The sequence below is a fragment of the Pelophylax lessonae genome, assembly GCF_965119305.1.
Source record: "Pelophylax lessonae genome assembly, chromosome: 10".
NCBI lineage: Eukaryota > Metazoa > Chordata > Amphibia > Anura > Ranidae > Pelophylax > Pelophylax lessonae.
The window spans coordinates 7,026,965-7,171,143 of NC_138777.1; the positions used below are offsets into that span (position 1 = coordinate 7,026,965).

The following is a 144,179-nucleotide window of genomic DNA, read 5'->3' on the forward strand; positions in this document are numbered from 1 at the left end:
ACAGAATCTCTGTTTTTCCCACATCTATATCAGGCCCTTCCTTCTTATGAGGTCTGGTGGGTGAGGCAGTATCCGTGCCATTTACTAACACCTGCTCAACCACATCTAGGACCACACTAGCAGAAGCATTCGCTGTCACCCCATCAGGCGGAGAGACCTCTGATTAGAGATGGACGAACATAGGCGGGCCCCATTGACTTTAAGGTCATATTTTCAGCCACAAAAGACTTACTAGCTGTGCACAAATAGTCCCAGCACATGGGCAATGTCATAACAGAAGTATTGCAATTGAAAAAGTTGCCCTAAATTTTTATTTTTTTTTCATGAATCAGCCAGAACTGACAGCAGCCGGTAATTACATGTCTAATACATATAGGGTCCATTCACACATCTGTAAAATGGGTCCGCATCCATTCCACAATTTGGCGGAACGTTTACAGACCCATTGTTTTTCATTTCCAGTCTGAAAAATTAGGCATTCACAGGATAAAGAAGTAAGTGTCGGTCATTCCAGGCCCCAAAAATTAGCCCACATGGGTTTACCTGACAGCTAAAAATGTAGTATTCTGTGGCTGAAGGTACATTAGGCATTCACACAGGATACAGAAGTAAGTGTCAGCCAGTATTGGCCCCAAAAATTAGCCCATATGCGTTTACCTGACAGCTAAGAATGTAGTATTCTGTGACTGAAGGTACATTAGGCATTCACACAGGATACAGAAGTAAGTGTCGCCCTGTATAGGCCCCATAAATTAGCCCACGTGGGTTTAATTGACAGCTAAGAACATAGTGTATTGGATGGCTAGAGGTACATTAGGCATTTACAGTATACAGAAGTGTCGGCCTGTATAGGAATTTCAATGAAACCTGGTCTACTGGTCACATGTGTCAATTCCTCAGAGATCCATGCCTCATTCATTTTTATAAATGTGAGGTAGTCTACACTGTCATAAGCTAGGCGAGTGCGCTTATCGGTCACGATCCCCCCTGCTGCACTGAACGTCCTTTCAGACAGGACACTGGACGGGGGGCAAGCCAACAGTTCCATTGCAAATTTTGCAAGCTCTGGCCAGAGGTCAAGCCTGCCCACCCAGTAGTCCAGGGGTTCATCACTCCTCAGAGCGTCCACATCGGCCGTTAACCCGGTGTAGTCGGACACCTGTCGGACACCTTTTTTTACGCTCCAACATTTGGGCCACAGAAGCCTGCCTTTTTCCAGAACAACGTGACGACGGCATGATGGAAGGTGGAGTGGAGGACAATTGTGAGGAGAGAGAAGGAGAAGAGGCTGGATGGCGAGAGCCTGGAGTGTGGCTTTGTGGATTCTGACGGTGTTGATCCCACTGGGCTTGGTGATGGGATTTCAGGTGCCTTCTTAAGGCTGTTGTCCCTAGGTGAGTGTTGGGCTTACCGCGAATTATGCGTTGACTGCAAAGGCTGCAGATGGCAACACTGTTGTCAGCAATGGACACATTAAAAAAAGCCCACACTGCGGAGCCATGTGCCGGCGTCCTTGGAGCGCCAGATATGACCAGTGGCCCCCCAATACCACATATTGAAGTGGGGTGTTATTTAACAGTATACTTTTCTAAGAGTGTATTTTAGTCCTGCAAAAATGTGGCCTCTGTTGCTGTGTTAACTCTGCTACACACAGTGACAACAGTTACTGGCCAATTATTTGTAGAACTGGTGTGATAAACCTGTGGCCCCCCAGTACCACAGATTGAAGCGGGGTGTTATATACCTTTTTCGGGATATACTGCGATTCTCTAGAGACTTTTGTCACAGGGTAATTTAAAAACATGACAGGCAGAGTGAGTCCTCACCATAGTTTGTAGACGCTATAACGTTCACGTAAACCAATCAATATACACTTATTTGGATTTATTTTACCAAAGATTTGTAGCAGAATGCAAATTGGCCTAAATGTTTAAAGAAATTTGATTATTTCAAATTTTTTATTGGATATGTTTTATAGCAGAAAGTAAAAAATATATTCAAAATGTTCAGTCTTTTTTCATTTATAGCGCAAAAAAAAAAAAAAAAAACACCCAGTGGTGTCAAATACCACCAAAAGAAAGCTCTATTGTTTTGAAAAAATATATATACATCAATTGTGTTTATGTACAGCGTTGCGTGACTGCGCATTTGGCAGGTAAATAACGCAGTGCCTTATCTAAAAAAATGGCCTCGTCATGAAGGGGGTTAAATCTTCTGGAGGGTGCGTAGTTGGAATAACAAATCACCCTGTTGCAAAATGTATGTTATAACTTGTTACTGTTTTATTATTGTTTCTTTAGTACAACTTGACAAAAGCCGGAATTCCCTTATAGATCGCTGTTCTTATACATATTGGTTCATGTACAGAGAATATACTGCCATCATGTGGTTGGAATCTGTGTCTTCTAAAGGGTAAAAGTGAAACAAGGTTCAGACAATGTAGGTTACTTCATACAGTTGAGACGTCTCTCACAGTTCTCTTGGAGTGGATCCAGCATGGATGGAGCAATGAGGACCGGGCTGATAATTCCACATGTAATCTGCTTTCTTCTCCTCCTAGGATCAGGTCAGTGTCACTCTTCTGTGTTTAATGGTATTGTACCTGAGGATACATTACAGAGCCGTACAACAGAGGTTCTCCAACAGTGCTACTATTACTGTATAACACTATTACCAATCACCAATTCCCAAGAATGATGTCCTTGAACTGGAGAGAGTCCAGAGAAGGGCAACAAAGCTGATAAGGGGTCTGGAGGACCTCGCTTATGAGGAGCATAACTCAGTCACAACAAGCACTAAACATATTCCCCCTGGAGAAGAGAAGCTTAAGAGGGGAAATTATAGTGATATACAAATCCTTGAATGGTGACTCTAGCATTGGGAAGAAACTATTAAATCGAAGGTCTCTACAAAAGACACCCGACCACACAATTAAGTTGTACGAAAAGCAGTTCAGTCTTAAACTGCAAAAAAAATTATTTACAGTTAGGGGGGCGATGATATGGAATTCCCTTCCACAATTGATGGTGTCAGTAGAGAGTGTAGATAAATCCAAAAACATATTTTCAATATGTTCCTCAGCAGACATAATTTACAGGGATATGAAAAACAATACTCACACCCATACGTTAAACTGGATGGACCAGTGTCTTTATTCAACCTTCCCAACTATGTAACTTTGTATATGTAACTATGTATACAGTGGGTACAGAAAGTATTCAGACCCCCTTAAATTTTTCACTCTTTGTTATATTGCAGCCATTTGCTAAAATCATTTAAGTTCATTCTTCTTCCTCATGAATGTACACATAGCACCCCATACTGACAGAAAAACACAGAATTGTTGGCATTGTTGCAGATTTATTAAAAAAGAAAAACTGAAATATCACATGGTCCTAAGTATTCAGACCCTTTGCTCAGTATTTAGTAGAAGCCCCCTTTTGATCTAATACAGCCAGGAGTCTTTTTGGGAAAGATGCAACAAGTCTTTTACACCTGGATTTGGGGATCCTCTGCCATTCCTCCTTGCAGATCCTCTCCAGTTCTGTCAGGTTGGATGGTAAACGTTGGTGGACAGCCATTTTTAGGTCTCTCCAGAGATGCTCAATTGGGTTTAAGTCAGGGCTCTGGCTGGGCCATTCAAGAACAGTCATGGAGTTGTTGTGAAGCCACTCCTTCGTTATTTTAGCTGTGTGCTTAGGGTCATTGTCTTGTTGGAAGGTAAACCTTCGGCCCAGTCTGAGGTTCAGAGCACTCTGGAGAAGGTTTTTGTCCAGGATATCCCTGTACTTGGCCGAATTCATCTTTCCCTCGATTGCAACCAGTCGTCCTGTCCCTGCAGCTGAAAAACACCCCCACAGCGTGATGCTGCCACCACCATGCTTCACTGTTGGGACTGTATTGGACAGGTGATGAGCAGTGTCTGGTTTTCTCCACACATACCGCTTAGAATTAAGGCCAAAAAGTTCTATTTTGGTCTCATCAGACCAGAGAATCTTATTTCTCACCATCTTGGAGTCCTTCAGGTGTTTTTTAGCACACTCCATGCGGGCTTTCATGTGTCTTACACTGAGGAGAGGCTTCCGTCGGGCCACTCTGCCATAAAGCCCCGACTGGTGGAGGGCTGCAGTGATGGTTGACTTTCTACAACTTTCTCCCATCTCCTGACTGCATCTCTGGAGCTCAGCCACAGTGATCTTTGGGTTCTTATTTACCTCTCTCACCAAGGCTCTTCTCCCCCGATAGCTCAGTTTGGCCGGACGGCCAGCTCTAGGAAGGGTTCTGGTCGTCCCAAACGTCTTCCATTTGAGGATTATGGAGGCCACTGTGCTCTTAGGAACCTTAAGTGCAGCAGAAATCTTTTTGTAACCTTGGCCAGATCTGTGCCTTGCCACAATTCTGTCTCTGAGCTCTTCAGGCAGTTCCTTTGACCTCATGATTCTCATTTGCTCTGACATGCATTGTGATCTTGTGATCTGAAAGGTCTTATATAGACAGGTGTGTGGCTTTCCTAATCAAGTCCAATCAGTATAATCAAACACAGTTGGACTCAAATGAAGGTGTAGAACCATCTCAAGGATGATCAGAAGAAATGGAAAGCACCTGAGTTAAATATATGAGTGTCACAGCAAAGGGTCTGAATACTTAGGACCATGTGATATTTCAGTTTTTCTTCTTTAATAAATCTGCAACAATGTCAACAATTCTGTGTTTTTCTGTCAGTATGGGGTGCTATGTGTACATTCATGAGGAAGAAGAATGATTTTAGCAAATGGCTGCAATATAACAAAGAGTGAAAAATTTAAGGGGGTCTGAATACTTTCCGTACCCACTGTATGTAACTATGCAATTACTATTACAATGCAGTGCTATCCAACAGTGTTACTTTTACAATATTATTATATTATTATTAAATATTACACTATACTGAACTGGAGAGAGTCCAGAGAAGGGCAAAAAGCTGATAAGGGGTCTGGAGGACCTCACTTATGAGGAATGACCAGTGGCGGCTGGTGCTCCGTGGGCCGGGGGGGGGCTTTAGGCGGACCACACCACACCCCCCCAACCACGCCAGCTCACACACCAACCCCTCCCATCGCCGGCGGCTCACTTACATTAAGATGCCCTGAAACACTTCTGCCTGGCCCAATTAGCAGCCTTCCATTGTCTTCCGTCTTCATCTCCAGCGGCGGCTTCGACTGGCAGCGACGGCGGCGGCTTCTCTGGTGTCTCCTCCCTCCTCCTTGGCCAATAGCATGGCCTCTCCTTTTGGCCATTCAGGAAACGGGTCTCATGACCCACTTCCTGATTGGCCAGGAGGAGGATCCGTGTGACAATAACGAATTTTCCTTCGCTATTGTCACACAACTGGGTGGGCTCGGGGCGCACAGCTCTGCGCCGCGAGCCCACCCTTTTTTTTTTTAGCCTGTGAGAGCCTCTGGCTCTAATCACATGGTTAACCACTTGCCTACAGTGCACTTTCACCCCCTTCCTGCCCAGACCGATTTTCAGCTTTCAGCGCTCTCACACTTTGACTGAGAATTACTCAGTCATGCAACACTGTACCCATACAAAAATTGTGTCCTTCTTTTCACACAAATAGAGCTTTCTTTTGATGGTATTTTTTTTTTAAATCAAGAAAAAAAACTTTATTGAGAAAAATTCACACCATTACATGCAGACAAAAAAAACAAACAAACACAAGAAAAAACTGTCGGATGGCAACATCAAGCCACATACAGTACAAAGTCCATGCCATGTCACAATCCCCCCCAAGGTTATCACATATAAGTACAGTTCGATGCACTTTAAAAAGAACATAACATATGCAAATGCAAGAAACTCCCCCCCCTCCCCCATGCAAACTAAGAGTTAGCAGGAGTACCTCCCAAAAAAAAAAAAAAAAAAAAAAATTTGTTACAATAACAACCGGTCCAGAACTAGATCATCAGGGGCCATGCCCGGACTGTCCAACCATACACCCCAAACCTTAGCGAATTTCTGAGGCACCCCCCTGTGCTGGTAGATAACCTTCTCCATACGCAAAGTAGAAGCCATCTGTTCCAGCCACATCCTATACGTAGGTGGTTCCTGTGCTATCCAGTGTCTCAGGATAAGTAAACGGGCCTGAAAGAGTGCCCGAGTTGCGGCCTCTCTCAGAAACCTATCCTCCACTATCGACTCCAGTAACCCCAGAATACAGTGTTTGGGATCCCTAGGGATATCCACCCCCAGGGCCCCATTAATGGCAGATAACACCGCTGACCAGTATCTGTGCAACTTTGGACATCTCCACACCAAGTGAACCAAGTCCCCCTTCTCTCTCTGGCAGCGGCCACAGAGATCATCGTCGCGAAGACCCATTGCATGAAGCTTCAGGGGGGTATGATGCACTCTTAGTAGGATATAAAGCTGCGACACCTGGTGGGAGACATTGAGAGAGCAGCTGCGAACTACCTCCAAGGCCTCCTCCCACAGCTCCCCCGGGATCTCCCCCACATCCTCGCTCCAACGATCACACGCCGAGCTTGGGTACTTTTCCAAGAACGAACCCAGAAGAGAGGCATAGCAACCAGATACGAAGCCCTTGGTATCCGTATATTGTTGCATAAGGAAGAAAACAGGGGTCGAGGACAGGAAAAGCTGTCCCCGGGCTGCCTGCACCCGCATCGCATGCCGTAATTGAAAATAGTAAAACCGCATACTGTCCGGAAGCGAGAAACGCTCCTTAAGCTGTTCAAAAGTCAGAAGTGTCCCTTCCTGCATAATATGGGCAAGGTGAGTCACCCCGTATGCACGCCACCTGTCTGCCTGGTCCATCTTACACAATTCAGGATAAGTCTTATTGTCCCAGATTGGGCTAAAATTAGTGTAACCCAAGGCTCGTTGAAGTTGTTTAGTTTTGTCCCATATTTTTTGTAGTAATCTATATGTCGGGAAACGCTTGTTAGGTTTAGAAAAAAGTTGTGCCTCAAGCCCCTCCGGCACTCCCCGCGCGCCAGCAAACCACTGCATAACCTCCAGCGCCGCGCCAGTACGCGTCCCGGACATGGCCCCCACCAGATGCTGCAACTGGGAGGACAGATAATACAACCACGGGTTAGGGAGGGCAAGGCCCCCCCCTTCGCGAGGTTTCTGTAATTGCTCCATACGTACTCTAGCTGCCTTACCCTTCCACATGAGGGTTCGGAATAGAGTGTTTACTATACGAAAGGTTTTCAGTGGAATGACAACAGGAGAATTATGGAGGAAATACAATAATTGTGGCATCAACACCATCTTTATAAGGTTTACCCTACCGGCAAGTGACAGCCAGAGTTTGTTCCAAGTCCTGATTTTATCGCGAAATCTGGTGAGAAGGGGACTAATATTAAGCAAGCTGTATTGGGTCGGATCCGCCGAAACCACGACCCCCAAATATTTAAACTGCTGGACCACAGGGACCGGACAATGGAGACCCGGGGAAGGGGCGACGTCCCCGTCCAACTGCAGAAGGGCCGATTTGGACCAGTTTATAGTGAGTCCGGAGAACTGACCGAACTCCGTAATAACTGTCATAACCGTTCTCAAGGAAGCCCCAGTATCTCCCAACGTCAGGAGCATATCGTCCGCGTAGAGCAGGACCTTATCCTGATAGGGACCGTATCTAAACCCCACGATGGATCGCTGAGCTCTGATGCGTGCCGCAAGGGGCTCTATCGCTATGGCAAACAATAGGGGAGACAGCGGGCACCCCTGCCTCGTTCCCCGTCCCAGAGAAAAACACGCGGAGACCCGACCTCCCTCCCTAATAGAAGCCGTCGGTTGGTAATACAGTAACTTCACCCAAGACAGGAACACTGGTCCAAAACCAAAGGATTCCATGGTCGCCCAGAGGTATCCCCACTCAACACTGTCAAATGCCTTGTTGGCATCCAATGACAGCAATGCCCTCTCCCCCAGGTTATCCGCCGGTGTCTGAATCGCAACGAACAGGCGACGCAAGTTAAGGGCCGTTGATCTATTGGGCATAAATCCCGCCTGGTCTTCATGTATGATGTGAGTTATAACCTTGTTAACTCTACGCGCCAAAACTTTAGCCAGTAGCTTGACGTCCGCCTGGAGCAACGAGATGGGTCTGTAGGATCCCGGGTCTGTGGGGGGTTTATCTGGTTTAAGCAATAATATGATGCTAGCCCTGGTCATAGACTCCGGAAGAGTCCCCAGCTCCCTAGCCCTCCGGAACACCTCTAATAATTTTGGCATTAACAACCCAGAGTAGTTTTGATAAATTTCAGCAGGAAGGCCGTCATCCCCAGGAGCTTTAGATCCCGGAAAGAGAGCCACTGCTTCCAGCAGCTCCTGTTCCGTAATCGGGGCTTCGAGCTGCATCCGCTGTTCCTCCGTCAACTGCGGTAGAGGAGTGGCACTTAAATATTCCTGCAACTCTTCCGGGCTGTAATGAGCCCGTGAGGAGTACAGGTCCTTGTAAAATCGCACCAATTCAGTCATAATTTTATCCTGCGTATTAACCAAAGCCCCCCCAGGCAGCCGGAGAGCCCCTATAGGAGGAACTGAGGGGCGCGCCCCCACCATTCTCGACAGCATGCGGCCCGTCCGTTCCCCCTCTTCATAAAAGGCAGTTTTGGCAAAAAAGCGCTTTTTGTCCGCCTTGGAGCGAACTTCCCCAACCCATACCGCCTGAGCCGAGAGCCATGCCGCCCTCGTATCATCAGAGGGGTTGTGCAAGTATTCCTGCTCCAGCCGCTGCGCGCACTGGGATAGTTGTTCCTCAAAGCATTTAGACCTAGTCTGGACCTTCTTAACATTAGCTATGAGAACCCCTCTGAGAAAGCTCTTAAAAGCCTCCCACCTCAGGAGCACATCCCCAAAGTGGTCATTCTCCTCAAAAAAGCTGGCAATGGCTGCTGGAATGTCATTATCCGGTGGAAACAGTTTCAGCCAGAATGCATTCAAACGCCAGGGAGCCCTACGCAAGTCCACCCGAGGGCGAACCTGCAATCTGACCACCAACGGGGAGTGGTCCGAGATTCCCCTGCGGGCATACTCAATGTCCTCCACCATGGCAATAGCCTCCCTGTTACCCACACATAGATCAATACGAGACAATGCAGAGTGTGTTTTTGAGAAACATGAAAATTGCACCGTGTCAGGGTTTTTAAGGCGCCATACCTCAGACCAATCCACCTCCGCCAGAAAGCGGGAAAGAGCAGTTCCCCTTGCCGCACCCACGGGAGAAGGTGGAGGGTGTCTATCCCTTGCAGGGTCTAGCACCCCATTAAAGTCCCCTATAATAAACAGTGGCAGACCAACTTTGTCCATAGTAAATTGGAGGAGTTCCTTGAGCACCCCAGAAGAAAAAGGAGGCGGTATGTACACTATTGCTAAAACACACACAGTTTGAAAAAGCATACAATGTATGAACACATACCTCCCCTCAGAGTCCACCCGGACCCCCAGTTCCCGGAAGGCCAGCGACCCATGTATCAGCACACTGACCCCCCTGGAATATGCGGAGTGGGTGGAGTGATAACCCCAACCCACCCATGAGTACCGAAGACACCCTACAGAGTCCGCCACCAAGTGAGTCTCTTGTAAAGCAATAATGGCTGGGTGGTACTTTCGTAGCTGTTGGGCCACCATAGCCCGCTTGAGCGGGCAGCCCAAGCCGCGGACGTTCCAAGAAACTATCGGCACCCCCGCCATAGGAAAAAATAATAGATGGAAATGGGTGGAGACCGGGGCCCCCCCCCAAAGTGGCCAAGGCCCAAACAAAAAAAATCACCAGAGGGCTGCCGGTGTGAAGACGTGGCATCGTGATAATGTCCAGAAAAACATGCGGTGTGAATCTTCCCAAAAACAAAATAAATGTCAGAAGAACTAGAGCTCAAGAAGTCAAGGCACAACGGCACCCCGACAACGAACTGTCTGAACACAGGCGGTCCACTCCAGACGGGCCCGGCTGCGGCCCTACCGTCTAGAAGGGACCCACCCGGCCAACATGCACAACGGTGCAAACACAAAAGTAGGCTCCAGAACAGAGCCGTGTAGAAACACATCCTCGCTCGTCAACACTTGCCATATTCGGAGCAGTAGATTCCAAACGGTAAACGACCCCGGCCGGGTCAAAAACAGACAGCGTGCTAGCACACGTGCAAAATGTAGAGTAGCTCCCATGTTGAAGAGTCCGGTTACAGAAGAAGTCCCGGTCACTCCCCGTGCTCATCCCTGTTTCTACGGCCGAGAGCCGGCTCGTGAACATCCAGCCAATTCGCCGCGTCTACAGCAGTGTCAAAAAAATGCGCCCTGCCTTCCGCCGTAACTCTCAAACGGGCAGGGTACAGCATGGCATACACCAGGCCAACTCGACGGAGTCTCTTCTTTACATCAATAAATTTGGCCCTTTGTTTTTGGACATCTGCCGAAAAGTCCGGGTAGAAGGACACTCTAGCTCCATTATATTTGATATCGGCTTTTTCACGTGCAAGGCGGAGCACCTTCTCCCTGTCCCTGTAGTGTAAAATCTTGGCGAGCATGGGTCTGGGAGCATTACCAGGTAGCGCCCTAGTGGGGACACGGTGTGCACGTTCCACCGCGTACAGAGGGGAGAAGGACTCACGCCCGAAGATCTCACAAAGCCATTTTTCTACAAAGTCCGTGGGGTCCCTGCCCTCCACCTTCTCTGGGAGCCCCACTATACGGACATTATTCCTGCGCAGGCGATTCTCGATATCATCTGTCTTATTCTTGTTAGCCTGAGCCTGCCTGGCCGTTTCCCTGGATTCCGTAATTAGTGTGGGTATCTGGTCCTCCAAATCGCAGATGCGACTTTCGGCTGCTGTAGTGCGTTCCCGCATTTTTTGTAAATCCTGGCGCAAAAGGGCCACTTCCTCCGTGAGACCCCCCAATCTGTCCTTCACAGTGTTCACTGATGCCGTGCATTTCTGTACAGCTAGAAGAATGTGTCCCAGGGTGGGCTGAGACCCCTCCAGTGTGTCTCCCTCCATCTCCTCACTGAGCTCAGGCTGCACAGATGGTTCCACATCCCCCAGGCCCTGCTGAATGGCCTCGAGTGCCTGTGCTCCTGTCAGGGGTACAGAGTCCACTTCACTGGGTCCCGAGATGTCACACAACTTTTTTGCGTACAACAGAATGTCACCAGCGCTGTCTTTTCCCCCCGCACGCACTGTTTTGGGCTTCGTACCTGTATCTTTCTGCCTGTCAGGGCCGCGGGATGAGTGCTGCGGAGTCCCCCCGGCGCCATCTTGACCGGCCGAGCCAGGGACAGAGCCGTCCTTCTGCTTGCTCCCACGGGTCATAGCAGCGCCCGATCTGGACATGCAGGGTGTCAGGAAGAGCCTAGGACAAGGGACAGTCCAGGGAGAGCAGCGGGCAAGGGATGGAGTGCAGCCGCTTACCGGATCCAAGTCCGCCCAGGCGCCTCCGCGATCGGCCGCCCGCGGTAGGAAAGGCCGCGGCTTCCACCAGCGACTAGGCCTCAATCCGGATCTCCACAAAGTGCGGTCCTCCGCAAAAAATAAAGGCAGGATTCCTATGCAGGGATGATACCAAGCCTCCTGGAGGCGAGCTGGAGCCCGATGATTGCAGGCAGAGGCAGGATGGCAAGGGATTGGAAGCCAGCGGAGCGGAGCTCTACCCACGACCTGGGACCTCCGGATTGCAGGTACTCATCTGGGAGCAAAAGGCGTCGATGGACTCAGGGGGATCCCCTGAGAAGAAGCAGTCCACGGAATAGGGCAATCCGGCCGGGAAAAGGATCTATTTTAAGGATAAATGACGGGAGCTCCGTGAGCTGAGTCCACTCACATGCCCGGTCCGGCCACGCCCCCCTTTTGATGGTATTTGATCAATACTGGGTTTTTTATTTTTTGTGCTATAAATAAAAAAAGACTGAAAATATCGTGAAAAAACGCATTTTTCTTTGTTTCTGTCATAAAATTTTGCAAATTAGTCATTTTTCTTCACAAATTTTGGCCAAAATTTATACTGCTACTTATCTTTGGTAAAAAAAACCCAAATAAGTGTGTATTATTTGGTCTTTGTGAAAGTTATAGAGTCCACAAGTTATGGTGCTATTCATTGAAAATTGATCACACCTGATGTACTGAAGGCCTATCTCATTTCTTGAGACACTAAAAGGTCAGGAAAGTACAAATACCCCCCAAATGACCCCTTTTTGGAAAGTAGACATTCCAAGGTATTTAATAAGGGGCCTGATGAGTTTTTTGAAGTTGTCATTTTTTCCCACAATGCTTTGCAAAATGAAGATTTATTTTTTTTTATTTATTTATTTTTTTACAAATTGCCATATTAACAGGTTATTTCTCTCACACAGCACATGTATACTTGCAACTACACCCCAAAACACATTCTACTACTCCGCCTGAGTATGGCGATACCACATGTGTGAGACTTTTTCACAGCCTGGCCACATACAGAGGCCTAACATCCGAGTAGCAGCGTCCGGCATTCTAGGAGCACAAATTACACATATCATTTCCTGACAACCTATCGCACTTTTGAAGGCCCTGGAGCACCAGGACAATGGAAACCCCCATAAAATGACCCCATTTTGGAAAGCAAACAGCCCAACGTATAATTTTTGAGGCATAATGAGTCTTTTGAATATGTCATTTTTTTCCACAAGTTTTTGGAAAATGTGGAAAGAAAATGAAAACACATTTTTTTTACACAAAGCTGTCCATTTATGCAATATTTCTAACACATCGCATGTACATAGCAAAACTTGCACCCCAAAATACATTCTGCTATTCCTCCTGAGTATGGCGATACCACATGTGTAACACTTTTTCACAGCCTGGCCACATACATAGGCCTCACATCCAAGTAGCGCTTTACACAAAGTTGTCCATTTATCCACTTTAAGACTGGGCCTATTTTTGACACTTGGTGTTTACAAGCTAAAATCATTTTTTTTGCTAGAAAACTACTTTGAACCCCCAAACATTATATATTTTTTTTTAGCAGAGACCCTAGAGAATAAAATGGAGATCGTTGCAATATTTTTTATCACACCATATTTGCGCAGCAGTCTTCCAAATGCAATTTTTTTGAAAAAAATTCACTTTTTTGAACTAAAAAATAAGAAAACAGTAAATTTAGCCCAATTTTTTTCCATAATGTGAAAGATAATGTTACGCCGAGTAATTAGATACCCAACATGTCATGCTTCAAAATTGCGCATGCTCACAGAATGGCGCCAAACATTGGTACTTAAAAATCCCCATAGGCAACATTTTAAAAATGTCTGCAGGTTACTAGCTTAGAGTTACAGAGGAGGTCTAGGGCTCAAATTATTGCACTCGCTCTAACGATCGCGGCGATACCTCACATGTATGGTTTGAACACCGTTTACATATGTGGGCGGGACTTGCGAATGCGTTTGCTTCTGCGCGCGAGCTAACGGGGACAGGGCGCTTTAATTTTTTTTTTTTTTTTTTCCTATTTATTTTATTTATTATTTTTTTATTTTTACACAGTCACTGACGGGGTGACATGTGACGATGATTGATGGGGTGACAAGTGACGATCACTGATGGGGTGTCAAGTGACGATGACTGATGGGGTGACAGGTGACGATGACTGATGGGGTGACAGGTGACGGTGATTGATGGGGTGACAGGTGACGGGCGATGGTCACTGATGGGTGACAGGTGACGGGCGATGGTGCACGGCGGTACTGATGGCAGTCTCTGGTGACCGGTGAACTTTAGGCTACGTTCACATGTGAGCGTAGCGATCACGGGCAGAATCACTGCGATTCTGCCCGTGATCCAGAAATCATTGCAAATTGCGGGGCACCTGTGCGTTGCCCGTGATTTGCAATAGCACCCCAAACGCTGTGCGATGTTGCAGCGATTTCCGCCTGCCGAATCGCGGTAACATCGCGCAAACAACGCATGACGCTCCAAAGAAACTCTTGTACCTTTTTTGGGCGTCATGCGATGTTTGCGCGATGTTACCGCGATTCGGCAGGCGGTAATGGCGGCAACATCGCACAGCGTTTGGGGTGCTATTGCAAATCAGGGGCAACGCACAGGCGTCCCGCGATTTGCAATGATTTCCGGATCGCGGGCAGAATCGCAGTGATTCTGCCTGCGATCGCTGCGCTCACATGTGAACGTTATGGGTGTCAATTTCTGGGCACTGATGAGGTGACTGTTGGGTGACAGGTGACATTGGGGGGGGCTGAGGACTGTGTGGGGACCTTTATTAGTGTGATTTTTACTTTGTGACATGTGTACAGAGCAGTAACTCACTATTTCTAGCTCTTCTCCCCTCATACTGGAAACTGTATGAGGAGAGAAGAGCTAGTAACAGTCAGTTACTGCTCTTTGTTTACATTTTGTGATCGACTGTGAATGGATTCACAGCCGATCACATAGTAAACAGTCACTGTCAGTGACTGTTTACTACCGCCGGTGACAGCTGTGTTCCTACGGAACACAGTGCCACCGACACGACCGCGCTGCGCGCTCCCGATCGCGCATGCGCGGTCATCTGGTGGGCGCCTTCATTGTGATCGGCTGTGTCATTGGAACACAGCCGATCACGTGGGAAACAGCCACGCCCATTGGCTGTTTCCCCCCTGCCGGTGACGGGGGGTGTCCCGGGGACACCCCGACACCGGCAGTGCAGGGCGGCGCGCACGCGATCGCGCGCCTGCCCTGCTTAAAGTGCCGCCGTCATATGACGGCGGCCCAGGATAATGGTCGCTCCGCTCCGCCGTCATATGACGGCGGGCGGGCGGCAAGCGGTTAAAAACAAAAAAAAATCCCCATTGAACTCCATGCGTCCGGTTACCTGCATGTAGATTAGGGGGCCGGACGCAAGGACAGGGGGGGCGGTGCCCCTGCACCCCATATACACCAGCTGCCACTGGGAATGACTACAAACATTAAACTTAATCCCCCCCCCCCCCCGGAAAAGAGAAGCTACAGAGGGGATATGATAGTGATATGGTGACTTTGGGAGGAAACTGTTTAATCTAAGGTCTCTATAAAAGACATCCAGCCACACAATGAATATGTATGAGAAGCAGTTCTGGGTAAGAGGTTCATTACTGTTAGGGTAGTGAGGATATGAAAAATTCCTTCCATTAGAGATGTGCATGACAGGAAAATTTGTTTGTTTCATTTCTGATTTTTTTCTTTAATAATTTTGTTTAGTCTCATTCGCTATGTTAGAGCAAATTGTTGTCAGAATTTATTTCATATATTCGGATTCATTTTGTACATGCGTTATTTTCAAAGTCCTTTAAATTTTGAGTTTGAAATTTGAATTTTGAAATTTGAATTTGAGGACATGGCTATGTTTGTTCTACGCTATTCTATTCTGATCAATTCTATTTTTTCAATTTTTTTTTCTATTCCTTCATATTCTTTCCTATCCTGTTTTGTTCTATTTTGTTTTATTCTATTATTTTCTATTATATTTTATTTTATTTCAAAATATAAAGCAGCCTAAGCAGGAGTCATCAAAATTCTTTATTCATTTTGTATATTTGTTATTTTCAAAATCATTTCAAATTTGCAATTTGAATTTTGAAATGTAAATTTTGAAATTCGAATTTTATATTTGTTATACATTATTATTATACATATATTATTATTGTATCATAGTAGGTAATGTTGAAGACAATAGTTCATCCAGTTCAACCTGTGAAGGTGTATGTGTGTCAATGTCGATAATCATTTCCCATATCCCTGTATGTTGTGTAGACATGGTCCAAACACCCCCCTGTTTGGTTCGCAGCAGAACTCCCATAAAATGTGTATGGGGGTCGGATACTGCCCTGGGGGGCATGTATCAATGATTTTAACGATGCTTAAAGTGCAAAAAAAATGAAAGGTTGCTTTAAATATAGTGCCTGGGGGAGTCCTCTTAGTCTGCCTTTAAACTGGCGCATCTGTATGCATAATACATGCTGCAGGAAAAATTACATTTCTAAAGAAAAAAAACAAGTCAAATCCCATTTAAAATGTCTTGCAGTTATAATTGAAAAAATAAAGAAAAAAATAGTGTAGGGTCCCCCCAAAATTCATACCTGGCTCTTATCTGGGCATGCAGCCTGGCAGGTCAGAAAAAGGGGGGGGGGATTAAACCATACCAGGTCACATGCCCCCCCTCCCCAAAGCACCTTGTCCCCACATTGATGGGGACAAGGGCCTCATCTCCACAACCATGGCCAGTGGTTGTGGGGGTCTGCAGATGGGGGGGGCTTATCGGAATCTGGTACCCTTACCCATTCACCAAAAAAGCGTAAAAAATTAATAAGAAGAGGACAAGTCCTTTATAAAAAAAAATGTAAAAAGTGTCCCTCGATGTAAATCCATCGTCAATCACACCGCCCACGCGAAAAATCAAAAAAGTAAAAAAACGCTTCACCTCCTGGGACAGCCTGCCGTGGAATGTCTGCTCTGCACTTTGACATTTCTTTTGAAGGTAAGGGGTGGGGCTCCCTGACTCATCCCGTCACTTCTGACGCCACGGACTAGTGAATGCTGAACCTCTGACATCACAAGGGGGGCAATCAGGTATAGTTCAGGAGGGGGGGCGCTTGATTATCCCCCACTTTCCTGACCTGCTCGTCACTTCTGGTGCAGGTGCGTCATCCCTGCACAGCTTCTGGGCATTCTCAGCAGAGAATAACGTGCCTGTACTGGAAGTGACGAGCGGGGCCGGTGCAGTAACATTGACTTCTGGGAGCGATGACGCTCATCTCCCAGGAGTCAATGTAAGCAGGAAGAGACAGCAGAGGGAGGAAGAGGTAAGGTAAGTATATTTTCTTTAATAACAAGGTAAGTAAATTAAAAAAAATTAAATTATCCAATTCTTTTTCAGCTACCTTACAGCAAGCGGATGGTGTAAAGTCCATTTTGAGGCCGGAACTCCGCTTTAAGGTTAAACCGCTTCTCCTCCAACATCATTGTGTTGCTCAGTGTCCGAATCGTAATCAAATCTATTTTTTTCTATTCTATTTTATTCTACAGTATTCCTTCATATTATATTGTATTCTGCTTTGTTCTTTTATGTTCTATTCTAATCTATTCTATTTTATTTTATCATATAAAACAGCCTAAGTAGGAATCATCATCTTATTTCATTTTTATACCTTACTGCATTTATCGCAATATGTTTCAATTTTAAGTTTGAAATACATTTGGAATTTAAATTCATTTTCAAATTTGGATAATAAATTTTGTTATCATTTATTTTGGATTAGTTGAAATTTATTATTATTGTGATTTGTAAATTCAGGAACATTTTGAATCTCCGAATAACAAAATATTCATCCGAAATTTAAATGAACCACTTCAGGATTTACCCCCTTAATGACCAGGCCATTTTTTGTGATTCAGCACTGCGTTACTTTAACCACTTTAAGACCAGATGGATTTGCCCCCTTAATGACCAGGCCACTTTTTTCAACTTGGCACTGTGTGATTTTAACTGACAATTGCGCGGTCGTGCTACCTACATGTGATTTTGCGCAGCCGGGCCTCCCTGCCGCAGTATATAGGTGGTGGGTGGTCCGGAAGTGGTTAATAAACGAGTCGCACATGTCTACCTTTCACAGTTGGTGGGGGTGTCAGTAGAAAGTGTAGATACATTTAAAAAAAAAAAAACCTTTTAGATCTGTTTCTTAGCAAACACAGTTTTCAGGTATAGAGAAATCTGTAGTCTTGTGCACACAGGTTGAACTGGAAGTGTCTTTTTTCAGTCTTTCAAAGTATGTAACTATGTATATAATGTAACTATGTAATTACTATTACAATGCAGTGCTATACAACAGTGTGACTATTTCAATATTATAATATTATAATTAACAACTATTACAACACAATGCTACTATGGGTCTATTTATAAAAACCTTTGCACACTTTTTCCAAACAATCATACATTTTTTCTAATTGGACTCAATATGTTTTAATTTCAAATTAGATTTTTTTTTTATATTTGAATTAAAATTAATTTTAAAATTAATTTTCAATTTGGGATAATTATTTTTAATATATATATATATTTTTTTTTTTTGGTTGATTAGTTGAAATTCGTAATTATTGCGATTCGGAAATTCAGGAATATTCGAGTCTCCAAATAATAAATTTTGATTCGTAACGAAACTAATCACACATGTCTACCTTTCACAGTTGGTGGGGGTTGTCCAGTAGGGAGTGTAGATAAACAAACAAAAAAAAAAAACCTTTAGATCTGTTTCTTAGCAAACACAATTTACAAGGATATGAAAAACCGTTCTCACACACACAGGCTGAACTGGATGGACCAGTGTCTTTATTCAACCTTCCCAACTATGTAACTTTGTATACAATATGTAACTATGTACCTTATATTTAACTATGTTATGACTTTTACCATACAGTGATGTACAACAGTGTTACTATTACAATACTATTATATTATTATAATTACAGTTACATTACAATGTCACTATGGGTCTATTTACTAAGACTTTTGCACACTTTCTCCCAATGATCATACGTTTTTCTAATTTGATTACATTGTAGAAATGTGAGATTTCTGGGAGAAACTTATGAAAACATTTTATAAATGGACCCTTACGTGTCCTCCTAGGAGGTGCTGACAATCCTCCAGTCCAGCAATCAATATGTAAAAAGTTAAATGTCAAGACAAAAAAATAAAAATTAAAAATTAAAAAAACACAACAACTCTACAATACCTGAACATTTCCCCATCTTTTAGCCCCCCACCTTGCACTGCCAGAGACATTTTTCTATTTTGCACATACTTATCAACTGGCTATTGCGCAGTAATGCAATAATGTACCCACATTAAATTTATATCATTTTTCCACTTTATTTTGGTGTTATTTAATTACCAATAGTTTTTTTTTTTTGTTATATAAAGGAAAAAATACCAAAAATCTGTAAAAACAAACCCACATTTTTCTTTGTTTCTGGTATAAAATTTGACAAACAAATAATCTTTCTTCATAAATTTAGGTCAAAATGTAGTCTGCCACATTTCTTTAGTAAAAATAACATAAAACAGTGTTTATTATTATTATTAAGTTATAGCGCCCAAAAAAAATGGTATGTATATATATTTTGAAAATCAATCAATCCTGATGTACAGATAGCCTATCTAAATTCTGAGGCCCCAAAATGCCAGGCCAGTACAAATATCCCCCAACTGACCCCTTTTTGAAAAGTAGACAGTTAGTTCAAGGTATTTAGTAAGAGGCATGGAAAGTTTTTTGAAGCTGTCATTTTTTGGAAATGAAATAAAATGTGTTTTTTTTTTTACATACTGTCACCAGTGCAGTACAGTGTCATCATATGGCTGGTGTGGGGGTGATCAGGGACACAGACGGGTGACAGTATGTAATAAAAAGAAAATTAAATAGTTTTTATTATTATTATTATTATTTTTTTTTTTTTAGGTAGGTTTAGTAGGTTAGTGACACCGTGGGGGAAAGGAGGGTGATGAGGGATTTTTTTTTTTTTTTTACACTGTGATTGCTTGTTACAGTGATAATCAATGTAACAGAAATTATTTGAAAAATATGCATCTGCATCGCTGGGCATTGCGATTGGCAGTAGATTTACATTGTGGGACCTTTTTTTTTTTATTTAATTAAAGGACTCATCAAAAATTGTGTGTGTGTTTATTTACTATTGACTTTTTTTATGAATGAGTGCACCCTACTCATTCATATATGGGAAGAGGTATATCGGGGGCCCATTATTTTTAAACAATATTTACCATATTCTGATAACCCCCCCCCCATCCATAGACCCCCACAACCACCGCGTTAGGGTCGTGGGGAAGAGGTCCTTGTCCTTACAATATGGGAACAAAGGGACTTTACCAGAGGGTTGCAGCTTATTCCCACCTCTTTCCTTGCCACCCAGGCAATGCATGCTCAGATAAGGGTCTGATATCAATTCTGGGGGGATCGCATGCTTTCGTTTCTTGTTTTTGTATAGAGTTCCCTCTTAAAATCCATACCAGACTCAATGGGTCTGGTATGGAATTTAGGGGGGGACCCCACGCTGTTTGTAATTTTTATTTTTTCTAATAACCATACCAGCATACCAGACCTAAAGGGATTGGTGTGGATTTTGAAGGGGGAAGGGGGTTGGACCCATGCCTACTTTTTATTCTATCTCCACTGTTGTTTGTTTACATCTGTCTGTCAGTTGAGAAGGTGCCAGGCGCATTGTAGAAATACTTCCCAACAAGGGAGAGCTGATAGCCTGTATCAGAGGATGACATTAGGGTCTCAGATGGAGCACGGTCTAAGGGTCCCCAGCAAGCCAACGCGTTTCGCACGAGGCGACTCTATATGTTTGTTATTTTTAATTGTATTTGACATGGGTAACCATTCCTATGCATTGTTTTAAATACGTATAATAAAACTACATTTTAATTTATTTTGTGTTGTTGTTTGATCCTTCTCCCACTGGCCCGTAAAGCCCCATCTTTTCTATATTTTGGTATGTCCCCACCCAAAGTTAATCTTTTTGCTAGTCTATATGACATATTTGCAAACTATTCTAACAATCTATATAAGACAAGACACAAGCTCCAAACCTTGTATATTCGGAGCTCAACTGAATCCCTCCCAGTCACACTTTCATAACTTCCCCCCCACGTACCTCCGTGTTCATTTTATTCTGTCTGTGTAAGATGATTCACTATGTCTGCTACTCAGGTCTGAGCTGAGATCACCCAATGACCTTTAGCCTCTCCTTGCCCTGTTAGTACAGACCATAAGCTCCAAATTACATTTTTACATGTACTGTGATCTCTAATTGTTGTTCAATAACTACAGTACATGTCATATTCTTGTTCTTATTACCGATTGTAAGTTGCTTACCTTGTTGTATTCTGTATTTTGTAATATTTGATCTCTTTAATAAAAAATGAAAAAATTGACTAAGCTGTTGCCTGTTTAGTTTTCCTTGTTTTTATACAAGAATTCCCGTACAATTGTCATCACTCTTTTTGTTCTAAATTTTTAGGTGATTTTCAGGTTCGGGGGCTGACAGTTACCGGGAAAGATGTTCCTATTGAAGTTCTTAGAGGGGAAGATGTCACCATCCCTTGTCTGCTGTCTGGTGTCCCAATACCGTTGAATCTACAGGAGGTATCAGTTGTCTGGACTCTCAGATTACAAAATGGAAGTAAATCAGAAGTTTACCGTTTTCATGGTTCCCACCAATCACTGAGGCCCGGATCTCACATGAATGACAGTGACCTTGCACAAGGCAACGCCAATCTTTCTATACCCAACATTCAGATAACAGATGAAGGAGACTATCGCTGCTTTGTTATCGTCACTCCTGATTCCAGCTCAGCTACTTCTACTCTGCATGTATCAGGTACACAGTGATATCAGGGCTACTGGAAAAAAGTTGTGTCCTTCCAGAAGCCCCGTCCCATGGCTGGATATAATATACAACACTACTGATGTCTTACTATTACAATCATAATCATTGTAATACTGACTGAGGAATGTATGTATTGCTGTTGCTTAGAGTTCCTGGGTGACAGTGGTGCCTGGTTGCTAAAGACAGTTACAGGGATTGAGAAAATGTTTCCAATTTATAAAACCAATCAAATACTGTATATCAGGGGTCTCCAAACTTTCTAAAAGAAGGGCCAGTTTAAGGGCCGGACTATGACCTTTGGGAGTAGAAAAGATCTCAATGCCAGTGGGAAAAAAACAATGCCCCCCCCCCATCTTTAGTGTCAGTGAGTGGAATTGTGCCCTATCCTTGGTGCCATTGGGAGGAATTTTGCAGAGGGGGCATTTAGCGGTCGCCCATCAATGAGTGCAGAGCGTTTTTTTTTTTCTTTTTTTTTTTCGGGTGCGGCTAGTGGCATGATTGATGACAGATTTACATCCGGGGACACGTTTTTTTAAATTTTTTAATAAAGGGTTTGTCAAAAACTATCTCTGTGTTTTTATTACCTTTTGACACTTTGTTTGGGAATGAGGAGGGGTACTATGGGATCTGGGAGTACCCTTCTTAAAGCGGGCTTCTAAATTTTGATTACCCCCCTGCCCTTAGACCCCCACAACCACAGCCCAGGGTCGTGGGGAAGAGGCCCTTGTCCCCATCAACATGGGGACAAGGTGCTTTGGGAAAACACCAACCCCCACATTGAGGGCAAGTGGCCTGGTATGGTTCAGGAGGGGGGGACGCTTGCTCTTTCACCTACTCCCCTGACCTGCCAGACTGCATGCTCAGATAAGGGTGTGATATGGATTTTGGAGAGAACCCCGTGCCATTTTTTTATTTTGGCTGTCAGAAGGGAGGCTCATTGACAGCTGATGACTCATCGGTTGTTAATGACGCCGTGGCCAGATTCCCGGCCCCAATCCTCCACAACCAGCTTTTAAAGGGCCCTGATTGGGCAAAGCTTTGCCTAATTAGGGCGCAGAATGCACTGTGCAGCACTCAGTGCCTTGAAGGGCGTTTGACGGGGCGAACACCCATCGAACACCCTGCAAATTCGAGTCTTCCTCGAATAGGGTGAACAGCCAATGTTCGGCTCGAACTCATGCTGGGGCTTAACTGTTCATCCAACTCTAATCATAACCCTTATTTTGCTGAATGTTAGATTTTTCTGTTTTCAGTAATAGAGGACACACACCAATAAAAGCATGACTTCTATCAGAGAGGTGCTTGTTTGTAAGAAGATTTCCCCTTGCTCCTTGTCCATGTAATGGGTATCAGAGAGAACAGAAAGAGGAGATTAAAAAAAGGTTCCTGTAATTAGTGTTGCTCCTCATCCCCTATAATAAGTTACTGTTCCAGATTTTACACAAAAATGCTGTGTCCCTTTTTAATTGAATATGGGGCACAGTCTGTCCTGGATTTTGGTGCAAGTCTGTTGCTATTATGCTAGCACCCAGGAGCCCCTGGTTGCTAGTATCAGGGGTGTATCTCTTGCAAGGCAAACAAGGCGCTTTCCTAGGACTGCAGTTTTCAGGGCGACGGCATTGCCTCCCCCCGTCCCTTCACCATTCCTAACATTGTTCTCCACTGACTCCCCCACTCCACGCCGGACAGCAGCGAACCTGTGACCCTGCCCGCTTTCCCCGCACCATCCCTGCCTCACACTGGGACTGGAAATAGGTTTTTGGAGAAACATGGACTTTAAAGGCACTGAGTATATTAAAATATAACAATTTTATTGATACATGACTAAAAATACATCACAAACATGAATGACTCGCCTCAAGAAAGGAGTCAGAATATGTAGCCTCAGTAATACAGTGATAAAGTATAAACACACACACAAACAATACTAATTGCGGTATTTTGAAATACTTCGCATCCACAGGATCTCACACAAGATGACAGGTGTGTGTACTGCCGTCCATCGAGATCGGTTGATGTGATGATAAATATACAGAATATTCATAAAGCCAGGTTGCTCGACATATTTCGCTTGGAAAGCTTCTTCTGGAGCTAATATTTCAGTACTCCGTATATAGTCAAAGATGTCAACATGGTATAAGGCGCAGAGCCTCAGTATTTTAATAGAGAAGGTGGAGTCAGCGGCCAGGGACAACTTGAAGACAATTGATAGAGGTATAAATCGTGTCCTTAATACTAACCACCTGTAGTTGTTTATCAGGGTCAGGATAAGTCCAACTAATACAGTTGTTCCTTAAGAACTCATATGGGGCAGGGCTACCCAGTAGAAAAATCAGTAGATAACAACAGCAGAGCTTGCTGCCTGTGGAAGTGATCCCAAGAAATGGCCGACAAACGTCTCTCCACCTTCCCCGGAGTGGAAACCCAACACAATGCATTCCACGTGAAGTAACAGTCTACTAAACAAACTAGTGAGAAAAAGTGTCTTAAAATCAAAATTCCAGTGTGTTTGAAAGGCTCTGTATAACCACTCCACACAACTCCAACAGGAAAAGAAAGGGATACCTAGAGCCTCACCCATCGGCTTCGGCTTATAGACTTCTATATTGAAGGGGCACTGAAGCAAAGAATGGCCATCGTTTTCTCCACCCTATCACACTCTACCTTTGGACAACCACAGTTCCCCGCAAAGCGATGCTTAAGGTTGCCCTTCACATAGAGTCAATGGGCACCAGGCCAAATCCCAAAACTTTAAATGAATTCTCTTTAGATTCAGCAAATGCAGACCCTTGCCTTGGCAATCCCTCAAGACCAGTGGCTCTCTAAAGGCAGATTCAACAACCCTCCTCTCCAGGGCCTTCCTAGGAAGAGACTTAATTTCTTTCGCCATCACTCGCCACTGCTGAAGCATTTTCACACACGTAACATAAGCTGGGAGCTCACCATGTTGGACACTCAGGCTTTTCACTGGCCCACTATTCTCCCAGCTTCATAGAAAAGGCCTAAAAAAGGACTGAAAAATACCAACCCATCCAGGCGTCTCCTCTGCCAGCATGTTACCAAAATGATGTTTCAAAAACATCAGAGAAAAGAATATTATAGGGTTGACCACACCTAGGCCACCCATCCGTCTCGGAAATTAGGTTACAGACCTCTTAACAAGGTTCAGTCTGTTCCCCCATAACAGTTAGAAGAAACAACTGTAGATTCTTGCATAGAAAGACACTGGCAAAACACAGACAAAGCGGATATACAGACATACTGGGATCAGGTAAGTTTTGATCAGGTCAATCCTTTCCCTGTAAGAGAGTTTCCAATCCTTCCAGCTGGCAACCTTGGCATTGGCATCTTGAAGCCTGCTTACCCAGTTTGCGAGGCCATAATCGCTGGGACAAAATTTTATGCCTAAAACGTTAATTTCCTGCTGGGCTCTGGGAAGGTGTTCGCTAGCTCAAAGCCTTCCTTTCCCATCCAGAAAACCTCACTCTTATCCTGATTGATCTTTAAGCCAGATGCCTCAGTATACTGCTTCATTACAGAGACCACCTACTCTGCCTCCTCTGTCCCAGAGATGAAAACAGACATGTCATCAGCATAGGCCACAACCCTCAGAGGGGGCTCACCAGGAATGCCCAAAGGCACAACAGTCCGCTCTTTTATCTCCTGATGAAGGGATTGATTGCAAATGCGTATAGCAGACGACTTAAAGGACACCCCTGATACACACCCAAGCCCACCTCAAAGGGCTATCTGATCCAATCATTCACAAACATGAAGCTCAGCCCCTATGTACAAAGTCTTCAGCAAATCGATAAAGCCCCCCTCCAAGCCATACTTGCCAAGAATTAGCCACAGGAAGTCATTATTGACCCAATCAAAAACTTTAGCCTAATCCATTGCCAGCAGGTACTTTCTCCAGCCTGCAGCCCTGCACCACTCCACCACTCCAGGGCCTCCCGAACAGCTAACACCACTGAAAAAGTGCTTCTACCCTGAACAGTACAGTGCTGGTGGCGAGAAAGTAAATTGTCAGCTACAGATGATAAACACCAGAAAATTATTTTGCCAGTATCTTCCTATCAATATTAAAGTGGAAGTAAACCCTCCTATCATTTTCAGCCAAGTAAGCTGCCATCTTGGCCTCTGTTTGACCTTCAACTGCCGTGGTGCTTTACATGTGATCAGTTATGAAACCAGCCATTGGATGGTTTGACAGTTTGGTTGAGAGCACAACCAATGTCAGAGTTACATTTACGGCACATGCCGGGAATTTAACTGTTTTTTCAAACTGTCAAATCGAAGGGTTTACTTCCGCTTTAAGAAGGCTAATGGGCCACCAATTCTCGATGTTTGAAGAATCTTTACCCTTTGACAGAAGAATTACTGTAGATTATCGCATGGAGGAAGAGATCAAACCCTTACTCAGACAGACATTAAAAAGCTCCACCAAATTTGGGGCCAGAGTAGCCTTAAAGTGCTTTTAAAACTAGGCTGTCAATCCATCCAGCCCAGGAGACTTCTTAATGACAAGCTTATCAACAGCCTTAACCACCTCATCTGCAGTGATATCCTGTCAAACTCACAAGAAAGCTGCCATTCCCCAGGCCTGGTATAGAATCCAGAAAACTTGACATGCCTGCCCGATCAAGGTCCCTCCTGCCCAGGAGATCAGCATATTATGACCTGGCAGTTTCCAGGATGCTTGACTTGGACTTTGTCAAGGAACCTAGACTGTCAACTAGGCCTACAACTGACTTAACTGCTCTACCTTGTTTGCAATTCTTGTAAAGGTCGGGTGAGTGATATTTCCCAAAATCCCTTTCCAGAACTTGTCATATTGACACTTCCTGAGCAAGGGTTTACCTCAGAGATCATCCCCAGATCTCCATTATTCGAGACAAGCCTATCAAGCTTCCTCCACAGACACTGGTAGGTGACATACTTATCAAGCTGTTCATTTCTTCCACTGGCATTAAAAAACCCAACGATCCTTCATTTTGTAAGCTCCAACCATTCTGACTTTCTGCTGAAAAAGTCCATAATCGATACCTGTGCCTGAAAAAAAACCTCAGATAATTGACTCACGTTCTCATCGTCCAGAAGTGCTGATATCAGCTTCCAGGTACCACTCCCCCTAGGTGGTGTATCTGGGCTACTCAGAGTCACAGACAGAACACAGTGGTGTAAAACTCCACCATCTGACATATTGGTGCCTGCCGAGAAGGCAGAGTTCCCCTTTAAAAAAATCCATTCTACTCTGACTACTACCTCACTGAAAAGTGAATACCGTGCCGACTGGGCATCAATGAATGTGCACATCAACCAGAACTGCTTCTGTAAGTATTTTCCTTTAAAAAAAAAGCTGTCCACCGAAAGTGGGCCACATTCCTGCAGAACCTAGCTGTTACCTGATTACCCTATTGAATATTTGCGGACCTTTCCAGAATACCGGTGCTTGCACCTGCCCTTGGGACATCTCTTTGGATTGCTCACCACTATTTTATCTGACGGCGGATTATAACTTCTACCTCCTCTTTAATATATGGTACAGGAAGGATAACCGCCTGCCAATACTCTTACGCCTTCGCTTCAGCTTCAACTTCAACTTCAACGTTGATTATGCCCTTCATAACATACATGCTATGCAGCTCTAAGGCAGCTCTACCCATTGTGGTACTATTGTCGACGTGAACTGTTCTCTCCCATCCATTGATAATTCCAACATAGTCATCCATATAGATTTGGGACTTAACTTTTGGACACTCTGGCTACGAGCCCCCTGCCCCCCGCCCCCCGCCCCCCACACACATCTCCACCTTTCCCCCCCTACCCACTCCCTCCCTACCTCTCCCTTTCCTGCTTCTGCATATGTTACCTTAGTTGGTTGGTCTATTCTGTTTAACTACCGTATACAATGTTATTGCTGTTTTTTTTTTTTTTTTTTTTTCTTATCTTGAAAACCCAATAAAAATTGTATTTAAAAAAAAAAAAAAAAAGCTGTCACAGTCCAGCCTGGTTCTGGTAGCTTTCATGTCCTTAGTCCTAGAGACAGTGTTGAAATCCCCCCGTAAGACGACTTGCTGGGCTGTAAAAAGAAAAGGCTTGATCTTTATGAAGAGGCATTTCCTGTCACACTTTGTCTGGGGCCCATAGATGTTAATCAGGTGCAGGCCCTGCCCCCCCATGGAGACATATAAGACCATGCATCTCCCCATTTCTACCTCAATAATCCGCCGACAGGTTACCATGCCAGGAAAAAGTACCACAACTCCAGTGTAAGGCTCGGCCACAAAAGACCAGAAGGAGGGGCTGTGCCTCCACTCCTTCTTCGCCAGATGAATATCGGCCAAACTAGACAACCGGGTCTCTTGCAAAAATAAAATATCAGCATCAAACCAAATTATTGCCATGGTATGAGCACTTACTGATTTTTTTGCTGGCGACATTAATGGTCGACTCGCCACCTTCAAAGGAGTGGGAACCGCCATTAGGATGATTGGGGTACACGTTTCTTAGCCTGCTTGCTTACCCCCCTCCCTACTCACTTACCTACCCCCTCCTACCCCCTACCTACCCCCTCCCTAATCACATTTCCTCTTCTTCTTCTTCTTCTTCTTCTCAATAAAAACAGATGTTTTTATTGCGGCTAATTATAGTCATTGTTCACTTAATGGGCTTCCCTGCCTGTGTTTCCTATATAAGCGTTTTCAGTGGAGGGGTGGGCCTGCCTGATGAAGGAGGAGGACCTCCGAAACAACGTTGCGGCCCACCCTCCACACTCTATCCAGCTCTCTGATTCCTGTCAGACTCCGTGGAGGAACTGACAAGTCGCCAACATCACTTCCGGTTCCGGGTCACTGCCTTTACCGGCCCCGCTGTACACAGACATCTGCGAGGCTGCCCATCCAGGGAGCCCGCGCCACCTACAGCAGCAACCGGCACCTGTATTGTAGACACTGCCACACAGCACAGGATCGTTTAGCAGGTCCCCGGATCTGATCATCTCGGATGTGTCCCATTGCGAGTACCGCTGTTTATGGCTCACTGGCTGTATTTTGGATTGTTTGTACATGTAAGTCACTACAATAAATTGTCAATTTCTTATACTATATTGTGACCTGGCGCCCTTTCTGTGATTGATGTCATCCCTCATTTTCTGGAACCTCTCCTCATTCTGGAACTTCTCCTTAAATGCTCCGGTCTTTACCTCTAAAGCTTTAACCAGATTCCTCTGGTTTTTGATGGCGTCCTCCAAAACTTTCATGTCTGGCTTCAGACTCTGTCTCTTGCTGCTCAATGCTTTATTGTGTGAAACTTTCTTTTTCCTGTACTCTGCTTTCAGGCTCACCAGCTTTTCCTCCTCCTTTGCAATTCTCACTAAACGGTCAGCAACCCGCTCTCTAAAAACAGGAGTAGATTCCCCTTTTTTAGGGTCATAGCCAAGGTCTTCAGGTGAAGATGCAGTTTGGGATTGCAGATCAAATACCTCTGGGGGATCATGGAATCCCCCATCTTCACTGGGGACAAGTGTGCTACCAGCCCCCCTAGTGTCTGGAGAGAGAGAGAGCTACAGCGCACACGACCTCTCTGGTGCAGGGACTGATGTGATTGTCTCCGTAGAAAACTGCGATATATGTCAGAGCTATATAAATGTATAATAATAGTGTGTGACTGTGGGGGGACATTCAAGTGTAAGCTCCTCTAGTACAGAGACTGATGTGACTAACTCAGTGTTCTCTGTCCATCACTGAGGTATATGCCAGAGCTATTTAAATGTATTGTATAATAGTGTGTGACTGTGGGGGGCATTAGAATGTAAGCTCCTCAGAGACAGTGCAGAAACTAATATGGTTTGACGTTCTCTCTCAGTGTTGTGAAATAAGGTACCACCTAATAAAATAACAAAGAAATATTCAATCATAGTGTCTCTTTCCTTGTACAGTTAAACCGCAGACTACACTGAGTCATGATAAACACATTGAAGCTGGAATCAAGGGATCTGTTCTATGTAAAATCAACAATTGTTACCCTGAAGCTGTGAAGGTCCGATGGGTAAAATACAGAAAAAGTATGGCCACCAACTCATCTTTGGATAGAGATGTTTCTCTCGCAACACCATTGAGGAACAGCGATGGGACATTTAATGTGACCAGTATGCTGACTGTGAAGCCGTCCACTGGAATTGAACCCAGAGATGAATTATCCTGCATTGTGAGCCACAGATCCCTGAAGGAGGAAATTACTCTCAGTTTTATCTTCCCAGGTAAGTAGCCTTAGGCTCGGGTCACACTATTGCGATGCGGGAAGGCTGCGAATTCGCAGCCTGTTCCCGCATCGCACACGCACCCCCGGCAGTTCACACTGCCATATGCGATCCGCTGGGGGTGTCAATGTAATCTTAACGACACCCCCAGTTTGATCGCATATCGCAGTGCGATCGTGCAGTTCGCACAGGATGGGATCGCACAAGTGTGAACCGATGTGCGATCCGATCCTGATGCGGCTGCAAAAATGCCTCCTGTGCGTGTTTGCACCGGGTGCGATGCGAATTTAGCCATACAAACTGTATGGCTAAACTCGCACCGCACAGCTGATCGCATGTAATGTCGGAGCAGTGCGCTCCAATATTACATGCGAACCCGGCACTCGCATCAGTGTGAACCGGGTCTAAGAATATGATATCAGTAGAATTAGGCTCCTACTGCCACAAAGCTCAGAGTTTTCAGATTAGATCCAGAGATTGCTCCCTGTGATGTTCACAAAATACCAAAGACTGTTTTCACACGGGCGTTCCGATCATGCATATCTGTCCGTTTTTTAGGCAAACCTGATTGGAAGGTCCGTACATTCCTTTGGATAAGCAGGTGTAAATGGACTTATGTCCTGCCTACCTTCAGGTCCGCTAAAAAAATGGAAGAGGAAACTGAAACATACCCACCATGTAAGCAAATGGGCAGGGAAGGGAGCCTTACATCATTGCCTAAGTATGGCCATGGATATATTTGGGCAATGATGTCACCACTACTCCACCCTTCCTTCTCCTTTATATAGCCATTGTGAAAAAATAAAGGGTATGGCGCCTCTCCTTACTTAGTATAGGGTGCCCTATGTAGAGCTGCCTTCAATTCAAGTAATAAATACTTAAATGTAGAGTGAAGATATATAGTGAGGCGCTGCTTCTGGTTGATGCACCAAAATAATGCTAAATGTTGCTCCATACAAACATACAACAATATAAAATAAATATAAATGGAACAGTATATATATTTAAAGTGCTGTGCAATCAGTGCTGAATAGAGTGCGATCAAAGATAATTACGAGATATCAAAGAGGTGATAGTAATAGCAGTACAATGTATACTGAATGTATACATATGACGTGCAACAAACTGTATATGCAATATAAATATAGTGCTAGATAAAAGTGCAAATAAAATTATATATACCGCCCGATATCACTATTTAGAAGTGATGCAAGTGCTCAGTGTTTCCTCTAAATAATATTACAGCGGAGTTCCGGCCTCAAATACCTTTTTTAACTAAAAATACCCCTATAATACTAATCCATTGCCCTTTACAGAACCGCTATTCTCATACTTACAAGGTGTTTGGTATTTGATTTTAGTCAAAATCATACTTTTAAAAACGCTGTCTGAGTGTGGCCATCTTGGATGTGGGCATCTGAAGCCACAGTGTAATCCGCTGTGTCCTTCTTCCTGATTCCAGGGAGTTCTTCCTGATTCCAGCCTCCTGGGAGTGATGACAAACAGCTCCCAGGATGCAATGCAAAGGTGGAAGTGATGTCGGTGGCCGTGGCCACAGAGGGGGGAGAAGGAGGCAGTACAATCAAAAATGCCCTGAAAATAAGGTAGGGGACCCCTGAAAAAAAATTGAAAATGCCCAATTGTTGATCAGCATAGCGAGCACTCCAGGAATCACTAAAGTTGCAAAATAGGCCGGAACTCCACTTTAAGAATAAACAATTTATGATCAAAAGTTTAAGTCCATAAAACAATTGTACCAAGTGATGGGTGTTCTTATTTTCCACGCTGGTGCAAATATAGCTGATCCACCACCTAGTGAACAGTTTGCCACTCACCAGAAGCACTCAGGCCGCTAAGGACCTATAGTGCCTGAAGTATTCCTCACTTTGGAAAGCAATTCTTGCTAAGGGTAGGCCAGGATCTCATATAGAAGAATTACAATCCAATGATGCGTGTTCTCAAAAAAGATAAAAAAGCCCTTCATTGTACAATGTTCTTTATTGGAAATGAATAAACAAATGCATAGAATTCACTCACATTTTAGAGTGCCTCCAATGCCACTCTCAGCAAGCATAAACGATCAGGAACAAGGAAACGCTGCTACGCTGATGGCGTGCGTTCCAAATGCGTTTCACCCCACTCGGACCTGCCACAAACCGGACGTGATGTCACTCCGAAACCTCAATGCATTTCACCAGGAAGTGGCATCATCATCAACAATGAGCACTTGCATCACTTCTAAATAGTGATATTGGGCAGTATATGTAATTTTATTTGCACTTTTATCTAGCACTATATTCATACTGCATATACAGTTTTTTTTGCACATCATATGTATACATTCAGTATACATTGTACTGCTATTACTATCACCTCTTTGATGTCATGTAATTATCTTTTATCGCACTGTATTCAGCACTGATTGCACAGCACTTTAAATAAACAGTGCCTTGCGAAAGTATTCGGCCCCCTTGAACTTTGCGACCTTTTGCCACATTTCAGGCTTCAAACATAAAGATATAAAACTGTAATTTTTGTGAAGAATCAACAACAAGTGGGACACAATCATGAAGTGGAACGAAATTTATTGGATATTTCAAACTTTGTTAACAAATAAAAAACTGAAAAATTGGGCGTGCAAAATTATTCAGCCCCTTTACTTTCAGTGCAGCAAACTCTCTCCAGAAGTTCAGTAAAGGGCAGATTTGTGCAGTATACGGCTGATTGTTGTCCTATGGACAGAGTCCCCACCTCAGCTGTAGATCTCTGCAGTTCATCCAGAGTGATCATGGGCCTCTTGGCTGCATCTCTGATCAGTCTTCTCCTTGTATGAGCTGAAAGTTTAGAGGGACGGCCAGGTCCTCGTAGATTTGCAGTGGTCTGATACTCCTTCCATTTCAATATTATCGCTTGCACAGTGCTCCTTGGGATGTTTAAAGCTTGGGAAATCTTTTTGTATCCAAATCCGGCTTTAAACTTCTCTACAACAGTATCTCGGACCTGCCTGGTGTGTTCCTTGTTCTTCATGATGCTCTCTGCGCTTTAAACAGACCTCTGAGACTATCACAGTGCAGGTGCATTTATACGGAGACTTGATTACACACAGGTGGATTCTATTTATCATCATTAGTCATTTAGGTCAACATTGGATCATTCAGAGATCCTCACTGAACTTCTGGAGAGAGTTTGCTGCACTGAAAGTAAAGGGGCTGAATAATTTTGCACGCCCAATTTTTCAGTTTTTTATTTGTTAAAAAAGTTTGAAATATCCAATAAATTTCGTTCCACTTCATGATTGTGTCCCACTTGTTGTTGATTCGTCACAAAAAAATACAGTTTTATATCTTTGTGTTTGAAGCCTGAAATGTGGCAAAAGGTCGCAAAGTTCAAGGGGGCCGAATACTTTCGCAAGGCACTGTATATACTATTCCATTTATATTTATTTTATATTGCTGTATGTTTGTATGGAGCAACATTTAGCTTTATATGGCCATTTAGAGCTCAGGGAGCTGCCATTTGGCTAGTGATACCACCGGGAATTGGTTACATCAGTCATGTCTGGCAGGCGTCATGATTGGCAATGTATTTACAATGAGGAATTTTTTTGGGGATTTTCATTTTTAATAAAGAACTTGTCAAAAGTTTAGGTGTCTTTATTTCTAGGCTACACCTTTTTTTTTTTGTGTGAATTAGTAGGGGTTATATGTACCTCATACTGGTTCACATATGGGGTCGGCGAATATCTCAGGGGCCCCCATATTATTAAGGAGGACTTCCAGATTCTGATAATCCCCCCCCCCCCCATCCCGTGCCTGCAGACCCCCACAACCAATCTGGCAGATTTGGCTCTCATTGATTTCAGTGGGGTTCAGGTTCAGCATCCAAACTCCTTTGAGGTTTACAGAATATCTGCCAAACTGAACCCAGGGTAATTCATCTTATTACTACTTGTTACTTACTGGTCATATCTGGCCATGTTGGCAGGGCCGCTGATAAGGCAGTACAGCCAGCCCTCCTGTAGGGGGCCCGAGCCTCATCAGTCCAAAATGGGGCCCGGGCACCTGCAGGAGAGGAGAGCCGAGCCGGCTGTACTGTCTTGTGACTCCTGTGAAATCCCCAGCACTGCTGCTAGCTTTGTCCCTCCGTTCTCCAGTCCCTTTATTTAATCAGCTGTTCTATGCTGGCTTTGTTCTCAGTCTGCATCCCGATTTTGGAGCTGCAGGGACAGCTGTAGAGACTGTCTCTCTCTGCTTTTGCCTTGCAATTGTTACACTGCTGGGTCCTAAAACTCCCCTTCCCCTCCCCCTGTGATCGGCAGTGTTCTCTAGTCTTGCAGCAAGGAAAGATGAAGGTAAGAAGTTTTTTGCCTGCTCCTCCTCCTCCCTGAATCCCCAGCTCTGCTCTCCTGACCTCACCATGCTCTGTGTGCACTGTAACCTGCAGTGGCTAAAGGATTTGAATGTTGTTTGTAATGCTTCTGCTGAAAACAGGGTGAGTGGGAAGGTGGGTGTGAAGGTAAATAAAGTTCAGAATTGCAGCTGATGCACATCTCCACCAGGCCATTTCTATAAGCCACCCCTGAGGCCCCATTCACACTAAGCAGAGCAGGGATGCATGTTACTGCTCACATATATATATATATAATTTTATTTTTTTTAAGCTTGTTTTTTGCACATAGGGAAGTCCATTCACTTGAATGGGCTGCCCTACCCTTTGACAAACACACCATAGAAGGTCTAGAACAATTTTAGGTGTGCGGCTTTGCAAGTTTGCCACATGACAGAACATGGGTCTGCTAACTTTTTTTAGAGTGCCATTAAAAATTAATGGCACCACAATCACTATGTGAGTTTGCAGTACATTTTTAAAATGCGTGAGAAAACATGCATTTCCCATGCACTTTGTCACATGTTCAGGAAATGCAAGGTGTTAATGCAGCCTAAGGACTCTTTTACATGGGCGGCTGAGCCATGGATTTACCGCCACCCCTGGCTGTGCATCCGAATCCTTAACAATGCAGTCACATAGGGCTGTACACATGCTGTGGCTGAAATGTTTTACTACACAGCTGCAGCATTTTTAACGCATGCTGCAGAGTTGGACATGTAGCACCACCTATCACGCTGGGTTCACACTGTTGTGTGGAGCGGCTCACAACAGGGGATCTAGTGCGTTCCTGTTCTCCATTTCAGGAATGAATCAGGCCCAAATTCTTGGCTCAATTCAGACCTGAAACAGACCAGAAAACGCACAGGACTCTTCTGCAAACCGCTCTGCAGCCACCCTGGAGCTTTGTGAACTGGCTCCATTAAAAGCCAGTCACACTCTCCTGACATACAAATTGGATGCAGAAAAACCCACGTCCAATTCGCATCAGTGTGTGAACCCAGCCTTAACCCGACCCCCCCCCCCCCCCCTTTTCAGTTAAAAGGGGCTGATCTGCAACTGCAAGCCAAACACCTGACTCGGTTGCAGCATGGTCTCGCAATGTAAAATTACCATTCAGCAATTTTAAAAAAGTATAACAAAATACAGGTGTCAGGAAGTAGAGTTTACAAGGGTATGATTTCTGTCATGGCTGCAAATCCGCATTGTAACCATGGCATTTTAGCATAAATGCAATTTGATATTTTTTTTTTGGGGGGGGGGGCCCTATCAGGTGGGCTGTAGGGGGCCCCGTAATTTCTAACAGCGGCCCTGCATGTTGGTCACCTGTTCGCCAAACTATGAACAGGCTGCTTTTGGGCTGAAGTCATGGTTGACCCAAACCAAAGGCTCATTGGTAATTACCAAAATAAATGAGCAATATTTCTGGGTTATGGAGAATTGTAGGCTTGGATCATATTGTGAGTTCAGCCGGTAGAAGTAAATGTTACAATTACAATGCTAAATGTACAGTCAGTATATGCAGAAATGTTGGTGATGTTTCTCCAGACATGCAGGAGTGAAATAATGTCTATTGTGTTTTTCTTTTATAGAACGGAATCCATATATTAACATTTATTTTGTATGGGTTGCTTTAAACTTAACACTGACTTTAATACCAATTTTGAGGATGTTTTTAAAAAAAGGTAAGTTACTGATGTAGTGCTACTCGTGTAAGAGCCGCAGTAACACAGCCCAAGTCCTTCCCCAAACTCCCCCCGCAGCCAGGCACACAGTATTTTCTACAGCCAGGGTCACACACCTTCCACTCTTTGCTCCAATGATCAGTCAAGGGGTTGTCGTTTTTGTTTTGTTTTTTTGTTGCTTTGCTTTTGTTGAGGAACTTGGATAGGGGAAGGAATAAAGTGGGATACTCCAATTTGAACTGTTCACAGGTGAGGACAGCTTTCTTAGTAGGACTATGTAACAGATTGTGCAATTTGAGCAAAGTCCTTTGCAAAAGTAGAAAGATCAGATGGGATGTGATCTTCAGGACACCAGCCGGTATCCCCTTTAGCCTAAACCTTTTGTGTTTTATTTTTACACTGTTCCACTTAAGCCTCGGAAGATTTTACCCCCTTCCTGACCAGGGCCTATTTTACGATTCGGCACTGCGTGACTTTAACAGACAATTGCGCAATCGTGCGACGCTGTACCTAAACGAATTTGACGTCCTTTTTTTCCCCCACAAACAGAGCTTTCTTTTGGTGGTATTTGATCACCTGTGCGATTTTTTGATCATGCGCTATAAACAACAAAAGAGCGTAAATTTTGCAAAAATAACAATATTTTTCACATTTTTTTATATGAAATTCCCCCCAAAAAAATGTAAAAATCTAACTTTTTAACATTTTAGGCCAATTTGTTTTATGCTACATATGTTTGGTAAAAAAAAAATTGCAAAAAGCGTATTTTGATTGGTTTGCGCAAAAGTTATCGCGTTTACTAACTAAGGGAAAGATTTATGTCATTTTTGTTGTTTTTTTTTAACGAGTAATGGCGGCGATCTGCGATTTTTTTTGCAGGACTGCGACATTGCGGCGGACAGATCGGACCCTTGACTGACATTTTTGACACTTTTGGGGTTACCAGTGACATTACTACAGTAATAAGTGCTATACATATGCACTGTTACTGTAAAAAATGACACTGGTAGTGAAGGGGTTAACTCTTTTTGAGAGGGAGGGGTTAAGTGTGTCCCTAGGGGCGTGCTTGCTCCCTAGAGCCTCACAGGCAAGCGACATAGTACTACGTCACTTTGCCTGTGAGGGGCTGACCGCCGCAGTAAATAGTCGTGCGGCGGTCGGCAAGTGGTTAAAAAAAATAAAAATTCTGATCACTTTTATTCCTATTACAAGGAATATAAACATCCCTTGTAATAGAAATAAGCCGGACATGTCCTCTTTATTGTGAGATCTGGGGTCAAAAAGACCTCACATCTACACTTAAAAGCAAAAAAAAAGAAAAAAAAAATGGGACTGTTAAGGCAGTTGAGCGTAAACGACGTATGAAGTCGCTTCGGTCCTCCAAGGCCATAGAGTCGTGTGGGGGCCATCTTGCCTTCACTCGACTTCCTGCCTGGAACTGGATTAGAACGATCATTTTCCCTGCTAACAACGGCTCTGGTAAGCAGGGAAAACGACCAGGAAGCCGCCCATAAAAATGATCCTGTGGCAGCAGGGACCACTATTATGTGAAAGTTAGCCGCCGGCCATGTAGAAAAATATCAGGATTATGGAAGCTATCTGCTCTATAACACCGGTATTTAACATCAAATTACCGACGTAAATACATGGTGGGGGGTCCAGAAGTGGTTAAATGAATAAATAAATAAATAGATGAATTTTAGACATTTATAACATCAACTACCCCATACGCCCTCTTATGTTCAAATACAGTATCTCACAAAAGTAAGTACACCCCTCACGTTTTTGTAAATATTTTATTCTATCTTTTCATGTGAAAACACTGAAGAAATGACACTTTGCTACAATGTAAAGTAGTGAGTGTACAGCTTGTATAACAGTGTAAATTTGCTGTCCCCTCAAAATAACTCAACACACAGCCATTAATGTCTAAACCGCTGGCAACAAAAGTGAGTACACCCCTAAGTGGAAATGGGCCAAAAGTGTCAATATTTTGTGTGGCCACCATTATTTTCCAGCACTGCGTTAACTCTCTTGGGCATGGAGTTCACCAGAGCTTCACAGGTTGTCACTGGAGTCCTCTTCCCCTCCTCCATGACAAAATCACAGAGCTGGGGGATGTTAGAGACCTTGCGCTCCTCCACCTTCTGTTTGAGGATGCCCCACAGATGCTCATTGCTCAATAGGGTTTAGGTCTGGAGACATGCTTGGCCAGTCCATCACCTTTACCCTCAGCTTCTTTAGCAAGGCAGTGATCGTCTTGGAGGTGTGTTTGGGGTCGTTATCATGTTGGAATACTGCCCTGCGGCCCAGTTTCCAAAGGGGGGGATCATGCTCTGCTTCAGTATGTCACAGTACATGTTGGCATTCATGGTTCCCTCGATGAACTGTGGCTCCCCAGTGCCAGCAGCACTCATGCAGCCCCAGACCATGACACTCCCACCACCATGCTTGACTGTAGGCAAGACACACTTGTCTTTGTACTCCTCACCTGGTTGCCGCCACACACGCTTGACACCATCTGAACTAAATAAGTTTATCTTGGTCTCATCAGAGCACAGGAGATGGTTCCAGTAATCCATGTCCTTAGTCTGATTGTCTTCAGAAAACTGTTTGTGGGCTTTCTTGTGCATCATCTTTAGAAGAGGCTTCCTTCTGGGACGACAGCCATGCAGACCAATTTGATGCAGTGTGCGGCGTATGGTCTGAGCACTGACAGGCTGACCCCCCACCCCTTCAACCTCTGCAGCAATGCTGGCACAACTCATTTGTCTATTTCCCAAAGACAACCTCTGGATATGATGCCGAGCACGTGCAGTTGAGTCTTTGATCGACTATGGCGAGCCCTGTTCTGAGTGGAACCTGTCCTGTTAAACCGCTGTATGGTCTTGGCCACGGTGCTGCAGCTCAGTTTCAGGGTCTTGGCAATCTTCATATAGCCTAGGCTATCTTTATGTAGAATCTAATAATAAATGCAATAAATACTAGTTTGGTGATACCCCAGCATTAACAATTAATTAATTCAACCGCGCTTGAGTATATTGTTAAATATATTGCATAAAGTACTGGTTATAGCTATCCATACAAACAGTCCATGTATAACAATCAAGGTAATATACTCGCGCCTAGGAGTTAAATGTATTAAATGTATTAAATGGGGAGCAGCAAGTAGTAAGAATCACTATCAGAAGATAGTGATCTCAAAATGGTAAAAAAAATGGTGCGATACTGCGCTACCCCTATATAAGTGATAGAAAAACTTATGGTGTGCAACTAATCAGTATAAGTGCACGTGTGAACATGAAACCAATACTATTGTGCTAAGTTGCCATAATTGCTGATATTAATAAAAATAATTATAATAATAAATAATAAATAAATAGGTACAAAATTAATAGCGTGTTATATCTAAAGTGCACGTGCCAACATATAACTTAATATTGCTTAATAAGGTGCTAATAGGTACATACTTTACAATGACATGTAAAAAATATTATTTTAACATAAGAACATGCATTCCAATGAAAAGTCCATATAGTGAATAATAAATGAAATAGTGCAAAGCCGTGCTCAGAGGAAAGTCTCTTAAAGTGAAGATAGGGATCGTGCGTGCCGGTGATCCTTGAATGCTATCACTCTGTGCCAGAGAGGTAAGGTAGCACACTTACCAGACGATGTGGATTCTTATGGCGTACGCCGATAAGAATCTAAAACGCTTATTCTGCTGCTCCTGTGGTATGGATGGACGGATGGGCGGTCTCGTTATGGATACGGGTGTATGCTCAGTATGGAAGAAAAAAGGAAAAAAAGGCTCCTCATAGTGTAGAAGGTTTTTTACCTTTATTCAAAAATTCTAAAACCACATCAATCTTCATAAAAACATCCGTAAAAGTCCATAAAAACCCCCAAAACGACACTGCAGCTTAAAAACTTGGACACTCCAAAATAAAATCACTCCAAATGTAAACATGCGTGACACATCAAAAAGGATTTGACCAAAAAAACACTCAGGTCAACAGATATAATCCACCGCTAGTGAGCTCCTGTATTGCCTTGCGGCTGTGAGAAAACAGGACGCTGGCTCTCTCCGCTCGTGTGCGCCGTTCCCGGAAGTGTGGGTTCCGGCGTGCGGTCCAGCTGCTAGCTCAAAGCGAGGCAACGTGCGTGTCAACTTGACGCGTTTCGTCAGAGTGTGACGTCTTCGGAAGTGGTGACACTCTTCCGAAGACGTCACACTCTGACGAAACGCGTCAAGTTGGCACGCACGTTGCCTCGCTTTGAGCTAGCAGCTGGACCGCACGCCGGAACCCACACTTCCGGGAACGGCGCACACGAGCGGAGAGAGCCAGCGTCCTGTTTTCTCACAGCCGCAAGGCAATACAGGAGCTCACTAGCGGTGGATTATATCTGTTGACCTGAGTGTTTTTTTGGTCAAATCCTTTTTGATGTGTCACGCATGTTTACATTTGGAGTGATTTTATTTTGGAGTGTCCAAGTTTTTAAGCTGCAGTGTCGTTTTGGGGGTTTTTATGGACTTTTACGGATGTTTTTATGAAGATTGATGTGGTTTTAGAATTTTTGAATAAAGGTAAAAAACCTTCTACACTATGAGGAGCCTTTTTTTCCTTTTTTCTTCCATACTGAGCATACACCCGTATCCATAACGAGACCGCCCATCCGTCCATCCATACCACAGGAGCAGCAGAATAAGCGTTTTAGATTCTTATCGGCGTACGCCATAAGAATCCACATCGTCTGGTAAGTGTGCTACCTTACCTCTCTGGCACAGAGTGATAGCATTCAAGGATCACCGGCACGCACGATCCCTATCTTCACTTTAAGAGACTTTCCTCTGAGCACGGCTTTGCACTATTTCATTTATTATTCACTATATGGACTTTTCATTGGAATGCATGTTCTTATGTTAAAATAATATTTTTTACATGTCATTGTAAAGTATGTACCTATTAGCACCTTATTAAGCAATATTAAGTTATATGTTGGCACGTGCACTTTAGATATAACACGCTATTAATTTTGTACCTATTTATTTATTATTTATTATTATAATTATTTTTATTAATATCAGCAATTATGGCAACTTAGCACAATAGTATTGGTTTCATGTTCACACGTGCACTTATACTGATTAGTTGCACACCATAAGTTTTTCTATCACTTATATAGGGGTAGCGCAGTATCGCACCATTTTTTTTTTTTACCATGTATAACAATGAAAGTGAGTCCATATAGGGTTAATTAGGCACAGAACCGATAAAAAACAGATATTCCCAAAGTGCAGAGTAGTAAAACTTGCTGGACTACAATACACCTCCACCACACCGTTGTGCTCTCCCCATGACCATGGCCACTCACCAGATATCGCCAGAACAATACACTTTTTCTCAAAATTATATTCCACTCCTCTCCAAGTAACACCTCTTCCTCCTCTGTTGATATAAAGGGTGGGGATCTCCACACCCATGTTACTTGCATAAAGATAGATGAATGTACCACCATCAACTCATACCAATAGCCATAATATGTGGGAGGGAAAAACAGAAAGACAGGGGGCGCTAATAGGGCAGAATCATTAAAACACTTTATTGATGCATAAAATACACCCCTTTTCCCCCTGTATATTCTCCTTACATAAAAGACATCAAACGCATGCAAAAAGTTAAAGGATACTGGACATCGCTCCGCACAGCAACCTCTCTCAGCTGGACGCGGCCCCTCTCAATGGTCGGCGGCTGAATCCGGAAGTGCAGGCGGACGTGTCGAGTAGCCAAGGAGACGGCGTGCTCACATCCTGGTGCATTTCGTCATCAAGGACTTTAACCGAGGACGTGGGCACGCTGCGCCAGTCTCCTATTATATACACACCCACACCAACAGGATGTGCATGTTAACCTCTAGTTAGCCAAGCGGCGTGCGGGTACCCCACGGAACATAATAAGTTTATTTCGCCATCATAATATTAACTAGCCCAAATTAAATTTGAGTTACAGAAACCCTTTAACAAAAGCCTCAAACGTCATAACATTTTTCAATGTGTGAAGTATAGGCCCAATCTTATATTAACCACTTGAGCCTACTGCGGCAAAGTGGTTCGTTATCGTCCAGCGACGTAGACCTACGTCACTGGACTCCTCCCCTTGTGGGCGGCGCACGCGCCGCCGGAGGCTCGCTCCCGCTGTGTTCAGTCACAGTGGGAGTCAGACCAGGGGAGGAGCAGCGGTGATCACCGCCACTCTTCCCCGATCGTCGGGGATCGAGTGTGGAGATCTGCCCGCTTGTGTAAACAAAGCGGGCAGATCTCCTAAGTGACAGACAGGGACAGATTGCAGGGTTCAGCATAGCTGAACATGCGATCTGTGCCTGTGTCACACAGTCCCCTCCCCCCACACTCGTCAGTAAGCACCAGGCATACATTAACCCCTCCCTCTCCAATAAAATTAACCCCTTCCCTGCCAGTGTCATTTTTACAGTAACAGTGCATATTTATAGCACTGATTACTGCAGTAATGTCACTGGTACCCCCAAAAGTGTCAAAAATGTCAGTCAAGGGTCCGATCTGTCCGCCGCAATATCGCAGTCCCGTAAAAAAAATTTGCAGATCGCTGCCAGATCGCCGCCATTACTAGTTAAAAAAAAAAAAACAATAAAAATGACATAAATTTCCCGTAGTTAGTAGCTGCGATAATTTTTGCGCAAACCAATCAAAATACGCTTATTGTGATTTTTTTTACCAAACATAGGTAGCAGAAAACAAATTGGCCAAAAATTTAAAAAAATTTTGATTTTTACATTTTTTTGGGAGGGAATTTCATATAAAAAAATGTGAGAAATATTGTTATTTTTTCAAAATTTACGCTATTTTTTGTTTATAGCGCAAAAAGTAAAATTCGCACAGGTGATCAAATACCACCAAAAGAAAGCTCTATTTGTGGAGAAAAAAATGCACACCAATTTTATTTGGGTACAGCATCGTACAACCGTGTAATTGTCCATTAAAGTAACACAGTGCCGAATCGCAAAATATGGCCTGGTCAGGAATGGGGTAAAATCTTCCGGTCTTAAAGCGGTTAAAAATATGCTCATTAAGAATTTTTTTGTCAAAGACATGGAGCTAAATACATTTTGGCCTAAATATATGACAAAAATTGAATATATTGGATATTTTTAACTGTCAAATTAGAAAAATATTGTTATTTTTTCAAAATTGTTGCTTTTTTATTAATATCGCAAAAATGAAAAGTGCAGAGGTGATCAAATACCTCCAAAAGAAAGCTCTGTTTGTGGGAAAAAAAGGACGTAAATTTTGTTTTTGTACGGAGTTGCATGACTGTGCAATTGTCAGTTAAAGTCGCACAGTGCCGAATCGCAAAAAGTGGCCTGGACGTAAAGCAGGAAAATCCTCCGGTGGTAAAGTGGTTAATAGGATTTTTAATTTCGCCATCTAGTGGTCACAATTAAAATTGCATGCTCATTCAAAACGTAAAAATTAACCACTTAAGCCCCGGAGGATTTGGCTGCTAAAGGACCAGACCCCTTTTTTCAACTTGGCACTTCGTGACTTTAACTGATAATTGCTCGGTCATGCAATGCTGTACCTAAACGAAATTTACGTCCTTTTTTTCCCACAAACAGAGCTTTCTTTTGGTGGCATTTGATCACCTCTGCGCTTTTTATTTTTTGCGATATTAATAAAAAAAGAGCGAAAATTTTGCAAAAAAATGAAATTTTCAACTTTGTCTTTTAAAAAATATCCAATATACTCAATTTATGTCATTTTTTTTGGCCAAAATATATTTAGCTACATGTCTTTGACAAAAAAAAATCAATGAGCGTATTTTTATTGGTTTGCGCAAAAGTTATAGCGTCTACAAACTATGGTGTAAATACTGAAATTTACGAAGCTTTAATTTCTGACTGCCTATCTCATTTCATGAAGTGCTAAAATGGCGGGGCAGTACAAAACCCCCCCAAACTACCACTTTTTGGAAAGTAGACATCCTAAGGAATGTTCTGAGAGGCATGTTGAGCTCATTGAATATTTTATTTTTTTGTCACAGGTGTTTGAAAAATGACTAAAAAATTTTTTTTTTTTTTTTTACACAAAGTTGTCATTGAAATGATACATTGCTCACACATGCCATGGGTATATGTGTAATTACACCCCAAAATATATTCTGCTGCTTCTCCTGAGTACAGGGATACCACATATGTGAGACTTTTTGGGAGCCTAGCTGTGTACGGGAGCCGGAAAACAAATCACCACCATCAGAATTTCAAAGGGCGTACATTTTTCATTGCATTTTCTCACTACCTATAACGGTTTAGGAGGCCCTGAAATGTCAAGATACCCCAAAACCCCCCCAAATGACCCCATTTTGGAAAGTAGACACCCCAAGCTGTTTGCTGAGAGGCATGGTGAGTCCATGGAATATTTTATATTTTGCCACAAGTTTCGGGAAAATTACAATTTTTTTTTTTAATTTTTATTTTTTACACAACGTTGTCACTAAAAGATAAATTTCTCACACATGACATGGGTATATGTGGAATGACACCCCAAAATACATTCTGCCGCTTCTCCTGAGTATGGGGATGCCCCATGTGTGAGACTTTTTGGGAGCCTAGCTGTGTACAGGACCGCGAAAACCAATCAACACTCTCAGGTTTTCTAATGGCGTAAATTGTTCATGTCACCTCTGCACTACCTGTCGCAGTTTCGGAGGCCCTAAAATTCCAAGATAGCACAAAACCCACCCAAATGACCCCATTTTGGAAAGTAGACACCCCAAGCTATTTGCTGAGAGGCATGGTGAGTCCATGGAATATTTTATATTTTGCCACAAGTTCTGGGAAATATATATATATATATATATATATATATTTTTTTTTTTTTTTTTACACAAAGCTGTCAGTAAATGATATATTGCTCACACATGCCATGGGTATATGTGAAATGACACCCCAAAATACATTCTGGTGCTTCTCCTGAGTACAGGGATACCCCATGTGTGAGACTTTTTTGCAGTCTAGCCGAGTACAGGACCCCGAAAACCAACCTCCACTTTCAGGCTTTCCAAAGGCGTAAATTGTTGATTTCACTCCTGACTACCTATCACAGTTTCGGAGGCCCTAAAATTCCAAGATAGCACAAAACCCCCCCAAATGACCCCATTTTGGAAAGTAGACACCCCAAGCTGTTTGCTGAGAGGCATGGTGAGTCCATGGAATATTTTATATTTTGCCACAAGTTCCGGGAAATATATATATATATATATATTTTTTTTTTTTTACACAAAGCTGTCAGTAAATGATATATTGCTCACACATGCCATGTGTATATGTGAAATGACACCCCAAAATACATTCTGCTGCTTCTCCTGAGTACAGGGATACCCCATGTGTGAGACTTTTTTGCAGTCTAGCCGAGTACAGGACCCCGAAAACCAACCTCCACTTTCAGGCTTTCCAAAGGCGTAAATTGTTGATTTCACTCCTGACTACCTATCACAGTTTCGGAGGCCCTAAAATTCCAAGATAGCACAAAACCCCCCCAAATGACCCCATTTTGGAAAGTAGACACCCCAAGCTGTTTGCTGAGAGGCATAGTGAGTCCATGGAATATTTTATATTTTGCCACAAGTTCCGGGAAATATATATATATATATATATTTATTTTTTTTTTACACAAAGCTGTCAGTAAATGATATATTGCTCACACATGCCATGGGTATATGTGAAATGACACCCCAAAATACATTCTGCTGCTTCTCCTGAGTACAGGGATACCCCATGTGTGAGACTTTTTTGCAGTCTAGCCGAGTACAGGACCCCGAAAACCAACCTCCACTTTCAGGCTTTCCAAGGGCGTAAATTGTTGATTTCACTCCTGACTACCTATCACAGTTTCGGAGGCCCTAAAATTCCAAGATAGCACAAAACCCCCCCAAATGACCCCATTTTGGAAAGTAGACACCCTGAGCTATTTGCAGAGAGGCATGTTGAGTGTTTTGCAGATCTCACTTTTTGTCACAAAGTTTTGGAAATTGAAAAAAGAGGAAAAAAAATGCATTTTCCTGTTTTTTCTTCATTTTCCCAAAAAAATGAGAGCTGCAAAATACTCACCATGCCTCTCAGCAAATAGATTGGAGTGTCTACTTTGCAAAATTGGGTCATTTGGGGGGGTTTTGTGCTATCTTGGAATTTTAGGGCCTCCGAAACTGTGATAGGTAGTCAGGAGTGAAATCAACAATTTACGCCCTTGGAAAGCCTGAAAGTGGAGGTTGGTTTTCGGGGTCCTGTACTCGGCTAGACTGCAAAAAAGTCTCACACATGGGGTATCCCTGTACTCAGGAGAAGCAGCAGAATGTATTTTGGGGTGTCATTTCACATATACCCATGGCATGCGTGAGCATTATATCATTTACTGACAACTTTGTGTTAAAAAAAAAAAAAATTATTTTCCCGAAACTTGTGGCAAAATATAAACTATTCCATGGACTCACCATGCTTCTCAGCCAATAGCTTGGAGTGTCTACTTTGCAAAATGGGGTCATTTGGGGGGGTTTTGTGCTATCTTGAAATTTCAGGGCCTCTGAAACTGTGACAGGTAGTCAGGGGTAAAATCAGCAATTTACGCCATTAGAAAACCTGAAGATGTGGATTGGTTTTCGGGGGCGCGTACACAGCTACGCTGCCAAAAAGTCTCACACATGGGGTATCCCTGTACTCAGGAGAAGCAGCAGAATGTATTTTGGGGTGTCATTTCACATATACACATGGCATGTGTGAGCAATATATCATTTAGTGACAACTTTCTGTAAAAAAACAACAAAAAAAAAAGAAATAATAATTTTCCCGACACTTGTAGCAAAATATAAAATATTCCATGGACTCACCATGCCTCTCAGCAAATAGCTTTGGGTGTCTACTTTTCAAAAAGGGGTCATTTGGGGGGTGTTTGAACTGTCCCGGCATTTTATGCTCAATCTTATCCACACATCACCCACTCTTCTAACCACTTGAAAACCAAGCCTTTTCTGTGCCTTTTTGTTTACATGAAAAAATATTTTTTTTTTACTAGAAAATTACTTTGAACCCCCAAACATTATATATTTCTTTAAAGCAGAGGCCCTATAGAATAAAATGGGGGATGTTGCAAATTTTTTTGTCACACGGTATTTGCGCACAGATTTTCCAAACGCAATTTTTGCGAAAAAAATAAATTTTTTTTAAATTTATTGCACAAATACACTATATAATTCCAATTTTTTTGGTAAAATTTAAAAGATGATCTTATGCCGAGTTCATAGACACCTGACATGACATGCTTTAAAAATTGCGCACGCCTGCGCAGCGGCAACAACGTACGTACATTTTTAAAAACTTTAAAAGTCTCTACAGGTTACCACTTTAGACTTACAGAGGAGGTCTACTGCAAAAATTACTGCACTCGATCTGGCGATCGCGGCGATACCTCACATGCATGCTGAAATTGCGGTTTACATATGACACTAGACCAACGCTTGCGTGTGCCATTGCGTGCAAGCACGGGGGGAAAGGGGGGGGGGCTCAATTTTTTTTTTTTTTTTTTGCTTTTTTATGTTATTTTGACACCTTTGCTTTAATTTTTTTTTTTTAAATCATTTTTATTGTTATCACAGTGAATTTAGATATCCCCTATGATAGCAATCGGTAGTGACAGGTACTCTTTTTTAAAAAAATTGGGGTCTTTTATACTCTAGATCTCTCCTCTGACCTTAATGTATCTGACCACGCCAAAATTGGTGTGATAAAATACTTTCCCAATTTCCCAATGGCCCTGTTTATTTCTGGCGAAAAAGAAGTCATGAAATGCTCGTAGCCTCCGGCATCTTAGGCCATAGAGATGATTGGAGCCATTCTAATCTTCAATTAGCTCTATGGTTAGATAATTGAACCACCGGCTGCACTCTCGGGTTAACTGGTGGGACAGGAGAGCCCGAGAAAAACCACGGAAGGCTGCGGAAGGCGGCGGTGGGGGGGGGGGAGACCCCTCCCACTGCATGTAAAAGCAGTCTAGCGGCAAATTACCTGCTAGGATTGCTTTTACATGTTAGCCGACCGCTGGCTGTAAAAAACGATACCAAGATGATGCCTAAATCTGCAGGCATCATCCTGGTACAACCACTCAAAGTCCAGCAACGTACCAGTACATTGCTGGTCCTTGTTTGGCATATAGGTTTTTTTTTTTCATGCAGCCTGTGGGCTGAACGGAAAAAAAGAGAACCTATCAGAAATCAGCACAGGAATAATGCGTAGTATTACTCATCATTAACCGCCCAAACAACCACCCACTGAATTTAATGATGGGTATACACGGCACTATCCACGTATACCAAAATAGGATTTTAACTGCAGTGCTGAAATCAGAAAATCACCACAGCTGCTATCAGCAAAGGTATCCATATATGCTGAGCGCAAACGCTGTTTGTGTCAGAATATATAAAATCAATGTCATGGTAGCCGACGAGTACCTGCAAGAGAAACAGGTCACAAAAGAATGAAAAAACAAACAAAGTACATTAAAAAAAAGTACATTAGGAAGAGTAGGACATATAAAATGACTGACACAACAAAAGTTTTTGGATTCTCATCATTAACCGCCCAAACAACCACCCACTGAATTTAATGATGGGTATACACGGCGCTATCCACGTATACCAAAATAGGATTTTAACTGCAGTGCTGAAATCAGAAAATCACCACAGCTGCTATCAGCAAAGGTATCCATATATGCTGAGCGCAAACGCTGTTTGTGTCAGAATATATAAAATCAATGCGTGGTAGCCGACAATTACCTGCAAGAGAAACAGGTCACAAAAGAATGAAAAAACAAACAAAGGACATTGAAAAAAGTACAGTAGGAAGGAGTAGAAGGACATATAAAATTACTGACACCACAACAGTTTTTGGATCCTTTTATTTTACTTTCTAACTGTTCCTTTATTTCTTGATTTGGGAGGGAGTGCGATCTTCTGCGATCTTCTCTTCCAGCTTGGGTCTCTCAAAATGTCGATGGACATCCAACATCCTTCGAGACCCTGTGTTTGTGTGCCCTACACTGTGTCGTGCTGTACCCTACACTAATACTCCACTAGTGTATGGTAGCGCTCAAAACATTCCCCGATGCAGAGACCAGGTTGGTCAGGACATTTGGGACAATAATAACGGGTGTCACGCCTAAATCCGCGCCTGCTACAGACACGACATCGTCTTTGGGGTCGTATTTGGGTAGGGGTACTCGGGAGGGCATAAGGAAAATGCCTCTCATGCAGCCGGCTCACTGCATCTGGAAGGGGAAGTTGGGCAGGCATGCCTCCTGGGTACAGGTAGGCAAGGATGACCGCTTCCTGGAATTCCCGGAAGGGTCCAGTTCGTCCTGATGCCCTGTATAGGACAAAGGCGTTCAGCATAGCCAATTGGAAAAGGTAAACAGACACTTTTTTGTACCAGCGTCTGGCTTTACGGGCAACTAAATACGGCGCCAAAAGCTGGTCGTTAAGGTCCACCCCTCCCATGTTAAGGTTATATTCGTGGACACAGAGGGGTTTCTCCATAACGCCAGTTGCCGTAGGGATTTGGACTGTCGTGTCTGCGTGAAGGGAGGACAGAACATAAACATCCCGTGTATCCTTCCACTTCACCGCAAGCAATTTGTCCATTTTCAAGCAGGCTCTCGCCCCCCGACTAAGACGGGAATTTACAAGCCGTTGGGGGAAGCCCCGGCGATTAGGTCGCACGGTGCCACATGCGCCAATTTGTAAATCAAGCAGGTGACTAAATAGTGGCACGCTTGTGTAAAAATTGTCCACGTACAAATGGTACCCCTTTCCGGATAAGGGTGACACCAAGTCCCAAACAATCTTACCGCTGCTCCCTATGTAGTCTGGGCAGTTCGGGGGCTCCACAGTGCTATCTTTTCCCTCATAGACACGGAAATTAACTGTATAGCCTGTGGCCCTGTCACAGAGCTTATACAACTTGACCCCGTATCTGGCACGCTTGCTGGGGAGGTACTGTTTGATAGCAAGACGGCCAGTAAATTTAATCAGGGACTCGTCAATGCAGACAACTTGTTCGGGGGTAAACAAGGCTGCAAACCGCTGATTGAAGTGGTCTATGAGGGGCCGAATTTTGTGGAGCCGATCGTATGCAGGGTCTCCCCGAGGACGACAGATTTCATTGTCGCTGAAATGCATAAATCGCAGAATTTGCTCGTATCTCCCCCTGGACATGGAGGCAGAGTACATGCGCATATGGTGAGCTGGGCTAGTGGACCAATATAGCCGCAATTCACTTTGTTTAGTTATGCCCATGTGGAGGGAAAGGCCCAGAAAGATCTTAAATTCGGAAACCGTTATAGGATTCCAGCCGAATCGTCTGGCAAGGTGCGAATTTGGGTTGGCGGCGATAAATTGTTGAGCATATAAATTTGATTGATCCACAATAGATCTGAAAAGATCTTCCGTGAAGAACAGCTCAAAAAAGTTCAGGGGCGTAAAACCAGCTGTCTCCACGTGGATTGCAGGTTGGGCGGTGAATGGGGGAAGTACTGGCGCTGTAGAATCAGTGGGTTGCCAATTGGGATATGCCAGCGCATCAGGGAGGGCACTATGGGCTCTACGGGCCTGTCTTCGAATACGCGGTGGCTGCGGGCCACTACTTGTGCTAGCCACCGCACCAGCTTCAACTGCACTTAGGGGACTCGCCACGTCACCAGGTCTTACTGCAGTGCTGGTTGTACTAGGTCCAGGGTGTACTAGGCCGCTGGCGCTTGCCAGGTCGCCAGAAGGATGAGCGGCACTAGTACCCACACTCTGCTCCATACGAGCACCCTGCGATTCCTGCATTTCAACAACACCAGAATGGGGTCGGGTACGCCTGGGTCTAACAGGGACCCATCTGTCGTCGGAGCTGTCTGTCAGGGAGCCGCTGCTGTCATCTGGTTCGTATACTGACCCTGATTCTGCCGGTGAGGCTTCCCCATCGCTCTCACCTGACATGGTCATCATACTGTAAATAGCTTCATCACTGTACGAACGTTTAGACATTTTGGTAACTAAATTTACCCGTACAGTGATGCGACTCACAGGTAATAAAAGCACCTGGTTGTCGAAGACTATTTCAAGCGCTACCAAAAAAACTGCTAATGCTAGCAGGGATCAGGCCTGACTCTGCTAACACAGCGGTTTTGTGTCTTGTGTTTTTTGTAAGTGACAGTAATCTATTGATTACTACACTTACCTGGGTGAAAGGGTTAAACGCAGGTGCTGGCCGGAATCAGTGCTGATCGTGCAAACACCGCGTTTTGGGAACCCTAAACTATGGGGGCGCTAGTATAGCTCTGATCAGATCAGATATTGATCTGTTCAAACACTATACTAGAAATGGAAGTGTAGGTGCGTGCGTGTGTGGTAATCAAGGGGTTACTTCTAAACTATGCGCCGGGGATCTGGGGGGGGGGGGTGGCGGGGACCCTAAACCTCCTTTGGGAAAGAAACTAGCTAGCTAGCGCAACCTCAAGTCACAATGACACCAATACAAAATACAGTAAAAACAGTATATTATGTGTGTATTAGTGCTAATGTGACAGAGGGTGTAGGGGTTAACGGGATGTGATCAGGGGGGGATCAGGGGTTTAAATCTTTATTGGAAGGGACTGGCGGGTATCCTAAGGATAAAAGGAACGGTGGCAAGCGCTAAACCTGGTCACAAGTCACACTTATACGGGTATATAGAAAATGCTATATACTGTATACAGTGTGCGTTGTGGCAGGGGGTGTAGGGGTGATCAGGGGGGGATCAGGGGATTAAATCTTTATTGGGCGGGTGGCGGGGACCCTAAACCTCCTTGGGACACAAACTTAGTCGCCTGCGCTAATTCTGATCACAATCACACTAATACAAAAATACAAAAACACAGTATATTACGTTTGTATTAGTGCTGATGTGACAGAGGGTGTAGGGGTTAACTAGCGGTGATCAGGGGGGGGTCAGGGGAGATCAGGGGCTCAAATCTTTATTAGGGGGGGTGGCGGGTAATTCAAGTGGAAAAAAGGGGGTCGCAAGCGCTAGACCTGACCACAAATCACAATTATACGGGTATATAGCAAAATGCTATATACTGTATACGGTGTGTGTTATGGCAGGGGGTGTAGGGGTGATCAGGGGGGGGGTCAGGGGCTTAAATCTTTATTGGGCGGGTGGCGGGGACCCTAAACCTTCTTGGGACAGAAACTTAGTCGCCTGCGCTAATTCTGATCACAATCACACTAATACAAAAATACAATAACACCGTATATTGCGTTTGTATTAGTGCTGATGTGACAGAGGGTGTAGGGGTTAACGGCGGTGATCAGGGGGGGGTCAGGGGAGATCAGTGGGTTAAATCTTTATTAGGGGGGGGTGGGGGGTAATTTGAGTGGAAAAGGGGGGGTCGCAAGGGCTACACCTGTTCACAAATCACACTTATACAGGTATATAGGTATATGCTATATGCTGTATATAGTGTGTGTTGTGTCAGGTGCTGTAGGGGTTAATTGGGGGGGCGATCGGGGGTGAAATGTGCCTATCTAGCTGTGTGTGATGTGCTTGGTGCTGTACTTACAATTAGATGTGCTCTCCTCTCACGCTGGATCCAAAAAGACCGTTGGGAGGGGAGGGCACATCTCCTCTAAGCCTGTGTTTACATTTCACAGGCTTAGAGGGAGATCTGATTGGGCAGGACCGATCAACAGGTCCAGACCAAAAATGATTGGCCTGGACCTGATGACTGATCGGTTCTGAACCCAATCGAGTCATCGGCGGGACCGCGGGTGCGCGCGCGCGCGCACCAGAGCGGCGAAGGCTAGTGACGTACCGCTACGTCACTCTGCCTGGCCGGGGCTGACCGCCGCAGTATATAGTCGTGCGGCGGTCGGGAACCGGTTAAATAGTATATATTACATCATATGACTACCTATGACACATTCAAAAATACAGCTCATATGATCAGTACAGAATTTCTCATAAAACTTTAAAAGGATAAATAAATATATTACAAGAACTATTTTCCTTACATGTCATTCAAAGAATTTTCATTTTTTGACAGTGCAAATTTATATTAATACTTATCAGAACTCCATATTAAACTGATCTGGATGTTCACTGATTTCCCGCTGAAAATACTTTTCCCAAACTTTGGCAGTAGCTTAAAAAAGAAGAAGAAGAAAAGAAGAAGAAGAAGAAAAAACAGAACACTGTCTTGACTTGAAGACTATCACTGTCCTAAAAATACTAATAATTGCTTATAAAGCAATTTAGGTCCAGGTCGATATTCAACCCATGGGGCGTCAGTGAATTGGTCCTATATATCCATTGGGTCTCTTTTTTTGGATAATTCCCTAACCCTATTGGATTCACGCCATGCTGAGGGCATCTTATCAATCCCCTAAAACTTGAGTCCAGACGGATCTCTTCCATGTTTTTCCCTGAAATGTAAGGGTACACTGTGGTCCTTAAACCCGATGGTAATCTTGTAAATATGCTCAGATACCTGCTTGCTCAGGGTTCTCTTTGTGTGGCCTATATAGATGAGGCCACACGGGCCCTTCAAGCCATACACAACGTGCGTAAATGCGCAGGAAATAAATTCCTTAATTTCAAAGGTTTTGTCATTGGCATTAGATGTAAAGGATGTAAGGCCTCTAAAGTGTGTTTTTACCTGTTGACAGGCCTTACACCTTCTGCAGGCAAAAAAAAACGGTCCTATCCCAGAAAAACGTAGGTGCTTTCGGTGGATCTAAAACCTTCTTCACTATTCTATCTCGAACCGTTGGAGCTTTCCTGTAAATGAAGACTGGATTTTCAGGCAGATTATTTCCCAAGATCCTGTCCATCAGTAGAACATTCCAGTGTGCTTTAAAAATGACCTCAACTTCTTTATATTGAACATTGAAGTCTGTAACAAAGCCCCACTGGTGATCTGTATTTATAACCTTTTCTTTGTAGTAAGACAGGCTTCCTGAGAGATGGCATATACTTCCTTCACAGATCTATCAATTATCTGTGGGTCGTAACACCTTCACCCCAAATTAGTTTTTTTTATGATTTGCGACTGGGTTATGTAATCTTGGTCCAAAGTACAAGTGTGCGGAATTCTCATCATCTGCCCCTTCGGAATATTCTTCAGCCAACAGGGATGGTGCCCACTCTGTATAGGTAGAAATCCATTCCTATCAGTTGGCTTGAAGTAGGCTTTCGTTGAGAGAATTCTATTTTGAACTGTAACACTTACATCTAAATAATTCACCATTTCTCTGCTCCAGGTGAAATCCAACTTAATGTTTTTCACATTCGAATTTAATTGTTTAGCGAAATCCTTCAAAGATGATTCAGATTCTGCCCAGATGAAAAAGAGATCATCAATGTACCTTTTGTACATCAATAATTCTTCTCTCTTTACGTAGAGCAACAATTCTTTTCTTTCAGATCCTCAGAGAGTTCTTTGCCATGAGGTGCCATGTTGAACTTCCAATGACCAGTATGAGAGAGTGAGAGCGATAACACCAAATTTACCCCACCTATTCCCCATTCACACCTGAGACCTTGTAACACTAACAAATCACATGACACCGGGGAGGGAAAATGGCTAATTGGGCCCAATTTGGACATTTTCACTTAGGGGTGTACTCACTTTTGTTGCCAAGGGTTTAGACATTAATGGCTGTGTGTTGAGTTTTTTTTGAGGGGACAGCAAATTTACACTGTTATACAAGCTGTACACTCACTACTTTACATTGTAGCAAAGTGTAATTTATTCAGTGTTGTCACATGAAAAGATAGAATAAAATATTTACAAAAATGTGAGGGGTGTACTCCCTTTTGTGAGATACTGTACATATTCAGTCATGAGTATAGTGTGAACAGAAGCAAACAATAATCAGAACGATGATAAATAAAAGGTGTAAGATCCCAATGCGTTTCACTGGTTAAGCTTCCTCGGGGGTTCAAGGGGTACAGCTGATGAAGAAAGATATAACATATATAAAGATTACAGATATAGATGTACACTCATATATAATGAATTACTTACAGCTATATTATTAATCCAGAGCGCATCCTATTTAATTTGAGTAACGTCAGGGCAAAAAAAAGCGTAACAGAATGGGGCAATGGGCCCCCAAGGGGCCTGCTAGGAAGCATAGACAACCAATAGGGGAGGTGCAAATCATCCAACTTGTGGAGCCTGCAATATATAAAAGAAAGATTGTAGAAGAGTGTGGCGATCTCCTAAAAGGCTAAACAGAAAAGTAATCTGCATTGAATTCTAGTTAATGACTTCTAGATATCTGCATTCCAAAATATTCAAAGAAGGTAAAGATAGTAACCACCTGACAGGTTGTATATATAATCCACTGTGAGCTTAGCTGTTGAAATTAAATTAAATGTTGTAGATATCCATTCATAGTCAGTAAATGCATAAAACTTGGAAATATTTTTCCAGACACGGAGAATTAAAATTACATTTATTGTGCTTTTCTTTTATAGAATGGATACAATGGATACAAGGTTTTCGTAGTGGTATCGTTATATTTTCAATGATCTTGTTTTGTTTCTTAATATACTTCCTGGTGGATATTCATGGTAAGTTTGTGAAAGTCCTGATAAATCTAAAAGCTGGTATCCATTATAAGCCATGTATCAGCCACCTTGCCTATTGTACAGCTGCAGAGACCACAACTAGATGTAGCACCGGAATGTTGTTGGGCCAGAGGAACCTTTTGCAAGGAGTCCTAAGGGAGAGGGGGCTTTAGTGATGCCACAATAGATTGGTATTGTTTGGTAATTTATTTTGATACTGACTGCTTTTTACAAAGAAATGTTTTAATTATTTCACCAATAAAATCATAGAAATCACATCATGTATGCCTGTTATGATCTCAACACATTTTTGAGTTGTTACTCGATAGCAGCTCATCAAGTAATATAAAGATAAAATGCAGCACTTTTTAAATTATATAAAAAGTCCTTTAAAAGTGTCCATATAAATACATGGTATAAAGAGCACCTCAGGTGTAAAACTAAAATTCTCCTAAAAGGAGCAAAAAGATCCTCCACTAACACCACAGCACACCGGGCCTCTTACCCTCAGATATAGACAACCAAGTTATAAGCGTTCAAACAACCATCAGACATGGTCTGGCTCCCAATACACGTCATCGAAGTTATGGCTCAATCGTGGTCTCCCTCTTGAATCGTCCCTCCAGAGGTCGGATCATCATACATGTATGGCAAAAGGAAAACAAAATCGCCTCATGGTATAGTATGTAAAAACACTTCAATATTTATAAAAATATTCTGGAATACTCACAAAGTATAGGATCAATTCAAGCATATCATTAACATCCTATAGAAGTTTCCAACCAACAAGATGGCTGCGGTCCTCGTGCACAGTGACGTCACGTGTCCAAGCTCCACTTAATATGTTTCATCATAATAGAAGAAAAAATTGGTAAAAACCAAAAAAAAACTGCGCACATGAATAAACCAACTAACTATGTCATAGGGCTATAGCAGCCACTTAAGTGTTAGTGAACATTAAAATTAAATTAAATTGAATAATTGATTGAATAATTGGAATTGCTTCCACACTGTGAGCTGCAAACAAAAAGCATGAAATGCCGTGACAATAGAAAATAGTGAGTATATTGCGCTCAACACATTGGTGTCTCAATAAAGTGTGCTTGTGCAAATAAATATAAATATAAGTCTAAAAGTGCTTGATATCAATAAAAAAGTCCAGTGGTTAGTAGCAACAATTTTTGATAGAAGCATAGACTTGATAGGAGTGATTGCAAAGCCTCCACCTCCACACTTTCACCCAGTGCTCTTACAAGGTACTTCTTACCAGAAATATATGACCCCTTGATTATAGGGGGTCACACAGACACAATGATCCAATAATTAAATCGATCCTTCGCTTCAAATTCCCTCACCAGCAGGGACATGCATTCAGACCAGATATAAGATCCCAATACAGGACATGTAGGAAAGCAACAAGAAAGCTCTCATGGTGCAGTAAATCGATACAATCGAGCATTTATTGAAAGTAATGCACTTACAACAATCCAAATGTAGAATCGCTTTGTACAGTCATGGTTGATCCCCTGATGACGTCAGCACGGACTGACGAAATGTGCGTCGGGAGCGTGAGACCGTAGACTTCCGGGTTGGTGGAACGCAGGTTTGGAGCGGCGTTCATTCATCCAGCTAGCGTAAATTATCCATGGCTGTACAAAGCGATTTTACATTTGGATTGTAGTAAGTGCATTACTTTCAATAAATGCTCGATTGTATCTATTTACTGCACCTTGAGAGCTTTCTTTTTGCTTTCCTACATGTCCTGTATTGGGATCTTATATCTGGTCTGAATGCATGTCCCTGCTGGTGAGGGAATTTGAAGCGAAGGATCGATTTAATTATTGGATCATTGTGTCTGTGTGACCCCCTATAATCAAGGGGTCATATATTTCTGGTAAGAAGTACCTTGTAAGAGCACTGGGTGAAAGTGTGGAGGTGGAGGCTTTGCAATCACTCCTATCAAGTCTATGCTTCTATCAAAAATTGTTTGCTACTAACCACTGGACTTTTTTATTGATATCAAGCACTTTTAGACTTATATTTATATTTATTTGCACAAGCACACTTTATTGAGACACCAATGTGTTGAGCGCAATATACTCACTATTTTCTAATGTTTCATCATAAGTAGGGATGATCGAACTTTTCAAAAGTTCGGTTCGGCCAGAACATCCGAACTTCCCGAAAGTTCGGCCTGGATTTCAGAACCCCATTGAAATCAATGGGACCCGAACTTCGGTAATCAAAAAAACACCATTTTGAAGCCCAAAATTGTCATTTTTGATAGAGAGCCAATTATTGAAAAAAAAAAAAAAATTCTTTTGATTTAGTGTCTGGGGGGTCTAAAAAGTGTACCTGTGAAGTTTCAGCTCTGTAACATGTCCAGAACCAGAAAAAAAAGATAGTTTGTATTAGAATTAATATAGAACAGGGATATGGCTCCGCTATTTTCACACCTTGCCGGTTTTGTAGCTGGCATTTTTTTGGGCATTTTTTGGGGGACTTTGGAGGCAGGCAAAACATCTGAACTTCTGTGTAGGGGGGTATATATACACATACACATATATAGGTGTGAAAGTAGCAGAACACTATGCTTGCGCTAATGAAATAATGAACACCAATATGTCTCCGCTCCTATCACACCTATATATGTGTATGTGTAAATTATATATAAGTGTGTGTGTATATATACCCCTATACAGAAGTTCAGATGTTTTGCCGGCGGCAAAATAGGGACTTTTGATTTTTCAAGTTCGGCTTCCATAGACTTTAATGGGGTTTGCGGTTTGGGTCTAAACTTTTTCCATGTTTGGGAGTTCTTGTACAAACCAAACCAGAGGGTGTTCGCCCCAACTTTAATGGACAGCACAGTGGCTTAGTGGTGGGCAGCACAGTGGCTTAATGATTAGCACTTCTGCCTTGCAGCACTAGGGTTGTCAGTTGGAATCCCAACCACAGCACTACCTGCTTGGGGTAGCATGATCTCCCTGTGCCTGTTTGAGTTTCTTCCCACACTCCAAAGATATGCAGGTAAGTTAATGGTCCCTGTCTAAATTAGCCTTAATAGGTTTATGTATGAAGGTGAGTTTAGGTGGCTTAGATGGTAAGCTCCTTGGGACCAGGGGTTGATGTTGTGAAGGATGCCCTTCTATGTCTGTTCGCATGTTTCCTCTTCCTGCTTAACCACTTCCCGCCCGCCCTATTACAAAATGACGGCGGGAATGTGGTTGAGTTATCCTGACCGGACGTCATATGACGGCGGCAGGATAACACCGCTCTGGGCGCCCCCCGGGGGCGCACAGAGCGGCGATCGGTGATGCGAGGTGTCAGTCTGACACCCTGCATCTCCGATCTCGGTAAAGAGCCTCTGACGGAGGCTCTTTACCATGTGATCAGCCGTGTCCAATCACGGCTGGTCACATAGTAAAACAGGAACAGCCGTTGATCGGCTTTCCTTAGTTTGTGCCTGACAGGCACGAGTAAAGGAGCGCCGATCGGCGGCTCCCCTGACAGGGGGGGGGGTCGGCACTGGTAATCAGATCATTGATTACCAGTGCAGACCCTCGGGGGGGGGGGGATGCCACTAGATCCACCAGGGATGCCCACTATGACCCCAGGGATGCCCACTATGACCCCAGGGATGCCCACTATGGCCACCAGGGATGGCAATCAGGGCTCAGGGAGCCCCCCATTGCCCTCCCCATCAGTGATGCCCACCAGTGTCCTCCCTATCAGTGCTGCCCACCATTGCCATCCTTTAGTGTCGCCCACCAGTGCCCATTATTGCCCACCAGTGCCGCCTATCAGTGCCCATTAGTGCCCATCAGTGCCGCCCGTCAGTGCCGATCAGTGCCGCCCGTCAGTGCCCATCAGTGCCCACCAGTGCTGCCTATCAGTGCCCATTAGTGCCTGTCAGTGCCACCTATCAGTGCCCGTCAGTGCCGCCTATCAGTGCCCATCAATGCCGCCTATCAGTGCCCAGCAGTGCCGCCTATCAGTGCCCACCAATGCTGCATATCAGTGCTACCTATCAGTGCCACATATCAGTGCCTATCAGTGCCGCCTATCAGTGCCGCCTATCAGTGCCACCCCATCAGTGCCACCCCATCAGTGCCACCCCATCAGTGCCTCCTCATCAGTGCCTGTCAGTGCAGTCTCATCAGTGCTCATCAGTGCAGGAAAAAACTTATTTATTTACAAAATTGTATAACATAAACAAAAAAACTTTTTTTTTTTTTCAAACTTTTCTGTCTTTTTTTATTTGTTTAGCAAAAAGTAAAAATTGCACAGGTTATCAAATACCACCAAAAGAAAGCTCTATTTGTGGGGGGAAAATGATATAAATTTGGTGTAAGTACAGTGTTGCATGACCGCGCAATTGTCATTCAAAATGCAACAGCGCTAAAAGGGGAAAATTGGCCTGGGCGGGAAGGGAGGGAAGTGCCCTGTATTAAAGTGGTTAAAAGACTATATTGAGTATTGGTTCATATGTCTGTGACAAATTCCCCTCTTTTGAGTTGCCACGAGTACCTAGAGAGGACTACCTGCCAGCCTCTTACCATGTGATTATGGTCAGATGTTGAAACACTTGTTTTTCCCCTGCTGTTGAATCCATACGTATGTGATCTGAGCGCCATTCAGTAATAATGTGCGCTCCGATCTAAGCTATCTGGGGATATGTTGAATGTACCTGTTTCATGCAATAGCTGCATAGTAATATAGTTTCATGTATTTTGCTGTCTGTTGCTACAGTGTGGCTAATGTATTCTTGCCTGTGTACTTGGGAGATAAGTGGATCACTTCTCAATTGTCTCCAGGACAAAAGACTGTGTAGAACTGGTGTTGGGCAGACAAGCCATGTGTACAGCCAGGCCAAAGAGACTTTTTTACTAACTTTTGAAACCCTGGTCTGATTCGTGCCATTTTTTAATATGTTGTCCCCCTGAATGGATTGATTGTGAATATGTATTTGTATAAAGATTGGATGTATAGTTTTAAAGTTACAGCTTGCGGGTAAAACTGCATTTTTCCCTGCCTGTGATAATTATGTTAACCGGTTGCCGACCGCTGCACGACTATATACTGCGGCGGTCAGCCCCGGCCAGGCAGAGTGACGTACCGATACGTCACTTGCCTGTCACTTCCTTGTGAGCCAATAGCGGGCGAGCGCGCGCCCGCGGAAGTTAGTGCATGTGACCGGCGGACCTGATGTCCGCCGGTCACTCGCCGATCGTCGGTACAGAGGGAGAAAGTCAGGCGGCTGATGTAAACAAGCCGCCTGTCATTCTCCCCTGTGTAGAAACAATGTTCAGACGGTTCTACTATGTAGGACCGTTGATCACTGTTCCTACACTAGTAGCCACAGCCAATCACAGTAGAAAGCACGCCCTTAGGGACACACTTAACCCCTCCCTCCCCAATAAAGTTAACCCCTTCCCTGCCAGTGTCATTTTGCAGTAACAGTGCATATGTATAGCACTGATTACTGCAGTAATGTCACTGGTAACCCCAAAAGTGTCAAAAATGTCAGTCAAGGGTCCGATCTGTCCGACACAATGTCGCAGTACCGCAAAAATTCGCAGATCGCCGCCATTACGCGTTAAAAAAAAAAAACAAAAATGACAGAAATCTTTCCCTTAGTAAGTAAACGCAATAACTTTTGCGCAAACCAATCAAAATACGCTTTTTGCGATTTTTTTTACCAAACATATGTAGCAGAAAACAAATTGGCCAAAAATGTTAAAAAATTTAGATTTTTACATTTTTTGGGGGGGAATTTCATATAAAAAAAATGTGAAAAATATTGTTATTTTTGCAAAATTTACGCTCTTTTTTTGTTTATAGCGCAAAAAGTAAAAATCACACAGGTGATCAAATACCACCAAAAGAAAGCTCTGTTTGTGGGGAAAAAAAGGACGTCAAATTAGTTTAGGTACAGCGTCGCACGACCGCGCAATTGTCTGTTAAAATCACGCAGTAAAAAAATTGCAAAAAAACCCCTGGTCGGAATGGGGGTAAAATCTTCCGGGGCTTAAGTGGTTAACCATTGTGTACCATAATTACCTCCCAGACAGGGGGGGGGGGGGGGATTTTATGTGGATTGTAACCTTTGTGTTATTGGTTAATGTGTATTTGTTGTGGGTGTCTCCCTTGCATGGGAGCAGGGCATAAAATAAATTGTAGTTTTTGAATGCCTGTTGTTGCTTCCAGTAAAGTCTTGTTCCAGCATTTAGCTTTCGCTCAAGTGTGGAATTATTCAGCGATACCAGCGATTTCTTATTTGGCAAATTGGGGATTCTTCAACTATTGGAGATTTAGGAATTACAGGGCGGTGAGATACATTGATACCGTCACAGATGTGAATGTACAAAATAATATGTTTACATTTCCAGTGCTATATAAATACTTGTCAAAAAATAAATGTTTTTGAATATATTCAGTTGTTAGCATCAAATCTTGTTTTTTCAATTTGGCTACTATACGTGGCAAATGTTCTTTATTTATACTGTATATAAATTTTTTTGGGGGGGAAATAACATTCAATGTCATTTAGCAGGTAAGGATGAGCAAATGTTACAACATTCTCAATTCTTAGGGTTCTCACCAGATGTGTTGACCCTTCACATGTATGGGCCAACATAGAGTTTGATAAAAACAACCATTAAAATGCGTCTTCTCTTTATTTCTTCATCATAATCAGAAGACATAATTCAATGGTTGTTTTAATCAAGCTCTATTTTGACCCATACATGTGAAGCTTTAACACATCTGGTGAGAACCCTCAGGATTCTGAGAATTTTAGCAAATGTTGTGATATTTTATCAACGTTTAGTGCTGGTTTGTGTTGGTACATCTTTGAACTCGCTTGGAGTGGCAATGTGATTCTAGCTGCTTAAGGAACTGTAGCACTACTCCCTTGGGAGCTGCTGGTTACAGGTTCCCCTGGGTTACCCATAGCAACAACACGACAGTTTAGCATCTTTAAAGTGCTTGGCTCAGTCAAGAAACAGTCTAGGGTTTTTTTTTTTTGTGATTTTTATTGAGAACTTGGATAGGAGAAGGGATGAGTGGGATACTCCAACTTGAATGAACTATGCAAAATTTTCTGGGATGTCTAGATATAGCTGAGTGTGGCAAGGCCGCTGCTTCACCTTGTCACTAGCAGTGAAGAAGAATTTAATGAACTTGTATTGCTCTGTGAATCACTCTTCAGGGCCCAACTAGCCACCCCCTTTGTCCCTATTCTTCAGGGTTCTACTTTACCCTTTACTGTAACACTCTCTGTGTGAGCTAGCTCCTTGATCCCCTGACTTTATTGGAGTGGTCCCCCTTCCTGGGCCGACCCTTTTGCAAGTCTCTTAGTACTCCCGGACACTGTTTTTCCAGAGAGACTCGGCTAGCAGCTCCACCATCAGCTACACTGGATCCTCTGCAGCTCAGCACTACACCTGGTTCACTAGGCTGACCGCCTATCACCACCTTCCTCACACACAGCAGGAGGAGAGAAAGCCATCAGCCTCCTCCTGGGACTCTGCTTCCTGCCAAAGATGTCCTGTCACATGTCCCCTCAGCTTTTATGAGCAATTCCAGGATGCATTGCAAGCATCCCATAAAAGCTAATGTGTCACTGGCTGGGTTTCCTCCACTGTCCAACAAACTCCTTCATTTGATGCAGTGGGGACACTCCCTCAGACCCAGTGAATCACACCTGGAAAAATGTAACAGGCAACCTAATAAATCAGGCTCCCCTGGTAAGCAGAAGGAGCAATCAATGCATTTACCTAGCAATTATCTACCTAGGAGGGTGTTACAGAACATGTTTAAAACCTCTCCTGTGCACTGATATAAGATCTGAAAGATGAGCCAATGTAGCAAAGTTTGGTTAGTTGGACATTTAGTAAATCCTCAACATACGAGCAAACCTGATTGAAGTCTATGACCTTGTTTATACTTGTGTGCTCCAACTTATGCTGCAAAAGCAATGGGGGGGGGGGGGGAAATATGCACCATCCATGGTGATTTGAAGGTTCACTGTGATGAATGAACCATCAATAAAAAATTAAAATGGTCACAATTCTTTGCTGTTTATTGAAATCTGGGACCTGCTATAAAAACTAAAACACAAAAAAGAACCCAGAGCACGTGGGATTGGATGATAGGATCGTAACATGTAGCCAGTTTAAGATGTGCGGCTGTTCAAAGAAAAATAAATGCTGCGTAAATGCAGAAATAGGTTTATAGTCAGTATATTGGGGAGTCAATGACATTACATCTCTTGTGTTTTTCTTTTATAGGAGTCGGAACATGGATGTATATTGTATTACCTAGTGGAATTATTTATTCTTTATTAACTTTGTTTTTTTATGGGCTGTCTCTCTGGAAATATTTCATAATAGGTAAGTGTCTGAAAGCTTATGTCAAGAGAACAGATTATGTTACCCAGCGGTGTCAGACAATCTCTTGAGGACAAGGAAGGATCCTCCAATGCCCACTGAACACAGACCGCTATCTCTCACTTCTTGTGGCTCGGTGATAAGGCCTTCCTGTTTAGTAATTTTAGGCATGCGCACAGGATGTGCCGGGTGTGACTGGGCACACCCTAATCACCCCTGTCTTCTGTGCTTTGAGATCCCTGATTGTCCAGGTGGCTAATTGTTTAATTAACTTAAAGTTTATAGTGTTAATTATATTTCTGTATATAGTTGCATTTGAATATGATAATGTGATCAGCCTCACCTGAGTGTGCAGTGTATAAAAAGCCTATATTCTTGTTCAATAAACAGTTCCAGTTTTGCAGCTAAACAAATCCCGCCTAGTTCTTGGTTGCAAAAGGTGGCTATAATATTTGATATCTATGTTTAGACTGGAGGAAGCAATATACTGATGGAAGCACTCAAGCAGAGTGTGGGATGGTTTGTCACTATTAATACAACTAAAAATGTAAACCTAGGAACTTAGGATGATGTAGAGAATTAAATTTTGACTCAGAAGGTACCATCTTTACTGTCTCAGAGTACAAGTAATTGGACTAAACTAGCAGACAACTAGCAGTCCACCCAATCAGACCTTCCCTTCGATTTCTTCTGCAGCAGAATGAAAGAGGTTGAGTCTAGTCATCATTAATATTTACAACATGAAACCCCTTTAAATTCTGAAACCAGAGCTTACCCTTTATGTAAAATTCTCGTTTTGCTATTCAGTTATCAAATGGCAGAGCCTTTACTGCCTCTGAGGTTCTGGCATTGGACAGCTGAATAATGGTGGGCGGGGCTTAGGCACAATTTTATGCAGAAAAACAAGTCTGACCTCTTTCCATATTTATTTTGTTTTTTTATCTGTTTTTAAATCCATGTTTTGTGCATTGAACTGTAAAAATTAGCTAAAAAAAGGAAAAACAGAAAGAAAGCAGCGCCTGCTTAGTGAAGCATAAGGTTTATTGATACAAAAAACATGTAGTGACTTACTCTTAGGTAAATAAAGGCCGGTACTGTAGGTGAATGGGATCATCCATCTTCTTGTCCTGGATACCGTTGCAGAAAGGAGGGGTGCTGGGTGGAGGGCTCTCAGTGGGGCTCCACGTCCTACTTCCGGTCAGGCCGACATCACTTCCTGTGAGGCGGAGGGAAAGATGGGCGTTGCTAGCTTTCGGAGCATCCGTGCTCCTTCATAAGGCGCCTAATGTGTGCACCCCCAAAGACACCACCACCACCAACACCACCACCACCATATACCCTCCGCTTGAGTCACTGGAGTTATTTTCCGATCCATCACAAGACATTTACGATGCGCAGCCATTCTTGGCATCGGATCAGGAAGAGGAGGTAGCAATAGCCGCCACTCAGCAGTCTGACGACAGTACCCAGATCAGCCTAAGGAGATTGGCCCCCACTGTTGCTGCCTACTCTGAGATCTCTAATGTTAGTGCTGGGGAAGGTGACGTCGATGATGATGTGTCTATGAATGTCACGTGGGTGCCCACAAGAGAGGAAGAGGAGGGGAGTTCAGCATGCTGTGCTGCGTCTGTTGTGCCTGGAAGCCAAGAGCCACACTGGTCCTGCACTCCTTTCAGCTTTGCGTTCACAGGCAGATCAGTGGCTGAGACCGCTCAATTTGACAGTTGGTAAAGTGGTGTGCAAAATTACACATGTGCCATGTCTGAACTTGGTCGTGCAGCGATTCGTTGTCAAATATCCTAGGGTCCAGGACGTCTTGCGGCAGGCCAGGAAAATCTTGGGCCATTTCAGAAGATCTTGCACAGCCATGGCTTGCCTTGCTGACATTCAGCAGCGACACAACCTGCCCGTCAGACGTCTTATTTGTGATTGCCCGATGCAATGGAAATCAACCTTGTATATGCTTGATAGGCTGCTCCAGCAGAAACGTGCAGTTAACGACTACCTGTACAAACTCTGCGGCAGGTCAGGTTCTGGGGAGCTTGGTTTTTTTCACCGCGCCAGTGGCTGCTCATGCGAGATGCATGCAGACTTTTGCAGCCATTTGATGAGATCACCAAACTGGTCAGTCGCGGCCAGGGCACCATCAGGGACATTGTATCTTACGCCTTCTTTCTGGAGCGTGCATTGCGGTCGTGTCATTGATCAAGCTGTCAAGGAGCAGGAGTAGGAAGATGAGGAAGTCGCTATGCTGGATGAACTCCCAGGGGGGCTACTCCATCTGAGACAAGTCAACAACAGCAGTCTGAAGAGGAGTCAGAGGAGGATGGTGCTGGGGTGGATGAGGAGGAGCAAGAAGAGCATGCTTTAAACCTTTCTGGGAACCCTGTTGTTGTCCGTGGATGGGGGGAGGAGAACGAGGACAACATTATCCTGGATGATGAGCAGGAGCCAGGCCACTACACCGCTTCCAGTTTAGTGCAAATGGGGGCCTTCATGCGCCAGTGTTTTAAGAGGGACCCCCGTATAAAAAGCATAAAGGTCAAGGACCAGTACTGGGTGGCAACATGCTTAGACCCCCGGTACAAACAAAAAATGGCAGAAATGTTACCACCATCACAGAGGGCTGTTGGAATTTCCACTCACAGAGAAACAGTTGCGGGTACCAATCCAACAGCGCCTGCAAGAAGAGGGCGTTTTAAAGATGTGTTGGTCATTTCTGATATGAGATTATTCTTTCAGCCGACCCATCAACAGCTGTACTCCGGATCCAGCATCAGGGAACGCCTAGACCGACAGGTGTCCGACTACATCGGGTTAACGGTCGATGCACCCCTGGACTACTGGGTGGGCAGGCTTGAGCTCTGGCCAGAGCTTGCACCATTTGCAATGGAACTTTTGGCTTGCCCTTGGGACAGTGTCCTGTCTGAAAGGACGTTCAGTGAAGCAAGGGGGATCGTGACCGATAAGTGCACTCGCCTAGCTCAAGACAGTGTTGACTACCTCACATTTCTAAAAATGAATGAGGCATGGATCATGGAGGAATTCAACACATGTGACCAGTAGATCATGTTTGATTCCAATTCCTCATGACAGGCCACAAATATCCGCCACCACCCATAACAATTCATGGTCCCTGTCTTCGGTAAATACAGCTGCATAAAAGGCCTTTTATGTCCGTTGAATGCCTAATTTTTGGGGCCTTTAATGGCTGACACTTACTGTATTTATCCTGTGAATGCCTAATGCACCTCCAGTCACAGAATACAACGTTCTTTGCTGTCAGGTGAACGCATGTGGGCTAATTTATGGGGCATGTAATGGGCGACACTTACTTCTGTATCCTGTCAATGCCTAATGTATCTCCAGCCACAGAATACAACTTTCTTTGCTGTCAGGTGAATGCATGTGGGCTAATTTTTGGGGCCTGTAATGGGCGACACTTACTTCTATATCCTGTCAATGCCCAATGTACCTCCAGTCACAAAATACAACGTTCTTTGCTGTCAGGTGTACTCATGTGGGCTAATTTTTGGGGCCTGTAATGGGCGACACTTACTTCTGTATCCTGTCAATGCCTAATGTACCTCCTGTCACAGAATACAACATTCTTTGCTGTCAGATGGAAGCATGTGGGGTAATTTAGGGCCTGTAATGGGCTACACTTACTTCTGTATTCTGTCAATGCCTAATGTACCTCCAGCCACAGAATACAACCTTCTTTGCTGTCAGGTGAATGCATGTGGGCTCATTTTTGGGGCCTGTAATGGGCTACACTTACTTATTTATCCTGTGAATGCCTAATGTACCTCTAGCCACAGAATACTACGTTCTTTGCTGTCAGGTGGACGCATGTGGGCTAATTTTTGGGGCCTGTAATGGCCGACACTTAATACTTTATCCTGTGAATGCCTAATTTTTTTCATACTGGAATCGAAAATCAATGGGTCTGTAAACGTTCCGCTAAATTGTGGAATGGATGCGGACACATTTTGCAGACGTGTGAATGGACCCTATATGTATTTGACATGTATTTACCGGCTGCTGTCAGTTCTGGCTGATTTAGGGAGAGCTATTACATTATTAGTCGGTCGCAGACTTGCTTAATACTTCTGTTATGACAGTGTCCATGTAGTGGGACTATTTGTGCACAGCTAGTAAGTATTTTGTGGCTGTAAATATGACCTGAAGGTTTCTAATGTTCGCCTGCCATTATAGTCAATGGGGCCTGCCGCGAACTTGCGGTTCGCGAACATTTGAGCAAGTTCGCGAATAACGTTCGCGAACCGCCCCGGTTCGTCCATCACTACTGGTGAGGCGGCACTGATGATACTGCACTAATGAGGCAGCACTGATGGACATTGATAGGCTGCACTGATGGGCACTGATGAGGCGGAACTGACCATGCTGTGCTAATGGGCACTGATAGGTAGCACTGATGGGCACTGATAAGCTGCACTTATGTGGCTGCAGTGATAATCAGGGCACTGATAAGCTGCACAGATGGGCACTGATAAACTATACTGATGGGGCTGCAGTGATAATCAGGGTACTGATGATCAGGGCCATGATTATCCGTGTAAACCAGGGGTCTTCAAACTATGGCCCTCCAGTTGTTCAGGAACTACAATTCCCATCATGGCTAGTCATGTCTGTGAATGTCTAAAGTTGGATACACACTATCCAACTTTTGTGGATAGATTTCCTTCAGATTTACCTTTTCTATGTAGTGCAAGGGCCTGCCATATTGCATACAAATTGAAAGTGTTTAGGTTTGACCTCATATTATATGGTTTTGGTAAGTCTAAAGGAAAAAGTCTTCAGAAAATCTTATAGTGTGTATGGCCCATAAGGTTTACAAAGCCTCATGGGATGTGTAGTTCCACAACAGCTCGAGAGCTGTAGTTTGAGGATCCCTGGTGTAAACAATGTACTCACTGTGCCCTGTCAGACTTGCTGGTTATCGTCTCTCCCTTCCTCACACAGAGACAGCGTTTGAGGGAAGGAATGCCAATAGCCGGCAAGTCTATTTAAATGTGACCAGCTGTGATTGAGCACAGCTGATCACTTAGTAAGGGCTGCTGTGATTGGCCTTTAAACCCCAATCTGTGATCAGCTGTGTCCAAAGAACACAGCGGTCATGGAGCGCACCTGATGCACGCCCCAGGGGGAGAGTGGAAGGTGCACACATGGGAGGATGTTTATGATTGTCCTCTAAGAACCGGAAAGCTGCTCTGTAGCTGTCTTTTGAGTATAGCGTGGTCGGGAACTGGTAAATTCTATTATGTTTCTTATTATAAATTAATACATACCTTCTAATGGTCTATAGAGTTATATGAAATGGAAATGTATTTTACTCCTTTTCATTGTCTTCTAGGTAAACCAACTATATCTGAGATCTCAGGAGATCAATGTATTCCTCATATGAGGGAGACAACTCTAACCTGGCAGATAACAGATTTCAGAAAAAAAGAAATCCAGATAAATGTTTATTTTAAAAGACATAATGACATAAAACAACATCTTATTGCCTCCTGGAAATCCACAGGCAGGAAATCCTCAATAGCTGGAGTGCAGAGGAACAATAGTTCCAATGGTCTGTCTGTGCTAGAAGAAGGTGCTGAAAGTAGTACATTGTTAGCTGGGAAATTGGAAGTTCAGAGGATAAAATCCTGTAGTGGAACATACAAGTGTCTCTGCTCCATTACTATAACTCTAAATAAAGATACAGATGACATGGCGCTGCTTGTTGTTGAAGTGGAACACGCTACCCTACAATGGCCCATCTCTGTACGCAGAACTCTGAATGTGTATGACGGTGAGTAGTGGTTAAACTTTAGTTACTGAGAATGTGTTTTATGAAGTTCTAAAGGAGATCTCTGGTCACAGCACACACTTTTATTCTATAACTTCAGAATTATTATAACAATACAACAGGGACGGATCTAGGCTATCCGATGTGGGGGTGCAGTAAAAAAATGTCAGGGGGCAGAGGATGGGAGGTCAGCAGGGAAAATTACAGGGGGTCAGCAAAGCAGTAGAAATGATCAGCAGTTTGTAGGCCAGTGCACCGTGGATATACGTTTTTCGGACAGGGTACATCGGTCAGCAGGGGAATTTGCAGGAATTGGTAAGGCAGTGTACTGGGAATCAGTAGGGCAGAGGACAGGGGTCACCGCTGGCAGGAGAGAGTAGAGGGGTCAACGTTGGCAGGAGAGAGGACAGGAGTCACCACTGGCAGGGCAGAGGACAAGGGTCACCGCTGGCAGTGCAGAGATCAGAAGTCAGCGCTGGAAGGATAGAAGACAGGGGTCACCACTGGAAGGGAAGAGGACAAGGGTTACCGCTGGAAGGATAGAGGACAGGGGTCACCACTGGAAGGATAGAAGACAGGGGTCACCACTGGAAGGATAGAGGACAGGGGTCACCGATAGAATGATAGTAGACAGGGGTCACCGTTGGAAGGATAGAAGAGAGGGGTCACTGCTGGAAGGATAGAAGACAGGGATCACCGCTGGAAGGATAGAGGACAGGAGTTACCACTGGAAGGATAGAGGACAGTTGTCACTGCTGGAAGGAGAGAGGATAGGGGTTACCACGGAAAGAAGAGAGGACAGGGGTCGCCTTTGGAAGGATAGAGGACAGGAGTCACTGCTGGAAGGAGAGAGGACAGGGGTCACCTTCGGAAGGATAGAGGACAGGAGTCACTGCTGGAAGGATAGAGGACAGGGGTCACCTCTGGAAGGATAGAGGACAGGAGTCACTGCCGGAAGGAGAGAGGACAGGGGTGACTGCCGGATGGATAGAAGACAGTGGTCACTTCTGGAAGGACAGAAGACAGGGGTCACCGCTGGAAGGAGAGAGGACAGGGGTTACCACTGCAAGGAGAGAGGACAGGGGTCACCACTGAAAGGAGAGAGGACAGGGGTCACTGCTGGAAGGATAGAAGACAGGGGTCGCCTCTGGAAGGATAGAGGACAGGAGTCACCGCTGGAAGGATAGAAGACAGGGGTCGCCTCTGGAAGGATAGAGGACAGGAGTCACCGCTGGAAGGATAGGGGACAGGGGTCACCTCTGGAAGGATAGAGGACAGGAGTCACTGCCAGAAGGAGAGAGGACAGGGGTCACTGCCGGAAGGATAGAAGACAGGGGTCACCTCTGGAAGGACAGAAGACAGGGGGTCACTGCTGGAAGGATAGAAGACAGGGGTCGCCTCTGGAAGGATAGAGGACAGGAGTCACCGTTGGAAGGATATAGGACAGGGGTGACTGCTGACAGGGCACCCACCATAGCTCCCATCCCTGCACTATACATGCACAGCCTGGGCAGAGGCAGCAAGGTTTCACAGAGCTGAAATCCAATTCACACAGCTGGTTAAGGTTTTCTTTTTCCAACCTTACCAACTTTGTAACTATGTAGCTGTGATCTGCACTGTGTGTAGCTGGTGATTATATTGCACTTCTGACCTGTGAAATTCCCCGGTCAGAAAGGCAGCGTGGCTGTAGTAACCAGCTACACAAAGTGTAGATCATAGCCGTGTGAAAGAGAATCAGATTTCAGCTCTGTGTTGTATGGGGAAGCACAGAGGAGGAGCTCTTGCTGCCTGTGCCCAGGCTGTGTATGTACAGTGCAGGGATTGGAGACAGCTGGGCACAGAGTCAGGTGTGGATGGGGGATTGTGAGTGGAAAGCCTGGAGGGGGGGGGGGGCGCAACTGAAATCTGAGAGGTTGCTGGGGTGGGCTAGATCCAGCCATGCAATACAAACAATAGCTATTACTGACCAACCAATAATAGACTACTTATGAAGTCTTAGTGCTGGAGTATCCCACAGTTCCCTACACCCTATCTCCAGCCTTATCCTGACTGTTGGGGGGATATTGAGGATATGATATTAAAATTATTATTACTCCATCTCATTGTTTTATAGGTATACCTATTGTATCAGACATCAGTGGGGATGGGTGGATTCCTTACAAGAAAAAAACAACTCTATCCTGTCATATAAAAGAATTTAGACTGAAAGAAATTCACATAAATGTATATCTGAAAAGATGTAATGACATAAAAAATTGTCTCATCCACTCATGGGTATCTGTGGACCATCCATTGAGTAAGGACATAAGTATTGCCAGCCATCAGAATGGAGATTTTATTAAAAAAGACCCTCAGCTGGAAGACGCTGTGAATAATACAACGTCACCAATGGAAATGGACGTGAAGATGACAGAAACAGACGATGGAAGCTACGAATGTTATTGCAGAATTTCTCTAACTCTATTTGCAGATAAAGATGACGGTGCCGTACTTACTGTGGAAGTTATTCATGCTGCCCTGCCGTGGCCTGTCTATAGACATCAAATTCTGAATTTGTTCAAAGGTGAGATCTGCTTATCTGTACCTGAAGAAATGTATATTTCATAATGATCATTAGGAAGGACAACCAAACTGATAAGAGGAATTGAGGAGCTCAGAAACGAGGAAAGATTAGAGGAACTGAGTTTATTCTCCTTTGAGAAGAGGAGATTAAGAGGGGATATGATCTCCATGTATAAATACATAAGGGGGATATGATCACCATGTATAAATACATAAGGGGGGATATGATCTCCATGTATAAATACATAAGGGGGGATATGATCTCCATGTATAAATACATAAGGGGGGATATGATCTCTATGTATAAATACATAAGGGGGGATATGATCTCCATGTATAATTACATAAGGGGGGGATATGATCTCTATGTATAAATACATAAGGGGGGATATGATCACCATGTATAAATACATAAGGGGGGGATATGATCACCATGTATAAATACATAAGGGGGGATATGATCTCCATGTATAAATACATAAGGGGGGATATGATCACCATGTATAAATACATAAGGGGGGATATGATCTCCATGTATAAATACATAAGGGGGGATATGATCTCCATGTATAAATACATAAGGGGGGATATGATCACCATGTATAAATACATAAGGGGGGATATGATCTCCATGTATAAATACATAAGGGGGGATATGATCACCATGTATAAATACATAAGGGGGGATATGATCACCATGTATAAATACATAAAGGGTCCATATAGTGAACTTGGTGTTGAGTTATTCACTTTAAGGTCATCACAGAGGACAAGGGGGCGCTCTTTATCTCTAGAGGAAAATAGATTTCATCTACAAATACGGAAATAGACTCCCTCAAGAGCTGGTTCTGGCCAGCTCAGTAGATTGCTTTAAAAAAGGCCTTTATACTTTCCTAAATGAACAGAACATACCTGGATACTAATATTTATAGGTAAAGTTGATCCGGGTATCATCCGATTGCCTCTCGGGGGATCAGGAAGAATATTTTTCCCCTGCTGGAGCAAATTGGTTCATGCTTTATTAGGGTTTTTTTTGCCTTCCTCTGGATCAAATATGGCTATGGGCAGGGCTTTTTTTTCTTGGCAAATAGGTGCAGGAACTCCCCCCCTTCTGATTCACCCCTTGTCTCCACCCACTACCCACCTCTGAGCACTGTTCCTTGGTTCCACCCCCTACCCACCTCCCACGCACACTAAAATACCTCACCCAGCAACAAAAGATCCACCCACTTGTGACCTCCTGACCATGTTTTCTGGTTCACAATCTCATGTATTTATTCTGTATTGTGTTTATACCCCTTGATGCTATTTTGCATCGTTGTTTTTTAAACAATTGATTAATTATTCAAACAATAAAATTATACCTTTTTAAATTGTGGTTTTTATACTTATCTATTTTATGCCATTAAGATCGCTGCCTTCAAAGTCCCAGGTCTGGAAGTTCTATCACTGTACATTTCCCCTTGAGGGGCCAATCTAGGGATTGGTACAGGTGAGGAACACCTTCACAATACTTTTTTCTACATTTTCAAAGGGATGTGGCAGTAATCATTGGCTGAAGATGTCCAGTGTCAGCAATTTTTATCACTTTACAATAAAAGATCCACCCAGTAACATTAGACCCCCTCCAGTAGCAACAACAGCTCTCCCAGCAAGCAGTATCAATAGATCAGCCAACAATAGACCTCTATCTCAACAGGAGATCCCTACCAACAACATAAGACCCCCAGCAACAATAGATCCCCCAGCAGCAACAACAGACCCTCACACTATAAAAGATCCCTACCAATGACAATAGATCCCTAAGCAGCCAGCATCAAGAGACCCTCCAACACACCCTACACCCCTTGCTTTTACATACATTCAGTGCTGGAGGTGCCGGAACTGTGTTCCCCCACGTTCCTGCTGAAAAAAGCCCTGGCTATAAGATTGTGTATAGGGGATTGTTGAAAAAAAGATTTTCTTTTGTTTTGTTTTCCCCTTTTTCTTGGTTGAACTAAGATGGCGTTTGTGTCTTTTTTCAACCAGACTAACTATGTATGTAACTATGTAATGTTATATATATATACTGCACATTCAGACCAAACCATTTGGCTGCTGGGCCATTCATCCAAACGCCGGACTTTTTATCTTTTCTGCAGGAGATGGATATCATATTTAATAGCAGTATTTTTACCACTACTCTCTTTGACAACTTGATACTCAACTCAATAGTGGTCCTTAGCAACCAGTAACGCCACCCAGTCCCACCCATTTATTTGCAGAGAGCCCTCAGCCATGTAAACAAAGGAGCAAGGGTAACACTTACATTATTGTCCAATTATGGCTACATGACCAGTAACTCTTGGGCAGTAAAAGGATGGTGTCGGGTGACGTTACTGGTTGCTAAGGATATGTCGGTTGCTGGCACCCAACGCTTTCTTAGCAAATATTGACAGGAAGTTGTCACTGACATGGCTACTGTATATTTGGACAATAATAATGATCTTATTTAGTTAATGACATCCCCCTGGAGATCATGCCCATTTGTTTACTTTTAGCAGTGGTACTTGAGATTTGTTATTTGGCATAAACAGTTGTCGGGGACAGTTGTGTTCCTCAGTCATCAGATTTTTTTCTTTCCTTGGGCATCGGGTGTCAGTCACCATGATTGACCTGATTCTACATCACTGGCCACATGATCGGGACACAAAATTTCAAATTTATTTATTTAATTTTTTTTTTTAATAAAGAACTTGTCTAAAAGTGTGTTTTTTTTCACGCCTTATACATTTTTGTGAATGAGTAGGGTAAGTAATTACCCCTTATTGATTAAAATTATTGGTGGAATCTGGGGGAGGGGCTTATTATTAAAGTGATAAGCCCCCACCTGCAGATTCCAACAGCTACCGGGCCAGGGTTTGAGGGAAGAGGTCCTTGTCCTCACTAACATGGGGACAAAATGCTTTGACGAGGGGATCCCTCCTGGCAAGGTAAATCCCATGTTATGGGCATATGGTCAGATATAGTTTAGGAAGGGGGTGCGCAAACAAATTTCTTCCCTCTTCTTGGCCAGCAAGGCTGCATGCATATATAAGGGTCTGATATGGGTTTTTGAGGGGACCCCATGTTTTGTTTTGTTTTTTTTCTTGTTTGTGTGGGAGTTCATCCTCAAAGATAAGGGTCTGGTAAGTATTTTTTAACGAAACCCCAAACCATTCCTGGGGGTGGGGTCCCCCTATTATCATCTATACCAGACTCTCATAAGGGTCTGCTATAAATGAAGGGAATACTTGGCTGCTATCTTTACAAACAGAAGTAAGCAGCCGGAACTGTAATTTACTGGCAATATAAAACATTTTTTTTTTCATTGCAAATATCAGTTTTGCTATAGATGGTTATATACAATGTACATATGCAAAAAAAAAAAAAATATATATATATATAGTAAAAGTAGTGCTGTGCTGCTAACAAATCCCGATATAATTGTAATCAACCAAACCAGTAAATAAAAAAATATGTGCCAAAAATTTTTTGTATATAAGCAATAAAAAATACTGCTACCCAACTATCTCACTTTTAATATTTATTTTGTTTCTGATGTGGGAATGGTGTTTGCAGCAGCTTATAGTGGGGTGTTTGTTATTTTCATTTTCATTTTTTGGCAGTAGGGCATTAGAAAGTTTTTATTTTATTTATTGTACATTTGCAACCTTCACAGGCAGGATCAGGGTATCCCCAAGGCATGCTATTTAAAGGGGCTGTAAAGGTTACGATTTTTTTAATAAAAATTACAAACATGTTATTCTTACCTGCTCTGTGCAAGGGTTTTGCACGAAGCAGCCCCGAACCTCCTCTTCTGGGGTGTCCTGTTGGCGCTCCTGGCTCCTCCTCATCATCCGGCTTTCTATGGGGGCCCAGGTGCTGGTTCACTCCTGAGCCACACTGTGTGTGTGTGTCTATAGACACAGACAGTGTGGCTCTGCCCTGCCGCCTATTCTCTGCTTACAGAATTTGATTGACGGCAGCAGGAGCCATTGGCTGCCTTTGTAAGCAGAGAGAGAGGAGGGAGCTGCTACAGATGGGCACAGCACTGGACTGAGGGAGAAATGTAATAAGGTATAAAATGTCATGGCTTTAGAGCAGGGGTGGGGAACCTATGGCTCAAGGGCCGTACGCGGCCCGCAAAATCATTTGGTCTGGCCCCCAAGGCTGCCGCTGAGTCTGTGTCTCTCAGCTGAGCTGTCAGAATGGAGACAATATTTCCTGTATAGTTCGGGCTCCGTCCTGACAGTCTGAGTCACAGGCAGAGTGATTTCAAAAGCACTCCACCTGTGACCAATACAGGAAGAATTGCATCTATCTTCCTCCAGCGCGGCTCCGCTCCTGAGTCTCACGCCAGCATTTCCCCCCAGCAGCACCAGCCTGAGCCAGCAGTACCCACAGCAGTGCCAAAAAGCAATGCCAGCCTGAGCCAGCAGTACCAGCCAGCATTTCCCACCAGCAGTACCAGCCAGCATTTCCCACCCGCAGTACCAGCCAGCATTTCCCACCCGCAGTACCAGCCAGCATTTCCCACCAGCAGTTTCAGCCAGCAGTACCCACCAGCAGTTCTTTTCAAAACTTACCACCACAAAGAGTCGACAGCGCACCAGACTGACCGACGCAAACCTGGAAAACCAGTTGGGAGTAGCAGCATCATCAATACCAGCTAACATCACACACCTCACCAAAGAGAAGCAGTTGCAGCCATCACATTAGGGGTGAATTAATTAAATGTTTGACCAAATATAACAGGCTCATTTTTAAGTTGATAACTTTGTACGGCCCCCGAATGATGTTATAAATATCCAAATGGCCCTTGGCAGAAAAAAGGTTCCCCACCCCTGCTTTAGAGCCACTTTAAATCTCATCCCATCTATGGTCTGTAGAATGTGTTTGAAATTACAATAAATGTTTTGTGACTTGATGCTGTACTGCATAATAATAAAATAAATGGTGCAGTATTAAAAACCAAACCCCCTCCAACCAGCTCACCAATCTATTTGTAATCTATTCTATATACGAAAACTTTAATAATTAACATATTCATTAATTTTCAGGTGATAAACCCAGTTTATGGAGAAGATGGAGAAGGTGGAATGTGCAAGTTAGTGATAAAATCTTGGATATGTATTTAGCCTACAGTTATATCTGCTTTTCCTTCGTAGAAAAACCTGCTGATTTTTAGTTTACTACAATTTCAGTGGCGGAATCCTGAATATATCATAGGCTATAAAGGAGGACAGCGATGAAAATGCTTCATGTCCGACACTGGGCATGTACCACACCCAAAAAAAGTAATTGAAAGAAAAGCATTGCCTGTCCTCCTGCCCCACTGTCACCCCTCCCTCTGACAGGCGCCAGCAAATCCCAGCTGTCAAAATGGCAGGAGAATAACTTCAAGATAATTGCAAGGAGGTATCACAAACCAAATGTTCTTCATATATACTTTCCCACAGTTACAGAACGCTGTTGGAGAGATGCCAGAAGGAGGAACAGAGGACCATGTTACACATATTTTGTTCCTGTCCTAATTTAGAACACTTCTGGAAAGAAGTACGGAGAATTTCACAAAAAAAAAATGCACTGACTATACAGTATTCTCACAGAGGATCCATCATTCTTCCTTCTCCATGTTTCTGATATCCAAACCAAAACCTACAAGAAACCAAATTGTGCATCCCTTGGAGATGGAAAGACCTACCTAAAATAATACCTAAAATAATTAAATCAGATGAAAGACCTGTGTAATGGATCAACTGTCACCCCAACTGGGTACCTCCGTTGACGGATGCTCCTAGTGCTTCCCGAGGGCTCCAAGCACTCCATCAGACACCATAACCATCACAGACCCCACAAACCGCCGCAGCTTGGTTGGGGTCTCGCCATCTCCTACCCACCCTGGACCTACGACAAGGCTCCAGGTTCCTGTGGGTAAACCTCTCTTTCCCCAGAGAGTGAAGCAGGAACAGGAACAAGCTCTTACAAGAGCTTAGTGATTATTCAAGAAAGTATGAAAAGCATAGCAATCCCTTGTAGCAGTGTGAAGTAATAGAAAGGTGTGCAAATCAGCAAGTAGAAGCAGCACTAGAAAAAATATGTTAATAGGTGAAGGTAGAAAATAATGCGCTTCAATGGTGAACCAACAATAATAATGTGTAAAACATTCAAATCATGTAGGTGCAGAAATAATGCACAAAGTTGGAGGACTTCAAAACAATATGTAAACAAAATACAGTTCATCAATTCAAGTCCGAAATCAAACATGTGCAAACAAGTGGTGTATTCAGTGATGAGTCCACGCTGAAAATCGTGACTGTGTTCAAGTTCCAACGTAGTCAATGGCCTCTTACCATGTAATTAACAAAACAGAGCCTCCAAGTAAAACTTGAGAATGTGATAATAAAATAACGCCCAGTGATAAAGATGGACTCTTACCAGAGATGATGGAGGTAAAAACTTCAAGCAAAGTAGGTAGATGATCCCGTGTCAGCAGGACTGAAGGGGAGGGGCACTCTCCTTGAGGATCCTCCCGATCACATCCACCCACAGCATCCAGAAAAATGCACTTGGTGCGGCTCAAGATGAAATGGCCCAAAGATTCCCTTGTGTGGAAACCCATCGGAAGGAGCTGATCGCGCTTTCACTTTGTCACGCAACCGTTCTGCAGGCGGCCGTGACGTTCTTCAGCTTATGTTGCATCTTTTTAACTTGGATTGCTGTAAGTGTATTCGCCTTTATTAAATTTGGCTTTAAAGTATAATGCACTATTAGTCCCTTTCTTTCTTTTGGGAATCTTTGGGCCATTTCATCTTGAGCCACACCAAGTGTATTTATCTGGATGCTGTGGGTGGATGTGATCGGGAGGATCCTCAAGGAGAGTGCCCCTCCCCTTCAGTCCTGCTAACACGGGATCATCTACCTACTTTGCTTGAAGTTTTTACCTCCATCATCTCTGGTAAGAGTCCATCTTTATCACTGGGAGTTATTTTTTTATCACATTGTCAAGTTTTACTTGGAGGCTCTGTTTTGTTAATTACATGATAGAGGCCATTCACTACGTTGGAACTTGAACACAGTCACCATTTTCAGTGTGGACTCACCACCGAATACACCACTTATTTGCACATGTTTGATTACGGACTTTAATTGATGAACTGTATTTTGTTTACATATTGTTTTGAAGTCCTCCAACTTTGTGCATTATTTCTGCACCTACATGATTTGAATGTTTTACACATTATTATTGTTGGTTCACCATTGAAGCGCATTATTTTCTACCTTCACCTATTAATTCCTTGTAGCAACCTGGAACTTTCATCCTAAAATAAGCATGAGACTATCACTTCTACCCCATCAGGTGGTCAGACACTATAACTGGCTGTGTTCTTCGCCTACAGCAGCCCCCTTTCCCACAAAGCAAGCAGGCCTACCGTTACTCGGTTGCCCCCAGGTCATATTTACAATGCTATAGGGCCTGGCCACCATGCCAAGGCAGGCGCGAACTGAGCAAAGCAAGCAGGTACTTGCAGTTGGCAGACAGGCAGAGTTGTTCTATGACAGTCTAGGTAAAAGGTAGGCTGAGTTCAGGGAATAGTCCAATATCCGGTCCAAGGAAATCCAAACTAGCAGAGCAAGTCAAACAGACAGGGGGCTTGATCAGGAATTACACACGTAACTCTCTCTATCACAAGCACGAGACTGAAGGCTTAGTTCACTTATAACAGGTTTGGTTTCCACCCAGAGTCTGACCACATCAATCACCTTGCAGGTAGACAAAGACAGGGAGAATGGCACAGCCAAAACCAGGATGCTGAGGGGAGGGAGTGCTAGACTCTCCTTACAGAGACCCACTCCAAAACACAGATCCATTAGAACATGTTTATATTTTCAGATGAGGGAAAGGCCCGTTTGGGACCCTGCTGATAACAAAAGGTCTTGCTCCATCTCGTCCTTCCAGTGATTCTCTAATTATTTATTTAATTTTCTCCTCCCCTACTCATTCCCCCCCCCCTTTTTTTTTTTTTAAATCTGCCCACTTTATGGGATAAAAAGAAAATGCAGTGTCCTAGCCATCCTTGTAGATATGGTCACCATTTGATGATAACACCCATGAGTGGCATTGATGCAATGGCTTTATCTATCATATATGACTGTAAATTTCTATTCAGATTTGTTGATTAATCCTTTGATATTGCCTTTTCCATTATTGAGTAACTGTTTGTATATGTACTGTAGATTGTGTGGAGAGAGATGGTCTGTCGGTAAATAAACTGGCACTGTCCCCAGGGGTAAAGTATGAAATAGTTGTGTAATCAGGTTGGTAGGCGAGTAATTAGGGATGGGGGGAGGGAAAGGGAGAGGAATATGACAAGAAGGGGAGGTATCTACCAAACACTGAATATGGGGATTTAAATGTGCCTATATATCAGCAACAGAGACCAAAGATTATAAAAAAAAGGATAATACATGTTTTATTGAATATAACAAACAAAAATATATATATATAGTCATATAAATATAACAATGTCTGTTTAAAGTACATCTTGTGGACCTACGCGTTTCGCTCAACAGAGCTTCCTCAGGATCCAAGAATATATTCCTATCAGACAAAATCGTATAAAATCACAATATCTAGAATGAACAATAATACAAATCAATATACATTAAACATAATATATCAGAAAAAAAGGGGGGAGGGACAGGGGAGAAAGGAGGGGGGGGGAAGCAGACTGAATTGGGCCATGGGAGGGGTTGGGGGATTCCAAAAAAATTGGAAGGCACTTGCTTCTTGGAGTTATTAGTTGAACCTGTAGTATAATTCTGCGGTCTTTTTGTCTAGGTAGGTTTACATGGTATACGGGTTATACTATTATTATTCTGGAAAATTGTAGCTACTAAGTATTCATAGATGTTTTTTTTTTCTTTTTTTAATCTTCTTGGATACATAGATAACCCCTTTTAAAGTGTCATATTCCCCTCCCTTTCCCTCCCCCATCCCTAATTAGTTGCCTACCAACCTGGTTACACAACTATAACTGTTTGTATACTCTGTTTGATTGTACACACCTGTCTCTACCAGCAAGTGGCTTTTAAATTTAATGTAATGTCATTAAATGCTCATTTGCATGTCAAATTGATGAGCTTCAGTCTGCAGATGATGTCTTTTAAAACAACCTGAGAAGTAAAAAAATATTTGTTGTCCTATTTAATGCCTTATTATCCATTAGTTTACCTTAACGAGCCCTAATTATTTTCATTGCTCTCTTCTACCCTTTGGGCTCATTCATATGGATGATCAGACCTCTCCTCTGATCTGAGCCACTAGGATAGCAACAATGATTTCTTATAGCACTTAGAACTGGGCTGAAGCAAACTGGAATGTGTATAGTCATTGGCTCTGAGCCACAGTCTTGTAATTAATTACTTGGCGACCAGGCGCCGTGGTTTTACTGCGGCAGGTTGGCTCTGTTACGCAAAACGACACACCTGTATGTCGCTTAGTGTAACAGCTAGTGGGGGTGCGTGCACGCCGATAGGCCACAGCAGGAGCCAATCAGTGTGTCTGGCGGACCCTTGTTCTGTCAGTGATGGACACAGAGATCCTGTGTTCTTTCAGTGAATACAACCTTCAAACAGTTAGAAATCACTCCCTAGGAGCACACTTAACCCTTTGGCCACCCCTGGTGTTAACCCCTTCCCTGCCAGGGACATTTATACCGTAACAATGCATACTTTTAGCACTTATCACTGTAGTAACATCACTGGCTCCCTCAAAAGTGTCAAAAATGTGAGTTAGGTGTCCGATTTGTCCGCCGCAATGCCGCAGTTCCGCTAAAAATTGCAGATCACCGCCATTACTAGTTAAAAAATAAATAAATAAAAATGTCATAAATCTTTCCCCTAGTTTGTAGATGTGAGAACCAATCAATATACGTTTATTGTGATTTTTTTTTTTTTTTTTTACCAAAAATGTGTAGCAGAATACATATTAATCTAAACTGATGAAAAATTTGATTTTTTTTTTTATTGGGAATGTTACATAGCAGAAAGTAAAAAAATATTGTTCTTTTTTTCAGAATTGTCACTCTTTTTTTTTTGTTGTTTATAGCGCAAAAAAATAAAAACTGCAGAGGTGATCAAATACCACCAAAAGGATTCTAGGACAATATCCCCCCGGACAACATCCCCCCGGACAATATCCCCCCGGACAATATCCTCTGGACAATATCCCCCCTCTAACCCTAACCCTATGTCCAGGGGGATGTTTTCCGGGGGGATATTGTCTGGGGGGATATTGTCCTGATACCCACCAGAAGAAAGCTCTATTTGTGGAAAAAAGGACATCAATTTTATTTTAGGTACAGCTTTGCGCGACTGCGCAATTGTCCGTTAAAATAACGCAGTGCCGATTCGCAAAAAATGGCCTGGTCATTAAGGGGGTAAAACCTTACAGTCCAGAAGTGGTTAACAGACTTCCACAGAGTTGATGGTAACAAATTTATTGAACCCATAGCTGCATAGGATAATAATAAAACAGTCTAAAAAGTAAAACTAATACAATATGCAAACCAGATATTCCAATTAGCGGTATGAGCAACCAGCGGCTGATCCAGCCTACTTGCCGGCAGATGGAGATGTCCGGGATAAATCCTCAGCTTAGGCAGGATCCAGCAATGGTGTTGAATAGCTGGGATATCCTGGAGGGCTGATAATGGATTGGGAGGTGGAGATGGGAGATGGAGATGTGTATCGCTGGCCGCAGCACTGGAAAAAGCATCTCGGCAGATGCTGAAATTGTACACCAAGCTGCACAGCAGACAGGAGGATCTAAATCCAGAAAATGTCATAAGGCGCAGGCGTACAAAACATGCTGTCATCGTGTTGGGACCACGATTAAATAAAAAAAAAAAAAAAAAGCAAATAAATTTCTGTGCTACAAGTGTTAGTTCAATAAAACTTAAAGCGGAGTTCCGGCCTCTGAAATGTTTTTTCAATACAAATACCCCCGGGACAGTCAGGGCTAGTGCATTCCACAATGGATAGCCTCTGAACTGTCCCTGGGTCGCACTTACCTGTAAGAAGAAATACTTACCTTAAAAAATGCTGCCATCTCAGGTGTGGGCAGCTGAAGCCAGCGCTTCCTCTTCTGCGTCCTCTTCAGTGTCCTCTTCGGTCCCACAATGCACTGCAACGGCCCCGTCACTTCCAGGGCAGGTGTGTCATCCCTCCACAGCTTCTGGGCATGCCCAGAAGCTGTTTAGAAGGGGTTGACGCGCGCGACCCGGAACTGACGTCGGGGCCGGTGCAGGCGCAATGATTCCTGGGAGCTATGACGTTCAGCTCCCAGGAATCATTGCAGAGCCAGGAAGTGACGACGGGCCGCGGCCGAGGAAGGAGGAAGAAGGAAGTAAGGTAAGTATATTTTCTTCCCTACGAGGTAAGTAAAAAAATAAATAAATATGCGATTATCCATTTCTTTTTCAGGTGACCCGGAGCGAGAAGATGGAGGTAAGTATTAAATTAGGGTGGAACTCCACTTTAAAAAGTGCACTCACATGGGTAAGAAGATAATCAGGCATGTTCAAATCATAATCCGCTGATAACTGCAGGAGCTGCGGCGTCCCCGCACTCATAGAATAGAACCTGGCTAAGGGGGCGTGGTGACATCATGTCTGGTACCTCCCAACGCGTTTCGCCATAGGCTTGACGTCATCAGGGGCGTGGCTACCAGACGTGACTCCACAAGCTTACAGGCTTGCACTCCATTAGTCCTTCTTCCCAGTGGCTTCCACTCTGTTCTTCGGGGGAGGATAGTGACGTAATCACCAGCCGACCCCACACAGACGTGGCTTCTCCCCAGCTGCAGTTTTTTCCTGGGTTGCTATCCTATTGAGTGCTGCCTACACATCTCCTGCTCCCAATCCTTTATCAGCCCTCCAGGATAGCCCAGCTATTCAACACCATTGCTGAAGCCTGCCTAAGCTAAGGATTTATCCTGAACATCTCCATCTGCCGGCAAGTAGGCTGGATCAGGTTGCTCATACCTCTAATTAGAATATCCGGTTTGCACAGCCTTTTAGTTTTACATTTTAAACTGTTTTATGGTTATTCTATGCATCTATAAGTTCAATAAGCCTGCCTAAGCTGAGGATTTATCCCGGACATCTCCATATGCCGGCAAGCAGGCTGGATCAGCCACTTGTTGCTCATACCGCTAATTGGAATATCTGGTTTGCACAGCCTTTTAGTTTTACTTTTTAGACTGTTTTATGGTTATTGTCAGCTGCTGTGCATCTTGCCACAAACAGCAAAGATGGCTTCCCTGTGCAGCCACTTCTGCACAGGACTGGTCTTGGTGTTATGTCAGCTGCTGGTGTGACCAGAATTGTGTGGACTAGCACAGAGAATGTCAGACACAAATACAGCATAAAAGAATATAATTTATTTTAAAATAAGTGAACAACATAAATGTAAATGCACCCCCAATAAACCAAACCAAATAAATAGTGACATACAATGCACAATTTCCCAAACCAAATATATATAGCAAGTAGGGAATGCAAAGTGTAATCGTAGAACAGCCAGGGTCATACATGGGAGAACAAGCAGAGGGAGCTGGGAGCAAGACAGGACAGGGAGAGGGTAACAGGAGATGGAGAGAGCAGGAGGGAAGGGATCAGGCCGCAGGGTCCGGATCAGGGTCCAGGAACAGGAAACAAGATGCAAGATACAGGAACACTGGAACATAGGTCAGGGGCACATGGAGACAACACCAAGGCAAATTGAGAAGGACAGACAGGACTTAAAGTGGAGTTCAACACATTTTAATAAGTTCAGATGTATGTAATCCCCATGTATGTAAAAAATACTTTTACCAATGGAAACTATTTTATTTTTTTTCTGCAAGGAAATACCTTTTTACCTTCTGTATTCATCTTCACTTCCGGGTCCGGCCGCCTATAGGCGATTACGTCATTCAGTGATTCGCAAGGGCTGCTGGGATGTATCCCAGCAGCCCTTGCGAATCGCCTAGTGACAAAATCTCGCATTATTACACCGGCACCAGCTGTACTCGAATGTAATGCATTGAGTCCGTGCTCCACCCCGCCTCCTCTCAGTGAGCTCTAGGGGATGTATTGTTTTGAGTCCGCACTCCGCCCCGCCGCCTGTCAGTGAGCTCTAGGGGATGTATTGCTTTGAGTCCGCGCTCCGCCCCGCCTCCTCTAAGTGAGCTCTAGGGGATGTATTGTTTTGAGTCCGCACTCCTCCCCGCCTCCTCTCAGTGAGCGCGGACTGAAAGCATTACATCCCGTAGAGCTCACTGAGAGGAGGCGGGGCAGAGGCGGGGTGGAGCATGGACTCAATGCACTACATCTGAGTACAGCTGGTGCCGGTGTAATAATGCAAAATCTCGTCACTAGGCGATGCCAGCAGCCCTTGCAAATCGCCGAATGATGTAATCACCTATAGGCGGCCAAACCCGGAAGTGAGGAACAATAAAGAAGATAAAAAGGTATTTCCTTGCAGAAAAAAAACAAAATAGTTTCTATTGGTAAAAATATTTTTTATGGAGATTACCAACATCTGAACTTAATAAAATGGGTGGAACTCCACTTTAAATATACCTCCTGCAACGAGCATCAGGTGATGACTAATGATGCTTCTGCTGGAAGACACCTGCTGGTGGATGCCTGGAACTGCAGCCTCTGGATCTGGGAGCGACATTGCCACCAGCCGGAGAGCCCTTTCCTGACAGTTATCCTATGCATCTATAAGTTCAAAACATTTGTTATCATCAACTCTGTGGAAGTCTGTTAATTACAAGACTGTGGCTCAGATCCAACGACTATACACATTCAGATTTGGTTCAGTCCAGTTCTAGGTGCTATAAGAAATCCTTGTTGCTATCCTTCCCAGGAGCTTTTTCATTAGCAGCTATGGACCATAGTGCTGTTTTTTAGACTTGTCTATTCCATATTCTGTCCCCTTTACTTATCGCCTGATCATTTCGTGGCTTAATGAGCCACTACCTGCTGTGAGCCACTGCCTGCTGCATGTGAATCTGCCTCAGAGCCGCATGCAGGCAGCCCATAGAAGCGGATAGACATGCGGAGGCTACTCAGACAAAATTTGACCTGCAGGCAGGAGTGAATACATGGATGTGTCCAGATCTGTGCCCCGCTCCTGCCTGCATGTCAAATTTTGACATGCAATTGTTTCCGTGCAGCCTCTGCATGTCCATCCACTTTAGTGTACTGCCTGCATGCGGCTCTGAGGTGGATTCCCATGCAGCAGACAGAGCTCAGTTTGGAGGATGGGTCTGAATGAGACCATAAAGTGCTAGTTCACCTTTATAAAAAAAAAAAACGTAAAGATGAACTAACACTCTACATCCTCCCCACCCCCCTCCGGTCCCCTCTGCATTTACCTTAAATGATGCAGTTTCACCATCCATGCAATGGTCCTGATATTTGAAAGCCGCATCGTTCTACTTCTCCTTTCCATAGGGACACTGGAATGGATCGCAGCAGTCCTTATTGGACAGCGCAGTCATGTGCTGGAGCAGACTAATCAGAACCGCTCTGATCTGTCCTGGGCTCCCTAGAGAAAGAAGAGGAAGAACAGAACAGCTTTCAAATCCAGGACCACTGCACCAGACTGTGTGGACAGTGATACTGCATCATTTATAGAGGTAAATGCAGAGGAGGTTGGGGGTGGGGAGGGTGTAGAGTGTTCATTTATTTTATCTTTATATTTATCTTTATATATGTATATCTTTATATATATATATATATATATATATATATATATACCCCTAACCCAAAATCTGCATAGTTGGGTCACCCTGGCATGGCAGAGTCAGGTCGCCCTAAACACTGGTCACCCTGACATGGCAGAGTGGGGTCACCCTGGTATGGCAGAGTCAGGTCACCCTAAAATCCGGTCACCCTGACATGGCAGAGTGGGGTCATGCAGTTGCCATGTAAGGTTGACCCCACTCTGCCACGTCAGGGTGACCAGAGTTTAGGGTGACCTGACTCTGCCATGCCAGGGTGACCCCACTCTGCCATGTCAGGGTGACCGGATTTTAGGGTGACCTGACTCTGCCATACCAGGGTGACCCAACTATGCAGACTTTGGGTTAGGGGTATTTATATATATATATGTGTGTGTGTAAATATATATATTTTGTGTGTGTGTGTGTGTGTGTATATATATATATATATATATATATATATATATATATATATATATATATATATATATATATATATATATTTTGTGTGTGTGTGTGTGTATATATATATATATATATATTGTAATGTTTGGGGGATCAGCTGGATCGCAGGACACAGGCGTTGCAACCAAAGAAATGTTTATTAACTTAAACAGGCTTCATAGCAGCAAAAGAAACACAACAAGGAAAAGACAGTCTCACCGACTTGAAGAGTTCAGAGCTGCTGTTGCAGTCAAACAGTCCCAACTTTTGAAGAGGGTAGCTTCCACTGGCAATAGGTTCCCAGTCAGCACACTGACATGCACCTTCTCGGCTGTACAAAAGTCCACATTCACCATCCACAGTCTCCTCTATGCTCCACCACACCCAATCTACAACTTCCTGTCCTTCTTAAACCCACTTCCTCTGATCAATGAGTTAACCCCTTTTGCTCCCTTAAAGGGCCCAGAGCCCAAACAGAGGGGAAATATAGCGTCCTTCAAGGACCCACCCTCTACGACCTGTACATATCCCCCCCCTCTGCCCCAACGCCAAGGAGGTGGAGGCAACAGTGGAGCTAAGACAATGGGCTCGAGAGAGGGCATCTGCATTTTGATGCTGTCTCCCGGGCCTGTGCTCCACTACAAATTTAAATTCCTGGAGTGCCAGGAACCAACGGGTAATCCTGGCATTAGTCCCTTTACTTTGTCTCATCCATGTTAAAGGAGCATGGTCCGAAATCAGCCTAAATTTCCTCCCCAAGAGATAATACCTGAGGGATTCTAAGGCCCACTTAATGGCTAAACACTCTCGCTCAACTATCGCATAGTTTTTCTCCGCTGGTGTCAGCTTCCTACTGAGGAAGACTACCGGGTGCTCCTCACCCTGAACAACCTGTGACAGGACTGCTCCTAACCCTGTATCTGAAGCGTCAGTCTGGACAATGAATTCTCTTGAAAAGTTTGGCGCTATCAGGACAGGGTGTTGGCACAGTGCTGACTTAAGCTCCAAAAAAGCCCTTTCAGCGTCTGCATTCCACTCAATCATGACCGACTTCCGACCCTTAGTCAGATCGGTCAGTGGAGCCGCCAATGTGGCAAAGTTGGGTACAAACCTCCTGTAGTATCCCACTATGCCCAGGAATGCACGTACCTGCTTCTTTGTTAGGGGGCGGGGCCAGTTCTGTATCGCCTCTACCTTGTTGACCTGAGGTTTTACCAGCCCTCTACCTACGATATACCCCAGGTATTTCACCTCCTCCATTCCCAACGCACATTTTTCTGGATTCACTGTGAACCCTTCCTTCGAAAGGGAGTCCAGCACTGCCTGGACTTTAGGCAAGTGTGATTCCCAGTCTCTGCTAAAAATGACTATGTCATCCAAATATACAGAGGCATACTCTCGGTGAGGTCGTAAAATCCTATCCATTGCTCGCTGGAAGGTGGCTGGAGCAGTTTGTAGTCCAAAAGGCATTCTTTTGTACTGAAAACTCCCCTCTGGGGTAGAAAAAGCAGTTTTCTCTCTGGCAGCCTTAGTCAGGGGGATTTGCCAATACCCCTTAGTAAGGTCTAAGGTGGTGATATACCTGGCTGGGCCTAGTCTCTCGATAAGCTCATCCACCCGGGGCATAGGGTAGGCATCAAACTTTGAAACTTCATTAAGTTTACAGAAATCATTGCAGAACCGCAGAGTCCCATTGGGCTTTGGTACCAACACGATTGGGCTTGACCACTCACTCTGCGATTCTTCAATAACATCCAGGTCTAACATCTTCTTTACTTCCTCTGAAACGGCCTTTCTCTGAGCTTCCGGGATACGGTACGGCCGGACACAAACTTTGACCCCTGGTTCCGTGATAACATCATGCTCGATAACCGTAGTAAGACCTGGCAAGTCTGAAAATTTTTCTTTATTTCTCTGCAAGAACTCCTTTGCTTGCTGACTTTGGATTTTAGACAGTGTATTTGCTACTTGGACACTCTCCGCACCAATCTGAGGTTCAAGTCTTACACCAGCCAGGGAGGTCACCGGTTCCCTGTCCATCCAGGGCTTTAACAAGTTTACGTGATATATTTGATACGGCTTCCTCTTGCCTGGTTGGTGGACTCTATAATTTACCTCCCCTATTTTTTCCACAATTTCAAAGGGACCTTGCCATCTGGCCAAGAACTTACTTTCCACAGTGGGAATCAGTATCGCCACTCGATCCCCCACTTGGAAGTGCCTTATTTTAACGGCCCTATTATATACCCTCCGTTGAGCCTCCTGGGCTATTTGCAAATGTTCCTTAACCAGGGGCATCACACTCATGATCCTTTCCTGCATTTGGGAGACATATTCAAGAACACTCTTATGCTGAATAGGTTCACTTTCCCATTCCTCTTTAACAAAATCAAGCAATCCACGAGGTCTCCGCCCATACACCAACTCAAAGGGTGAAAACCCCGTGGAGGCCTGAGGCACTTCCCGAATAGCAAATAGGAGAGCTGGTAACAGGCAGTCCCAGTCTTTCCCATCTCTTTGTACCACTCTCTTGAGCATTGACTTCAGAGTCTTATTAAAGCGCTCTACCAAGCCGTCTGTTTGGGGATGGTATACTGATGTGCGCAGCTGTTTAATCCGAAACAGCTTGCACACATCGGCCATAACCCTCGACATAAACGGAGTGCCCTGGTCCGTGAGGATTTCCTTAGGAAATCCAGTTCGTGTGAACAATTGAAATAACTCCCGAGCAATAGTCTTAGAGGAGGTATTCCGCAGGGGTAGCGCCTCTGGATATCTGGTGGCATAGTCAAGGATCACCAGTATATAGGAGTGACCTCGAGCAGACTTTACCAATGGACCCACTATATCCATCGCTATCCTTTCAAATGGGACCTCAATTATAGGCAGAGGGACCAAAGGGCTACGGAAGTGAGTCACCGGAGCGGTTAACTGACAGGTGGGACAGGAGGCACAGTATTTCTTTACCTCCGCTTTCAGACCTGGCCAGTAAAACCGGTCGGTGATTCGTGCTTCTGTCTTCTCCACTCCTAGGTGTCCCCCTAAAACATCGTTATGGGCCAGGTCAAGAACCTTCCGTCTATATTGTTGGGGTACCAATAATTGGTCTACCACATTTCCTCTTATTTGGTTAACCCGATAAAGCAATTCATTGCATACTGCAAAGTGTGGCCATCGCTCATTTGCCCCTGGCTCTTGTGGAACCCCATTTACTACCACAACCTGTTCCCGTGCCCGGGCCAAAGTGGGGTCCTGCATCTGAGCAGTACCAAATGCCCCCTGGGTAACACCCAAATCTGGTAGAGCAGGGGTAGAGGCCACTTCCTCCTCCTCTTCCCCCAGCATCACCTGAAGAGGAGAAGGTTCCCCCCCCTCAGTATTCAGGTTGGTCTGTGGACCATGTATTTTGGCATCCTCAACAGTTTCAACATTACTTTTATCCAGTTCAACCTTCACAAAATTTGGCAGTTCAGGATTACTTTCCTCAACAGCAGGAACAGAGGACGTTTCTCCCCAGTCTCTGGGCCATTCATGTGGTTGTCCTTGTTCCCACAGTTTTGCAAACAACGGACAGTCTCGTCCTATGATCACATCATGCACTAAGTTTTCAACCACCCCCACCTCTTGAGTACCAGTGCCACATGCCGTGGAGATGGACACCAAGATGAGAGGGTACTCTCTAGTGTCTCCGTGAATGCACACGACCCGTAAAGTTTTGCTTACTGGGCCGATTCTCCCAATAACTCTAGGATGAACCAGGGTCACCATGCTTCCTGAGTCCAACAAAGCCCTGGCAGGAAGGTGGTTTACTCGAACTTCACACTCGAACTTCCCCTCACCAAGATCCAGATGTGTTGTGCATACTTTATGGGCATAAAAAGACCCCTTTTGGAGGACCCCGCATTCCATGGGCTCTTCTTGCAGTGGGCAGTGTGCCCGGGTATGGCCCCAGGAATGACACCGCCAACATTGTATATCCCCCACTTTCCGAGCAGAAACAGGCCTCTGAGGAGGCACAAGGAGTGACTCCTGGCCTTGTGGAATTGGTGCTCCAGGGTTCCGTGGGCTTTCAATCCGAGCGGTTGCAGTTGGCCGAACCGGCCGAGACGTGCTGGGGCCTTGGCGCTTGGTAGGGCCAAGAAGATCCTCCACTACCGTATATCGTTCCACCATCTCAACAAGGTGGTTCACTGTTGTGGGGTCTCCATGGCTGACCCATCGTTGAAGGTCGTCTGGCAGGGACCTCAGGTATCGGTCCAACACAACTCGTTCCACAATTTGGAGGCCAGACAACACCTCGGGCTGCAGCCATTTTTTTACCAGTTGCACCAGGTCATGCATTTGGGACCTTGGTGGCCGGTCTGGACAATATTTCCACTGGTGCACTCGTTGGGCCCGAACAGCCGTAGTTACCCCCAGACGAGCCAAAATTTCTGCCTTTAATCGTTCATAGACTTTCGCTTCTTCAGGTGGTAGATCAAAGTAGGCCTTTTGAGGATCTCCGGTGAGGAAAGGAGCAATGAGACCGGCCCACTGGTCCTGGGGCCACCCTTCTCTCTCTGCCGTCCTCTCAAACGTAGCAAGAAATGCCTCTACATCATCACTCAGAGACAACTTCTGCAAAAAAATGACTGGCCCTCACCGTCACCTGGTTGCTAGGGGTAACCGCTGCCTGTTCATGACTCTGGGAAAGGTGCTGTACTACCTCTTGTAAAGCCTTCACCTGAGTCTGTATAGCTCCTTGCTGGGCTGCCAGCTGGGTTACCAACAGGTGAGTACTTTCTTGTTGCTGAGCCAGAGCCTCTTTGTGGTGAGCTTGTTGTACCTCCAGCTGGGTTGCTAAGCGCTGATTAGCTTCCTCATGACGAGTTTGCGCTTGCATATTAGCCAGGGATAACTGTTTAATTAGCTCCTCCATTGTTTCAGCTTTTAGTGCGGCTTTAACCCAGGACATAAGTCAAGTGTACTGTCCCTTTAAATGTCCGTTTCAGTCCAATGCAAAAAAAAAAAAAAAAACTTTTTTTTTTCTTCTTGTGCCTGTTACTCAGTCCTGCCCGCATCCGAGCACCACTTGTAATGTTTGGGGGATCAGCTGGATCGCAGGACACAGGCGTTGCAACCAAAGAAATGTTTATTAACTTAAACAGGCTTCATAGCAGCAAAAGAAACACAACAAGGAAAAGACAGTCTCACCGACTTGAAGAGTTCAGAGCTGCTGTTGCAGTCAAACAGTCCCAACTTTTGAAGAGGGTAGCTTCTCCTGGCAATAGGCTCCCAGTCAGCACACTGACATGCACCTTCTCGGCTGTACAAAAGTCCACATTCACCATCCACAGTCTCCTCTATGCTCCACCACACCCAATCTACAACTTCCTGTCCTTCTTAAACCCACTTCCTCTGATCAATGAGTTAACCCCTTTTGCTCCCTTAAAGGGCCCAGAGCCCAAACAGAGGGGAAATATAGCGTCCTTCAAGGACCCACCCTCTACGACCTGTACAATATGTATATATTCATTCAACTGAAAATGCCTGAAAAACATATTTCTGTTGCATTGTGGGTATTTGGGAGGGTCTCCAGAAGTGTTTTGCAAAAAAACGCAGCTGAACGCGTCCAAACGCGGCATGCAAATGCGACAAACGAGTGTTTTTAAACGTCGCTCTATAGCTGTCAAGTTCCAGTGTTCAAAGGACTTTTTCAAACTTCCCGTGTACATGAAGCCTACTTTATTATTTTTCTTCTGATTTGTTTTTTTGTTTGTTTATTTCCATGTTTCTAACCATTTTTTTTGCTCATTAATGTTTTTTCTTTTTAAAAAAAGTGCTAAATTAAAAAAAAAAAAAAAGTGTAAATACCTTTGCCGTGTTTTTAATGTAAATGTAAACAGGAACAATTCTGTAATAAAATGTAATTTATTCAAATAGTTTTTTTTTTTTTTTTTTTTAGTTGTGTTCCTTTTTTGTCCATGGATTGGAGGGGGAAAAAAAAATATTTTTGCAAGACAATAGAGGGTAGTGACTGTAACTATATAACTGAGTCTTATATTGCCCATGAAATGTTGTCCTTCGGGTTGAGAATTTATGTAGAAGGAAACATTGTTACCGGTGAAGAAGGCTGGAGGAGTTTTTGGACATTTGTTAATTCATACTGTAATTGTCCGCATTAAGTTCCATGTGTAATCATTAACCACTTCAGCACTGGGCCAATTCTGACACTTCACGCATACATGCAAAAGTCTTTTTTTTTGCTAGAAAATTACTTAGAACCCCCAAACATTATATATGTTTTCAGCAGAGGCCCTAGAGCAGGGGTGTCAAACTCAATTTCATTGTGGGCAGGGCTTTTTTTCAGCAGGAACGTGGGGGAACGCAGTTCCGGCACCTCCAGCACAGAATGTATGTAATGGCACGGTGTGCTGTAGGGTCTATTGATGCTGGCTGCTGGGGAATCTATTCTAGCTGGAGGAAATATATTTTTGCATAGGGGTCAATTGTTGCTAAGGAGGTCTATTGTTGCTGGTGGAGGACATACTGTTGCTGCGGGTGGGTCTTATATTGCTGGGGGGGGGGTAGTTTTTGTTGGGTGAGATCTACTGGGGGTGGGGGAGGGCTATTGTTGCTGGCTGACAGAGAGTCTATTTATGCTGGATGTGGGGAGATCTGTTGTTGCTGCCGGGAGTCTATTGTTGCTGGGGGGGGGGGGGTTTGTTGCAGGTGGTCCATTGTTGCTAAGGGGATCTATTATTGCTGACGGGGGGGCCCTATTGTTACTGGCTGCAGGGGATCTATTTCCCTGCTTTTCTTGTTATCGTTGCCAAATTCCATACAAATTACTTAGCACCACAAAATGATACAGTACTTGGTTCTTTATTTTGGGATTCTGGGAGGTGGTAGGGGGTGATACCAAGGAATCGTGCTCGGAGATGGGTAGGGGGGCAGAGAGAAGGGCTGACTCAGAAAGGAGGAGTTCCTGAACCTATTCTCTGAGAAAAAAAAGCCCTGATCGTGGGCCACATCACCATTATGGTCACCCTCAGAGGGCCAGTTCTATCTGTAGCCCACCACTATAAGACATCAAGAGCCCCCCACCTTCCCTTACATCACAGTGCATCACCTTTACCATGTGCTGCTGCTGGGAAGAAGCTGGAGGCAGAGCTGGGAAGCAACAACTGCAGGTTCTGGAGGAGGGCTGGAGTCAGCTACCAGAGTCTGCTGAATGCTGAGACCAATGGAGGCGGAGAGGAGGGGATGCTGCGGCTGCACAGAGAGGTGCAGGATCTGTAGGAGTTGTGTCCTCCTCTCTGCTGTCAACTGCTGAGTTAGGGGAAGGGGGGTGGTCCTCTCTGCAGCTTCAGGGAGAAGCACAGGAGTTCTTTCCTCTCTGCTGCCGTCTGCTGAGACAAGGTGGGGGCAGAGATGAGGGAGATGCAGCAGCTGCAGGAGAGGTTCAAGGGCCACATGGAATAGTCTGGAGGGCCTGATTCAGCCCGCGGGCCTTGTGTTTGACACCTGTGCCCTAAAGGATAAAATGGTGGGTGTTGAAATATTACATGGTATTTGTGCAGCGGTTTTTGAAACGCAATTCTTTTGATGCACAAATACACAATATAACACCCCAACTGTTTGGTAAAATATGAAAGATGATGTTATGTCAAATAAATAGATACCCGACACTTTAAACTTTTTTACACTTTTTTTTTAACTTTTTTTCACTTTAAAATTGTGCACGCTCGTGGAATAGTGCCAAAATTCACTGAACAAAATTAATAAACGCAACACTTTCACAACCTCTCCAATGTCCTCTAATTTGGTCTATCCCATAAAATGTAAGTCCTTTCAGGTCTCTATTATGCACCTCAAGGAAGTGTCTGGATAGACTATGCATGGGAAAGCCTTTCTTGATATTATTAATGTGTTCCCTAATCCTCACATATTGGAGCCGACAAGGGCATTCAATCACATATGTCACATGTGTACTATTACAAGTGATTAATTCTTTTATTTGTGGATATGATATTTATCCTGCTTTATCTAGACATTTATTAACCACTTACCGCAAATTAACGTATATTTACGTCGGCAGACTTTGCGGGGTTATACCGGGGTGATGCCTCTAGCTAGAGGCATCACCCCGGTACCGTTGTTTACAGCCGGTGGTCGGCTTTCCGGCAGTAATGACCGATGTGGCTCGGGAGCCGCTCGATCGTTACTCCAGCGAGCAGGAGGGGACGTCCCCCCCTCCCGCCGCCTTCTATGGCTTTGCCCGGGTCTCCCGTCCCACCGGGAGACCCGAGCACCCAGCCGGCACGTCCGCTGGCTGGATGGAGTCCCGGTCTAAGCCTGAAGTGTCTGTTTCGATCGGGTCTCCGATGACGTAACCCGGAGGTGGCGTCCATAACGTCACTTCCGGGTTACTCTGCTGCTAAAGGCGGAAAATTCAAAAAATGAGTGTATTCAAAAATGCAGTTTTCGACATTTTGAATACATGAAAGTGCAGTGGAGGGGTTTGGTGTCTCTCCATAAAGAGTACCTGTCACTGCATATTGCTGTCACAAGGGATGTTTACATTGCTTCTCACAGCAATAAAGGTGATCAGAATTTTTTTTTTTTTTTAAAAAAACCTGTGATAAAGTTAAAAAAAAAAAAATAAATAGGAAAAAAAAAAAATTTTAGCCGCCCCCCTGTCGCTGTTAGCTCGCGCGCGAAAGAAAATGTTTATGGAAGTCGAGCCACGAATGAAATCACTGTTCAAACCACACGTGAGGTATCGCCAGAGCGTGAGCAATAATTTAAAAAAAAGAGCTACACTCTAACTCTAAACTGGTAACCGTTAAAAATTTTTAAAGCGTCGCCTATTGAGATTTCTATTGACCGTAGTTTGTCGCCATTCCACGGGTGTGCGCAATTTTAAACCATACCATGTTGGGTATCTATTTACTCTGTGTGACGTCATCTTTCACAATATAGAAAAAAATGCGCTAACTTTACTGTTTATTTTTTTTCAAATGCAGTGAAATGTGATTTTTCAACATTTTTCCCCAAAAAAATGGCGTTTTAAAGACCGCTGCGCAAATACGCGTGACAAAAAATATTGCAATGACCGCCATTTTATTCTATACATTATTTATATATAATGTTTGGGGGTTCTAAGTAGTTTTCTAGGAAGAAATACTGATTTTAACAAAAAGTGTTTGAACTAGGCCTGGGGCTTAAGTGGTTAACATATTTTTGATTTTTTGGGGTTTTCCCATATACATCTTGTTTGCATTATATAGCTACTTATATACACTTATATACCTCAATTATCAATTTTAAATATTTCTCAGTCTATAAATTACTAATTCAATTTTCTTTTTGCAGGGCAGGGGCACAAGATTTGTGTCTTTTCCCTTGTGGATATAGTCCTTGACCTTACTCCTCTTTATAGAATATGCTATATTTATACATAACAATTTTTTATGGCCATTTTTATATAATTTGTACATTTTTTATATTTCTTATAGGTTTTTAGAATGTCACAGATGTAGATGGATAAATACATGTATACATATATATGCATGTACCATTTACTTATTCATTGCTTTTTAGAAAGTTTTTTGTGGATCGTATATCCACCTTCAAGACCGCCAAGCTCTTGTCTATGCAGGATTAGCTGGTTTTAGTTTTATTTTTTTATTTTTATGTTTGGTTTATATATTAGCATGAAGGCTCCACAAGGCTAATTAAAGGATTTGATATTTACACAATATGGAAATGCCTAGTAGACGTTCAATTTAATCTCAATTTGAATATCAAGTGTATTAGTATACCGCATTGGGTTGACCCTTGGATTGTTTATCTTCCGGTTATAGCCGCTATTACACACTTGTTGTTGTCTTTGTCACTGGGCAACTACAGGGTTAAATAGGATAAGACTGATGCGAATGACGCTGCTCCTGATGATATCATTCTGACGAAACGCGTAGAGTGTCACCGCGTCATTTCCAGCCTCACACTTCCGGTCCGTGGAACGCATTCCATTCCAGATACCGCGCACCGAGTGTTTGATCTGCATTGAAAGGCTGTATACTTTGCTTGTTTGTAAGTGCAATATATATTTTTTATACTAATAAAACTGGTTTACATGGAATTATGCTATGAGATGCCTTTCTTTCCAAAAACCTGTGATGGGAGTCCCCAATAATTTAGTAAACTGAAGTGGATAAAGAGATATATCGTGGTCTGGTTGGTGGTGATCTAATTTCCTATTCCTGCGGCTCGGTGCATAAAGGTGGTGAAGAAGATATCCCACTGTTTAGTGGTTACCTGTGACCCCCGTAGGGGTTCCATTTTTTGGTGAGTGCGGACCTAAAAGGGGGGAGCACGAGTGGATCCACTTGCATGGATTAACACCAAGAGATTGCTTTTATTTGCACTTATTGTTGCACCTGTCACTTTATATGGATTCATTAACTTTTTGAATTTTTAGAATTAATTGATATTTGATGTATTATTGCCATCTTGTCACATATTTTTGATCAATATATTCATTCTGTATCATTTTATTTTGTGCTTAGAGCACTTTTTATAATTATAATGCAATGATATCTGGTTATTGGATCATATATAGTATCTCACAAAAGTAAGTACACCCCTCACATTTTTGTAAATATTTTATTCTATCTTTTCATGTGACAACACTGAAGAAATGAGACTTTGCTACAATGTAAAGTAGTGAGTGTACAGCTTGTATAACAGTGTAAATTTACTGTCCCCTCAAAATAACTCAACACACAGCCATTAATGTCTAAACCGCTATTACATGGGAAATACAGCTTAAAGGCAACTAAGCTCCCTGATAGCAACTTGAGCCATCTTTCCTGTGTAAAGGAAATCCGGGCGATGGTTAGACAACAATGCATTTAGCAAGACTGAGCCATCTTTCCTGTGCCAGGAGGGCACGTGAATATTGCCTCCACAAAAAAATGTACTCAGTGTATACCAGGTGGTGTCATTCCTGCTGGAGTTTCAGAGGGACTTAGGCTTGCTTTTTCATCCATACTGTCCCTGCACATAAGAGCCTGGGAGCTATTATTGGCTGGAGGAATTGAGAGGGATCCTCTTCCATACTAAGTGCATCCTGTTTTTACTGGCATTGTTTGACCGCTCTGTAGCAGGAGGGTCAGACTTTTTGGTAAGCAGTTTTTGGCTGTCACTATTGGGTGATATAATGCTTTTCCTGCTGCGTACACCGGTGATTGGATGATTGGGATTGGTCTCCTCCCTTTTTTCTCATTTCAAGGACTTTGGGACTTTATTTACAAATTAACTTTTTTTGCATACATTTTTATATGTATATATCATTGGTGCTTTTATTTTATTATTGCTTTTTATGGGATTGTAATCTACCTACTGTATGTAGCTGGCTACCTCTGTTGTCAAAACATTCAAAAAACATTTTTTTTGTGATTCTGAGCGCAGATATCTTTCTCCCCTATTTTCTGAATGTTATATAGCAGAATGTGAAAAATATCTTTTTTTTTTTTTTTCAAAATTGTCGCTCTTTTTTTGTTTATAGCGCAAAAAATAAAAACCTGAAGGTGGGGATTGGTTTTCGGGGTCCCGTACACAGCTAGGCTCCCTAAAAGTCTCACACATGTGGTATCCCTGTACTCAGGAGAAGCAGCAGAATGTATTTTGGGGTGTCATTACACAAATACCCATGGCATGCATGAGCAATATATCATTTTTTCGACAACTTTGTGTAAAAAAAAATATTTTTAAAACACCTGTGACAAAAAAATTAAATATTAAATGGGCTTAACATGCCTCTCAGGAAATATCTTGGGATATCTACTTTCCAAAAAGGGGTAATTTAAGGGGGGGGGGGGAGTTGTACTGCCCTGCCATTTTAGCACTTCAAGCAATGAGATAGGCATTCAGAAAGTAAAAGCTGCATAAATTTCAGTATTTACACCATAGTTTGTAGATGCTATAACGTTTGCGCAAATCAATAAAAATACGCTTGAGATTATTTTTGGCAAAGACATGTAGCTAAATACATTTTGGCCTAAATGTATGACAAAAATTTAGTTTATTGGATATTTTTTATAAGAAAAAGTAGAAAATGTCATTTGTTCTCAAAATGTTCTCTCTTTTTTGGTTTATGTCGCAAAAAAATAAAAAGTATGTCCCATGGTTAACCAATTCCAGACCGCCTGCCGCAGTTTTACGTCAGTACTTTAACGTTAAATACTGGGGTATGGCAGCAGATAGCAGCCATAACCCCAGTATTTTCTTACTGGGCGGGCGGTCCACTGGGCGGGCGGTTCGTCACTGGATCACTTTTTTGGGCAGAAGGAGAGGTGCACCCCTCCCGCAGCTTCCCAGTCATTTTCCCCGCTTAAAAAAATGAAACAAAAAAGTGCACTTGGGTCTATTAAATATAAAACAGCTGCTGCACATATGCTGGATAAAACAATTGTTTCCCGATTTCTATGGTGATTAACACTTCAGATCGTGTATTTACATAGGTTTGCCTATTATGCTAATTTTTATAGGCATAGGGAAATTGCTCTTTTTTCCATATTATCTTTTTTGTTTAAGATTTCTGATTTGTTTTTTGACTACTGTAGACCGCTACTAGATCCATATCAGATTGTCTCCTTTATTGGTCAAAGATGGCGTTTATTTGTTTTGCTTCCGGTGTGGTGTGACGCTTCCGCCGGAAGTGACATACCGCTTGTCTCAACTATATAATGAGTATGGTGGCACCCGTTGGCCACGCCCCGGAAGAAGTCTAACATTGGACGAAATGCCGCGTTGGGCGGGACCTGTGATGCGGGACGTCACTACGGAGTGAAGCAGCGGTCATCTCGTTGGCGGTCGAACATTTCTGGCAGATAAGCTCTTTTTACTCTTATTACCTGTAAGCATTTATTTGGCATAAGGGAATTAAATGGTGGTTCATTAGGTGTTGCACTATGGTTTTCCTTTTTTCTGGTATATATGAGTGATCAGTCTGCCTTGTACCATCTATATGGAGTCGCACCTAATTGGCTTGATCCTGGAATCGCTGAGGATTTCTGGAGGAGCAGTTTGGTGGAACCTTTGAGTCTTCTTTTATTAGTGGGACGGTAAGCGGCAGTGTGATTGCTTGGGGTTGCTCTCTCTCTCTGGTGGTGGTGGCACTTCAAGGAGACCAATCAGCTGGACCCTACCTATACCTGTACTTTTTATATAGCGCCATTTTCCCCACTTACCGGAGCTGTGGGTAGTGGGGAAATGGATCCGGTTCTTTCACCTCCTAAGCAGGAAGTCGAGTCAAGGGCAAACTGGCCCCCCCCCACTGCACTCTATGGCTTTGGAGGACCATAGCAACGTCATACGTCACTTCCTCCCAATGGTTTTAAAGGGCCCATTTGTTTTCATGTTGGAAAAAATGACATTTTGTTTGCTTTTTATTGTAGATGTGAGATGTGAGGTCTTTTTGACCCCAGATCTCATCTGAAAGAGGTCCTGTCATCCTTATTTCTATTGCAGGGGATGTTGACTTTCCTTGTGATAGGAAAAAAAAAGTGATCAAAAGACAAAATTGTAGTTTCAGTAGTTTTTATTACATTTTTAGCAAGAAAGAAAAGTACAAAGTAAATAAAGCAATATTGTCGTACATCTATACATCATAATGCACATCATATAAGGTAAAAACAAAATTTTAAAGTTACAGTGTAAAAATAAAAAGTAAAATGAATAAGAAAAAAAAAAATGCATTTAAAGCGCCCATCCCTCCGAGCTCATGCGCAGAAGCGAACCCATAGGCAAGTCCCACCCACATATGTAAACGGTGTTCAAACAACACATGTGAGGTATCACCGCGATCGTTAGAGTGAGAGCAATAATTCTATCCCTAGACCTTCTCTGTAACTCTAATCTGGTAACCTGTAAACATTTTTAAAGTGTCACCTATGGGGATTTTTAAGTACCAATGTTTTTCACCATTCCACGAGCGAGCACAATTTTGAAGCATGACATGTTGGGTATCTATTTACTTGGCATAACATTATCTTTCACATTATAGAAAAAAATTGGGCTAACTTTACTGTTCTCTTATTTTTTAATTCAAAAAAGTGTATTTTTTGTTTAAAAAATTGCGTTGTAAGACAGCTGCGCAAATACAGTGTGACAAAGTATTGCAATGATCTTCATTTGATTCTTTAGGGCAGTGGTCCTCAATCCTGGCCTACAGGGCCCACTAACAGGCCAGATTTGCAAGATAACTGAAATACATCCCAGGTGATATCATTTGCTGCTCAGTGATTGCAGTACTCTAGTCTGCATCTCCTCAAGGTAATACTTAAAATCTGGCCTGTTAGTGGACCCTGAGGACCGGAGTTGAGGACCACTGGCCTAGGGTCTCTGCTAAACAAATATATATATATATATATATATATATATATATATATATAATGTTTGGGGATTCAAAGTCATTTTCTAGCAAAAAATACTGATTTTCTCTTGTAAACAACATGTGTCAGAAATAGGCCTGGTCCTTAAAGTGGAGTTCCGGCCTATTTTGCAACTTTAAAGAAAAAACAAGCGGAGCGCCTCTAAGTGCAATACGTTTAATGTAGAAATACACATACAGTGTGAAATGACTCACTAGATACAAGGAAGTGAAGGCTAAGATGCAACGTCCTAGGTCGAGCTGTCCAGTAGCTGATGCAGAGAGTAGAGACGTCCTAGATGGTGCTATCCGGTGGATGGGATGGCGGGGAGATGCCGGCTCTTGCTTCCCCGGGACCGGACTCTCAAGGCGGGCTGTGAGTCAGCGTTGACCATGGGCCTTCGTCCCTGGTGTAACTGCAGAGATCATACGGTCCTGCTATGTAGGATCGTATATCTCTGTAGTTACACAAACAGCCACATCCCTTTACAGTTAGAATCACGCCCCTAGGGACACACTTAACCCCTCCCTCTCCAATAAAGTTAACCCCTTCCCTGCCAGTGTCATTTTTACAGTAACAGTGCATATGTATAGCACTGATTACTGTAGTAATGTCACTGGTACCCCCAAAAGTATCAAAAATGTCAGTCAGGGGTCCGATCTGTCTGCTGCAATGTCGCAGTCCCGCAAAAAAAAACGCAGATCAACGCCATTACTCATTAAAAAAAAAAAACAATAAAAATGACAAAAATCTTTCCCTTAGTTAGTAAACGCAATAACTTTTGCACAAACCAATCAAAATACGCTTATTGCGATTTTTTTTACCAAACATAGGTAGCAGAAAACAAATTGGCCTGAAATGTTAAAAAATTTTGATTTTTACATTTTTTGGGGGGAATTTCATATACAAAAATGTGAAAATATTGTTATTTTTGCAAAATTGTCGCTCTTTTTTTGTTTATAGCGCATGATCAAAAAATTGCACAGGTGATAAAATACCACCAAAAGAAAGCTCTGTTTGTGGGGAAAAAAGGACGTCAATTTCATTTGGGTACAGCGTCGCACGACCGCGCAATTGTCCATTAAAATCACACAGTGCCGAATCGCAAAATAGGGTCTGGTAAGGAAGGGGGTAAAATCTTCCGGGGCTTAAGTGGTTAAATAATATGAAATGTTTAGAATTACACTTAAATTATGAATCTGGTACAGGGCATTGCAAATTCATTTACAAATAACGTAAAAATAAACAGGTTTTTTTTTTTTCCTGCTTTTTTTTTTTTCAAAGCAAAACTAACAATAAATGAACAACACAAATTAAAATATTAAAATAAAAAAAAAAAACAGTTTCAATCCTTATCCTTAGAACAGCAGGCATAAACAAAAATTTAGTAGAAACATAATAGATAAATCTTTTGTAAAGCTATTTTTCTTCTTTTAAAACCACACATTATACTTATGTGCTCAATAGTACACAGTGACCTCGATCCTTCTCTTTGTGTCCTCCACCGGCACTCCTGGCTCCTACTCTTCTCGGTGTGCAACCCTAGGAAGCCACTTCCTATTGTGGCACACCTGCGGGCTTGATCCTGAGCCACGCTGCCTGCATCCATAGACAGTGAGGATCAGTTGCTTCCTTGTCATAGGATTTGACTGACAACAATGGGAGCCAATGGCGAAGATCAAGGAGAAGAGGAGAGCTCCATTGCAGATGGCACATCCCTGGATTGAGATCATTGCTCATGTAAATACAAAGGGAGTGGGGGGGGGGGGGGGTTGGGGGGCAATACATATACTGAAACATTTTTTAACTCAGTGCAGGGAATGCATTAAGGCAAAACATTATTATGCTTTTTCAACCAATTTAAGGAGAGAAATGGAAGAAGGTTTATTTGTGTCTCCAGTTTCTAATTCAGAGCAAAACAGAAAACTGTAACAGATTCCCACCATATTGCCCCTGGTGTGCAGGATCTGAGCTGTCACCATGTACCTTTCTCTGCTCATGCAGTGAGCACACTACACAGCAGAGCCTGCACATAGGCAGGTAAAGCCGCTTTCCCTGGCCATATACCTAGCTGTGAACCCTGTCAAACACATAGCTAATAGTCCCCTTCCTCTCTCTCACTCATAACTGAGGGGGGGGGGGGGGTCAGAAGAGAGCAAGCAACTCAAGCTCTCCTGTTCTCAGAAAATTAAGCAAATAACTCCAAATTAACAAAGGGGCTTGTGCCTCCTTTGCTAAATAGAAGCAGCCTCTGCTCAATTGTCTCAGTTTAGATGAGTGGTATAGGCGTTATGTCTGCACCACTCTACTAATTCCCCACACTGAGTCAGGCAGTCAGTTTTTTTTTACAGCAACAGCTATTACAACTATTGCATTCATACATCATCTGCTGGCTGACATTTTGAAAGCTGGGAATGTAAAGGACATTTTTTGGCACGTGTGTTGAAAGCAAAATGTTGATAAATGGTTAATAAATTAAAATGTTTAAAATAAAAAGATGCTTTTTTCATTGTCCGCTTTTACAGCCAAATAATCCACTATGTGTCTAAACACATTCCAATTCAAAATTCCAAAACTCCAATATGGAATTTGTGGTGCACCGAAGATCCTTATTATGTTTGTTCCATACATATTACAGATTTATTTAATAACATGCTTGTTCCATCGTCTCCATAAACTGGGTTTATTACCTGAAAAGCAATAAATGTGTTAAATGTTATTATTTATAATAATAATGTAAAGTATGGTGCATTTACAGAATATTAGAACTCCGCGCTTATGGTCTATTTGGGTATAAATATATGAATGAATAAATAAATAAATAAGTAATGAAATTTAGGCTGCAGCCTCTCTAAATTATAGTCCAAAGGACTATATAGTGAATGTAAAGATAAGGTAGGGTGATGGCGCTGCCTAGTAATTGCTAAAATGTGGACAAAGCTGATAAAAGGTGCTATTAAAAGTATGTATAATGCACTAGAAATCCAGACTATGGAAAAAGAGCACTAAAGGTACCGCTGTATGATAGAATCCAAAAGGAAAAAAATTTAGCAAAAACTAAAAAGTATATAGTGTACAGATGTACTTAATTAGTATTTAAAGGTGATATGTGCATGTATAAGTGGACAAAAAAGTTATAATGAAAATGAAGTTCACCTGAGACAATGGGAACAATATAAATATAAATCAGGTCCAATATATAAAGTGCAAGGTCTGAACCATATAGTGTAAAACTTATAGACAAATAAGTTGTATAAAAATCTAAATAATACAGTATAAAACTATAAACAAGTAAAAGTGCTCTGTGCATATCAAAATGCCCCAGATGGAATCACACACTGGAGTATAAAAGTGCAGTGATAGAAAATATATATATATAAAAATGTAATAAGTTTACATTTTTATATATATATTTTTAGATTTTTTATATTTTTTATAGTTTATATCCTACACCACCAATATTACATTTTATACATTTTTAAAACAGTAACGTATTTCTATGCGTGTAATTTATGTACATACATACTTATGTGTATATACATTTATATTTTTTACATGTAGGATCCATTGATATATTCATTTTACATTTTTCTATAATTTATACACTTTTGTATTTTTAGTATTTTTTTAACTAGGTACTTAATACCTTGTCTAACACTAGCAGCATGTTCTCCTATGTCTCCCCAGCATGTTCTCCTATGTCTCCCCAGCATGTCCTCCTATGTCTCCCCAGCATGTTCTCCTATGTCTCCCCAGCATGCTCTCCTATGTCTCCCCAGCATGCTCTCCTATGTCTCTCCAGCATGTTCTCCTATGTCTCCCCAGCATGCTCTCCTATGTCTCCCCAGCATGTTCTCCTATGTCTCCCCAGCATGCCCTCCTATGTCTCCCCAGCATGTCCTCCTATGTCTCCCCGGCATGTTCTCCTATGTCTCTCCAGCATGTTCTCCTATGTCTCTCCAGCATTGTGACTGGACTCACCGTCACTGGAATTTAAAGACGGATAAGTCATGGGGCTAATGGAGTCTTGCCTCTATCCTGGAAGCTAAACCTTTATTCCTGTAAACTGTAAGGTACAGGAAGTCCACTCCTTATATGGGCATCCAGGAACTGGTAGAGACAGCATGGCTGCTAATCATTGAAGTGCTTTTGTCTAAAATAGGGTCTGAGACAGCTTTTCCATTCACCTATTGTTAACTGTGCTAATGAGCCCACCTGTCTGTCTGCTTTAAGAGAAACTTATAGGAATGTTGATTAGATGCTAAGGGGGAGGGGGGATAGTCTCACATTGTATATTTTGTAGACTGTATGAGAGTGTAAAACTCTGTTCCTATTGGATGGTGAATATTATGTTCAGTCTTCAACAAGGTCCATCTGGGTGGTAACTTTGTGGGTGAAAACTGTATATAAGTCGTGTTCAATAAAGTTGTGCTGAGTTCATTCAACCTCAATCTAGAGTTCTGTCTCTTATTGGGGGATATGCTGCAAGGGATTGCTATGGTCCTCCATACTCCCTTAGAGAATCACTGAGCTCTTTTAAGAGCTTGTGTAGAGCTTGTTCTGCTGCACTCTCTGGGGAAAGAGAGGTTCACCCACAGGAACCTGGAGCCTTGTCGTAGGTCCAGGGTGGGTAGGAGATTGCGAGACCCTAACCAAGCTGCGGCGGTTCATGGAATCTGAAGTGGTTACAGTGTCTGGTGGAGTGCTTGGAGTCCTCGGAAAGTACTAGGAGCATCTTTCAACGGAGGCACCCGGTCCGGGGTGCCCTGTTCCGTTACATTGGTGGCAGTGGTGGGATGGCGTCCTAGTGTGAGGAGAAGCAGCTCGGAGACACCGGTAACGTTATGGAGCGAGATAACACCCGTGCAGCGTCCCCATATGAGGAGGAGTTTGTCTGGAGGTTGCAGCAACACTTGGTCCAACAGGATGGGCCTGTATCAGAGGAAGCCATACTGGACTGGAGAGATTTCACTCGAAAGGAAATGTGGTATGAGGCCTTAGACGATGCACAGTGGAGACGGAGAGAGAACCTTCCCAGCGAAGAACAGCGGTTTCAGGTATACGTTGCCCTGCGGTTACCTTTCCTAGGAGAGCAACCCCTGGATGAGTGGGTGACGGAGCTGTGGAACCTGATTTGGAAGGAGTTGTGGCTGGATGAAGCTTACCGGGCACTAAAGTGGTACGCTACCCGGCACGACCACTGGATGGCTGACAACAATATGCCGGAAGGTGAGGACTATAGTGGCCCGGGCTTGCTGTGGGAGGCCTTTGAAGAGAGGGACTTTGGATGTCCAGCAGAGTTTAGGCGCTGGGAAATCCAGGACACCAGGGAAGCCCTACTGGATCTCCCCAGAGTAGATGACCTGGTGTTAGACCTGATTCATCTGGTCACAATGGAGTGGGAACTGGAGCAGGACTACCAACGCCTGCTCTGCTCCATTCCACCCCAATCTACCCTGCAAGCAGAGCCGGAGTCCTGGGTGGCAGATCCAGACCCACAACCCTTGAGTTGGAGAGACAGTACAGACTGGTGGTACTGTGAAGACCCACCGATGGCAGGTGGAGATGGGACCAAGGTCTCTCTACCGGCCCTACAGGGAGGCTGGGCAGCCGGCCCAGATCCCCATCTACAGCAGGAGTTACAGGGAGCCGAAGGTGTCGTCCTTCCTTCCCAGCAGCAGTGTACCTTCCAGGGAGAGGAGACCACTAATCCTTCTCCCCAACCACAGGGAGACAACAGCCCTGACCCCAATGGTACAGATGGGACCGCGGTCTCTGCACCAGACCTACAGGGATGCTGGATGGCTGGTCCAGATCCCCAACCTGTCCCGCAGGAATACCAGGAGGAGGAGGTAGGCGATCCCTCCTCTCTACAGCAGACCCCCAACCAGTTTCTGGGGGTAGTATTCGCAAACCCCAACCCAGCAGAAGAGCTGGCAACAGGGCAGAGTGCTACCAACCTCTGCCCAGCACCTGCAAAAGCTACAGTCTTCATCTGTACACCCCGGGGATGCTGGACAGTCGGCCTAGATCCCCAACAGGCTGACGAAGTGAGCCCCACCACCCTGTCTTCTCTCCAGCGCCTGAAAGGACTTCCAGGAGAAGGGCCAGTCCACACTTATCCCCAGCAGCGGGTATGTTCTGCGAGAGAGGCAGAGGTTGGCTGGGTGAGTAACACTGTTTTCCCGACAATTTGTTTGGGGTACTGGGTGGGTGCAGACATTGGGAGGGCCTGTGGAACACAGCCTACCTTAGAGAGGTTGGAAAGTTCTTCTCTCAGCCTACTAGGCTCCTCTTATGTCTAAATCACCCTGTGTCTTAGAGGGACACAGGGTGCCCAAGAAGCCCAGTCTGGCCTGCCCAAACCAGACTTTCACAGACTGATCGGCTATGAGAGCTCCATGCGCCTTGCCAAGACAAACTTACAAACTATGTGGAACTTTGTCAAGGAAGCTGCCATGATGGATGGACTCTTTGGGACATGTTACCTGACTAACTCAGGCACAGACCGATTGGAGGTCTAGTGCCTGGATTAGTCTACCTTTGGGGGGAAGATGTGTGACGGGACTCACCGTCACTGGAATTTAAAGACGGATAAGTCATGGGGCTAATGGAGTCTTGCCTCTATCCTGGAAGCTAAACCTTTATTCCTGTAAACTGTAAGGTACAGGAAGTCCACTCCTTATATGGGCATCCAGGAACTGGTAGAGACAGCATGGCTGCTAATCATTGAAGTGCTTTTGTCTAAAATAGGGTCTGAGACAGCTTTTCCATTCACCTATTGTTAACTGTGCTAATGAGCCCACCTGTCTGTCTGCTTTAAGAGAAACTTATAGGAATGTTGATTAGATGCTAAGGGGGAGGGGGGATAGTCTCACATTGTATATTTTGTAGACTGTATGAGAGTGTAAAACTCTGTTCCTATTGGATGGTGAATATTATGTTCAGTCTTCAACAAGGTCCATCTGGGTGGTAACTTTGTGGGTGAAAACTGTATATAAGTCGTGTTCAATAAAGTTGTGCTGAGTTCATTCAACCTCAATCTAGAGTTCTGTCTCTTATTGGGGGATATGCTGCAAGGGATTGCTATGGTCCTCCATACTCCCTTAGAGAATCACTGAGCTCTTTTAAGAGCTTGTGTAGAGCTTGTTCTGCTGCACTCTCTGGGGAAAGAGAGGTTCACCCACAGGAACCTGGAGCCTTGTCGTAGGTCCAGGGTGGGTAGGAGATTGCGAGACCCTAACCAAGCTGCGGCGGTTCGTGGAATCTGAAGTGGTTACAGTGTCTGGTGGAGTGCTTGGAGTCCTCGGAAAGCACTAGGAGCATCTTTCAACGGAGGCACCCGGTCCGGGGTGCCCTGTTCCGTTACAAGCATGTTCTCCGATGTCTCCCCAGCATGTTCTCCTATGTCTCCCCAGCATGCTCTCCTATGTCTCCCCAGCATGTTCTCCTATGTCTCCCCAGCATGTTCTCCTATGTCTCCCCAGCATGTTCTCCTATGTCTCCCCAGAATGCTCTCCTATGTCTCCCCAGCATGTTCTCCTATGTCTCCCCAGCATGTTCTCCTATGTCTCCCCCAGCATGTTCTCCTATGTCTCCCCCCAGCATGTTCTCCTATGTCTCCCTAGCATGTTCTCCTATGTCTCCCCAGCATGTTCCCCTATGTCTCCCCAGCATGTTCTCCTATGTCTTCCCCAGCATGTTCTCCTATGTCTTCCCCAGCATGTTCTCCTATGTCTCCCCCCAGCATGTTCTCCTATGTCTCCCCAGCATGTTCTCCTATGTCTCCCCAGCATGTTCTCCTATGTCTCCCCCAGCATGTTCTCCTATGTCTCCCCCCAGCATGTTCTCCTATGTCTCCCTAGCATGTTCTCCTATGTCTCCTCGGCATGTTCTCCTATGTCTCCCCAGCATGTTCTCCTATGTCTCCCCAGCATGTTCTCCTATGTCTCCCCAGCATGTTCTCCTATGTCCCCCCAGCATGTTCTCCTATGTCTCCCCAGCATGTTCTCCTATGTCTCCCCCAGCATGTTCTCCTATGTCTTCCCCAGCATGTTCTCCTATGTCTCCCCGGCATGTTCTCCTATGTCTCCCCAGCATGTTCTCCTATGTCTCCCCAGCATGTCCTCCTATGTCTCCCCCCAGCATGTTCTCCTATGTCTCCCCAGCATGTTCTCCTATGTCTCCCCAGCATTTTCTCCTATGTCTCCCCAGCATGTCCTCCTATGTCTCCCCAGCATGTCCTCCTATGTCTCCCCAGCATGTCCTCCTATGTCTCCCCAGCATGTTCTCCTATGTCTCCCCAGCATGTTCTCCTATGTCTCCCCAGCATGTTCTCCTATGTCTCCCCCCAGCATGTTCTCCTATGTCTCCCTAGCATGTTCTCCTATTTCTCCCCAGCATGTTCTCTTATGTCTCCCCAGCATGTTCTCCTATGTCTCCCCAGCATGTTCTCCTATGTCTCCCCAGCATGTCCTCCTATGTCTCCCCAGCATGTTCTTCTATGTCTCCATGCACACACAGGCTGTTATCAGCAGTTTTTGGCAGGGGCATTTTCTGGCTGAAAAAAAAAAACAAAAACTGGTGGGTTTAAGAGGCGTTTTTCAGCTGCAAAAACACTCTAACTTTAATAAAAGCTTAAAATGCTGGAAACTGCCCAAAAAAAAAAAACATTGGAAAACGTGGCTATTCAGTGTTTATCAGCGTTTTTGAGCCATAAGCTTTTGTGGGAGTATAGTTTTGCTAAAAAAAAGCTAAAAAACGCTACAGCTGAAAAAAAAAAAAAACCTGAAAAACTCCTTCTACAGCTACAGCTTTCTACTGACGTTTTAATAACTTCCAGTGTGCATGAGGCCTAAAAAAGAGGGGAGGCGCCTCTAAGTGTAGCAATATGGTTACTGTGACAGAACCCACTGTCACTGTGTGTTTTGGAAGGGACTGTGCGCTTGCGTCCTACCGACAGACTATGGGCCAGAAGATACTGGAGACCTGGGGACATGCTGGCATTGAGTTAATGTAATGTAATGTAATGTTACAGCCCTTCTCCCCCCATCCCCCCCCCCCTCTTGTTTCTGTGTCTAATTGTGTTTATTCATGACACATAGACAATGGTCTGGACTGGAGACATCTCCCGCAGGGGGGGTGTGTATTGAGAGACTGCCTCTTTACCATAATCTCATTGGGTTATCTATAGCCTGTTTCAATGTACAAATGTTCAGTTCCCATTGGTTGTTCCTTGTCCCCTTCCCCTCTTTGGAAAGGCTAAGGGGAGTGTCCCTAACTGTGTGTAAAACTGTATGTCTTGGAATTTAATAAACAGTTTAAGCTCTGCATGTTTAACCCTCAACACCTGTGTGGATTGTCTCGTGATTGAGGGGTTAAGGGCTGGGTATGGCTAATCTGCAGGCTGTGGGTGCGTTTGGAGGACAGGAGACACAGGTCTGGCAGATGTGCCCACCTGGGGTATCTGAGATCCGTCACATTGGTGTCAGCGGTGGGATGTCTCCTGCAGTCCAGAACATACAAACCACCACCAGGATTCAAGATCTGGGAAGCTGCCGAGGAGTGATACAGGGACCAGCCAGCATGAGAGCGGAGTTCGGGAGGAGGCTGCAAGGCATGCGGAAGCACCATCGGGGCCCAGCGACAGAGCACACCATGCTCGGCTGGGAGGATGTGATCCACCGGCAACTCTGGCATGAAGCACTAAGCCATGAGCGGCACCAGCAGAAGAAGATCCTTCCCTCCTCCACAGAGATGTACCGGACGCACTATCGTGCGCAAGAGGTGTTCCTGAGGGGACGACCACGAGATGAATAAAAAAAAGATGGAGCTCGGAAGATTGGTCCAGGAGGAAATGAGGCTGGACGCCAGCTACAGAGCCCTCCGGTGGTTTGCGGCAGCCCAACAGAAGGCATTGGCTATGGCGGTGTGGGGCTGCTCCATCAAAAAATGTACGGAGACCCGGACTTTGGGAGCGATGAGGAGTGGCGGCGGGAAAACATCCTGGACTTCTGAGATTAGGTGCTGGATCTCCCAGAAGAGGCGTGTGACCTGGAGGAATTGGAGTTCCTGGTTGAGCAGGAATGGGAGCTCGAGATTGCCTACAAGCGGCTGTTTGACGGTAATCAGCAGCCTGGCATGGCTCCCGTTGCCTGGGACTGTCCAGGAGAAATAGCAGACAGTCACAAAGATGAGAAGCAAATGGCGCCAGGGGTGGCCCTGCGTTTTCCTGTCCTAACCGCGATGGAAGAAGCAGCGATGATACAGAGGGCACTGCGAGCGCTAGAATGCCGGAACGCACCGGAGGTCCCCCAGGCAGCGAGACAAGCTGATAGCATGAAGGTCTCAGAAAGGGAAGTTGAGACAGGCGCTGGAAGGCTGGGAAATGGTGATCAGCAGCAAGTCCAGAGTATCTCATCTGGTGCCCCAGCAGAAGCGCTGGCTACAGGGCATCTGCCCAGCATCAGAAAAAGAGCTGGATCCGGAGAGATCTGCGTGAGCTGTTGCCCCAACCGCAGATATCCCCACTGGGAGTAGAGGAAGCAATTCTCCCTCCCCAGCAGTTGGACACTACCCCAGTGTTTATCCCCCCAGCAGAAGCGCTGGCTACGGGGAAGAGTTCCGCTGGCCCCTTCCCAGTCCTCAGTAGGTTTTTGGAGGGTTTTGGAGACAGCTCCTGTCAGAAGTCACCCCAGTGGCTGGTCACAGAACCGGCAGGGGAGAAAACCCTTCCCCCTCTCCAGCAGTTGTACCCAACTTTTGCATATGTCCCCCCGGCAGAAACCCTGGCTACAGGACAGAGCGCTGATGGTCTCTGCCCAGCATCAGAACAAGAGATGAAGAATCCGGGAGACAGTCCCTGCAAGATACCTTCTCAGTGGCTGGTAACTACACCAGGAGAAAATCAAGTACCTTTTTCTCCCCAAATGCATAGCCCTACCAGCCTACATTCCCTACTAGCTGAAGCACTGGCCTCAGGGCAGAGGATTATTCAGCTCCCTCCATTATCTCCAACCCAGCCCCGGATCAGAGGAGTGCAGACAGCTGTTCCCACTCTGCAGCGGCTGTTTTTATTCATGGGAGACTCTATGTGCGGTTTTGCTCCCCAGCGCCAGAGTCGTACTTTTACTTTTCCTGGTTGCCTGGCGTGGAAGTTTGTGACTAACGCAGGTCCAGACCAGTTGAGGGTCAGAAACCTGGTTAGTCTGTTTTTAAAAGGGGAGAAATGTGACAGAACCCACTGTCACTGTGTTTTGGAAGGGACTGTGTGCGTGTCTCCTACCGACAGACTGTGGGCCGGAAGATACTGGAGACCTGGGGACATGCTGGCATTGAGTTAATGTAATGTAATGTTACAGCCCTTCTCCCCCCATCCCCCCTCTTGTTTCTGTGTCTAATTGTGTTGATTCATGACATATAGACAATGGTCTGGACTGGAGACATCTCTCCGCAGGGGGGGGGGGGGTGTATTGAGAGACTGCCTGTTTTCCATAATCTGTTTACCATAATAAAACCATTACCATAAATAGTCCATCCAGTTCAACCTGTGTAGGTGTGTGTGGCTGTAATCATCTCACATAGCCCTGAATGTTCTGAGCTATGAGATGTACGTCTAAGAGTCTTTTGAAAGCCACCATACTTCCCACAGAAACCACCTCTTGTGGTAGAGAATTCCACAATCTTGTAGCCCTAACAGTAAAGTACCCCCCACCTTGCCTGAGGTTAAAACGCTTCTCCTCTAATCGCATTGTATGCCCTCGAGTCTTCATGCAATCCCTTCGACTGAATAGCTGTTTTTCTATGCTGAGATCCCCATTGAGATATTTATAAATTGCTATCATGTCCCCCCTCAGGCGTCTCTTCTCCAGGGAGAATAAATCAAGCGATTGCAGACGCTCTTCATAATTAAGGTCCTCCAATCCCCTAATCAGTTTAGGGGATTGCCCTTCTCTGGACTCTCTCCAGCTCCAGCACATCCCTCCTGAGGACTGGCGACCAGAACTGGACAGAATACTCCAGATGCGGTCGGACCAGAGTTTTATAAAGTGGAAGGATTATAGTCTTATCTCTGGAATACATCCCTTTCTTTATGCATGCTAATATTCTGCTGGCTTTGGCAGCTGCCGCTTGACATTGCATGCTGTTGCCTAATCTATCATCAACCAAGACTCCCGGATCCTTCTCCATTTTTGATTTCCCCAAGGGTTCCCCCACTAAAGTGTATTGTGCTTTATGTTTTTAGTCCCCAAGTGCAAAACCTTACACTTCTCCTCATTAAACCTCATTTGCCATGTCGTTGCCCACTCCGTTATTTTGTCCAGGTCATTCTGTAAGATATCTGCTTCATGCTGTGCAGTTATTGCCCTGTCCAATTTTGTGTCATCTGCAAAAACTGATATCGAACTACTGATCCCGTCCTCAATGCTGTTTATTAATAAATTGAACAAGGTTGGTCCCAGGACTGAGCCTTGGGGGACCCCGCTTACCACCTCAGACCAGTCTGAGTATGCGCTGTTTATTACCACCCTTTGGACACGCCCTTTTAGCCAGTTCCGTATCCAAGAGCAAACCCTGCTGTCGATACCTGCAGACCTTAATTTATAAATTAAGCGCTTGTGGGGAACTGTATCAAACGCCTTAGCGAAATCTAAGTACACCACATCCACTGGTCTGCCCCTATCTAGCTCACAGCTCACCTCCTCGTAGAATGTTAAGAGATTGGTTTGACAAGAACGCCCATTTGTAAACCCGTGATGATTACTGCTGAAGATGTTGTTGTCTTTAGCAAACTCCACGATATAGTCCCTTATCATCCCCTCCAGAAGTTTACCTACTATCGATGTCAAACTGACAGGCCTATAATTTACCGGGATATGCCTCTGCCCCTTTTTGAATATCGGTATCACGTTAGCTTTCCTCCAATCCCCTGTGTACAAATGTTCAGTTCCCATTGGTTGTTCCTTGTCCCCTTCCCCTCTTTGGCAAGGCTAAGGGGAGTGTCCCTAACTGTGTGTAAAACTGTATGTCTTGGAATTTAATAAACAGTTTAAGCTCTGCATGTTTAACCCTCAACACCTGTGTTGATTGTCTCGTGATTGAGGGGTTAAGGGCTGGGTATGGCTAATCTGCAGGCTGTGGGTGCGTTTGGAGGACAGGAGACACAGGTCTGGCGGATGTGCCCACCTGGGGTATCTGAGATCCGTCACAGTTACATTTCATGAAGGTTCAACATTTAGCAACTCACATGGTTGATGATTAAAACAGGCACATCTACAGTAAGTATGCCGGCATCCAGGGTAAAGCTGTCCACATAGACCGTCCTCCTCACCACCATCGATATCATCCCTTCCACACTGCGCTCCATGAGCGCTTTAGGCCTTGCTTTCAGATCGCTCTACTGCAGGATAGTCTTTCTGGTCATGAATGCAGAATGACGACGGTGAGGAGGATGGTCTATGTGGACAGCTTTACCCCAGATGCCTGCATACTTAGATGTGCCTGTTTTAATCATCAACCATGTTAGTTGCTAAATATTGAACCTTCATTAAATGGAACCATATTGCTACACTTAGAGGTGTCTCTCTTCTGTTTTATACTCTGTAGCTCCTGCTGGATTTTGCTTCTAATCCCCTTGTGGAGGTGCTATAGGTGCTTTGGACATTTTATGGTTGCACAACCTATCACATTGCTAAAAATATTTTTATATGGACTATAAACTGAATTATGAATAAATGGTTGTGGAAGGGATTATCAGATTTTCCATTATTTCTTATGGGGAAATTTGCTTTGATATACGAGTGCTTTGGTTTACAAGTACGATTCCCGAACAAATTATGCTCCAGATCCAAGGTTTTACTGTATATATATTTGGTCAAGATTTCTATTGATTTTAGAATAATTTCTGTTTTTTTTTTCTTTTCTACATGTGTCTTACCAAATATTTTTTAGTACTTGGTGATCTGCCCACTGTAGATTTGTGGGTAGCCACAGGTATATAATGATGTTCAGACTAAATGTGAAGGGTGGTTTGATTAAAGCTTTATAGCTGAAGCTATGCTTCTTTTTGGGATTTTATTTTAGCATGTGAGCAAACAAAGGAATTGTGATTGCAAATGGCATCAGTGTCACTGTGGTGCCATCTATTTTTTCCTACTTGGACGCTAAAAACAAACAGAAGGGGATTCGGTCCCCTCCGTCTCAGTGAATTAGATCTGAGAGCAGTCGGGTGTAAATGGACAGTCAATCTGTTTACATCCTCTGGGTAAGATTGGCGCTCAAGGTGGAGTACAAAAAAGCAGCAAGAAAAGGTAACAATGAAAGTCATCAATGGGTTAAAATATTGTCCATAAAAAAGTCCATAGAGGGGGAATAGGTAAACTTCAAATGGATAAGCAGGTAACATGCAGCAAGGGGCAGGCTCTTCAATAGATTGAAGTCAACTCTGTAGATTGAGGTAAAAGGAGAGACAGGAAGAGTGCCTCTAAGTGCAGTAGTATTTATTAGACATGTAAACTCAATAAAGCACACTCACATGGAGTAGTAAAATACAAGCTCATCAGATCAAAGCTGGTCCTACAATCAGCCGACCCGGAAGATGCAGAGTGCAGGCACTCTCTTCGCCTCCAGCCACCATCTCAGCCCCGGCCTTGGATCACTGACATACCGCATTACGCCACTATCGCATCCTTTCTTCTGATGAGCTTGTATTTTACTACTCCGTGTGAGTGTGCTTTGTTGAGTTTACATGTCTAATAAATACCAATGCACTTAGAGGCGCTCTTCCTGTCTCTCCTTTTCACTCAATCTGTTTACAGTCGACTGCCCATAGAGCAGAGTGGGCTGTGTCCATCTCTGCTTAGCATAGGTGGAGTAGACACAGACCTGTCATCCGCCTGCTATGCTGAGCAAGCGGAGTCTGCCCCATGTGAAAGGAGCCTTGATATTAAAATATTGTTCATCTATTAAAAGAATATAATAAATGAGCAAGTCAGGCTCAAACTGATAGTTCAACTAACTATAAACCAACTGTAATCTCAGTATATGAAATACGACTTCAAGACTAGAGTTGAGCGGACACCTGGATGTCCGTGTTCGGCGGGTTCGGCCGAACTTGAAAAAAAAGTCTGGGTCCGTGTCCCAGACTTTTTCCGAACTTTACCCGGACACCGAACCCCATTGAAGTCAATGGGGACCCGAACTTTCAGGCACTAAAATGGCTCTAAAAAACCAATGGAAAGGGCTAGAGTGCTGCAAATGGCAGCAAAATGTAGTTAAGAGCATGGCAAATGCTCTGCAAACAAATGTGGATAGGGAAATAACTTAAAACAACAAAAAAAAAAACAGAAGAATAAAACAATTTTCTTCATCTGTGAAGGACGAGGCCCATATGGAGTAGGAGGAAGGTTGAGGTGGCGGTGGACGTGGCGGTGTAGGTGGAATCGGCGGTGGAGGGGGATGAGGTCCTGCTAAGACGTTCCATATGAGCTGCTGGTGCTGCTTTTTGTTGTGGCGTGCTGACAAAGCTTTTCCACATTTCGGCCATGCTAACCCTGCCTTCTGAGGTGCTGGCGGTGCCCTGGTTGCGTTGGCGTCCTCTTCCTCCTCCTCCTCTGCCTTGGCCTTGTGCTTCCACTGTGGCCCCGCTGTCAGGTGGGAATGCCAGCAGCATTGCGTCTACCAGCGTGCGCTTGTACTCACGCATCTTGCGATCACGATCCACTGAGTGAATTAAGGACGGTACGTTGTCCTTGTAACGGGGATCCAGCAGCGTGGCCACCCAGTAATCAGCACAAGTTAGAATGTGGGCAACTCGGCGGTCGTTGTGGAGACACTGCAGCATGTAATCGCTCATGTGTGCCAGGCTGCCCAGAGGCAACGAAAGGCTGTCCTCTGTGGGAGGTGTATCGTCTGTGTCCTTTTTGTTTTTAGGAAAACTAGAAGAATGGTCAGAACTCTGGCAACTGAAATTTAATGTCCGGAGAGGCTTTCCAGCTGTGGTTCAAACCTGTATGCTATTTAAATTGTCAACGTCCAAAAAAAGACACATTTTTTTTTACAGATGCTAAGTGCCTGTTTGGCTATCCAAACAGACTTTTTAACAGTAGTCAAAGGCGTGCGCACAGGGTGTGCCAGGTGTGTCTGGGCACACCCTAATCACCCTGTGTGGAACTGATTTTCCATTTAGACCCCTGATATTTCACCAAAGCCTGCTAATGGGACTAATTGTAAAAATAAATAAATTTGTAAAAAATAATAGAAATAAAAACTACTAACACCATCCACTGCCCTACTGACACCAATCTCTGCCCTACTGACAACATCTATTGCTCTAATGACACCATCAGTATATACACATGCACACAAGCATATGTGTATGCGCTTTGGGGTGCACACCCTAATGCAATAGGATGTGCACACCTATGACAGTAGTGTATGCCAGTATGTTATTTCCATCATCATTTTCCAGAATTTTTTTTTTTTTTTCCCCGATGATAAATGCCTTTTAATGCCACTTGTTGTGGTGCAGACCTGAATTCTATTTCCATCATCTGTGTTTAAAAAAGGCACAAAGTTTTTTCAGGTGTTAAATGCCTGCTCATTGTCTTTAAAATTGTGACCTGTCATTGATGTCCAACAAAGACACGAATATGCAGTGTATGTGTTTACAGATGCTAAATGCCTGCTCAAACTCTCAGAAATTCTGGTCTGTCCAAACAAGCTTTTTAGCTGTGGTGCAAACCTGTTTGTTTTTTCTATTGTTGGTTTCCAAAAAAATAACATTTTTTAACGGTTGCATAAATGTCTGTTCAATCACACATAAATTGTAGCCTGTCCATTCAGGCCTAATAAATGTCACAATTTATACATCTTTAGTTTTCCAAAATAGACACACATTTTAGATTTCAAGGTGTAATCTGATTTTCGCTCTCCTTCCAAAATTTGTAGCCTATATAATTAAAGGCTTAGAAGGTATCCTTCAAAACAGTTACATGTTTCAGTCTTCAAACTCAGAAAATATCTCAAAATTTTCTCTTTTTAAATGTAATCCACCTACTCTCACCCTCTGGAATAGTGTAAAAACAAAAAGGCTTTAAGAAGTCTGCTTCAAATCTTTACAACTGTTTAGGCATATGGTCTGAAAAAAAAAGACATTGTGTATTTTTTTCAATTTTTCCCAGATCAGATCCGTTGGATCTCCCTCTGGCATAGAATCTTAGCAATTAACGTGTACATCGTGCTATCCCTTCCATCTGTGCTCTGTCCTAATAGGCAAAAACATTCACTTATTGTGGGGGCTAGTGATGAGCCCAACACTCTCCCTCCCCCCCCCCCCCCCCCCCCGGTTCGGTCCACACCAGAACACTGTGAACAGAGGAAAAGTTTGTTCAAACAAACTAACTCCATTGAAGTCTATGAGACTTGAATGTCAAAAATCAAATGGCCTCATTGTGAAGGCTTAAATGCAAGTTATTGCCCCAAAAAAGTGTATGGGGAGTCAAGGTCCTTAACTGGGTAACATGTAGCAAAGAAAAAAAATGTTTTTAAAAACGATCCTTTTTAAAGGAGCACTGATTTACTGATTTTAATGAGGCTTAAAGTGAAATTATAAAAATGAAAAATTCCTTAAATATCGTGCCTGGGGGGTCCCCTGAATGTGCCTGTAAAGTAGTGCATTGGTACGATGTATGTAGCCTGCTGCAGCAATACTGACATTTCTAAAGGTAAAAATTTCATATACAAATATACATACAAATTTCAAATCGCATGTACTTGTCATACAGGTGCAAAAAATTGGACCTTTGGTGTTGGTGGTGCCTGAACACCATTTCCAAGCCCTCACAGTTACCCTTGCTGGGCGCAGGAACGGGACCTGCTGGTAAGAATTCCATACAAATTTCAAATCACACGTACTTGTCATACTGGTGCCAAAAAATTGGGCCTTTGGTGTTGGTGGTGCCTGAACACCATAACCAGCCCCTCACAGTTATTGCTGGGCGCAGGAATGGGACCTGCTGGTAAGAATTCCATACAAATTTGAAATAACATGTTTTTGTCATAAAGGTGCAAAAAATTGGGCATTTGCTGTTGGTGGTGCCTGAACATCGTAACCCCTCACAGTTACTCTTGCTGGGCACAGAAATGGGACCTGCTGGTAAGAATTCCATACAAATTTGAAATTGCATGTACTTGTCATACAGGTGCAAAAAATTGGGCCTTTGGTGTGTGTGGTGCCTGGAAACCGTAACCCCTCACAGTTACTCTTGCTGGGCGCAGGGCACAAGGAAAGGGGCTGCTATTAAAAAAAATGACATACGACATTTAAATTGCATGCACCTGTCATAAAAAAATTAGGCCTTGGGGGTTGGTGGTGATGGTGACCTAAACCAAAAACATTGTTGGAAGCTAGCAGAATAAAGTTAGAAGAATAGGATAGTTAGCATATGCAGTCTTCAAGGGATAGCAGACCCCTAGCAAATTCAATCAGTTACAGTACATCAGCATCAGGGGCTTGATAGCTCTTGTTGATCCAGGACTGATTCATTTTGATAAAAGTCAGCTGGTCAACAGAGTCTGTGGACATACGCACTATTTTGTCCTTCACAAAACTTCCAGCAGCACTGAACGTCCATTTGGAAAGCAGGACAGGCCAGTAGCTCTATTGCATATTAGGCAAGTTCTGACCAGTGGTCCACCCTCAAGACCCAGTAACCCAGTGGATGCTAAGCTGGAAAGGTCTCCAAGTCTGCTCTTGTGCCTAGATAATCATGCACCATATGATGGAGACACTGCCGATGGTTGCTTAAACCTAACAGCATTGGGTGCTGCTGAGGACTAAAGAACAGTTTAAATGCATCGGTCAGCCGACTGCCTTTTCCACTGCTCCTCCTTTGGCTGAACGATGCCTCAGAAACACGTCCAGAGAATGTTGACCTCCCAGTGTCTGGAAAGGTGGTACACAAATGTTTTTTCAAGGCCTCCTCAAGATGATTGATACTCTGCTCGGTCTTTGAAGCCAGGATGAGCTCTGCAACTTTACCCTTGTAACGTGGATCAAGAAGGGTTGCCAACCAGTAATTATCCCTCTCCTTGATAGCACAATCCTCGAGTCCTTTCGCAGGCTTTGCAGCAACCTCTCCCCAACCACGTACAACTCCTGGGGTTTCTCGGGAATCAAAACCATCCCTTGAAGACTGCTGTCTGCAATCCTCTATATTCATGCTGCCGCAATCCTCCTCCTCTTCCTCCTGTGTTTTGTGGCCCTGCAGGAATGATATCTGCATAAAGGGGGCCTTCTGAGGAAAGGAAGTCCTACTCTTCCTCTCGCTGTTCTGTCTCAAGTGCCCTGTCCATGATTCCACGCAGCATGTGCTCCAGCAAGCAGACTATAGGGATAGTGTCACTGATGCATGCATCCCTGTGGCCTCCTCAAATAGTGACAGGACAGTGCATGCATTCTTTATCAAAAGCCACTGGCGTGGCGAAAAAAAGCCTAGCTCCCCTGACCCTGTCCTTGTGCCATACTCACACAGGTACTCATTGATGGCCCTCTGCTGCATATGCAGCCACTGCAACCATTGCCAATGTTGAGTTCCACCTGGTGGTCATGTCACAAATGAGGCAGTTGGTGGGCAGATTGAATTCCCATTGAATGTCAGATAAGTGAGTACTGGCATTGTAGGAACAGCGGAAATGGCCACAGACTTTTCTGGCCTGCCTCAGGAGATCTTGGAAGCCCGGGTGTCTGCTCAAGAAATGCTGCACCACCAGATTCAGGACACACGCCAAGCATAGAACATGTGTCAAGTGTCCCTGTCGGAGGGCGGAGAGGAGGTTGGTGCCATTGTCGCATACAACCATTCCTGGCTCAAGCTGTCATGGCGTCAACCATCTCTGAGCCTGCCCCTGCAGAACTGACAGAATCTCTGCACCGGTGTGACTCTTATCCCCTAGACAGACCAACTGAAGCACGGCATGGCATCTTTTAGCCTGACTGCTTGTGTAGCTCCTTGAACGGTTAGGAATCCCTGTGTAACGTTCATGCGTTTTTGTTAGTGGATGGATTTACAGCTGCAGAATTATTACACTCAGTAGCCTTGTAGAGAATCTGTTGAACAAACATATTCATCACCGTGCACAGCCTGTTCTATACCATATATATATTAGATGTTTAATGGAGGGATAGAATATATGAGGATGTAGAGATGAGAGACAGGCTATTGTATGGTGAGCACTAGAAGTAGTATTAGGAGAGTTGTAGGTGATGGTAAGCAGATAGGTTCTGATGTCAAGTATAGTGCAGATGGTAAGAGGACACAGATGGAGTATACTTAGACAGAGTAACCTAGTGCAAGGATAGTTGAAGGTAGTCCCAAGAGCTAACAGTCTATGCAGATGATAGTGAATAGATAGATACAGATAGTCTTGGTAATTGCAGTAGATGACAGTAGGAGATTGGTTAGCAAGAATCCCCTGTGGGGTACTTATCACTTAGATAGGTTAGTAGTAACAGTGTCCATTGGAGAGGGGTGATCCCGTAGCGAGATACGGATCACCAGCGAGGTTCCGGCTTCAGTTCAGCAAGGGAGAATGTCAGCAGCTCCGACTTCACAGGAGTAGGTGCGGTGAACATGTGGTGAAGGTAAAAACAGCATGCCAGGGGTGATCGGGTGGCGAGACACAGGATCCGAAAACAGGTTCAGGTAGCGAGATACAGGAACGTGTAGATCTGGTATGCTGACTTCAGAGAGCGGGACGCTCCAACCATGGCGGTTGAACGAGCCATGAGTGAGAGCAAGCCGGCGATTGAAATAGCCGCTCATAGCGGCGCTCGGCAATGATGTCATCCGGTCTTAAAGGTACATGCGTCTCTTGTTACACAAGATGTGACGCAATTAGCAGAGGAGAAATATGGAGACAAGGGTACCAGAGGTACCAGAACATTACAGTACCCCCCCCTTAAGGCCGGCTCCGGAAGGCCTCTAGAACTGTTTTTTCCGGATATTTCGAGTGGAAATTGCGAATCAGTCTAGGGGCATGTATATCGGAGGTATCCAGCCAGGTGTCATCTTGGGGCCCATAGTTCTTCCATCGTACAAGATACTGGAGTCTTCTTCTATTGAAACGGGAATCCAAAATTTCTTTTATCTCAAATTCTTCTCCACCTTCCACTTGTATAGGAGGTGGAGGTGAGATAGTAGGCCTTATTCCTTGGTTAGGAACATGGGGCTTCAGTAGAGACACATGGAAGACAGGATGTATCTTGAGGTCTACTGGCAATACGAGTTGTACTGCAGCTTTTCCAATAAGCTTCTCTATTGGAAAAGGTCCCAGAAATAGAGGTCCAAGTTTTTTACTAGGGATTTTTAGTCTCAGATTTTTTGTAGAAAGCCAAACAAGATCCCCAATGGCATATTGGGGAGAGGGTTTCCTACGGAGGTCGTAGTACTTCTTTTGTTGGCTATGAGCATGGGATATGGTATTGTTGAGTAATCCCAGAGAATCCTTTATCTGGGTAAGATAATCAGATGCCACTGGATTACTTGATGGCAAGATACGTGGAGGAAGGAGTGTGGGATGAAACCCATAATTTAGGTAAAACGGACTTTGTTTAGTAGTGCTATGAGTCGCATTGTTATAGGCGAATTCCGCCAGCGGGAGGAGATCTGCCCAATCGTCCTGTAGATACGAAGTATAGCAACGCAGATACTGTTCAATGCACTGGTTAACTCTCTCTGTCTGTCCGTTCCTCTGAGGGTGGTAGGGAGAAGTAAGGTTACGCTCTATTCGCAGTATCTGACATAGAGCTAGCCAAAACTTTGAGATGAATTGTGAACCACGGTCAGACAGCAGTGTTTTTGGAATACCATGTAACTTAAAGACATGTTTCACAAGTAATTCCGCTGTTTGTTTGGATGAAGGTAGTTTTCTGATAGGAGTGAAATGTGCCATCTTGGTCAGATGGTCCACTGACACCAAGATGGTGTTGAATCCTTTGGAAGGTGGTAGTTCCACTATGAAGTCTAAGGATACCACTTCCCACGGAACCTGGGGTATCGGTAAACTACAAAGTAACCCCGATGGTTTTGTGTTGTCAATTTTAGACCTTGCACAGTTATCACAAGATGAAACGAACTTTTTTACGGTTGTCTTCATGTCTGGCCACCAAAATTGCCTAGTGAGTAGATTGAAAGTTTTAGTCATACCCATATGTCCTGCCATAGGTACATCATGCGACAATTCTAAGATCTTGGTTCGCATAGTAGGGGGTATGTATAATTTATCGTTGTAGTAGAGGAAGCCTTCTGCGTCAGTAGTTAGTTGTGGTGGAGGTGAGTCCAATCCTATGCTGTGCAAAATCTCCTCCTTCAGGGAGCGAACGACTCCGATAATACGTTCAAGTGGTATTATAGGAACTGAGGAAACCTCAGTACAATCTTTCTCGGCTAGTCGTGAAAGTGCATCCGCTTTTTTATTTTTGTCTGCGGGCGTGTAAGTCACTAAAAAATTAAATCTCAGAAAGAATAACGACCACCGTACCTGCCGGTGGGAAAGAGTTCTATTAGTTTGAAGGTATTGAAGGTTTTTGTGATCAGTATATATCAGAATTGGCAATTGAGTGCCCTCAAGTAAATGTCGCCAATTCTCTAACGCCAGTTTTATGGCCAATAACTCCTTCTCACCTACTGGGTAGTTCACCTCGGGGCTACTTAATGACTTTGAGAAGAAAGCAACTGGGTGAAGAGGTGAGGTGTTTGTTGGTCGTTGTGAGAGAACTGCTCCTACTGCCATATTAGACGCATCTACCTCCAAGATGTATTGAAGGGATGGGTCTGGATGGCATAGTATGGGGGCAGTAGTAAAGCTTGATTTCAGCAGAGAGAATGCTCCATTTGCTTCTGTTGACCAATTAAATGGTCTCTTCGTGCTTGTAAGTTGTGTGAGAGGTTTCACAATCGCAGAGAAGTTCTTAATGAATTTGCTATAGTAGTTAGAGAATCCTAGGAACCTTTGTAATGCTTTGCGAGTGGTTGGCACAGGCCAATCCAGAATGCAGGATATTTTGCTCATGTCCATTTTGATTCCACTTTTAGATATAATATATCCTAGGAATAGTACTTCCTCTTTATGAAACAAACATTTCTTTGATTTAACATATAAGTTATGTGCAAGTAGTCTTGACAACACAAGTCTCACATGTTTTATGTGCTCAGGTAAGGAATGAGAATAGATAAGTATATCGTCCAAATATACTACAACACAAACATCAAGCAAGTCTCTGAATATCTCATTTATAAACCGTTGGAAGGCTGCGGGAGCATTACATAGCCCAAATGGCATTACAAGGTACTCAAACAGTCCGTATCTGGTTCTGAATGCCGTCTGCCATTCATCCCCTTTACGGATTCAAATTAAATTGTATGCCCCTTTTAGGTCCAATTTTGAAAAGAAAGAAGCCCCATGCACCTGTTCGATAAGTTCAGGAATAAGAAGTAAAGGATAACGATCCTTTATTGTAATGGCATTTAATTGTCTGAAATCAATGATAGGCCTAAGGCTAGAGTCCTTATTGCGGACGAAGAAGAGTCCAGCAGCAGAGGAGGAAGTAGAAGGTCGGATGAATCCTTTTGCCAAGTTCTCATCCAGATACTCCTTAAGATGAGAGAGTTCATCCTGTGAGAGAGGATAAACATGTCCGAAAGGCAACTTGCTATTAAGGAGTAGATCGATACAACAATCATAGTCCCTATGGGGAGGTAGCATTTGAGCGTTTTTTTCAAGTAAAACCTCCGATAAATCCTGATAACACTTGGGAATAATGTCATCCGGCACTACAGACAGGATCCTATCATGTGTGGGGAGGTTACACGTCGTCTCACAATAGTGAGAAGAGAAGGCTAACGTTCTTGTTTTCCAATCGATGATTGGTTGATGTATGTGTAACCAGGGAAGTCCCAAAATGATTGGAAAATGTGGTGAAGTTAATACATCAAAGGTGGTGGTCTCCACATGAGACTCGTCAGCAGTTACAAGGAGTGCCTGTGTCTGACTGGTGATAGGACCAGAGGATAAAGGGGTACCGTTAATAAAACTAACGGAGACAGGTTTGGGTTTTGAAACAATAGGTATTTTATTAAGGGAGACAAAACAAATGTCAATGTAGTTTCCACAAGATCCTGTGTCAATCATAGCCTTGTTGGTGATCCTAGTTTGGTCCCACTGCAATGTTAATTGAACAAAAAGATAAGGATTAGAAAAGGAAGTTGTGAGTCCCCCTAGCAAGACATTTGAACACTCACCCTCTTTTCTGCGGACAAGAGGACAGCCGTTTACCAAATGATTCGGGGATGCGCAGTACATGCAAAGATGTTCGGTTTTCCTCCTGGCACGTTCAGAAAGGGTCAGAGGTGGGCGTATCATTCCTACTTCCATAGGAGTAGGGTCAGCAGGCAACATCCGAGAAGGACTGGAAAATGGTGAGCCCATCTTCTCAGCCTTTCTTTCTCGTAGTCGTCTGTCAATATTGATACTGGTCTGTATCAGTCCCTCTAGAGTGCCAGGTAAATCCGCTCGGGCGAGCTTGTCTTTAACCACTTTAGCCCCAGCCCTATTTCGGACACTTTTTGTTCACAAGTTAAAACCAGTATTTTTTCCTAGAAAACTACTTAGAACCCCCAAACATTATATATATTTTTTTAGCAAAGACTCTGGAGAATAAAATGTCGGTCATTGCAAAATTTTTTGTCACGCGGTATTTGCGCAGCGGTCTTTAAAACGCCATTTTTTTGGAAAAAATTTGAAAAATCACATTTCACTGCATTTAAAAAATACTAAACAGTAAAGTTAGCCCATTTTTTTTGTATATTGTGAAAGATGATGTCACGCCGAGTAAATAGATACCAAACATGTTACGGTTTATAATTGCGCCCCCCCGTGGGATGGCGACAAACTACGGTCAATAGAGATCTCAATCTGCGACGCTTTAAATTTATTTAACGGTTACCAGTTTAGAGTTAGAGTGTAGCTCTTTTTTTTTAATTATTGCCCACGCTCTGGCGATCGCGGCGATACCTCACATGTGTGGTTTGAACAGCGATTTCATTTGCGGCTCGACTTGCGTATACGTTTTTTTTTGTGCGCGAGCTAACGGTGACGGGGACGGCTAAATTTTTTTTTTTTTTTTTTCCTATTTATTTTTTCTTTTTTTTTAAACTTTATTACAGGTTTTTTTAAAAAAAAAAAATCTGATCACTTTTATTGCTGTCACAAGCAATGTAAACATCCCTGGTGACAGCAATATGTCGTGACAGGTACACTTTATGGAGGGATCGAGGGTCTAAAAGACCCTAGACCCCTCCACTACACTTCCCTGTATGCAAAACGCCGAAAACGGCATTTTTGCATACAGCCGTTTTTCAAATCTGCCGCCTTTTGCAGCACAGTAACCCGGACGTGACGTCATGGACGCCGCCTCCGGGTTACGTCATCGGAGACCCGATCGATGCCGTTTCCGGCATTCATCGGGACTCCATCCAGCCGGCGGATGTGCCGGCTGGGTGCTCGGGGCTCCCGGTGGGACGGTAGCCCCGAGCAAAGCCGCGGAAGGCGGCGGGAGGGGGGGGACGTCCCCTCCCGCCCCCCCGGGTAACGATCGAGTGGCTCCCGAGCCGCATCGATCGTTACCGACGGAAAGCCGACCGTCGGCTTCAAACAACGGTACCGGGATGATGCCTCTAGCTAGAGGCATCATCCCGGTATAACCACTCAAAGTCAGCCGACGTAGAGGTTACGTGACTGGTAGTAAAGTGGTTAACGGCCTCAGATAGGCCGAGTCTAAACTGCGTTCGCAAAGATGTGTCGTTCCACCCTGAATCAGGGGACCATCTTTTAAAATTCGCCACGAAATCTTCAACAGGTCTCCTTCCTTGTTTTAAGGCCCGTAATTGGGTATCAGCGGTACTCTGCTTGTTGGGGTCTTCATATAAACTAGCGAGTTGTGCTAGGAATAAGGGATAAGAATTAAGGAGTGGATCATCCTTTTCAAAGAGAGCGTCTGCCCAGGCCCGGGGTTCACCCGTTAAATAGGAGATGACGGTACAAACCTTAATTTGGTCAGTGGTGTAGGTTAGAGGTTTTAACAAAAAAAAACAATCGACATGCGTTTTTAAATTCACGAAATTTGCTCCGATCACCAGAAAACACTATAGGAGGGTTTATCTTAGGCTCACGGGGCTGAGCAGCAGGAGGCTGTGTGAGACGGCCAAGCTGCTGTCTCAAGGTCTGATTTTCATTTTGTACCTCTGTAAGCGCAAGGATCAATGCATCTACTTGCTGTTTTAATTGTAGTACATGAGTGGATAATTCTGCTGAATCCATACTTTTTTTAAAGGCTCGTTCAATCTGTAACGTTCATGCGTTTTTGTTAGTGGATGGATTTACAGCTGCAGAATTATTACACTCAGTAGCCTTGTAGAGAATCTGTTGAACAAACATATCCAACTCTCAGGACTTCATCACCGTGCACAGCCTGTTCTATACCATATATATATTATATGTTTAATGGAGGGATAGAATATATGAGGATGTAGAGATGAGAGACAGGCTATTGTATGGTGAGCACTAGAAGTAGTATTAGGAGAGTTGTAGGTGATGGTAAGCAGATAGGTTCTGATGTCAAGTATAGTGCAGATGGTAAGAGGACACAGATGGAGTATACTTAGACAGAGTAACCTAGTGCAAGGATAGTTGAAGGTAGTCCCAAGAGCTAACAGTCTATGCAGATGATAGTGAATAGATAGATACAGATAGTCTTGGTAATTGCAGTAGATGACAGTAGGAGATTGGTTAGCAAGAATCCCCTGTGGGGTACTTATCACTTAGATAGGTTAGTAGTAACAGTGTCCTTTGGAGAGGGGTGATCCCGTTGCGAGATACGGATCACCAGCGAGGTTCCAGCTTCAGTTCAGCAAGGGAGAGTGTCAGCAGCTCCGACTTCACAGGAGTAGGTGCGGTGAACATGTGGTGAAGGTAAAAACAGCATGCCAGGGGTGATCGGGTGGCGAGACACAGGATCCGAAAACAGGTTCAGGTAGCGAGATACAGGAACGTGTAGATCTGGTATGCTGACTTCAGAGAGCGGGACGCTCCAACCATGGTGGTTGAACGAGCCATGAGTGAGAGCAAGCCGGCGATTGAAATAGCCGCTCATAGCGGCGCTCGGCAATGATGTCATCCGGTCTTAAAGGTACATGCGTCTCTTGTTACACAAGATGTGACGCAATTAGCAGAGGAGAAATATGGAGACAAGGGTACCAGAGGTACCAGAACATTACACCCTGCTGCCTCAGAGGACAATTGAGCAGAAGAGGACATGGAGGAAGAAGAAGTGGAGGAGGAGGTGGTGGAGTAGTCAGATGTGGCAGAACCAGCACCTGCTTTTTGGAGGCGTGGTGGCAAAACAAGCTGCAACACTGAACCCTGTCCTGAATCCTTCCCAGCTGCCAGCAGAGTTACCCAGTGTGCCGTGAAGGAGATGTGACATCCCTGTCTATGCCTGCTGGACCAAAAGTCATTAGTAATGTGCACCTTCCTGTTGACTCTGTCCAACAAGGACAAAACACTATCTTCCAAATGACAGTAGAGAGCCAGAATGGGCTTACGCAAAAATAAATGCCTTTTCAGTACCTGCCACTGTGGTGCAGCACATTCCACAAATTCGCAAAAGGGAGCAGAGTCTACCAGATGAAAAGGCAGCAACTGTAATTCTAGTAATTTGGCCAAGCTAGTATTAAGACGCTGAGCATGTGGATGGCTGGGACAGTGTTTCTTTCTACGGTTTAGCAACTGGGGTAGTGAAATTTGCCTGCTGCTCAAATCAAGCGGTGTTGTACTGCTAGCAGATTGGGTGCAAGTCTCGGTGGCACTCATTGCTATACCATCATCCCTCTCAATGCAGGTATTTGAGAAGGCATGAGGTATATTAGGGTTAGAGATCACAGATGAGGAGCAAGGTAAGGCATGCTTGTTTTGATCTTGTGGCTCTTTCAGGAGTTGTTGCCAACAGACTGCATGGCAGTTCATCATATGCCTTGTCAAGCATGTGGTTCTCAAGTGGCTAGTGTTCTGGCCACGCTTGATCCGTTTCAGACAGATGTTGCAAACAGCAACACTGAGGTCTACTGCACATGTGCTAAAAAAAGCCCACAATAATGAACTTTTTTGAAGTCCGCAGGGAGTTTGCAGCACCCTGCACCTGTGGAGCGCTGTGCTCTGATGCAATAGGTTGACTACTCGTATGGCGGCCCCTGGAGCACATCCTGCCTTGTTGAAGTTGTGCCTCCTCCCCCCCTCACTTTCTTCCTCTATCCTGTCAGGTACCCAAGTACAGTCAGTGAGCTCATCATCACCTCCCTCCTCATCACTGGAGCAAGCTTGGCAGTATATGGTAGGTGTGGGAACATGACTGCTAGTTTCCTGTCCATCATTGACACTCCCTCTCTCTAGGCTTGCGTTATTCCTTTCATCAACCTGGGAACCAACAACACAGCATTCAAAGAGCTGCGCATCCTCCAGCAGCATGTTACTGACACTATGATCGAATTGTTCAGGTGACTCCTCCGTGCATGATGGTGGGGCAACAGAAGGAGTAGCTGTGGAGAAGGAGCCTTTGTAACGGGCTGCATTGGCAGCTGCGGTGGAAGGCAAACTACTGTGAGCGTCGGTGTCAGAGAAAGAGGAGGACGAGGACGGCTTATTTATCCACTCCACCAACTCTTCTACATGTTGTGGCTGAATAACACGGGCAGCACCGAAAAAAAAAAGGATGGGTATGTCCCTGCCTGCACAGGATGCACCAGGTCGACTGTGACCACCACTCTTCACTGTGGACACACAGAGGCTGCTTGCCCTCTTTTCGTGGCCTGTGAGCGTCTGCCTCTCCTTGTCGGCCTTTCGGTCATGATGTGGATTTAGCGGGGTTTTATTACTGGTTGATCAATAATGCACTGCTATGTACTGAACTGACCAATAAATACTCAATGGCCTGATATCTAATCAATTGTCCTATATATAGATAGATATCAATATAGGGTATACACAAATGACCGATCGATACTCAATGGCCTGATATGATCTAATCAATTGCCCTATGTATAGACCGAGATCAATATAGGGTATACATAACACTGATAAGGAACAGCTGAGAATGTACTGAAAGCTTTGAGGCTACTGCTGTGTGCAGATTCAGTTTATTAGCTTCATTTTGGTGTACATTATATGCATACTTGATGGAGCTGAGATTAAATTTATAGGCAAGAGTGTTTAAGAACTCATTAACCCCTTTGTGGCATCTATTTTTGTGTCTCAAAGGGTTTGTAACCAAAATTGCTATATTGTAAACATCTATGTAAAGTTGTTATTTGGGACTCGGGAGATCTTTTCATTAAAGGTATTGTAAAGGCAGAAGGTGCATTCTATATATTAAGATTAAAAAACCTTATGTGTGCAGCAGCCTCCCCAGCACCCCCTAATACTTACCTGAGCCTTATCCATGTCCCATGAGTCCTTCGGCCATCCAGGACTCTGGCTCCTGATTGGCTGAGACACAGCCATTGCACCATTGGCTCCCAAAGCTTTCAATCAAAGTCAGTTAGCCAATCAGGAGAAAGAGGGGCCAACCCACAGCTCCATTTCTGAATGAACACATGCAGCTGCAGCTCAGCTCAGATGCCCCCATAGCAAGCTGCTTGCTGTGGGGGCACTCTTAAAGTGGAGTTCCGGCCACAAAAATGTTTTTTTCAAAAGAAATACTCCCAGGACAGTCAGGGCTAGTACATTCCACAATGGATAGCCTCTGATCTGTCCCAGGTCGCACTTACCTTTTAGAAGAAATACTTACCTTGAAAATGTCTTGTCCAGCGCTGCCATGTCAGGTGTGGGCAGCTGAAGCCTGCGCGTCCTCTTCGGCGTCCTCTTCGTCCCAGAATGCCCTGCACTGGCCCCGCTCGGCATGCCCAGAAGCCGTTTAGGAGGGAATGACGCGCTTGCACCAGAAGTGACGAGCGGGGCCGGTGCAGGCACATTGATTCCTGGGAGCGATGATGTTCAGCTCCCAGGAATCAATGCAAGCAGGAAGTGATGGGCCGCAGAGGGAGGAAGAGGAAGGTAAGTATATTTTCTTCAATAATAAGGTAAATAAACAAAAAAAAATCGTGACTATCCATTTCTTTTACAGGTGACACTGAGCAAGCAGATGGCCCAAAGTGGATTTTGTGGCCAGAACGCCGCTTTAAGGAGGGTCCAGGAGCTCCAGCCAGGGACCCGAGAGGAAGAGGATCCGGGATGCCCTGTGCAAAACCAACTGCACAGAGGAGGTAAGTATAACACCTTTGTTTTTTATTTGTTTTTTAACCGAGACTTTCCAATCACTTTAATACTTTTTGTATTTTGAGCTGAGATTAAACTAATGGGCAAGAGTATTTGTGATCTTGTCAACCCCTTTTCGACACTCCTTGTGTAGGGATAATCGAACTGTTTGGGTCGACCATCGGTTCGGCCCGAACATTGGGTGTTCGAGGTTCGGCCGAATTTAGAACTTTTTGCCCAAAAAGTTCGGAATTCGGCAACCAGAACCGCCCAAAATGCAATGCTTCAGGAAATGGGGTTTAAAAGCCCGTGATTGGACCAGAACCATTAGCAAAAGCCAATTGAGGGGGCAGGAGAATGCTAGGAATGTGATTGGAGTGACTAGAGGGTCCCTAGACCAATCATTAGTGAATACGCCCCCCAGTATATAAGATCGCCCCCGCCATATTCCTAGCATTGTTATACTGGACATGGAAGAGAGTGGAAGCAATTCTGTTAATTTTACTTTAAAAGTGTCATTTAGCTATTTTTAGTGTGAGGAAAGGGATATCTAGTGTAGTTAGAGTGCTCCTTTACACTTAAGTTAGCTTCAAAAATTCAGTTTCTGTAGGGAAAGTGTTAAGTGTAAGGGGACCGTAGTGTAGTGTAGGGTTAACTGGCAGTGACTGCTATGGCAGGGTGACAAAACCCTTCCATAGCAGGGTGACCGCTATAGAGAAATGATCATTTCTCTGAGTTGCTTCGGCACACCCATATGGCTTCTCACCAGCCAAGCATTTTTTATGCTGCAGGGGCTGCCACTGCCAGTGCTTTTTTGAGGACATGTTTGATGTCAGACATGACATCGGAACATGTGTATAGGGGGTATATATACACATATATGTCTGTATATATACCCCTAGACATATATAGGTGTGATAGTAGCAGAAATAAATGCTTGCGCTAATGAAATCATTTACAGTAATATATTTCTGCTACTATCACACCTATATATGGCTAGGTGTCTATATACATATAATTATGTGTGTATATATACCACTATACACAAGTTCAGATGTTTTGCGTGCCTCAAAAGAACCCCAAAAAATGCCAAAAAAACGCTAGCGTCAAAAAAAAAATGCCCAGGTGTGTTTTTGCTGGCATTTTTTGGGGGGTTTTGGAGGCAGGCAAAACATCTGAACTTGTGCACAGTACCACTATACACAAGTTCAGATGTTTTTCCTTACTGCAAAGAACCAAAAAAAAAAATTATCTTTTTTTTTCATGGTTCTGGACATGCTACAGAGCTGAAACTTCACATGTACACTTTTTAGACCCCCCAGATACTAAATCCAAATCTCTCTTTTTTTTCAATAAAATAGCTTTTTTATCAAAAATGACAATTTTTAAGAACTTTTTTTTGTGTGATTAATAGTTAATGGGGCATGACCCAGAACCCTAGGCACTTTTTAGGGGCATTTATTGGGTTTTAGGGCTTAAAAATGGTGTTTTTTGATTACGGAAGTTTGGGTCCCATTGATTTCAATGGGGTTCTGAAATCCGAACCGAACTTTTGGGAAATTCGGGTGTTCTGGTCGAACCGAACTTTTCAAAAGTTCGATCATCCCTATCCTTGTGTCCTAAGGGGTCTGTAACTTGCTTTCTGTATTGTAAGCATTTATGTAAAGCTGTCACTTGGGAAATATTTTCATCAACTTTTTTTTATCATTTTTGGAAATGAGAAGATTGATACATTAGGGCCCATTTTAGACTGTTGTAAGGCGCAACCTAATGTTGTTTTTTAACCACTCGCCTCCCAAGCCAATTCTGACACTTCTTTCCTACATGTAAAAATCATAATTTTTTTGCTAGAGAATTACTCAGAACCCCCAAACAACATGTATGTTTTTTTTTTTTTTTTTTATCAGAGACCCTAGGGAATAAAATGGTGGCCATTACAACCTTTTATGCCACACTGTATTTGCACAGCAATTTTTCAAATGCATCTATATGTCCCAAGATCTTGCCTCTAGGCTGGAAAGCCTGAGATAAAAAAAACCTATCTCGGCTCCCCAGCCGAAGAAATGGCAGCGTTTACATCTGCCAAGGCCGGATGTGACGTGATAACGTTAAAGCCAGCCTCCGAGGGTCAAAGAGATGACCAGGGACCATCTGGACTGCGGTATTCTCTATGGTAAACGGCCGCCTCATTCTCCAGCTAGCTGATCGCACGAGCAAGCCAGTAAAAGCACCACCACTATGATTGTTTTTACGGTGCAGGGAATCGCCAGCAGAAAAAGAAGATATCTGAATGATGTCTGCAGCTGCAACCATCATTCAGAAAATTCCACTCAAAGTCCTAGTCATATGACGTTGGGCGGGAAGTGGTTGAGGAGTGCATACTGGCCAATTGCTAATCAGTTCAACTTTTCCGGCCTGTTGCTTTGAAAAAGCACAACCTAATATTTGTTTAGTATGATCAAACCTGCCTAGTCACTCCATCTTGCATTGCTGCCCAGTAAAATCACTTACATGGTGTACTGCAAATCTGTTCTGGCTGTTGACTGTGGCAAAAACTGAATATCCAAGTAAAATACTGTATTGTCTCATCTCTTCCTGACACAGTAGCCAAGTAAATACGCTGGATTAACCCTTTCACGACAAAGGTAAAATAAATCTTCATGTCTAAACTCAGTTTTGTTACTTTGCATGTGTTTGTAAAATTGTACATACCTGAGAGAATTCTAATGGTGCAGCCCATATACAAAAGGCCACAGGGACATCATGGCAGTACACCATGAACTCTGTCAAACAGTTATAAAAGGTTGAGATTTTTACATCTTACCTTAGTTACAAAACCTTTTTTTGTGTGCATGTTTTTATATATATAGGCAAGTAAGACACTTTCGTATCCTGCATTCGTAGATCCCTATCAAATTATGAAACAGACTTCCTAATCCAGGTTGAGATTTTTTGGAATGGATTTTTAGTTCACTGTGTCTATTTTACTTTATATGTTTGGGGCCCTGTGGTAAGTTAACCTAGGGTTTGAAGGTAGATATAGACTAAACTTGAGACGCTGTAATAGAATCATACAGTTTTTTTTCATACAGTTTTTTTTAAATACTTTCCATATATCTGAATTAGGTCCCTGATCAGGTCTGCTTGTCTGTTTTTCAAGCAGACGTGATTGGAAGGTCCATGCAACCCTATAGACAGGTGTACATAAAAGGACTTGTTTACTTTTATGACACAAGCAATACAAAGTGACAAGTGTTCTTATTCCTCTCCACTAGGGATGGGCAAACGGTTCGGCACGAGCATGCCTGTTCGCTGAACACTCGAATTTGAAAGGTCTTCGCCCTGATGAACACCCTGCAATGCTGCTCCCTGATTGTGCCTGTAAAGTGGCGCATCTATAGCATGTATAGATCTTGCTACAGCAATTTGTTGACTTGAATTTGTTTTAACCATTTCCCGCCCATAGGATGTCCTTGAGTTGAAGTGGTTATACCGGGATGATGCCTACACCTACATGCATTATCCCAGTGTGGAATTTTTCTGCCAGTGATTCAAGCTTCAAGCAGAAGTGATTAGAGTGGCTGCACGGAACAGAGAAAGAGGAAAAAAACATTGTTCCTCTCTTTCTGACCCTAGAAACCGGGAACGAAGAGTATGTTGTCACTTTCAGTTCCGCCTCTGTTTATTGCCGCCTCTTTGTTTACCTGGCCATTAGTGGTCGGGAGAGCAGCCGATCTAATCAATCTGTGTATGATCAGCTGCATTGGAGGCCAGAGGAGAGATTTGGGGTCTAATAGATCCCAGATCTCTCCATAAAGAGGACCTGTCACAGCCCATGCTGTCACAAGGGATGTTGTTGTGATAGCAATAAAGTTAATCCAAAAAAAAGTGAAAACATTTTTTTGTAAAAAATAATTATAATAATAAAAAAAAAAGTAAAGCACCCCCATCCCCCTGTGCTTGTGTGCAAATGTGCATGCATATGTTACTCCCGCGCACATATGTGTAAATGGTTATTGCTCCACACACCTTAGGTTTTGTCAACGGAAGTAGAGATGGGTACCTGTCAAAAATGGGTACCCACTCCCCCCAATGGTGCAAAATGTGGCACTGGGGGGGGCAGATAAGCGGAGCCTCTCACTTTTGCGTAGAATTTTGCTTTAAGTGAGTGGTTGTGTCCTTAATGCTTTACTGTTTGAAGCTGGTTCTCAGTCTCTCTATCTATCAATCTATCTACACACATATAGTGTATATATACTGTATATATCTATATAATCAGATCTCACCCTTGATCACATTCAGAGATTGATATTTGTAGATGGGCCATTGCAGGGCAGCATGAATAACTTCCACAGTAAGTACGGCACCGTCATCTGTATCTGCGTTTGGAGTTAGAGAAATTCTGCAATCATATTTATAGCTTCCATCTTCTGTTTCTGTCATCTCCACTTCCATTTCCACTGATAATGTATCATTCACATCGCCTTCCTGCAGAGGATCTTCTTCATTAGGATCTCCATTCTGATGTCCATCAGTAGTATTGTTCCCACCTGATGAATGGCTCACATTTACCCAAGAGTGGATAAGATGTTTTTTTCTGTCATTACACCTTTTCAAATATAAATTTATGTGAATTTCTTGCCGTCTGAATTCTGTTATCTGACAGGATAGAGTTGTGCTCTTCATGTGAGGAATCCACGTCTCCCCACTGATGTCTGATACAATAGTGTTACCTGTAAAACAATGAGAAGGAGTAATATTAGTTTTTCTATCAAATCCCTCAAAGTCAGGATAAGGCTGGGGACATGATCAAGGTTTTCATTATCTCATTGCAGCTTTCATCCCTTTTCTGCTCAAGCTGACAATCATCTCCATTCTTTTCTGGCTGCATTTGCAATGACCCTTGTACTAAACTAAATGTAGCACTACCCCCTTGAGGGTTGCTGCTTAGTGTATGTTCTTCTGCACTGCTTTGACCCTGTGATCCGTCCAACCCTCCTGACACTCTAGGTTCAGACATATTGCATGTACCTTTAAGTAATACATGGACACAGTATATAAATAAACTCCGCTGAACTCTGGTGGTTTATTCAGAGTTTAGCTGACTGATATCATTTTACACCTTTATTTCTTAAGGAAAAATAAAGTTCATGATTCAATGTCTTTCCATAGACTAGTGACATCTGGGCTGAACCAGGTTTTAAGTTGTGCCAGGATAGTAGCATTGTAGTAATCTCTGAAATCTTTATAAACTGGGCCTCTTGCTGATCACTAGTTTATTGAGAGCACATCTAGTTTTTTTATCTTGCCAAACAAAACACCTTAGGTTGGATTGCAGGGCTCTAAAAGTATGGTGCTGGCAAAGATCTGAATAGATACAAGAGCTGGGGGAGATTGATCACTTTAAAAGCAGCTAATCTGCCAGACCAGGAATATTTAAACTTTGATAATTGTTCAAGATCTCATGATTGGTTGTGTAAGAAAGGGGTAAAATTGGCTTGGAATAGCGATAAAACTGATTTAGTCAGTTAGACCCCTAGGTAAGTTATACTATCCTCTGCCCACACATAAGGGTCATTTTCTATCAATAGGTTTTTTCTGTGAAGGGGGGGTCCCAGATCTAATACAAAGTATTTAGAGTAATTTACTTTAAAAAAAAAAAACATCACTGAATTCTGAAATAGAACGGTGGACCGAAGCCAGGAGAGAAATAGGATTGGTTAATACAAGGATGACATGGTTTGTGAATACACCTATTTTATGTTCTCTAGAACCTATGGAAAGACCTGTGATATCAAAATGCGACCTTATCCTCTCAGCTAAGGGCTCCATGATGAGATTGAAGATGAGGGGTGAGAGGGGGCACTCTTGTCTAGTACCACATGTGATATCAAACTGTTTGGATAACATGGCTCAACAAAGGGCATGAATATAGAGCCATAATTGCGGAAAAAAATTATCCTTGAAATCCAGGCTTACGCAAAGTCATAGCTAACTATGTCCAATGGACCCTATCGAATGCCTTTTCTACGTCTAAAAATAAAAGCAGTGAAGTCATTCTGTGGTGTTCGGCATGATAAATAATGTTGGCCATGCCATGGGTGGCATCAGATGTTTGCTGCCTTTTTGTAAAGCCGGATTTATCTGGATGGATTAGATTTGGGAGTACGTCTGCCAATCTGTTTCAATGATTTTGGCGTACAGTTTGAGGTCATAGTTTAGCAGGGAGATTGGATGGAAATTTTGGGGTTGATTAGGTTCCTTCCCAAGTTTCAGCAAAGTAGTAATTAAAGCTTTTAACATATCAATCGGAAATGTGAAGGAGGAGGCAGCAGCATTGAATAGGCATGTCAGTGGCTTAATAAGGATATGTTTGAATTGTTTAACCACTTCCCCCATATGGACATACCCGTACCTCCTTAGGGTTCAGTAGTAATACTTAGATGATGCCTGCACCTACAGGCATCATCCTAGGATCATTTTGTTCAGCTGGCGATTCTCTCTTTGGCTTAAGCAATCTGAGTGGCTAATTAGCCACTCGATCACTTTTGCAGGTGGTGGAAGGGGGTCCCTCCCCCCTCCCGCCGCCGCTTCCACCTCTGTCGGGCTCTCAGGTCTCATCGCGGTGGCTGGGAGCAATGCGGCGATGGCTGCCTGGTACAGAAAGAGAGGAACTGACGTCATCCCCCTCTCTCTGTAACCCTGGAAACTGGGAGCGATGAGTATTAGTCACGTCTGGTTCTGCCCCTTTGTTTACCTGGCCACCAGTGGCCAGAGAAGCAGCCGATCGGACCGATCTCCATCTGATCAGCTGTATTGGAGGCCAGAGGAGAGATTTGGGGTCTAATAGACATAAAAGACAAAAAATTGCAACACCCACCATTTTATTCTATAGGTCCTCTGCTAAAATATATATATCTCCGCTCTATAGAGCAGAAAAAGGACAAACACAGTGTGCCAAGGCACTTTTGCAAGGTACATGGAGGTAGCACACAAGGCCTGGAACTATTTGGTATTGAGGCCATACCTACGTCCCTTCCGGATCTCATTGATTCATTGTAGTGTCACGCTACTAATTATAATAATTATCATTATAGTTTTGTATCTATTTTTTGACTCAAATTCTTAAAAAAATTTCATATGAAATTTCAAATATATGAATTTTAGTGTGTTGGTGTTTTTTTTTTTTTGTGACCTGTGGTTTTGTTTCCGATTGCATATACATTAACTATTAAAATGTTTCTATTTTTTATATATATGTATGTTTCAGTATCATAATATAACATATATATATTTTTTTATATTTTTAACAAGGGTTAAAAGTTTTTAACATTTTATCATTGTATTAATGCATAAAATTGTCTAAGTTTAATCTGGAACTGTATTAGACAAATTGTAGAAGTCCCCACAGTTTACTTCCCCTCTCACCTGGGATAGATCACCTCTGGCCCTGGCCCTTTAAGAGAAACAATACAGGTAGGGGCTATATAGTATATAAGGAGGTTGGGAAGGTACAGGGGTGGGGCCTGAAGAAGGAGGATTTTCTCCGAAACATGTAGTCTTGGTAACCTTTCAAGCAGAACTATCTTTCCTCTACACCCCTATCTGTCTAATAAAAGACAAACAATTGCAACAACCACCATTTTATTCTATAGGGCCCCTGCTAAAAAAAATATATATATATATATATATATATATATATATATATATATATATATATATATATATATTGTGACAGGAAGTCAGGTAAATCTATGGGTGTTGTCACCGACGGGAGATATATTTCTGCTTGGTTTAGACAATTCACCAATTACTATCAGGTGTCGGCTGCAGAGGTAGGCAGAAAGGTGTACGGAAGTTGAGAAAACTTTCAGCTGTTCAGAATGAGGCAATTAAGACCTCCCATTTGTCCAAAGGGAGTCTATTGATTGCTGTCTCCTGAGGCTGTGTAAGCTGGGGAGAGCAGTCAGATGAGAGACTTCTAAAGGTGAGGTGTTGAACTTTTTCTGTGTAAAGAAAACACAAATGGACATTTGAGTGTTTGCTGTAGGATCAGCAGTGTCTGCCCAACAGTAGGTTGGGAAGACCCCTTAGGCAGGTTCCTGTGTGTGAGAAGGTAGACGCCCACAGCGGCCAGGATTTATTTTGTGTTTTATTTTATTTTGATGTTTTTGCTGCATGCACTTGTTTGAAGAAATTGGAAGAATAAACCATAAACTGTTGTTTTAAACCACTCCTCGGCTATCTCCCTGTGTGACGAACCCCCCCCAAAGGGGTTATCCACACCTGCTACCGAGCTAATCCCTCACATATGGTGGAGTGCCGCAGGCAGTTAAAGTAAACCCAAAATGGAGGAGATACTGAAACAACTGATTATATTGAATGCAGCCCAACAGCAGGCAAATGCAGCTCAACAGCAGGCAAATGCAGCTCAACAGCAGGCAAATGCGGATTTTCAGCGGAGCTTTGCAGCTCAACAACAAGCTCACCGAGAGGCCATTGAAGGCTTGAAACAAAGACACCAGCAGCAAATGGAGGCCATTGTGAAACAGCTTCAGAGACAGCAGACCTAGGCTGGGAGTCAGGCCAGTAACATACCGACTTTTCGGGTAAACAACTTATTGCCAAAGATGACTACTGATGAGGACCCTGAGATGTTTCTGACCACGTTTGAAAGAACAGCGGAGAAAGAGAGTTGGCCTAAAGAACAGTGGGCTGGACTAGTGGCCCCCCTATTATCTGGAGAAGCCCAAAAGGCATATTTTGACTTGGAACTTTCAGATGCAAAAAACTATGATCGATTAAAAGTGGTAATATTGGCACCTTTTGGGGTAACCTTGGATGTCCGTGCTCAGCGGGTCCACAATTGGAGTTATCAGCTGAAGAAGCCACCCCGGTCGCAGATGTATGAGCTCATCCATTTGGCTAAGAAATGGCTGCAGCCAGAAATTCTGTCTGGACCAAAAATTTTGGAGCGAGTAGTCATGGACAAATTTCTTAGGTCTCTTCCTAACACCCTGCAGAAATGGGTGAGCCATGGTGGTCCGGAAACCGCAGACAAATTAGTAGACCTGGTCGAAAGGTACCTAACAACTGAGAATTTAACCTCTTTTTCCAGAGATGCACAGACTTTTCACCCCAAGACCAGACCCTCCCCACCTATAAGTAAGACTGCGTCAGGGGATGGGGGTGGAGAGAGGATCCAAAGAGCAACTAGAGGTATTAGCAGGACTACTACTAATGTTTGGCGAGAGCGGCCTGGAAGACCCATCCCACAGGAGAGGACCGGAAGGCTGATTTGTCACCGTTGCCGGGAAGAGGGACATGTAGCAGCGGTTTGCCCAGCGGTTTGCCCAGCGGATGATGAACCCATGCATTGTGACTTTCTGACAGAGAGACAACAGTCCTTTTTTGCAACCACATACACTGCAGTAAAGGGGAATGAGAAACCTTTATATAGAATGTGTTTAGATGGTAAAGATGTTGTGGTATTGTTGGATTCAGGTAGCCTGGTCACCTTAGTGAGAAGTGATCTAGTGATGAAAAAAAACTTACATCCTAGGAAAATGGCTGTAGTTTGTGTACATGGGGACACTCGAGAATATCCGGTGACTACAGTTACTTTTGAAACATCCCTCGGTATCCTGTGTCACCAAGTGGGTTTAGTTCCCAAACTGCCACATGACGCCATTGTGGGAAGGGATTTCCCAAAGTTCTGGGAACTCTGGGATTGCCCAGATTCCCCAGTAGGTGGTTCTTCTGAGCCTGAACCATCTACTCCAGAATCCTCTAACTGTGAGGATTATCCTGAGTTTCCGTGCTCAGTCTTAGCCGGGGAAACACCAGTCCTTAGGGAGGAGCCTGCTACCTCAGAAGAGGAACAGCGGCCCTTAGGGTTGGATGACCTTAAGGTGCACCGAGAAAATTTTATCACTGAGCAATTGAGGGACCCCACATTGCTAAGAGCCCGGGAGAATGTAGTGAAGATAGATGGGGAGCTAGTTAACCCTGACGAGAGGATTGCCCTCCCTTACTTCATTATTGAAAGGGACCTCTTATATCGAGTGTCACAGAGGATAGAGGACACCGTTTAGCAACTGGTAGTGCCTAAACCGTACTGCAAGATGGTTTTGGAACTGGCCCATGGGCACATTCTTGGGGGACATTTGGGAGCAGAATCACCCAGAGGTTTTATTGGCCTGGGATCACTAAGGAAGTGGAATTGTACTGCTCTTCCTGTCCAGTGTGTCAGATTAATGCACCCATGCCCCATTTCCGCAGTCCGTTGGTACCCCTGCCCATTATCGAGGTTCCTTTTGAGAGGATCGCCATGGATTTGGTTGGGCCCTTACTGAAGTCCACTAGAGGGCACCAGCACATCTTGGTAATAATGGATTATGCCACCCGTTACCCAGAAGCGATTCCTCTCCGAAATACCTCTGCTAAAACCATAGCCAAGGAGTTATTTCAAGTTGTCACCCGGGTGGGTCTGCCTAAGGAAATCCTAACTGACCAGGGCACCCCGTTTATGTCTAGGGTGACAAGAGAACTTTGTAAACTCCTGAAAGTGACTCAGTTACGTACCTCAGTATATCACCCTCAAACAGATGGGTTAGTGGAGAGGTTTAATAAAACGTTAAAACAAATGTTCAGGAAGGTGGTGGATAAAGACGGAAAGAATTGGGATTATCTGCTCCCTTATCTGATGTTTGCCATAAGAGAGGTTCCCCAATCATCCACAGGGTTCTCTCCGTTTGAGTTTCTGTATGGGAGGCACCCCCGGGGCCTACTGGACATTGCCAGGGAAACATGGGAGAGTGAGAGTTCCCCTCATCGAAGTGTGATTGAGCATGTTGCACAAATGCAAGATAGAAGTGATGCCGATTGTGAAGGCACATTTAGCCCAAGCCCAGTTGGCTCAACAAAGGATTTACAATCGTGGGGCCCGGGTCCGTTCTTTTGCACCTGGTGATAGGGTGTTGGTGTTGGTCCCCACGGTCGAAAGTAAATTCCTAGCCAAATGGCAGGGTCCCTATGAAGTGTTGGAGAAAATAGGGATGGTGAATTATAAAATTAGCCAACCGGGAAGATGAAAACCTGAGCAGCTCTATCACGTGAACTTGTTAAAACCATGGAAGGATAGAGAGTCCTTGGTCGCTGAGACTACCCGAGTTTCTGCTCCAGTTAACCTGGCTGTCCCTGAAGTTGGGATAGCAGAGACTCTGTCCAAAATACAGAAACAGGAGGTTAAAGAATTTGTGCTCCGTAATAGGGAGAAGTTTTCAGACCTGCCAGGTTGGGTCTCTGGAGTTAAACATGACATCATCACCACACCAGGGGATAAGGTCAAGTTAAAGCCTTATAGAATTCCAGAAACCCGGCGAGAGGCCATTCGCCAGGAAATTAAAAAAATGCTTGAGTTGGGGGTGATAGAAGAGTCAAATAGTGATTGGTCCAGTCCCATTGTCTTAGTGCCCAAACCAGATGGAAGTTGGCGGTTTTGTAATGATTTTCGCCGCCTGAACAAAATCACTAAGTTTGACACCTATCCTATGCCCCGCATAGATGAACTAATTGATCGCCTAGGCACTGCCCAGTACATGACCACGTTAGACCTTACCAAGGGTTACTGGCAAATTCCTCTCTCGGGGTCGACCAGGGAAAAAACAGCATTTGTAACTCCAGACGGATCTTTCCAATATCGGAGGATGCCTTTTGGGTTACAGAATGCTCCTGCCACATTCCACGCACCATGGATAAGACCCTTCGGCCTCATCAAGCCTATGCTGCTGCATACCTTGATGACGTGGTCATTCATAGTGAGGATTGGGACTCACACTTACCAAAAGTTCAGGCTGTGTTGGATTCCATCTGGAAGGCTGGATTTACAGCCAATCCGAAAAAATGTACCATTGGGCTAGAAGAGGCAAAGTATCTGGGGTATACCAT

The 144,179-nt window shown here is 44.0% G+C and overlaps 1 protein-coding gene across 1 annotated transcript; it reads left to right on the plus strand.

The window, feature by feature from the left end:
• Positions 1-2,449: 2,449 nt before the first annotated feature.
• On the plus strand, positions 2,450-77,412 carry LOC309565492 (uncharacterized protein; the record flags this gene model as incomplete). The annotated part of the gene is made up of 6 exons (XM_082270462.1): positions 2,450-2,566; positions 21,051-21,410; positions 29,362-29,682; positions 69,204-69,644; positions 71,755-72,204; positions 77,285-77,412. The coding sequence occupies exons 1-6, from the start codon at positions 2,497-2,499 to the stop codon at positions 77,410-77,412; spliced, it is 1,770 nt and encodes a 589-aa protein (XP_082126588.1). The 5' UTR covers positions 2,450-2,496.
• Between the last annotated feature and the right edge of the window lie 66,767 nt (positions 77,413-144,179).